Consider the following 144,179-nt stretch of genomic DNA (forward strand, 5'->3'; position numbering starts at 1 on the left):
TAACTTCAACCACCGAACAATATTTCTCTTTTGAATTATTTAGCAAGTTGGAAAGGCTTTGCAAAAAGGATTCCTACACAGCTCAGCTGGTAGATAATGAGGCTCTTAATCTCAGGGTCATGGTTTCAAGTCCCACACTGGGTGATGATCTTTCTTAAATATTTTATTCAAAACATTTTGATTGATTTTTTTTAACCAAAGCTGACTCTCATTCAAACTGATAGGTGGATATTTTTACCCAGCAGTCACTCCCAGGCTACCAGAATAATTATTTGAAAAACAGTATTGCTTTATTTAATAATTCGCAAGTCTTGACCTTAAATGAAACTTTCCATCAAGAAGTTCCAAAATAACATCCATCATAATTAAAGTTTGAACACTGAAGAAAGATATAGTAATAGAACGCAAAGTTACTAAGGAAACACGCATTCAAGTTCTTCTGCTTAAAAGCAACTCCTTTTTCCAGCATTTTGCTGGATGGATTTCCTCAATTTTGGCTAGGCATGGGAACTCAGATGTCTAAAAAATATGAAAACAAAATTCAAGCTGAAGCAATGTTGAGCCAAACCATTTAAAAAATTTACAATTATTTTTGCTATTACAGGAACCTGTTAACATGGTTGCCAAGTAATTGATTTTTTGTAAAGGTACCAGTTTGCAAAAAAAGGAATAAATAATTCAGTGACAAAAAGCAGAGCTGTACTTATAAGCATCTTTCAATTTAAATAATAATCACAGGCTCTGACACTAACACTGGATCTGCACATGTGCAGGAAGTGTTTCCTCGTGTTGCAGCACCAATAAACTTTGCATATTTTAACATAGGGGCAATATTGGGTGCACTTTCAGGTCTACCTTACAGGTTCCACCCAAGGAGGAAACCCTAGGCCAAAGTACAGAAATACAAAATGAAAAAAATACTTCCATACTCTGGAATGTGGGGTATGCTGGAATTATGGGTTCAGAGTCAATTTCGCAGGCAGAATTTTAAATTGCACTTTTCTTTTCATGCCAGCCAAAGGATGTTACAACTGAGGTAAGGCAAAGGAGTGGACTCCAGATTGGAGCAGCAATTGATCATAGCCAACTTATCCCTCTAGTCATTGCTCCTGTCACCCCTTGAAACAGCAAGACTTTGCTCAATACCTTCCTACTGTAGCATAGGCACGATTAGAAATTCAAAGAATGACCCAGAATGCAAGACTGTGCCCTACCATTAGGATGCTGGTATTCATAATGTGTGTTTGTTGACCTCAGTATAATCAAGAATGAACAAATTTCTCAAAGTGTGAAATTGGCAGACAACATTATGGTATAAGGTCAACAATAGACACCTTCTACTCATCAATAGACATGTTTTTAGGATGTTCCAGTTCATTTTATGATAGAAAGTTTGTTGTGATCAGATGATACTTCTGTTATTCCAAAATTAGTGACATTCATTTTCTCTTTATAAAGATGGACACTTAACTAACTCAAAATAGATGTGAAACTTTTGCTACTGCTTTATAATAACTTTCTAATTCATTCATAGGGTCGCATGTCTCGATGATCAAAGTGCAAAGAACAACTGGGCAGTTATTTGAAGCAAACTGCATCCTCATTCCAAAATTAGAATACACAATCTGTTTAAATGGCCAAATACCACTGACACCATAAAATGAGTCATGTGGCATCAAGATCCCTCCCTCTTCTGCATCACAGAGCACATCGGAAACATTTAAGCTCAACAATGGAATTTTAAGGCAACTTGTTATTTATCAATTTATCCCAATTCAAATTTCTTAAGGCAAGGGCATCCAGCTGAAAGCTCTTGGACTCCATGGTTTGAACCTAGCCAATATGATTAGGAAAGGTTCTACGACAAACAAATGACAGAAGTTTGTTTTGTGCTTTATGCAAAATTTAAGCGGCCAGTCTAACAAACTGATTGACAGGTTAAAAGTTGGGCTGGTGACAAATCTAAAAAGACAATTTACGTAATTTTGATGGATAACAGTAATCATATAAGCCAACTGATTAATGCTCTTGAATCCATAAATTAAAAATCTGCCTCAAGGCCCAGTCTCTGTTCTAAATTTGTATTCTGTTCAAGGAGTCGTCCAATTAATGGCCTGATCCTCAACCTCCACCAGAGCATTGCAATGACGAGGATCAACATACACTCTCCCCTCCATCGGACGAAGTCGGATCAGAGTTGAAAATTCTTTAAATTTAGTGTTACAGTCATCAGGGAGAAAAAGGACTTTTCTTGTGGCTAGCCTCACCCTCCTTCAACTTGACTGCTTTTGTTAAATCAGCACATGCTATTAAATTGAGCAAAGACTATATCTCCAGTACCCACAGCTAGCATAGCAACAGCATTGTGCCTTTTATGTAGGTTTGGTTGTGTGGTCAGGGTCAATAGGAGTTTTGGGGATTGTCTATTTTCCCAAAGTATGCTGCTCAAGTCGGTTGCACGTCAAAGCCATTGCTCTTTACTTACAGCAAGTATTTACACATTTGGACCCCTACATGAGGTTGGAGCTTCTCCCTCCAGATGTCTCGTCTTTACATTTTTTTTGAAAAACTCATTCATGGGATGTGGGTGTTGCTGGCCAGGCCAGCATTTATTACCCATCCCTAGTTGCCCTAGCTCAGAGGACATTTAAGAGTCAACCACATTGCTGTAAGCCTGGAGTCACATGTAGGTCAGACCAGGTAAGGGCAGCAGACTTCCTTCCTTAAAAGGGAATAGTGAACCAGATGGGTTTTATAACAATCGACAATGGTTTCATGGTCATCATTTAGACTTGTAATTCCAGATTTTCATTGAATTCAAATTCCACCAGCTGCTGTGGCAGGATTCGAACCCGGGTCCCCAGAGCAGAGCACCCTGAAGAGTCATATGGACTCGAAACGTTAACTCGGTCTGTCTTTCTCTCCACAGATGCTGTCAGACCTGCTGAGTTTTTCCAGCATTTTTTGTTTGTGTTTCAGATTTCCAGCATCCACAGTATTTTGCCTTTGTCCCCAGAGCATTACCATGGGTCTCTCAATTACTAGTCCAGCGACAGTATTACTATACTATCACCTCCCCACTGATGCTGTAATGTCAGATCACACGACTGAGAAAAAAGAGTTAACAGAAGTATATATCTCCCTGCGCCCCCCCCCCACCCCTCACCACCACCGCCCCACACCCCACCCCCACCCACCACCACCCCCCCCATCCCCCACCCCCACCACCACCCCCCCATCCCCCACCCCCACCCCCACCAAGTCTTTATCCATATCCTCCTACATCTCCCCCAAACTCAAACTTCACAGGGTTAATCTCAGAGGTGCCTTGACCAATCTCCCCGATCTCCTTTTGAGGTCGTGGAAATTCTGTCAATGTGAGTGTTCTTCTCCTGGGCGGCTGTAGACCGAGTAGTTAAGTTTTGCTTCTTCACCAGGATCTGACGAGTAAGTCAGAGTTTCTATTGGCTTTCTCTCCAAGGTAATTAAAGGCACTGCAGCTTCTCCTTATTATAGTCTGGTTTATCTCAATCTTGTATGATCATGATTGTGGAGATTTTTCAGTGATTATACCTTCCTTCTATTGGTCTCGGACCCATACTCTTCTCAGGCTTCAGCAATGGTAACTCAGGTACTCTATGCCAGTGATTAAAGTTCCGAGCCTGACTGCTTCTCGGTTTTTCCTCACTGTTTTGCTGTCTCATGGTCATTTGTGGTGATGTTGCTTTTGGGTTTTTTGTGCCAGAGATGGAAACCCTTCTCAACCTTCTACGCATTAGTAGCTCTGATGGTGAGAAACCATTTTGTAGTGGCGAGGTTCGATAACTCAGAAGAGGTGGATTAAAAGACTTCATTTTACTTCAATAAATCCTTGCCAGTTCATACCCCTCTCTTACCTTCTCCATTCGCTTGAGGATAGTGAGGTGAACTAGTTACATGAACGAAGCTATAGTCATTTGTGAAATTGTGAAATAGACCATTAACAAATTGCAGCCCATTGTCGAACACTATGATGTCCGGGATGCCATGTGTTGAGGGATTGCATAATACCACAGCAGAAGCAGGCATCCAATCTGTTTAAGATAAAAGCAAAATACTGCGGATGCTGGAAATATGAAATAAAAACAGAAAATGCTGGAAAGACTCAGCAGGTCTGACAGCGCCTGTGGAGAAAGAAATAGAGTTAACGTTTCAAGTCCACATGACCTCAGAACTGCTCTGAGTCATGTTTATTACACACGATGGATTGAAGTAATCAATGACAATAAGAAGGGTTTTCCCCTTAAAATTCAAATAAGTCCATTCCCATACACTCCCACTCTCTTGATGGAAAAGTAGAAACCTATTTTCTATGTTTCTATTAAAGATGTCAAGGGGTATGGGGAGGGAGTGGGAGTACAGCATTGAGATAAAGGATCAGCCATGATCATATTGAATGGCGGAGTAGACTTGAAGGGCCAAATGACCTACTCCAGACCCTATTTTCTATGTTTCTATTAATAGTGGTTCTTTTCGTTCTTGGCTGTTTACAGAACAAGACAGTTCAAAATCATTTCTTCCAGAGTGAGTACCTGGCCACCAGGCTGATTGCTGTGCTCTCACACAACATTTTGCTATTCCTAGATGACCTTGGTGAAGTCTTTGAAGAATATCAAGTGTTCTCAGTATGATTATTCCCTTGTCAAAGACTAGCATGTTGTCAATGACAGTGAGGTGCATGCGCTGTTCAAAGTACTGCCATAGTATCAGGTTAGTGGGGATACAGTCTGGCCATACTTCAAGGCAATAATTTTGGATTTGGAGATGTTCTACATCTCATTGTTGGGCTTGTTTTACTTCTTGCAAGTAGCTGCTGAGTTATTACGGATGTACATGCTTCAACCTCCTCAATGAAGGGCAAATTTAATTATCTTGTTTGGTTGTTTCTGACAGTGTGTGCTGTGGTTTGATACTTCCCTTGTATATACTGTGAGATGGAGTCATATCTCATCAATCTTAGTCTCAACCGCTGGATTCTGGGCAGCATCTTTGCAATTCCTTTTATGTTCAAAGGCGACTGGTGCCTTATGGTCTGTTTCAATTTTGAAACTTGATCCCATAGAATTGTCTGAAAATTTTCACATGCTTATGCTTCCTTCTCTATTGCAACATATCGTCATTTTGTTTCTGTTATTGGCCTAGAGGCACTATACATGCCATCTCTGCACTTTAAATAAAACTGCCTCCAGACCTATAGACAATGCATCTGTTGCTACAATGGTCAATAATTCTGGATCATAATGTGCCAAGATTTCAGAAGAGATTAAAAGTTGTTTAATCCTTTTGTAAGCATTTTGTTGGTTCACATTCCATCACCACTGTTGACCCTGACTCAACAGCTGTCTCCAGGGCTTGTTGACCTCTTAAATTTGGAAGGAGCTCGCCCACTTGGTTCACCAAGAAATCTTTGAAGCTCAGTTAAGTTTCTGGGTTGTGGAAATCCTCTGACCACTTTCGTTTTTTTATAGATCAACCGTGATTCCAGTAGTTTGTAGTATGTGACCTAGAAACTTGATCATAAGTTTGGCAAACTCACATTTTTCATTCAATGGTAGGCCTGTAAAACTCTCAGGACTGCTTTGACTCTGCAATTAGCTGTTCTCTTGTGAAGTCACGTACAAGTATGTCACCCATTTGCCATATTACTCCTTCCATGCATTCTAGAATGCGAGACATTGTTCTCTGGAAAATTTCTGCAGCAGACGCTATTCCAAAGGGTAATCTATTGAAACAAAAACAACCAAATGGCATTCCAAACGTGGTCAGCAATCTGGATTCTTTGCCCAGAAGCAACCAGCAAAATCCACTGTTCACTAACATAAAAGCAAAACACTGGGATGCTGCAAATCTGAAACAAAAGACAGAAAATGCTGGAAAAATTCAGCAGGTCTAACAGCAAAAGAGGAGAGAAAGACAGAGTTAACGTTTTGAGTCCGTATGACTTTTCTTCAAAAGAGTCATACGGACATGAAACGTTATCTCTGGCTTTCTCCTCACTGTTCACGTCCAGTTTGGTAAAGTACTTGGGTATTGCTGAAAAAAGATGTGTAGGTTGTATGTCCCCAAGACTGCAGATCATATCAAACAACATGTCCCAGCTGCTGTTCACAAAGAGCAAGGTACAGACCATATCCAACCAGCCCGTGCTTGCAAAATTCAAAACAGTGCCCAACATTAGGTGTGATTCAACGATTAGGCAACATTTGCTAAACAATCCTCAGTGTACTAAGAATTAAGCTGACAACCAATTAGTGTGGCGCATTTGCGTGTACTGGATGCTGCGTGTACACACATTGCGCCTGTTTCAGCTAACAAAATAAGTGACAGCCATTTGCTGGCTCATTCCTCAGGGCAATGCCTTGATCATCAAGGTCAAGCTGCCTGGTTTAAATTTCAAACAATGCTTGGCAGTTAACTGTCAGTCACCATCACTAGTGCATTCTCCATGGCAACGCCTCTACCAGAGTCTACTTGCCAACCAATCAGCATTCTCTTCACACAGTATAAACTGTTGTTTTCCCCTTATATTGGTATTCTTGCAAATGTCATGATGAGAACAAGACAAAAAGCTTCTTTTTTCAACTATGCAAGTTCTGTATTACCAAACGATTATTTAGGGTACTCTTGGCTGGTTTGGCAAGTCCCTCATCCACTGACCTTCATGTGGATCTCATGTGCCATTGATTTATTTAGTTGAGTTAAATCCATGCAGGTTCTGAGAGCCCCTTGACTTTTGGGACTGAACCATTACTGAACATCATTTTGTGGGTGTGGTGACCATTAAGATAACCCCTCGCTGCTGCATCTTTTCAATTTCACCCTTGACTTTGTCCAAGAGTGGATGAGGGACTTTTCTCAGTGTAAAAAAGCAAATTGGTTTAGCATCAGCTCATAGGGCGATATGGTACTTGGGTCTTTCAACTTCCCTAGGCCTGTAAACAATTTTGAAAATTCATCTTGAAATGTACTGCTGTAGTTCTCATCAGCACTTCATTCACTTCATAGATTAGTTTCAGTTTTAGACATGCCTTTCTGCTTAGTAGAGAGCACTCATGGTTTTGAATGACATATAGAGGTTCAAGGATTTCTCAATCTTTATATTTGAAGTGTTGCCATGAGTTGGCCTTTCACTCTTAAAGCTGTCCCACCAGAACTTTGTAATTTGATAGATGAGGGCTGCGATGTAATCTGTTTGAGCCATTTAACTTCATCTGATAAAACAGAAACCCCTGCTTCTGTGTTTAATTTTAAACGCTGTGGGATGTCTATCCACTTTAACACTAATATTTGTTTTCAGTATCATTTACTTCCCCCAGGAAGGTTTGTTCCTTTGCTTATGGTTCTTCCGCTTCCTGTATGTGGCTCTGTTTTAACATTTTCTTCTTCTTTTTACAGGTTGTTGCTCAAAAGCGCTGACAAACAGTTTTGAAGCGGCCTATTTTCCACAGCTGTGGCACTCGGCCCCTGCTGGACATTCTTCTCGCTTGTGCAGTTTGCTCACGGCACATCGAATCCATTTCAAAATGGCAGTTGGTGCACCCCCCTCTCTATGGTCTACAAACTGGTCTCACAATCTTCTCCACGAGACCTCTCCCCGCTCACAGACAAATGCCCGATTCTGTTTCCTGAGCTCCGGTTACCTTGCAATCTGCACTGCTTTCACTAGTTTCAAATCCTCTTGTTTGCAAGAGATCTGGTAATGCTCTGCTTGGACCCCACCACAATCCCATCATGAATCATCTCATCCTTTAAGACTCCATAATTGCAAATTCTCTGAGAGCCTACAGAGATCATTGATCATGCTTTCATCTGCTCTTTGCTTTCCTTTATTAAATATAGTCTTCTCCATTATTAAAATCCAACGGATGCTGAAATAAGAGTCGAAAGCTCGCAAGACTTCTTCATAAGAAGTTGAAGTCTCGTCAGTTCCTTGCCTATCATGCCATAAGAAATAGGTTCTACCACAAAGTTGTGTACTGACCTAGTCTTTTTGATCTGTTTTGTGTAATTCTGAAGCTGTTCTGTAGCTTGTGAACCTTTTTCTCTCCAGTCTCCCAGTCCTGGGTCTGTTGTGAACATTCTCCACTCTGAAATGGTTCTGGGAGTGGTAATGAGGATTCCATGCTATTAAATTGAGCAAAGAATATATCTCCAGTAACCACAGATAGCATAGCAACAACACTGTGCCTTTTATATAGATGTCGATGTGTGGGCAGGGTCTAGACAGGGTTTTGGGGATTGTCTATTCTCCCAATGTATGCTGTTCGAGTCTGTAGATTCTCAAAACCATTACTCTTAATTCCCATGGATAAAGAGCTGTAGCTGTGAGGATAAATTGGAGAGGTTGGACTCTTTTCCTTGGAGAAAAGGCAGCTGAAAGGAGACTTGGCAGTGGTATTCAAGATCCTGAGGGGTATGGTCAGGGTAAATAGTGAGAAACTGTTCCCACTCAAATACTAGAGGGCACGGATTCAAAATAATTGGCAAAGGGAGTAAATATGATGAGAGGAAAATTTTTACATCCAAAGGTGGCTGAAGTCTGAAACAAACTTCCTGAAAGGGTGTTGGAGGCAGGTCCAATTGAGGTATTTAAAAGGGAATTGGATTGCTACCTGAAAAGAGAGAATGTGTAAGGTTATGGAGATAAGACAGGGAAGTGGGATTGGGGGAATGCTCTTTCGGAGATCTAGTGCAGACTCGATAGGCCAAATGGCCTCCTTCTGCACCATGACAGTGATTTGGACCTCTACACGATGTTGGAGCTTCTCCTCCTCCTAGATCGGTCTTAATTTGGTCATATGATCTGACATTATTACATCAGCTTCTAATGTTAACCTTTTATTCTAGAATATACATAATGAATTAGTCACAGCAAAAAGGTTAAACTAATTACTGGCTTTCTGCAAACAATGATGAAATCATAATTTAAGTTCATAAATCTTTGGAAGATAAATGCAAGAACGCTGTAAAGCACCACACCCATTGCCAGTCAGAGAGCAGTGGTTCTAGCTAGGCACTAGTCTCACTAATTTTTTTTAGTACATTACCAAATCCTCAAGGTTTCATTTTTCTCCACTCCAGGACCTCTATTCAAAGGGCATTAACCTCCACAGTTCAGTTTTAGATTCCCTCCAACACCCCAGAAAACATTAAATATTGTCTTGTCAGTTCCCCTAGTGTGAGCAAAATGTTGTTTCCTAAAGATTATCTTGGTTCTTTGAATCTGCAACCACGGCTTTCAGGAAATCCAAATTACACCATCCACACTTTAGTGGGTTTCACTTGTATTATATATAACTCCTCTAAAAATCAATTTAGCTTTGCTCAATACATAATATAACCACTGTGTGCAAGTGATCGAACCAGGCTGATCCTATCTGCAATCTAGTTCTCATGCACAGACGGCCAAGCCACATATGATTCTTGCATAAGAGTGCAGCTCCCACCTGATTAACAGCCCTGCCTTTATAATCTGTCATTGTCTTAAACCCTGACAGGAGGCTATTTTTTTGAGGGTGCAAGGCTGCTCTAAAATGACCACAGGAAATGGTCAGCTTCACGAGAGAATAGGCAGCAGCGCTCAGGAGTTTCCTGCTGGTTTGACGTAGGGCCACATGACCAACACCATTTGGAGCCGTCACTCCAGCTCCCTAACTCACCCTCCTCGTGGCAAATCTGGAGATATGGCTGGAATGAGCTGATGAGAAAAAGTTTAGACTGAGGAGAACAGCTGCTGGAAGGCCTCATCTGAAAGCAGGAGAACACATACCCACGGTGTCTAACTGGTTGGGTTGTGGAGAGGCAAAGCCTCTTCCAAATTGTGACCTCCATCCAGAAAAGGGAGGAAACAGTATAATACCGAACATAGGAGAGGGATTAAGCATCTGCTGTATTGGGACACAGGTACTCTGATTGAAATTTGTGGCTCAGTTGGTGGTTACAAGTTCTCTTTCAAACCTTGGACTAATTTTGCACATTGGAAGAGCAAGGCTGCCAAAGTCAGTTAAACAGTGAGCATGTGCTTGCTCTGATGTGTCTCAGTGAAACAGATTTGTTTTTGCCACTATCTGGGTTGCATGTGAAGGAAGCCTGGAAAATACAAGAGAAAAAGCTTAAGGTTGTAGAGAGTAATATACAAATAAACAGCTGAAAATTTGTCACAGGCCTACACCAATAAACGTTGCATAACTTGATGAAAATGGAAAGGTCAAGCTGTAAGCAACAGAAGTGAGAAGAAAGCTGAAGTTTTAAACAAGAATGTGAGGGAGATTTTGCCTTCACTGTTAAAGGCAGGAAACCTATGTGCCTTTGCAATGTTTCGTTCACTTTCTACAATGTTAGTAACTTAAAACATTACTGTGAAATGAACCACAGAAACTTCTCTTCTGAATATCCTCCCAAATCAGAATTGCAGAAAAACTAACCGTTTCAAAATTTGCCTAAAGTCAGCAGACTCTGCTTTCAACTGTCAGTAAGGAGGCTGCCTGAATGACTGCAGCTAGTTTTGCTATGTCTTGGAATTTCACTCGTGCTAAGTGTTCTTACTCTAATGAAGAATTTACAAAGAAGAATATTGCTGAAGTCATTGCAATTTTAGGTCCAAAAAAAAACTTCAGCGCCTATAACAAATATTCCAATTTCATGCCACACCATGAGAGATGTAGTATCATTGGAGTAAATACAGAGTATTTCCTACATCAATGCCAATGTTGCAAGATGCAAGAATTCTCCAGCATTCAACTTAACACTCAATGAGTCCACAAATATACAAGATAGCCCACAGCTAGTAACATTTGCTGTTTTACAGTTACATCTGCAGACACGTAAAGAAACATTAGACTTGGTAGCCCTAAGAGAACCACTCATGGTATTAACAAAGAACGCACTTGATAAAGCATTGACGGATGCCAATGTACCAGTGAATAAACTTGTCATATTGCAGTAGAGGGGGAACCTGCTATGGTGGGGAAAAAGGCAGGCCTTATTGAGCTCTTGAAGACTGACCCTGAATTTCCAGAGTTTCTCCCTTTTCATTGCATCATTCATCGTGATCATTTAGCATGCAGGCACTTCAAGTACAAAAGTGTTATGGAAACTGTCCTAGAAATAGTCAATTTCATCCATTCAAAGCGTCAGTTCAGAAATTTAATTGAAGAGTTGGATCTTGAAGACAAACCTAAGTTTCTTTCTACTGCATTGAGGCGGTTATCAAGGAGCAATATCTTATTTGTTGAACTATTGCAGCCTATCATTGGTTTCATGACAGGTATAGGTCATATCCACAACTGGATGATGATGATGAATGGGTGCAGGATCTGATTCTTTTACTGACATAACACAACACCTGCAAACTCTAAACTTGGCACTCCAGGGGAAGGATAAGATTATTTCTGACCTTGATCAAAGCATTTTCAGCCTTCAGAATAAGGCAAGTTTCTGCAGAGACTTACTGTCAAGAAACTTCAGCCATTTACCCAATCTTCAGGGTAGGGAAATCACATTTCCTAAAATTGAAGTAAAAGATTACAAACTGGAGGAGTACAAAAGGTAAATCACAAGGACTACTTGATTACTTCGGTCCAAATTTGATGACTTGCAGAAGCCAAGAGCCTGCTTCACTTTTCTTGTAAACCCATTCATGGTAGATATGATTGACAGTTGAACGATTCTCAAATCCCTGCTTATAGAATCTTCTGTGGAAATTGAACTTTTGAGGACCAGGGCTTAAGGATGATGCATAAATCCCTAGCTATAAAAGTGTTCTGGAAGCAAGTGCCAAAAGTGAAGTATCCTCAACTCAAGACGACTAGTTTGCAACTTTTTTCAATTTTTTGCCACAACATACTGCTGTAAATCACCGAACTGTGATAAAGTCTGTAAAGTCCAAACATTGTGCAGTCCTTACAAATCAATACCATCCTTCGAATTGCCTCGACAAGATGTCAGCCAGATTTTCAAAGACTTATATCCAGGATGGAGACTCTCAAGACCTCTACCTCTAGCAGTAATTAGCTTTAACAAATGCAAGCATCATCTTACTAGACAATAGTAAGAAAAACATGTGTAAATGTTGTATGTATCCTCGTGGGTCTCAAATATCTGAAGTTTATTGTATATGGCTCCAAGGTTCAGAAAGTTTGGCCACTCGCAGATAGACAGTTAGAACTGCAAGATGTGCCTGTGTGTTTGTGTGACACCGTGAAAAGAGCTATAGGTCACAAATGTGACCATTGGTCAGCTATCACCTGAAGTGGACTTCCTTCACCAGTTTCAAGATATTGATGATAAGTTTCCATTTGGCACTTAATTGAACTAAGTTTATTTTGGTCAGTATCTGTTTTTTAATCCCACTTTCCAGCACCTGGTTTGTAGCCTTGCAATGATGCACAGTGACATCGGGCATGCGTCCCAACATCACCACACATCATTCTGATCTTCAATTTGGCGGGCGCACACCAGAGTCGGCTGCGCGAAAGGGTGCAGTCCCGATTCAGGGAATATCCACCCCCCCCCCCCCCCCCCCCACACACCACCACCACCACCACCACCCGCCCCAGAATACACGGTGCTTGCAGATGTGCGTTACGCTGGACAGGCCTTAATTGGCCCGTCCATTTAAAATGGCGGCATGGATCCGATCAGGTTCACACCCACTCCCGCCCAACACCACCCCCCCAACCCAAAGGGGGGATAATTCTGCCCCAAGTCACTAAATATATTTATGGAGGAAATAGATAGATTTCTATAATCTAAAGGTGTCAACAGGTATAGTGAGAGCACAGATGGCATTAAGATGGGAGGAACAGCCATGATCATACTGAATGGCGGAGTAGGCTCAAAGGGCTGAATGACCACCTCCAGCTCCTGTTTTCTATGTTTCTATCTCTTTCTGAAGACAACACCTATCCTCTTCATTATCAACTACATGGCCAATTTTTTGCATCATCTGCAAATTTCCCAATCACGCCCCACATTATTAACATACACAACAAACAGCAAAGGATCCAACACCGAATCCTGTGGAACGCCCCTGGAAACCACTTTCCATTCGCAAAAACACCCAACAACCGTTACCCTTTGTTTCCTGTCACTTAGCCAATTTTGGATCCAACTTGGCACCTTCCCCTGTATCCCATGGGATCTCACTTTTCTGACCAGTCTGCCATGTGGGACCTCGTCAAATGCCTTACTAAAATCCACGTAAACAACATCGGCTGCACTACTCTCATCAATCCTCCTTGTTACTTCCTCAAAAAATTAAATTGTGTAAGGCATGATCTACCCCTAACAAAACCATGCTGACTATCCCAGATCAATTTGTGCCTAAGTGACAGTTTATCCTGTCTCAGAATTGCTTCCAATAATTTGCCCACCACCAAAGGCAGACTGACCAACCTATAATTTTCTGGCCTATCCTTCAAACCTTTTTAAATATTGGTACAATGTTCACAGACCTCTAATCCTCTGGTACCTTGCCTGTATCTAATGAAAGTTGGAGAATGATCCTCAGAACATCCACTATTTCCCCTCTGGCTTCCTTTAACAACCTGGATACAATCCACCTGCCCTGGTGATTTATCCACTTTCAATGACAAGACATGTCTGATATTACAGCACTCGCTCAGCAGTGGGCTGGAATGTCAGCCTAGATTTGTGTTCAAGTCTCTGGGGTGGGCTTGAACTCTGAACCTCTAAGTCAGGCTTATTCATGCTTGCAAGTGTGTTTACAGAAAAGGGCTTCAGCACCAAGTAGAAACATCTAGTCAAAAGAAACATTAACATGTTGGTTTAGCAACATACAGCCTCTCTACGTATCTTTTCTCAGGACACCAAGAAGCTGCTTTTCACTGATACTGTTACACCAGAGATGCACCAAGACAAACTAAAAGCACACTGTAATCTTGGATATTTCTAATGCCCTTGCAAACCACCACTCCCTTTCCCACTTTTCTTTCCTCTCCAAAGTTCTTGAACATCTGCACCCATTTTTCCCAGAACTCCATGTTTGAATCCCTCCAATCAGGTTTCTGCCCAGCTACAGTACTGAAAACACTCAGTCAAAACATAATATTTTACATGATTGTGACAAAAGCAAGCTGTACTTCCTTGTCCTTCTTGGCCCGTCTGCAGCCTTTGACATGGTTGATAATGCCATTCATCTCCAACACCTCTCCACTGTCCTCCAACTAGATGGGACTGCATTTGCCTGGATCTATCTTGGTTATCCTGTCATAGCTAGAGAAATCACTAGCAATAGTTTCTCATTCTGCTCTTGCGCCATTACTTCTATTTTCCTCAGGGATCCATCCTTGACCCTTTCCTATCTCATTACATGCTGCCCCTTAGTGACACCATCTGAAATCATGGTATCAGTTTGCACATGCACAACGACAACAGCCAGCTTTACTTGAACATCACCTCTCTTGCCAGTCTAGAGCCCTAAACTGTTAGGCTGCTTACCCACAATCCATACAAACATACGAATTAGGAGCGGGAGTAGGCCACTTGGCCCTTTGAACCTGCTCTGCCATTCATCAAGATCACAGCTGATCCAATTGTTTTTTAAACTCAACCCCACATTCCTGCCTACCCAATAACCTTTTACCCCCTCGCTTAACAAGAATCTATTTACCTCTGTCTTAAAAATATTCAAAGATTCTGCCTCTACCGTCTTTTGAAGAAGAATTCCAAATACTCATGACCTTCAGAAAAAATTCCCCCTCATCTCTATATTAAATGGGTAACCTCATTTTTAATCTGTGACCCCTAGTACTAGATTCTCCCTCAAGAGGAAACATCCTATCCACATCCACCCTGTCAAGACCCCTCAGGATCTTATAAGTTTCAATCAAGTCACCTCTTACTCTTCTAAACTCCAGCGGATAAAAGGCTAGACTGTCCAGCCCTTCCTCATAAGATAACCCAACCGTTTCAGGCACGAGACTAGAAAACCTTCTCTGAACTGCTTACAACACATTGACATCCTTCCTTAAATTAGGAAACCAATACTGTACACAGTACTCTAGACGCAGTCTCACCAATGCACTGTATAACTGAAACATAAACTTCCCTACTCTTGCATTCAATTCCCCTCGCTATAAACAAATCACATTCTATTAGCTTTCTTAATTACTTGCTGTATCTGCATACTGACTTTTTGCGATTCATACTCTAGAACACCCAGATCCCTCTGCATCTCAGATCTGCAATCTCGCACCATTTAGATAATATGCTTCATTTTCATTCTTCCTGCCAAAAGTACTGGTTGAGTAGGAATATCCTCCAACTAAACACTGGGAAGACTGAAGCCAGTGTCTTTGGTCATAAACTCCCTTTCCTAGTTACTGACTCCATCTCTCTCCCTAGCAACTGTCAGAGGCTGGATCAGACTGATTGCAACCTTGATGTCCTATTTGACTCAGAGATGAGCTTTCAACCACACATCCACACCATCACTAAGACTGCCTATTCCCAACTCTGTAGCATCGCCCGATATTTTTCCCCTAGGTTTGACTATTCCAATACACTCATGGTCGGCCTTCCTCATTCTACCTTCCATAACTTGGTTATCCAAAAATCTGCTGCCTGTGTCCTAACTCATCAATTCCTCTTCACGCAGCATCATTGTGTTCCCTGACCTAAACTGGCTTTCGGTTAAGCAACGCATCAATTTTTAAAATTTTCATCCTTGTTTTAAAATCCCTCCAGGGCCTTGTCTTTCTCTCTGTAATCTCCTCCAGCCCACAAGATAGCCACGTATCTCTAACTTTGGCCTTTTGAATAATTCAAATTTCAATCACTCCACCATTGATTCTGGGCCTTCAGCTGCCAAGACCCTAAATTCTGAACTGCATCCCTAAAACCTCTCCTCCATATCTTAAGCTTCACCTTAAAACCTGCCTCTGTTCATCTGCCCTCACATTTGTTCATGAGGCTGAGTTTTCAAATTTTATTTGATTATGCTCCTTTAAAGTGCCTTGGAACATTTTACTATGCTAAAGGTGCTATAGAAATACAAGTTATTGTTGTGAGAAATCCAGCTAATGCTATTGTTGTGATACTAAGGTGCAGTAGCATAGCGGTTATGTTACTGGACTAGTAATCCGGAGGCCTGTACTAATAATTCAGAGATAAGATTTCAAATCCCCACCATGGCAGCCAGGGTGTTTAAATTCAATTACTTAAATAAATCTGAAATCAAAAAGCTAATATCAGTAATGCTTGTCATGAAATTATTGCATTGTTGTAAAAATCTAACTAGGCCACTAATGTCTTTCAGGGAAGGAAATCTGCCACCCTTACTAGATCTGGCCTATGTGTGACTCCAGACACATCCACAGCAATATTGTTGAGTCTGAAATTACCTAGAAAGCCATTCAGTTGCATTCAAGAAGGTGGCTTACCAGCAGCTTCTCAAGGGCAACCAGGGGCGAGAGCAATAAACACTGGCCTTCAAGATCTCCACCTCCCATGAATGAATTTTTAAAAATTAAGCCTGCTACATTTATGACAAGATTGTAAGCTCAGTTTTTATTAAGTATGCTAGCAATACATCTGTGTCTGCCTTGGTCTTTGACATCTCTAGCACTTCACTTACCATTGATTTACTGATCACCAGACTAGAAACCAATGTGTCCATGTTTGATTATATTACAATCCAAATCTGCTTATACACATAAGTCTATTTCCACAAATGAGCTTCTGGTGAAGGAAACAGATGATTCCCAAATTCAACACCCCCTCGTCGTGCTCAATGGAGGATGGGGTGTGCAGGGAAGGGTTTAAGATATGAGCAAAGTGGTACTCACTGGATCCACACAGCATATTACACATTAACAGGTGCAGTTCGGGCAACCCCAGACGCACAAGGGCCTCTTGAAAATTCAAATTTCAGGACCTAATGACATAATTCAGGCCCTGAGAAGATTTTAATCTGCAACAGCAATATTGGTGCCTAATGCCAGCCTTGCCAGGGCTATCTGACATTAAGGAGTAGAAGGCCCAAAAAGAGTGCTAAAAATAGGTCTGTTGATTTTAGGTTTCCTTTGAAGCAGGCGGATGAGTACTTCTCTGTGCTGATAGGATCCAGGCCAGCTGAAGCCGAAACCAAGACAGAGCTTTTCTTTATTGAAAAAGTTTATTGACTTGTTCAGTCTCACAGCTTTCCTCCCACACAATCCAGTGCCCCAGCTATCCCCTATTTATATGCTCTTTTTGAACATTTAAACGCTGCCAACTGGGATTTGAACATGTTCCCAGAGCATTAGCCTGGGCATCTGGATTATTAGTCCAGTGACATTATCACTATGTCACCACCTCCCCTTTATCCCTCGCTATGTGTATGTGCTCAAAGGCAATTAATACCCATCACTTGTTTTGCTTAGCCTTAAAGTAATTGACAAGACATTAACACTTTGGGAGCCAGGAGAATTATTCTCCAAGCTTCCTGTGATCACCTCAGATGCCCCCCGCCGCCCCCCCCCCCCACCCCACCGCCTCCTGGAATTGGGCTCAACTTATTTAAATGGCACCTGTGCTTTAAAATGTCCTGGCCCTAATGTTGGTTGCTCCACTGGCCCAATATTCCATCAAAATAAGATCATACCCTTCCATCAAGATCAACTATCTCCTGGGAATGGTTATTGAAACGCTTGATTACATTGGGACAGAATCAATCGAAGTCTATTGTGTAATAGCCAACTAAAAACTCATAGAAAATATCCTCTAGGAGAATGTGAATCTTTTGAAACTCAAAGCAAAGAGACAAGGCAGGGGAGATTTCTTAACACCACATGATCGCTCCATTCCATAAGCAAAGCCAGTCTTCCCCTCTCAAACTGAAGTTATAGATCAGTGTAAGAAATGAATACTTGATGCAAGGGTGGGGGTTATTACAATGGAAACTAAAGGTTGATTGAACCAAGAAGTGCTTAAAGTTGTAGGGTGAGAAACATTGTTGTCCACATTTAGGTTTAGTGGAGTCCCACAGGATGACTACTGATTGTTAAATAGCTAACATGCAAAAACCCTAACCAACCCAGATTTAACTGCCAAAGCTGCTACTAAAAGCTCCATATAAAGGTGCCGCAGTCTCTGCGCCCCAACTAAAAAGTCGGAATTGTGAAGGTGGGGCGGGGGGGGGGGGCAGATGGGAAGAAGCCTGCCCATGATCCTGATAGAGTTAAGTTTCTGCAGGGCAGCTGAGGGGTGGGGAAAGGAAAATCACTTTGGGGCGGTGGTGGGGGGAGGTGTCTCTGCTGAGCCAAGGGGCCCACAAAGGAGGTTCCCCCCTCCTTACCTGACACCAGACCACACAGTAGGCTGTCAGGATTCCCACATGACAGGTAAAATATCTGCAGTGGTGGAATGAGGCCCTGTCTATTAGTTGGCCACTCAAGGTCTGAATAGGCTCAAGGGCAAGCAAGTCGCTTGATTCCTCCTCCCTCCCCTCGTAAAATTTCAGGCAGGTCAGGGCAGGTGGGGGTGGGGGGAGGGGGCAGCTGGGGAGGCAGTGGGAAGGTCACTTGCTGGATTTTACATGAAGCCCCTCCCCCCGATCCTTCACACCCACAGCACAAGTGTAAAATCCAGACCTATATATATCAAAACTAAAATGTAGCAAAGTTGACAACAATGAAACCAAACTCTTTCACAAGAAATGAATCACTACATATATCCTGTGTCTGCCTTCTGCTCATCATTCCAAACTGATGACTAAAGGCTTGCATTTACCAGCCCCATTGCTCTTATTTGAGCTGCTCCATTGCATGATGTGATTAAGTAACAGGTGAAGTAGTGCCGCTGAATGGTAATTACGACAATGCGGCTGAGAGAAATAATGCATTGGGCAACATGTTACCAATGAAAATGGCTCCCACTATTTCAACTGCAGCTATTTATCTTCACATTTTGGTATTTGTCAAATTGGCTGACGAGAGATTAGATTGAACAAGGCACAGTTAAACAAACTGGGCAAAAACGATGCCCTCTTACCTCAACTGCTCAATGCTAACTGCACTGCCCAGTGTCAAGGGAAGCCATGCAGGCCAGGAGAGCCCCAAATCTCATCCCCACTCTGCCAAATCGTCCCTTCTAAAAGCGGCTAATGGCAAGAACACAAACAGGGCTCGCCGTCCCTGAATGTTAGTGAGTTTAGCAGTTTTACTTGCCCATCTCAGCCATGCTCCTTTTTTTCTTTGAATAGCTTTCACATACTAGTCGAACTGACTTGTGCCTGCAGGGTAAGGTTCCCAACGCCCTAGAAAGACCAGGAGTTCGCCGCGATCATGGATTTTTCCTCCCAAGCACAGACTCCATCAGCCTAGACCCCATCACAGTGCGTTGCCCAGCCCCATAACATCATTAGTTGCTGTTGGAGAAGCTTTGGTTAAGTGACTTCACAGGCAAAGTGCCATGACTGTACTGGTTGGAAGGAAACTGGAAGTGGGGGAACGGTTCAGCAATTGGGGTTTTCCTCAAATTTACCTCTAGCCCGCCCTCAATTTCCCCTCTTTACCTGACCATAATCGAGTGATGGTCCGATTCTTGAAAAATCTCAACAGCTTCTGGCACAAAACCACAAGCAAAAATACTTAAGTACAGGGGGCCCACCTTTACAAGGTAAATGTAGAAGTCATGTGACCAGGCATCATGTGGTCAAGCCTCCAGAAACGCCTCCAACCTAAATTGGTGACCCTAATGCAGAACCATAATCAAAGAATCACTACCTTCAGAAAAAGGAGGAAAGAAAATTGGAAAAAGACAAATAAAAAAAGTACTGAGAACAGACTGACCAAGTTACTTTTACAATAATGTGCAACTATATTAGGAGATTCAGCATTGATGATGATGATCTTTAGTCTCTGGGATAAAAGGCATCTTTTGTACTTCATGTGACATGATCATTAAACCTTTGTAAGCAAAATATGGACAATGATGTTTTGCTGCAGTTCTTAGTTGATACATTGAAAGAAAAGGTACAAGGATGGAAGGGAAGCAAAAAATGGCTTAGACACTAGAGCCATGACAAAACAAGGAAGAGCACTGGGTATTTTTATACAACGTTGCAAATGATATTTTCATTCACAATTCACTCCTATATTGTGATGAGACTATAATAGCTAAAAGAAAAAGATCTAGCCGCGGTGCAATCTGCTGAAGGCTTCAGCTTCAAACAACCTATAATGAAACTCCGACTACAAATGTATATATTAGTATTTAGTGAGGCACATAACTGATTTACACACAAACACTATCAGCATCTCAGGCTATTTAAAGCACACTTGTAAAATTCATTTCTCCCCAGAGTACACACATTGCCATCTGTCTTGTTTGATTCAATAGCTCATTAATCCAATTTGACTGGCAACTGCAAATATTAAAAAATCACTTCAATGGGTTTTGAAAGATGTGAGAATGACCTAGTATCGTTGACAAAAAAAGGTTCCAAAGTAGGTGACTATCGAATTACTGCAACAGGATCAATTAGTCAGAAAAATTACGCCTTACCAGTATCTGGCTTTTCCTCAGTTCTTTTAAATGGATTCCTTTGCACCGTGCTTTAGCTTTAAGAAAAGTGGAACAGCAAACCAAGCCTGGTGACTGACACAGTCAGTGCTTGAATTCAGTTGTGAAGTCAACACACTTTACAATGCGACTGTGAATCCACAGGGCAGCAGCAAAAATCTATCTACATCCTCCCATCCAAAACCTCTAAATCATAGTCTCCATGGTTACAGACAATACAGAACACATCACTGAAGCTATGAAGCCATGCGTGGAAGGCTGTTAGCATAAAAAGAAAATTCTTTACCACTTGGTTAATAAACTTCATCTGTTGACTTAAATACTCAAGCTAGCAACTTAGGTCAAATTGCCTTCAACTCCCACAATTCCTTACACACAGCTGAATAGGTTTTCTGCTATTGCAGCTGCATCAATCCATTGAGGAATGCAGAAGTCTCGCGTTACGTTATGAAAATGAACGATTTTCTCATTCAAAAAAAATGCACATCACACTATATAATTAAATTTAACATTTGCTCTTTAAGATACAGTAATTTTCCAAAGGTAGTGTTAGAAGCTACAATCTCCATTTTCAAATCACAACAATAAAAACAAAATGGATGTTTCAAAACAGTTCCCATTTCCCAGACCAATGAAGCCGAGTGTTAATTACACAGGCAGAGACCTGTTAGTGATACTGAGAAATCCATTGAGGGAGGTTCAGCTACGTTATAATTCATTCCGAAGTCTTTTCTTAAATCAGAGTGGGAAGCTCTTGAATGGCAGCTTTATTTCTTTTAAGCCTGGGACAGTGCCAGTGCCAGAGGCAACAACTGCATGAAATTAATGCTTGATTCATGGATAACAGACACACTTACACTTCAAAAACAAACCTGAAAAAAATCTCCCCTTTCAAAAATTAAAGCAATGTTCCACAGCTGGAATGGCAGCAGATATTGTACAAGTATCTGCCTCTGGGAAAGTGGTTACTGAAAATCAAAGCAAGATTAGTAGATGTATTTAACAATGGATTCATAATTGGTTCAACCAATAGTACCCAGTGGAACCTGTTTCAAGACCCATTTTGTTAAAATACCTTCACGAACAATCTGCAGTTAAGGGTCACAAGAACAATGGCTACATTTTCTAGATGATATAAAGCCTATGGGGGTAAAACTAAATTCAATGTGTAGAACTGCAAGGTGGTTTTTAGAACAGGAGTAGACCTTTCAGCCCCTCAAGCATGTTCTGCCATTCATTTAGATCATGATTTAGCTATACCTTAACTCCATCTATTCTCCTTGGTTCTGTTACACTCAATACCTCATGTCCCTCAAAATATATATTTTACATTATATACATACACAAAGCTACACCTTATGTTTCTGTTGCAGAACTAATGAATGATATATGACACTATTAGACTATTTTCTATAACAATGCAATTATATTTTATGCATGGGAAAAGGCTGTGTTTTTAAAATGACAATTCTTACACAACAATGGAATAAAATAAAACAATTAATGGCAGAAATATCTAACACATTTGGTTCCTGATGTAGATATGCTGGAAGACATAAAAGCTCAATATTTGCAGCAATTTTCCTGCAAAAGTAACTAATTTACAGTACTCCTGTACAAATTTGGGAAGTGCTAAACATTGAGGCCTGAATTTGAACTGTCCATGGGTTTCTAGTCATCTGGTTTCAAAGAAAATAATTTTAAAAATTAAAACTTAAATTTACCTTTTAGGGCCTCTTCTTGCAATGATCCATTTTTGACACCACATGTCCTAATAGAAACTCACTGCCACCTAGTTAAAATTGCAATTGGATTCTCAAAATACTATAGAGACCCAGCACATATACATTGGTTGTTAAAGTGGACTCTATTAACTTACGATTGGTATCTTAGCTTTAGGGTAGGTAAGTAACTTAAATGATTCTAATTTTCCATCTGGTTGCCTCCAGGTTGATGGGGTTAAAGATTGGCCAAGCATCTTTGCCACCTATAGATTACTCAACTGATGCGTTTTAGACAACTAGATTTAGGCAAGAGTCAGTTCCTGACATCTTCAATGTGCATCTTTACTGGCTGAGATAGCTAGATAAGATTGAGATTTTGACAGCATATCCACAATAAATCTTTCATTGCCTACTGAAATGATTTTTGTACCTACAAAAGATTCTCAAGTATTCATTGTGAAGAGACAGTATATCATGACACCAGACTTTGCTTCAGCAATTCACTGACAAATACATTTTCAGGAACTATGAAACAAGCAAATAAACAGTGATCTTCCTACCAGTTAATTGATGAATCTGGGCAAATTAAATACTCCAGAAAAGAGAAAAAGAGTGGAGGTATGTGGATTTGAAGAACTGATTAATTGAATTCAAAAGGGATGACTGTATTTCCCATAACCTGAGCAATTAATTGTTTTTGCAACTGAATTTTACATTATGCTTGGCTCCTGCCTCCATCCAGCCAAATGTACGGGCAATTTTTTTTTTTTTAAACAATCTAAGCTGAACACATGACTCTTAAAAAAAATCAGCCGAGTTTTAACTCTTTATATATGGTGACCGAATTAAAGTTGCTACTACCAATTAAGGAAGCAATAGATAAGATGTTTTCTTGCTTTCACATGAGCACCTAGAACAACCTGGAAGAATTAGGGGAGGTGACTGAAAGAGAAGCAGCAGGATTTAAAGAGGTTTGGGAAATTGGAGAAGAGATGTATTGAAGCAGAAACTGGTTTAAAGCAGAAAAATCCTGAAAGATAGCTGGGCTATTCCACTAACTCGGCCCCTGGGATGAGGGGGCTGTCCCATGATGAGAGGCTGAGTAGATTGGGCTTACATTCTCTGGAGTTTAGAAGAATGAGAGAATCTTATTGCAACCTACAAAATTCTGAAGGGGCTTGGTAGGGTGGATGCTAAGAGATGGCTTCCATCGGTCAGGGAATCTAAAACATGGGGGCACAGTCTCAGGATAAGGGGATGATTATTTAGGACTGAGATGAGGAGAAATTTCTTCACTCAAAGGGTTGTGAAATCTTTGGAATTCTCTACCCACAGGGTTGTGGATGCTGCATCGTTGAATACATTTAAGGCTGAGGTGGTCAGGAAATTAAGGGATATGAGGGGGCAGGCAGGAAATGGAGTTGAAGCCCAAGGTTAGCCATGATCGTATTGAATGTGGAGCAGGTTTGATGGACCGTATGGCCTACTCCCTTTTCTATTTTTTATGTTCTTATATTCAACAATACAGAGCGTGGCTGTTTATGTTACAATATATTCTTCATACAGAAAAGCGGAGGATATGAATGGGGCTGCAAGGTTAAGAGCCAAGATACAGCAAGGCCATGAAGAGATTTGTAGATGAAGAGGAGGATTCTCAAGTGTTTACACTGAGATATAAGAACAATAGAGGGAGATGAGAAACAAAATATTTAAAAATAATCGAGCTGTACATTTTAGAAAAATGTTCAACTACAAGTTGTATAAAATCTGCAAATAATATAGTGGAACTAGAAACTGTTTTGCAAATATGTTCATGTTTCATTTTAAGAGAATGTAATGTCAAGAATGTACAATAGTCATAAGTTTGTGTACAGATATTTACTTTGAAGCAATTTTTTTTTAAAGAGGCAGAAAGCAGAATACTTGCTATGAAATTTGACATTCCTCTGATTTATTGGTGTTCTCTTAAGTTCTAACATTTGTTTCTACTGTATAAGACAAGAGTTATTAGAAAATCTTCCCCTCTTCGATCCAGGTTTCATTCCAGCAACACTTAATACTGCTGGCTGCAGTAAATACCCCAATTGTAAGGAATTTCAGGTCACAGCCTTCTGCCTAGTGGTACAAATCCACAGCATGGCTGGGGGAAAAACCACTTTCAAATTTAGGCTAAAAGAGGCCGGACCTGGCAAGCATCAGAGGCAGAAATATCATATCATACCAGCTCAGGAGAAAGTATCAACTTGACTTTCGACTTGACACAAATTATTGAGGCAGAGAAAAGTTGACTTTAACCTACACAACAGCTATCCCAAAGTGCTTGAATTAGTTAAGTGTACCATTTGCCAAAGCAAACCTCCCTCATTTCAACGATGGAAATTATAAGTTGTAGTAAAGGTTGTGCATTTTACCCCCTCAACAATTTCTAAGGCGATTGCATTTTTAAGTGTAAAAAGTCTGAATCTTATGCAGAACAGAAATGGTTATGCAATTTCACATAGAGGCATTTGATCCAAAATATTCCATGCTGATGTTTCTGCTCCACATGAGCCTCCTCCCACTCTACCAGCAAAACCTTCTATTCCTTTCCACTCTTTTGTGGGTTAATCTAGCTTTCACTTAATTGCACCTCAAATACTTCTTATGGTAGCAAGTTCCACATTCTGATCAGTCTGAGTAAAGACATTTTTCCTGAACTCCCTATTCAATTTATTAGTGGCTATTTTATGTTTTGCCCCTAGTTTTGGTTTCCCCCACAAATAGAAACATCTCCTCTACATTCACGCTGAATAAAGACAGTAATTAAGAACTGTACCGCGCCCAAAAACAAAGTGTGAAATTCTTAGATTTTGTGCAGTGGCTCAAATATTCAGTAGAAAGGGATAAGCATTTTCTTTACTTCATCCACCCTCCAAATGTTTTCCTCTTGCATCCTGAAGGTGTTAACTCTCAGCTGTTTCAATGTTATGCCAAAGAAAGCATTTACTGTCCAATACATAATTCAAACGATTTCTATTTATGTGCAAACCTAGACACCAAATTAGCTGACTCCCCAGGACATAACAAACCAAATCTATCCTTGCCTGAAGTCCACAAACACACAATATCAGCACAGGTCATGGATAGCAACCAAAAACAGAAAGAGTGGCCAGTACCATAACCCAGCATCTCACCCACCCACCCTTGAAACTTTCCTCTTTCATGTGGCTTAGCTACTCCCTACATAATCTCACCAGGCCATCAAGAAAGACCAATAATTCAGGATGTAGGGGCAAGTATTATTGTCATGGCTGTTCATGAAGGGTATAAAACAGAATATTGAAAGAGAATATTGCTCATATTGGTTATAACTATTATAATAACCACAACATACTCCTCTTCATTGCTTTAATAAATAACTTGTACCTTACATCAATGAAGCTTTAGCATGGTGTAATCCCCAGGCAGCTCAGTGAATTAGCTTTGAAAGAATTAACTGTACATTCCTCACACCCAGTGACAGTAATGTTCTAATCCAGTAATAACCACAGAATCGTACAGAACACCAGCAGGAACATCCCTTGGATATTGGTAACCCTGATGTAAAACCAAGGCTTTTGTCACGACAATGTTTGACATCCATAGGTCCAGGATATGAGAGACTGCCATAGAGGATTCCTCAGGCTTTTATGCCTTTTGAGCTCTGCTTCCTACTCAGGAGACACGCAACACCAAGGTACAGGGTTCATTGGGTGGCTGAATGCCTTCTGTTAACCAGTGGGCACTACACAAAACATTTAATTTTCCCTGATATTACAGTATGATTTTACATTTTTAGCTTAAAAATCATTTTGGGGTGAGCCCCTAAGCATTTATCTCCTGTAGTCAGGTGGGGGAGGGGAAAGCTGGACATGTCCAGTAGGATCAGTTTAGCCTATCCCATTGGCCGATCTAAAATTGGTATCCAAAGCTTTTGGACATCCACAACACATCTGAGAACTGCAAAAAAAAAATGGGAAAATGAGTGGTTAAATTTGCACCATGTCAAAGTACAGCTGGAAAAAGCTTGGTACAGGGTGACTGATGCCAACAATAATACCTTAAAAAGGGCACAAATCTAATTCAGCAGACAATAGGATCAAACCTGGACACCCAAGTCTGCATTGATTATTGCTGCATTATAGTACAGGGAGTCCTCACAAACTGGTGTTTGCAGTCCTGAAAACTCACCACTTTAAGTGGAATTCCTTAAAGTGAAGCATGGTTTCCCATAGGAATCAATGTTAAAGCCAGAATTAGGGCAAAAATTATCCTCAGGAACCTGAAAAATGTAAAAATTGAAACGCTGTATCATACATGTGCCGCGCTGTGCATTAGGTACAATGCTTTCAGAGACACAAACAGGAGTAGGCCATTCAGCCCTGAGCTTGTTCCAGTGTTCAAAGAGATCATGGCTGATCTGTGACCAACTGATCCCACCGATCTTAATTACTTTTCTAGCTTACTGTAGACATTCTTCCTGCAGTTCTTTCTGTCTACCTGTTTGCAATCTGAACATAGTCTCACCTGTACATTCCTGCTGGCACTTCATTGAAAATGGCACAAAATTAAACAGCTTGTCAGCATATAAGCAGCGAATACATTGCCTGTTGTCAACTTACATCTGCTTATTAAATTACTAGCCAATCTATACAATAGAGCCATTTTGAAATTGGTAGCACAATCACAGTCCTATGGTGGGTGCAGTGTTGTTATTCAGTCAAGAGTTCCCCTTATAATATTCCAATTCACTCACTGCTGCATCAATCGCAGCATATAGATTCCCAACTTCATCAGGAATGTTTTCCCACATCTGTAATCTTTCTTGACTTAAAAAGATTACCAGTTTTGTTGACATTTTAAAGGACCATTATTTTAAACTCTATCCCACTATATGTGGATGGAGACTGCCAAAACTCGTTTAGGAACCGTTTCTGATCCCATCACTCAGGCTGGATCGAAACCCAAAGATTGTACTGCACCACCCAGAGCTAGCTTGCTGGTTAGCACTACATTCACTAAAACCAAATGAGGAAAAAGCAAGAGACTGCAGCACCATCAATATTTGCACACTGCTCCCTATTACATCCTTCCAAAAGGCACAATCTTTCCAGTTCCAAAAGCAGTTCTTTCAACACTGCCACTAACTCTCAAGAGCATTATTTCCATCCCTACATACTCACCACACTTTCATCACTTCTGCGATACAAAGTGGGGAAGGGAGGGTGTAAAAAAACATTATTTTGTTGAGGATTCAAATTATTATTGTTTGAGATATTTCAATAGTTTCCACAATTGTGTTTGACACTCCATCATTGATGGCTTACATTTTAAAATTAAATGTTTTCTGGAACAACTGCTTACAAATGCAATGTTACCACTTCTAAAAAATGGGACTGACAAGTAATGAACTTGCAAAGTTACAAAAACAAAAATAGCTGGAAAAACTCAACAGGTCTGACAGCATCTGCAGAGAGGTATACAGATAATGTTTCAAGTCCGTATGACACTCCATCAGAACTAAGGAACTATAGAAATGAGATGAAATATAAGCTGGTCAAGGGGGGTGGGACAGGTAGAGCTGGATAGAGGGCCAGTGATAGATGGCGGCAAAGAGGAGATTGCCAAAGATGTCATAGACAAAAAGACAAAGGGGTGTTGACGGTGATGATATTAGCTAAGGAATGTGCTAATGGTGACATTAAGGGTAGAAAGCAGGACGAGCAAGTGACAGATAGCCCTATATTTTAAATATAATTATAATATATTATATTTTTAAATTATAAATTATTGGAAAAAAGGGGATCGGAAAGGGGATGGAGGAGAGAGTTCACCCCCTTTCCGATCCCCCCTTTCCCAATAATTTATAATTTTTTTAAATATATTTTTCTTTTCCCACCTATTTCCATTATTTTTAAATTTATTTCCATCCATTGTTTTATCTCCACATTTTAGCCTATTTCGATCCCTTCCCCCCACCCCACCTCCACTAGGGCTATCTGTGACTTGCTCGTCCTGCTTTCTACCCTTAATGTCACCATTAGCACATTCCTTAGCTAATATCACCATCATCAACACCTCTTTGTCCTTTTGTCTATGACATCGTTGGCAATCTCTTCTTTGCCTCCACCTATCACTGGCCCTCTATCCAGCTCTACCTATCCCAACCCCCTCGGCCTCCAGCTTATATTTCACCTCATTTCTATATTTCTTTAGTTCTGATGGAGTGTCTACGGACTCAAAACGTTAACTGTGTTCCTTTCCGCAGATGCTGTCAGACCTGCTGAGTTTTTCCAGCTATTTTTGTTTTTGTTTCAGATTTCCAGCATCTGCAGTATTTTGCTTTTATTTTTGCAAAGTTACAAGATGTTTCTAACTTCACTTATCATCTACCCATTATTTCATGCTTGACAGTCTTCTCTCTTTCCCGCCAGCACATTGCAGCAGTGCTTAATCATCTGAAGCAGTGCCAGAAGGAGCTTGGAGAGGTACCATGGGACATACAAAAACAGCCTATTTGCGCTAAGGTGCGAGAGAAGGAGGTAAAAGGAAAAATATAGTTTTTTTTTTAAAAAAAGGACCAAAATTGAGTAGGAAGCAGAGTGACCATGAAGTGGGGAATTTAAGGATAGAAAACTTTTGAAAGTCCACAATAATTAACTTAGAAAAATAAGTCAATTAAATAGTAAAAAGAGGGTGAAAACAAGGCCTGGCAGTGTCCTTTTTTGGGTCCTACAAGTCCTGTTAGGGTTCTGAAACAGTGTCCACAGTACACGCAAACACTTAACATCCACTGGAAGTATGTAGTTTAGACAGACCATAATGAAGTGAAAAGTTATGAAGCTCCACACTCCAGTCAACATCCAGTCTTAACCTCACACAGATGAATATGCATTGAGCAGCATGAAAGATACCAAATCAGTGTTATTTCAAGGGATCATCAATTGACTACAGATTAGTTCGAGGAGCTCACCACCACCTTCAAGGGCAATTAGGGATGGACAATAAATACTGGCCGAGCCAGCGACACCTACATCCTATGAATGAATTAAAACAAAAAGTTGCTGATTGATTTCTTCCAGCTGTTGCTATAATTCTACACTTTTTTGGCATTTTTCAGAGTTGTTTCAAGTTTCAAAAATCTAGAGGGAGTAAGTGCTACTTAATTGAAGTATGTTGACTACAAGGCTTCTGCACAAACCATCCAGAGCAGGAAAAGCTGCCAGGAGGAGCAGCAGCTCTCAAGAGGAGGTCATATCCACCCAGAATGCTCAGGGAGAAATTCTCCTACTTGAACCTCAGTGGTGACCAATGTTTGTTCAGTCTGCGGTTCAGTAAGGAGCTCATCGCTGACTTCAGCCAGAACTCCAACCTCTGAAGAGAGCACATCGCCAGTGATTGTGAATGGTCTAGAAACTTTTATGCGAATGGCTAGCAGTAGATATATCAGCAACATCTTGCAGTTTGCCATCCACTGTTGCATAAGGAAGGTCACTGAGACTCTGGAGCAAGATGAGGGTTTGCAACGATAGCAGGCTTCACCATGGTGCAAGACAACACAGACCCCATGCACACTACTTTGTAGGCCTCATGTCAACTCTGCTATGCACAAGAACCAAAGGGACTCCGCATCCTAGATGGTGGCGTGAGACCAGGCAGTGCATTATGCAGGTCAGTGTCCAATATCCTGGCAGCAGTCCTGTTGGGTTCATTCAGTGCCAGCAGTATTTCACCCAGCCTGACAAACCAGTGGGTGGCTACCAAGCAATACGGGTTATCCACTAGTGATATGGTTCATTAGTTTGGTTCTCAACCCATGCGCATCTCAAGAGCAACTAGGGATGGGTAATAAATGCTGGTCCAGCCAGCAAAGCCCACATCCAGTGAATGAATTAAAAAAAGGATGCACAGCGAATGCTGTGATGAATCACTGATCCCGTTGCCTGGATCGCACTAGAGGAGCCCTGCAGTACTCAGCTGAGTAGGTCTCAAGATTGGCGGTGGTACACTGCATGTTGCGCGACATTGTTATCAGGATGGAGCAGACCTTGTCACCATGCATTAGGTGAGGAGGTAGTCAAGGACAAGAAAAGACCCATATCCTCTACAGTGAAGACAGACACACGGGGCTGAATTTTGCCCTTGACGAGCGGGCGGGCCCAACTGACTCGATGGCGGGCGGGCAGCCGATTGCAGCCACCAAAACGGGCCGTGCCGCCATTTTGCGCAGATGGGCCAATTAAAGCCCACCCAGCAGGTTTGCGACTCCCGTGTACAACGGGAAAATCAAATTGGTGATGGGCATGTTCAGACCCCCGGTTCCAATGGGGAACTGGCAGTCTGTATAAAGAGTGGCCAGGCAGCCTCTTTGAGGCAGTTCACCATGGCCACTCATAGGGCAGGACATGCTGGTTTGAGGGCACAGGAGGAGGAGGAGGGGTCAGGCCAGGCCAGCGGGGGGGCCATTGTGCCCCTTGGTTCTCAGATGCCTGCCTTGCTGTCTTCCTCAAAGAGGTGTCCAACCGTCGGGATATTTTGTATCCAGAGGATGGGAGGAGGGGGCCCCACCACATCACCAGGCAGGCGTGGCACGAGGCGGGGGAGGCAGTAAACGCCCAGGATGATGTGCAGCACACCGGAACGCAGTGCCGCAAGTGCTTCAATGGTTTGTTGCGCTCTGCAAGGGTGAGTACCATGTCAGCCTTGGCCATTTGACCCAGCAGGTAGTCTTAGCCTTTGAGCAGCCCCCCTAAGTCTTAGTGTCATTACTGCATTGGGCATTTGGTACACATTGGGTGGGCAAACAGGTAGTGACCATGCTTACATCAGCCTTAGTGGCTGAGGTGAAGATGGGTTCTTCCTGCAGCATATGTTGCTGTTTGTCGCATTTGAGTAGTCCGGGGATAACCTGCAGGGGAGGCAGCTAGACACATACTCAGAACTCCAACACATTACTTATTGATGGTGATGAGATGGTGGAAGGGGAGCCTAAAGGTGTCGTGGCCAAGAGCCATCTGTTGGCCTCGGCGCCACACCTAGTTGCGCCTCCTTGCCATGGGCACTAAGACCCATGTGTTATTCAAAGTGATGGACACCAAATGTGTCCAAGGTGTCTGTTGGGGGAGGGGGTTGGGACCAGCTGTACTATCTTCTGGGGACAGATCACCAGTAGTGTGGACAGGAGCCACTGGAGGCTTCAGATGGGCCAAAGTGGTTGGGGTGCAGCGTGCAGAATACATGAGCGATCAGCCCCAATAAATCCTCTTCTCTGTTTTGTAGGCAAAATCAGAGCACAATCTGAGGGAGCACCAGCGGACTGGTGGTGGGCATGTCATGCTGCAGCACCTCACCACCTACGAGGAGCAGGCCAAGGAGCTGGGGAGGAGGCAGGCAGCCAGGGCGGCAGGTATCGGCGAGGCTGGGGTGCAGCGGCCAGGTAGTTGAGGTCCACAGTCCCATCCACTCTGTCTACCCACCACTCAAACCACTGATGGTTGCTGCAATTGTTAATGCTGAAACACTGCTCATTCACAGACTGACACAGTCAGACGTGTGGGTCATACACAAAGGTCCCTTGGCCCCTTGAGGATTCGTGTCTCTAGCACTTTCCAAAGTTGCCTTATCCCATTTGTGACCACTATCCCCATGGCCGAACATGCCATGGCATCGCTGCTGCACATCCAAAGACATTTTGTCATCTTAGGAGGGTTTGTACCTCACCACCCTTTCAGCCAGTCCCACATTACTCTGTCCAAAAAGTCCTCAGCACCTCACCTGTCAACCTCATGGCACTCAACTTAAATAAATGCCACCGTTAGTCATCCCTGTGCCAAGGGAAAATGTTGCCTTCTGTCCACCCGTTCTTTGTCCCTCATAACGGTTTAAAGGTCAATAATGTGACCTGTCAATTTCCTGTGCTCCATGGCAAATGTCGCAAGTGTATGCAATGTTTCCTCATAACTCCAACTCTCCAAGCCAGCATGCATCCAGGTACCTCTGCACTCTCCCCACTCCAATGCCATCCCTCCCATGAAGCGCCGGTCACAACTGGACGCAGAAGTGTAGATGTGGTCTTGATAGTGTTTTCTGCACTTGTAACATGACCTCCCTTTTCCTACATTCTAATCCTCATCTAATGTAGGCAAGTCTGGCTTTGACCTTGTTAAATGCCTTATGTACCTGTTCTGCTACCTTAACAGGTCTGCCCAGCAAGGTCCCTGTAATCATCGTGGCTTCCCACAGTCCTACCATTACTCATGTATCCCCGTACCTTGTTTGTCTTGCCCAAGTGCTTAACCGAACACTTATCCATATAACATTCCATGTGGTACTCCTGAGGCCATCTGACCAGCCTGTCTGTATGCGCGTGTAATGTTTGGGCCTCCTCTTGACTATTTACAACCCCACCAATGTCAGACTCCTTAGGTTCTTGAAGGGCGAGTAACTTATGAGGCTGGGGGGGAAAAGGGAGGAAAGGTGTTACTGACTGAATGCTAACTGATGCACTGTCCTTGTTAATTTCAGCATCACCACCGCATGGCCGCGCCCCCACACCTGAGGGCTAAGACGTGCAACTTGCGGCACATCATTTCAGCCAGCCAGGCACCAGCGCATCGACAAACACTTCGGTGGGGCATGCAACGTCGGCTAGTGTCCCGGGGCACAGTGGACAGGGCACTTCACAATCGGTGGAGGAGATGGCATAGACAGAGAGTGCTGATGGCACCAGCAGTCGGAGGACTGCAGGAGACCAGGCACATGCTGAGTTCAGCAGTGATGATGTGCCTCTGGAGATGTCAGCAATGCAGCAGCTACAGGACAAGCGGCAGGACGCAGGGGACCATCTGGCAGGGTTGCATGAGGGTGTGCTTCAGTTGGTCTCTGTGGTGGTGGAGTCCAGGCAGAGTGTAAGTGAAGGCATGAACCTTAGGACAGAGCTTCAGGCTTCCTCCACTGAGAGATTGGCGACTCTCATGGAGAGGTGCTTCAATTGAGAGTCTTCTGATTGGGTTATGCTCTGACCTGCAAGCCCTCACAGCGCTAATGGCCACAGGTGGTCATTTCCAATATGGGAGATGTTCTGGGCACCAAGTGTCGGTGCTCGGTGCCCATGCATCTGCGGTGAGCAGGGAGGCCCAATGTGACCTCACATCAGTGCAGCAGCTGCCTGTCGTCTCTGCGAGCTCCTCTCAGGGCGCTCCGGATGAGGGCAGCAGTTCCTCTGCCCCTCTCCCAGTGACCATTGAGGCTGTGACAACTGGGGAGGTGCCAGTTCTGGAACTGGCCACTCCCTCCCAGGCAGGGCCATCACAGGCTCCATGGGCCAGAGGACGCCTGCCAAGGTCATCGACGCCAACAGGACAGCAGAGTCAGCAGGCTGTCTCACAAGCCACTCCAAGTGATGGGGCGGCACCTAGACGTAGCACCCGCAAACGAAAGCATAAGGCACGTTAGGCACTCCACAGGTATGTCACTGGTGATTTTGTGTTGGGCCTAGATTAGGGAAAAAATAGTTATGTATGTCTGAGCGACATTTGTGTTTGATGTTGGACTGAATAAAGTCCACTTTTCTGACCATGGCTGAGGGTGTTTCCTTTGTGCTGCATTTGTCTGTTTCACAGACATCTCATGAGTGTTTGGGTGGACATTGATGTTTCTGTACTAAGCCCTTAGTTGCAGCTGATGAGGTGGAAGATGTAGCACTGAAGTGCCACATGTGGAAGCACCAGGCAATGCTGGTCCTGCTGATCCATGTGCGTGAAGCTAGCTGAAGGTTCGTTGGATTAAATTGTCCCATGTGTCCCTGCCTCCTTGGTGTAGTAGCGGGTCGATGTGCTGCCCCTCATCATCACCCTGTGCTTCCTCATCCTCTGAGCCACTGCTGGATTCATCATTTGCAGCCTCATCCAGTGCGTCAAGGTCTTCATCGTCAACTGCATCCCCCCTTTCCAGTGCAAGATTATGCAGAGCACAGCATGCTACCAATATCAGAAAGACACGATCTGGGAGTACTGGACTGTGCCCCCTGGGCAGTCTAGGCAAGGGAAGCACATCTTGAGAAGACCAATGGTTCTCTCCACCAAAGCCCTTATGGTGCCATGGCTCCTATTGTAGCACTCCTCAGTTTCTGTTCTTGAGTGGCGGAGAGGAGTCATGAGCCACCTTCTGAGGGGATAGCCCTGGTCACCCACCAGCCATCCATCCAGCTGAGCCGGAGCACTGAAGAGTGCCAGCACCTGGAAGTGTCTGAGGATGTAGGCGTCGTGGGAGCTGCCTGAGTACCTTGTACCGACTTGTCGAATCAGCATCCTGTGGTCGCACACTATCTGCATGTTCATGGAGTGGAAATCCTTCCTGTTGACGAAGGCACCGGCCTCACCTGCTGGTGCCTTGATGGCCACATGTGTGCAGTCTATTGCACCCTGGACGCGGGGGAACCCAGCAATCGCCGCAAAGCCTCTGGCTCACTGTGTCTGGCTTGCCTGGTCATGGTGGAAGTGGATGAAGGTCAATGCACGTCTGAACAGAGCGTCTGTAACCTGCTTGACACAAGTGTGGACAACTGATTTGGGAGACACCGCAAAGATCACCCACCAAGCCCTGGAGGGCAGAGGCATAGAAGTTGAGGGCAGCTGTGACCTTCAGAGCCACTGGCATGGGGTGTCCACCCACACAGTTAGGGGAGATCTCAGAGCCAATCGTCTGATAGATATAGTTGACTGTCTCCCTTGAGAGACGGAGCCTTCTTCGGCACTGCACCTCAGTCATATTGAGGTATCTGCTTCACCGCCTATATATCCTGGCAGCAGTATAGTGGCATCTTCTGCGGCCCCTTCCACCTTGGACAACCTCTTGGCCCTGTGCCTCTTGTGCCTGCGCCTGGCCTTCCAAAAGGTGGTTCCCCTGGAGGCTGATTGTCCAGTCTTGGCCACCTCCTTATTCTATCCCTCCCTTCCTCCTCAGGGGAGCTGCCTCCAGTGGAGATGTCAGAACCCATAGCCCCAGGCTAAATGGAGGCCTCTGGAAAGCTGCAGGCCCGATAAAGGTTACTGTCTGCTGACTGGTGAGCTGAAGCTTCAAAGTACAGTGAAAGCTATTGGAAATTGATCTAAACTGGTAACAATCACACAGGCAAGTTTAAAACACTTTCTACATTAAATACTTCAGAAAAAACATGAACAACCCCTCTGAGCCCATATCCCGCCCATGGATGAGTTTTGTTAAAAAAAATCACTCACCCGCCTAACCATTTGGCCCTGCACCGAGCCGAAGATTGCACGGGCTCCTCAAAATCATCGTCAATTGCCAACTTAAGGGCCTTAACAAGTCCTTTAATTAATGGCGGGTGCGCGTCACGCTTCATTGTGCACCCGCCCAGCTAAATATCGCAATGTCGCGCGCTGACGTTGGGATGTGCGCGCAACATTTTAAGCGTTGACGTGTGGGCTCTGCCACCCGCGCATCAGCCAGAAAATTCTGCCCACAATGTCAGTTCAATTAATTCGCCATTTCCTTATTTTCCAGTATTAATACCCCAGACTTGCTCTCTAGAGGACCGATGCTCAACTTACATATTCTTTTCCTTTTTAAATACCTGTAGAAACTCCTATCTGTTTTTATGTTTCTAGCTAGCTTTCTCTCAAACTCTAATTTCTCCCTCCTTATTAATCTATTAGTCATTCTTTACTGTTCTTTATATTCTGTCCAATCTTCTGACCTGTCACTTATCTTTGTGGAGTTGTATGTTTTTTCTTCTGCTAGCCATGGATTGAGCATCCTTCACTTACATTCCAGTGAGAAAGAAAGACTATCTTTTCTGAGTATTCAGAACTGTCTCCTTAAATGTCTGCCATGCATCCTACTGATCTATCCCTTAGCCTAATTTCCCAATTCACTTTAGCCAGCTCTGCCTTCATGCCCTCACAATTGCCTATATTTAAGTTTAAAACAATTAGTCTTACATCCACTCTTCTCTCCCTCAAACTGAATGTGAAATTCAATCATATAATAATCAGTGCTACCTAGGAGTGCCTTTACTATGTGGTCATTAATTAATCCTGTCTCATTGCACATTACCAGATCTAGTACAGCCTGCTGTCTGGCTGGTGCTGGAACATGCTGCTCTAAGAAACTATCTCAGAAACACTATGAACTCATCATCCAGGCTTCCTTTGCCAGTCTGATTTGTCCAATTCCAGATATAGATTAAAATCACTCCTGATTATTGCCATGCCTTTCTCATAATCTCGCATTATTTCTTCCTGTCTACCCCTCCTATAGTGTGGTTCCTGTTGGGGGGCCTATAAATCACTCCCACAGGTGACTTCTTACCTTTACTTTTTCTCATTTCTACCCAGATTAATTCTGCATCTTGATCTCCAGAATGAAGGTCAGCTCTCTCTTTCTTGTACCAATGCCAAGCTTAATTAACAGAGCTATCCCTCTACCTTTTCCTTGCTTCCTGTCCTTCCTAAATGTTATGTACCCTTGAATATTCAGGTCCCAACCTTGGTCATCCTGCAGCCATATCTCCGTAATGACTATCAGATAATACATATTTATTTCTATTTGTACTGTCAATTCATCTATTTTGTTATGAAAGCTACATGCATTCAGGTACAGAGTTCTGTCTTTTTACTATTTTAGTAACCTCTCACCTTATCTGCTGGTGCACTCTTAGATTTGTACATACTGTCCCTTTCTGCTATGCTCTGATCATCATTTTCTTTATTGCTACTTGCCTTCTAGCCTTGTCTTCTTTGTTTAATTTATCACATCTTCCCAAACTTGACCTCTCACCCTAACTATTTAGTTTAAAGCCCTCCAGTATCCAATGCCTTCATCAGTTTCTTGACCCTAAGAATTATGGTTTCACATGAGTCCAGAATCAATGTCCAAGGAAGCTTCTTTTAGGAGGCTTTGTCTGGCAGAATTTCCGGCCTTGGTCCAAGGAACTGGATTGCAGGTTGAGCCGTTAAGATGCAGATGCCTTGGCATACAAGGCTATGGGCCTAGTGCTGGAAAATGGGGTTAGAGTAGTTAGGTACTTGTTTGACCGGTGCAGACTTGATGGGCCGAAGGGCCTTTTTCTGTGCTGATGACCTCTATCACTCTATGACAGCAGTATCAGTAACAAGTGGGTAGAGATACAAGTTGATAGGCAAAAGGAACTAGAGGCGCACTGAGAAAGCTATTTTAAAAAAAGTGAATTGTGAATTGAACCGTAATGCTTGAACGTGTGGTGGAAACAGATTCAATAGTAATATTCAAAAGGGAACTAGATAAATACTTGGAGAAAACAATTCACAGGGCTATGGGAAAACATAGGCGTAACTGGATAGCTCTTTCAAAGAGCCAACATAGATATGATGGGCCTAATTAGTCTTTTTCTGTGCTGTATTATTCTACGATTCTACAAACCCCTTGCTTCTCATTAACGAATTATATACTGCTCCTGAAAGAGATAGGATTAATTCACAGATTGCAAAGAGCATAATTTTCAATATTAAAAAAAAGCTTGTGCTTATTGTGGACCCAAAAACAATACCGATAAAAATCTGTCAAAATTAAAACAGCAAATAGAAGAGGGACAGTAATTCAATACCCTGTCCACAGAAAGTAAATGTTGTGCCTTTGACACTTTTGCCTCCTTCAGACTTCATTTCCTCCAAAGAAAAACTAGGAAACTGGTGTTTCTACAGCTTAACTTTTAACACATCACACTTGTATTCAGAGCCATTTTAGTGGCCAGCTTCCTTTAAAGTCATGCTTTAAAGTCAACATTTCACAATATGTAGTCACTGGAGGAGGAGTAAACAAAACAAATAATGCTGATTAAATTACTTAAGAGAAAAAAAAAATCAGTGACTGCAGGTTAGAAGATGCCCTTCTGACACCATTACAATATTCTGGTCACATTTTAGGTACTGTGCATAGTTTTGGTCAAGATATGAGGGATATTCAATTCTCGGAATTCTGAGTAGAAAAGTCACAAAATTGAATCAGGCAGGAAGATTGAAAAACTTGTACTTGGCAGGGTTTACGCAGGTGACCTCAAAAAAGAGATACAAAAAACCCTTTAGAAATGGTAAATTTCAAACACTAACTATTGTTGAATCAGGATCCTAGGTCCAAACGGACAAGGTATATTCATTACAAAGCTCTTTTTAAAGTGGTAGCGAAAGCAAAGATATTGGAATCATTTGTCAAACATTTTGTCATGAAGAGATCTTAATGTCGATAATGTTTTTGGAAATTATTTTTCAAATGGAATTATAGTGGGGTCTGTGTCTATGTGTGTGTGTGTGTGTGTGTGTGTGTGTGTGTGTGTGTGTGTGTGTGTGTGTGTATCTTAATTGGATTAAAGCCAGCTAGTCTTGGTGCTTTGATATATAGTAGTTTGAGATGTTAATTAGGTAAACAGTAAAGAAGGTAGAAAGTAAAGTGTAAATTTGCATTTGTTGAATAAAACATTCAAGAGTGGAAGTAAAATCCTGCACCAAGCTAGAAGGCACCAAGCAATGTGTTTATTTTTTTTCAGCTTGTTAATAAAATTGATGGAATGAAAGAATATTATTGTTAGGAGAGGTAACATTAAAAGTCGAGTGATACAATGGAAAATTTACATTCAAAGGGGAAGCTAGGTATAAACAGAAAGGAGTTTGGTGTGTGTAAGTCAGAGGTATTTAAGATTTAACCAGCCTGTAAGCCTCCAACTGTGTCTGCAATGAAACCAAATTACAAGAAACCTTATTTTGAATTCATAAGTACAAATGTGCTTTGCCTGGTGTGTGTTTAAAGTCTATGGCCAAAATTTTCCATTTGGTGGGGTTGAGCAGAGCAGGTGCTGATGCGGGCAGCTGCAGACCCGATCACCTCCTGCACCACCATTTTGTGTGGGCCGGCCAATTAAGGCCTGCCCAGTGCATTTCCAACTCCCGTGGATAGCAGGAGTCTAAAGTTTGCGGTAGGCATGTACAGACCGCTGGGTGCAATGGCAACCCGGCAGTCTGTTTAAAAAAAGGCCTGCCAGCTTCCTATAAGCTGTTCGCTATGGCCAGCTGCAGGTGGTACCGCAGGGGGTCTGCACAGCAGGTCAATGTTGAGGGAAAGCCAGAGGAGGAAGGCAGGCTACAGGATGTGGCCTAGGAGCAGGGCAGGCTGCAGGGTATGGCCCAGGAGCAGGGCATGGCCCAGGAGGGGTCAATGTGCCCCTCGCTTTTCTGATCATTGCCTTGCTGCCCTTCTCAAGGAGGTGGCAGCATGGGGGGGGAGGTGCTATTTCCCCAGGAAGGGAGGAGGTGATGAGCTCCCGCAATGCGGTGTGGTGCACCTGAATCCAGTGCCATAAGCACTTCAACGATTTGTTGCGCTCTGGAAGGGTGAGTACCATGTTGATGTTGGGCATTTAACCCAGCAGGTAGCCTTAGCTTTTGAGGGCCCCCACCCAAGTCTTACTGTCGTGAATCCATTGACTCATGTTGGGATTTGTCGCACGCTGGGTTGGCTAGCAGATAGTGACCATGCTTACATCAGCCTCAGTGGTTCAGGGGAAGATGAATTCTCCCCTGCACCATGTGTTGGTCTTAGTTGCACATGGCTAGCCTGGGGGCAGCCTGCAGGAGATACAGCTAGGTGCAGAACTCCAACACATTCCTTATTCACAGTGATCAGATGATGGAAGGGGAGCCTCAAGGTCTTGTGGCCAAAAGCCAGCTGGTGTCCTCGGCTACACACCTAGTTGTGCCTCCTTGCTATGGGAGCAAAGACTGTTTCTGAAAGTGATGGATCCAGAATGTGTCCAAGGTGGCCGTGGGGGTGGGGGGTCGCGGTTGGGAGCAGTCATACTATATTTTTGTGACTGATCAGCAGTAGCATGGAGAGGAGGCACTGGAGTCCTCAGATGGGCCACTGTGGTTGGGGTGCAGCGTGCGTGTGCAGAGTACATGAGTGGTTAGCCCCAGTGAATGGTCTTCTCCGTTTTACAGGAGAAAAATGCACACAGCAATGCTTCTGAGCCTTTGCACACTAGGAGTGGCCAGGCCCAGTTGGTGACATTGAGCTGTTTTGAGCAGGAGGCCCTGGAGCTTGAAAGGTGCCATGCCCCCAGGTCCACAGGTGTCGGTGAGGCTGGGGTGGAACGGCCAGGTATTTGAGGTTCACAGTCCCATCCGCTCTTCTTCCCACCATCCAAAGCGCTGATGATTGTTTCAATTGTTAATGTAGCAACACTGCTCATTCACAGACTGACAGAGTCAGGAGGTGTGGGTCATAGACAAAGGTCCCTCGGCCCTTCGAAGATGTGCGTGTTCAGCACCTTCCAAAGTCACTTTATTCTGACCACTATCCCCATGGCCTTGTATGCCATAGCATCACAACTGCACATCCTAATACTTATTACATGTTAGGAGGGTTTCTGCATCCACCACCCTTTCAGCCAGTGCATCCCACATTACTGAGTGCAAGAGTTCCTTATCACCTCACCTGTCAGCCTCATGCCCCTTACCTTAAATAAATGAGGTTACTCATCCCTCCACTAAGAGGGAAAGTTGCTTTCTGTCCACCCTATCTATGCCCCTTAATGTTATGAAGCTCAATAATGTCACCCTTCAATCTCCTGTGCTCCACAGCAAATATCCCCAGTCTATGCTATGTGTCCTCATAACTCCAACTCTCCAGCCCAGCATGCATCCTAGTCAGTGACATCTGCACTCTCTCCAGTCCATTCACATCCCTCCCATGAAGCGCAGGTCACAACTGAACACGGAAGTGTAGCTGTGGCCTCGGCAGCGTTTTCTGCACTTGCAACATGACCTCCCTGTTCCTATATTCTATTCCTCGGCTAATAAAGGCAAGTATGGCATTTACCTTCTTAAACACCTTACGTACCTGTCCCGTAATCTTAACCGGCCTGTTAACATGCCCAGGAAGGTCCCGCTGATCCTCCTTACTTTCCACAATCCTAACGTTCCTCATGTGTTCCCGTACCTTATTTGTCCTGCCCAAGTGCATCACCTCACACTTATCCACATAACATTCCATTTGGCATTCCTTAGGCCATCTGACCAGCCCGTCTGTATCTGCCTGTAATGTTACGGCCTCCCCCTGACTATTGGCCACCCGACCAATGTTCGTCTCCTTAGGTTCTGGAAGGTTAAGTGCATACTGAGCCTGGGGGAAAGGGATGAAGTGCTCTGGGCGCTAACTGATCCACTGTGCTTGTTGTTATTTTCAGCATCATCAAAGGCTGGCGACCAGCATCACACCATTTCTGCGAGGCAGGCACCAGCACAGTTACTAGCACCTCAGTGGGCATTGCAACATCGGCTAGTGTCCCGGGGCACAGTGGAGAGGACACTTCACAATCGCTGGAGGAGCTGGCACAGACAGAGTGCCGATGGCACCAGCAGCCAGAGGACTGCAGCAGACCAAGCATATGCTGAGTCGGGGTGTGATATGCTGTCTTTGGAGTCGTCCACGATGCAGCAGCTGCAGGAAATGTGGCCAGGTTTGCGGCAGCATCTGGGAGTGTTGCACGAGACCATGCTTGGCTTGGTGTTGGAGGAGTCCACGTGGAGCATGAGTGATGCCATGAGCCTCATGTCAGAGCATCATGCTTCCTCCATGGAGAGGGTGGCAGCTCTTCCAGAGAACAAGCAGCTTCTCCTGGAGAACAAGCAGCTTCTCCAGGGGATACGTTCAGGCCTGCAAGCCCTCACAGCACCAGCGGCCACAGCTGGTCATTGGCAATGTGGGAGATGGTCTGGGCACAAAGTTTCCCAGCTTGATGCCTTTCCATTTACGGTGAGCAGGGAGGTCCGAAGCGACCTCACGTCAGCGCAGCAGCTGCCTGTCGTCGCTGTGGGCTCTTCTTAGGGCGCAATGGATGAGGACAGCAGCTCCTCTGCCCCTCTGCCAGTGACCGTTGCATCCATTGAGGCTGCGACAACTGGGGAGATGCCAGCTGTGGAACTTGCCACTCCCTCCCAAGTGGGGCCAGCACAGGCTCCATGGGCCAGAGGACAGCCAAAGGTCAATGAGGCCACCAGGATGTCTCAGAAGCCACTCCGAGCGATGGGGCAGCACCAAGACGTAGCACCCATAAATGTAAGCATAAAGCACCTTAGGCACACCATGGGTTTCTCACTGGTGCTTTTGTGTTAGCCCTAGATTAGGGAATTATTATTTAATTGCTGTTGTAAAAATGTTTTGCTTTCGTTTTGTTGCACCATATCATGGATGAAATTAAATCCAGATGTGTTACCATGGCTGAGGGTGGCTCCTTTGTTCTGCATTTGTGTGTTTAAGATAAATGTTATGAGTGTTTAAGCGGACATTGAGGTTTATTTCCAAAGCTCTTTGTTGCAGCTGACGAAGTGGCAGATGTAGCACTTAAGTGCCTGCATATGGAAGCGCCAGGTAAGGCTGGTCCTCCTGATCCATTTGTGTTGTGCTAGCTGAAGCTTCATTGGATTAAAGTCTCCCAGGTGTCCCTGCCTCCTTGGTGTAGTGCTGGATCGGCGTTTAGCCCCTCATCATTGCCCTGTGCTTCCTCATCCTCAGAAGCAGTGCTGGACTCATCGTGTGCAGCCGTATCCACTGTGTTGATGTCTTCATTGTCCACTGCGTTGCCCCTTTCCAGCACAAGATTGTGCAGAGTGCAGCATGCAACCACTATCACCGAGATACGATCTGGGGGGTACTTGAGTGCGCCCCCTGAGCAGTCCAGGCATCAGAAGCACATCTTGAGAAGACCGATGGCTTTCTTCACTACAGCCCCTGTGGAGGTGTGGCTCCTATTGTAAAGCTACTCAGCTTCTGTTTTTGAATGGCGGAAAGGAGTCATGAGCCACCTTCTGAGGTGATAGCCCTTGTCACCCACCAGCCATCCATCAAGCTGGGCCGGAGCACTGAAGAGCCCTGGCACTTGGGAGTGTCTGAGGATGTTAGCGTTGTGGAAGCTGCCTGGGTACCTTGCACAGACTTGTAGAATCAGCATCCTGTTGTCACACACTATCTGCACGTTCATGGAGTGGAAGCCCTTCCTGTTGACGAAGGCAGCAGGCTCACCTGCTGGTGCCTTGATGGCCACGTTTGCAGTCTATTGCACCCTGGACACGGGGGAAGCCAGCAATGGCCACCAAGCCTCTGGCTCGTTGTGCCTGACTTGCCTGGTCATAGCAGAAGTGGATGAAGGTCAATGCATGCCTGAACAGAACATCGGTGACCTGCTTGACATAAGTGTGGACAGCTGATTGGGAGACATCACAAAGACCACCCACCAAGCCCTGGAAGGAGCCAGGGGCATAGAAGTTGAGGGCAGCTGTGACCTTCAGAGCCGCTGGCATGGCTTGTCCACCCACACAGTTAGAAGAGATCTCAGGGCCAATCATCTGACAGATGTGCTGTACTCTCTCCCTTGACAGTTGAAGTCTCCTTTAGCACTGCACCTCAGTCACATTGAAGTAGATGCTCCTCCGCCTCTATAATCTGACAGCAGGATAGTGGTGTCTTCTGCGGCCCCTTCTACCTTGGACAACATCTTGTCCCTGCTACCCTTGTACCTGCGCCTGTACTTCCAAAGCTGGCTCCCCTGGAGGCTGAATGTGCACACCTGGCCTCCTCCTCATTCTAGTCCTCCCTTCCTCCTCAGAGGAGCTGCCTCCAGCAGATATGTCAGAACCCATACCCAGGATAAAGGGAGGCCTCCTGAAAGCTGCAGGCCCAATAAAGATTCCTGACTGAATAGTGTTGAACTGAAGGTTAAAAGTACACAGAAAGCTGCTGGAATTTGTTCTGAACTGCTACAGATCACACAGGCAAGTTTAAAAACTTTCTGCAATAAATACTTCACAGACCAGATTGACAACTCCACTGAGCTCTCTTATCTCGCCCGTGAATGAGCTTTATTAAAAAGTTGCTTACCTGCCTGCTCGTTGCGCCTGGGCACCGAGCCAAAGATCACATGGGCGCCTCAAAATCGGCATCGATTGCAGAGTTAAGGGCCTTAACTAGCCTGTTAATTAATGGCGGGCGTGTGTCACACTTCATCGTGTGCCTGCCCAGCAAAATATCGCAATGGCGCACGATGACTTCGGGACGCTCACCTGATATCACCACACATTATTACATAGGCCCGACATGACACCCTGAAAATTCTGCCCTATGGGTTATTGTTGCCTTGGTGAAGATTTACCTGGGAGTGATTAATTTGGAGATTTATTTAAAAGCTATTATGGTAGTAATTTGTAGACTGGTGTACGTGTTTCATTTGTTATTAAATTTAAAAAAGGCTTAATTTAGTTTTATACAAAATGCCTCTTGGGACTCGGTGGTCTTATTCCTAAATTCAGAGCTGCATCTCAAACGTACCAATTGAAAATATAGGTTATGACAGTTGTTCAAGTTTCCCTCTGGGATTTAAACACTCAGCCTTTACCAACTGCTGTGACATAACACATTTGGATTTATAATGGGGACAGGGACTTCAAGCTTCCTTGGAAGAAAGAGTTAAGATAGACTGAATGACATTTCTCTCCCCCCCCCAAATAGGCATTTATCTTGCAACCTGAAATGCTGCAAGGGCTGCTCATTGGACAATAACAAAGTTTCATTTTACAACAACTTGTACAATCTACTCCTCCGAAGTGGTTTGATAAATAAAACACCAGGAGCTAAGCAGGAGAGAGACGTGTAAATTGACTCCCTGTTGTTTTGCTCCCCATGCTCAGTTCTGGGTTGGAGCTAACGTATGCCTTTGTTATGTAGCATTAAAATAAGCACCGCAATTGAAGTAGCAAGTGCACCAGTAAATTACTGTTTTCACCAAAAATAATATACTCCAATTCCTTTTCTCTGGATCTTCTAAACAATGTTCAAATATTTCTGTTGTACCACAGCATTAATACATTAGACCACATGAATTATTACAGTGTCTGAAGGTTAAAAGGGACAAAGACACACAAGGGTGAACTTTAACAAAGATTAGCATGTGGGATGGGTTGCAAGTATAGGAATTAACTCATGGAAAATTCCAAGTGTATTGGGGAGCTGGCTCCGATACAGCTGACTTCCAAGTTTTACAGAGGTGGGACAAGGAGTGGACATCCAACTTGTCCACAGGTTTTGGGCTGGCATTTTAAAAATATATTAATAAGGCTGGAAGCCTCTGACTTAACCAATTTGCAGGTTTAATTGCAGCTGGCCCAGTTTCCTGACTAGTTTCCCACAGATTAGGAAACCCCAGCAGCTAAACTGAGGAGAGGTCAGCTTTGGGGAAAAAAGATAAGTGCCTTTCCAGGAAGAGCATGTGTGCTTCCCCCAGTCCCTACCATCAGACCACACTGCTCTATACCAAGATCTCCACCCCACCCCACTCCATATCAGGGATTAGACTCCGATACCCAGGATCTGATCCCAACACACAGGAGTTGCGGATTGGATCTCCCTATTCCTGTGGCCTGCGCCAGAGTGCTCCCCATCTCACTGTCAGTCATGCTGGCTTCTGGGCAGGGAACCTGTCACAGCCAAAACTCCAGCATGTGGGGAAACCCAGGCTTCCAGGTTTCCCATCTGAGACTCTGGCCCCCACCCACTATGTAAATACATCAGACACAATTTCTCAGAAGGCATACATTATATTTACTGTGTTCAGTGAAGCAAGAAGCATGTGCAGGTAAAAGTTAGTTGAGATGCAAAATTCAAGGTCAACCTTTTTTTTGTTTCAATATACAACAGATACGACTTGCACTAGAGCCAATGCATAACTAGAACTACATGCAGGCGCCATCATGTCAGTGCCATATGATGTGATGAAACAGTCACCCCAGAACCATTTGGTAAGATAGTGACCCCCACAAGAAGGATCCAAGGTTCTATAAAATGGTTAGAGTGTAAAGTGGGAAAACATCAAATGAAGTACACCACAGACAGATATCCCACTGTTGGACATCAGAAAATAAAAAGCAGCAAACAGAAAAAGCATGGGCAACAGTTTAAGAATTTGTCTTGGATTGACTCTATATGTACTCTCTTTGAAAACTGTTCAGGCTAAGTGCACACTGCAGTTGAGATCTTGTTTATTTAATTAATATTCTAATGAATGCTCACAAAAATGGCATTTGTGTGAACTGGACTCTTGAAACTGCCAGTTCCCAGATGGAATATCCACAAGATGATTACAACCATTAGAACACTTTAAACACTAAGCTCTTATGCTTCAATTTGAGTCAGAGGTCCCAGGTTCAATAACTAATCTGTGCTGAAGTTGTGGCATAGGTACAATTGGCCTGGGCACATCTAGGTTTGGGGAAGAGGATGGAGCAGAAAAACAAATTGAAAAAAAAACCAACAAAGATTGTTCTTTCAGAATCCAATCCATAAAATCCCATTGGTTACAGTAATTATTGGGCTCGACTATGGTGCACCCATCTATTAAATTATTAATTTACCCACCTTGGCCTCCTCACTCCATCTCAACCAGCGCATTAAGAATAGCCATTTGAGCAAGATACCACAGCAGCAAACAATGGGTCTGTGCTACACAGGGGCAAGGATATAAAAGATGTACCAGCTCATCAAACAATTTCTACCATAAAGTAAGAGAAGCATGATAGAAGAAACCAAACCAATTCAAGCACTGTTATTTCTATGGGGAAATTATTAAATTAATTTGATATGCTCCCTGGATAATTTAGTTTAAGTGTCTTTGATTTTTAGATAGAAAAGTGAAGTTTAAAGAAAAACTTGCATTTATATAGTACTTTTCATAACATCAGGATGTCTGGGTGCTTTAGAAGCAATGGAATACTTTTGAAGTGTAGTCACTGTTGTAGAAATGTAGCAATCAATTTGTGCACAGCAAGTTCCCACAAAACAGCAATATCACCAGATGATGTTTCTTTTTTGCAATGCTTACCGAGCAATAAATTTTGGCCACAATACCAGGGATAATGCCCCTGCTCTTCTTCAAAATAGTACCATGGGATCTTTTGCATTCATCTGAAGGGGCAAACAGGGCCTCGGTTTATTATCTCATCTGAAAGACTGCACCTCCAACAGTGCAGCAGTACTGAACTGGAGTGTTAGCCTTAATTTTCAAGCCCAAACCCTGGAGTGGGTCTTAAACCCACAATCTCCTGACTCAGGAGGCAAGATGCTTTCAAATGAGCCACCCGAAGAAACCTTAGCACCTCAGGCAGATCAGAGCACATCAATGTTGCAACTTGACTGTGAGAATATAACATCATTTCAGTATATATAATGTACTATGGGACAGGATTCTAGAAAACAATAGCAAGCTAAAAATAAAACAGTGGGAAAATGTAACACAATAACACATCTAAATGGATATGGGAACTTGGGCTCGTTTCCCATGATCACAGCTCATTTTGTTCAACTTGGCGCCGCTCTCCACTCGCAGTCCCTATACCATCAATTTTAATTCAAGCATGACTATGGCATTGTCACACAATATTCAGGTCCCCATTAGCTATAGCTCGTAGATGTGAGACCACCTACTAGAGAACGTTTCCCACCAGACGTGCCAAACTCCAACTACAGATGTGATAAACTCTAGCTACAGTAACTCCCAAAGTTGTTTCACTTAAAGTTGTACCTTTCAGAAACGCAACTCCAACTGAATCAGATTTTTCTCATAACAACCAATGTAGAAGCTGTGGTTAGGTTCTGTACAACCTCGTTCATCAGACAAAAATTTAAAACATTATACCCTGTAAATTGAAATACTTCTTGTTAAATTCCTATTTGGAAATGAAATAACTTTAAAAATAAATTTAAAAACATAAAAAGAAATATGCTGGCTTTATACTTGACTCCCACTCGCTGCCAATCCTGCTGGCCACACATCCTGTTCACTGCAGATTCTCTCTCTTGATGAACGTCCTGCTCCCTCACGGTGAGCGAGAGGTCTGGAAATGAGTGGCAGGAGGCAGGGAAGAGCAGCTTCAATGTGCAGGAGGTAAGCTGCGAGGCTGGAGAGACCACAAACCAGAGGGTCGGCAGCGAGAGGGAGGATCAGGGAGTTACAGAGGCCACTCCAAAACGGCGCCGATTGGATCATCAGCCTCAGTATGAATCAACTTTAAACTAAACTTCCAACATCAAACATGAATGCCCTTCTTATCTAACCAATATTAAAGAGGAAAGGCCTAAAACAGGGTAATGTAAACAGGGGCTTGTTGTATTTACCAAAAGAATATGCCCAATCATGGTACTCATGGAAACTTTAGTCTAAAGTTGCAAATTTTTTTGAATGTTGAGAGAAAATGGCAGTGCAACCCATAAGAAACAGCCAAGCATTCATGCATGGTATCCTTTTACTACTCAATTCAATGAAGCACACAGGTGGGATGGTAAAGTTAGGTTTGTCAGCTGTCCATCATATTGCAAAACTACTAAATGTAGTGAAACAAACCGAGTGTGGTTACGCTGAATTTAGAGCACAGAAAGTTTATATTTGGATTCCCCATTCAACATCGAATTTAGCAGATGCATCCTAAATGACTGAATTGAAGAATCAAATCATGACGTGAATAAAATTATAGCATGGATTAGGGGAGATGGGTGGAAATAACAAGAGGAATACACAATTGTTAAGGATCTCAATGAGTGAATTAAGGATGACAGCTTGGAGCAAGACCTTCTAAAAATAAGTCATCACTGAAAGAATCAGGGGACTGCAGTGTAAATGAAATGTTGTGGCTGAAACAAATGTTCATTGTTAAAGCTTCCTGATGCAGGAAAATTATTTTTCTTCCACAAACGATACCAAGCAGTTAAGCTGGATCCTAACAAATAATACTGAATCCACAGAATTTGTATCTCCTAAGTACGCATACTGCATTTTACATTAATTTTACACATGAGTTAACTAATGCTTAAACAAATTGTTGCCTGCAGGGCATCTAATGTCTGCTGTCTGAATCATCTTAACCATCTGTGGCCTGTGCAGATAATGCTTCTGAAACAAGCAGCATCCGAGATGGGAGGACAACTGTACATAAGTAAGAAAACCCTACCGACCTACATCCGAGCAAATGAGATTTCATCAACTAATTAATACGTGCATGAAAAGAACATATTTCACACAGGTGAAATAAATCTCAAGAAAACTGACATTGGTTTTTAGTATATGCCTAAGTTGTAGCTTTGCATTTTATTTATGGGAAGCGGATGATAATACCATTTGCTCCATGATGAATAGTGATGTACCATTAATGGTTACAGCATCCATCTTACCCACAAAATCTAGACTCATCAAAATGCTCATTAAGATGATTTAACCAGCTCTTTAAGAAAGAAGTAAAAGCAGTGTTGTATTTTTTATCTTCCATCCCCCACCTCACATCCTGGGTGCCAGCTGAAGGGAATAGCAAATAATGATGCATGTTAGCAGCTTTATGTATACTTTGAGGTGCCTGTCAGAAGGCTACTGGAAACACAAATATAGAGGTCAATGTAATTCATTTTCAATTGCCTTGGTGAGAAACCCACCAATCATTACGGTGCTTGACAAGCTGGGCAAGAACAGCCTCCGGGTTTAAATGGGGGTTGGTTGGAGAGAAAGGAGAAGGGAACAGAGAGAAGAAACAGATTGCAGCAGATATTTCAAAATGGGCAATAGCTTTGGACAGGAATCAGCTGTTATAATTAAAAACAAATTCTCTTCATTTATTCCTCTAGTGCAGAAACATACATTTATTTATTAGGATATGCAATAAGTGGACAGCAAAGCAAATTTCAGTGCTACGGTATACATGGGTTATATGATAGCATGATATACAGGAGCGTAGAATTTTTGTTTCTTGCAGCACTGGGCTTTTAACTGCATTGCCTACTTTACAGGTACAATCTGTTTTAAATGCACAATCTGCAGAGATTTCTAATTATACCAGAGGTCTTTTCCTATCTAAAACAGGAATTAGATTTCAAAATAATTTATTGTACATGAAGCCCTTTGACAGACATGACAAGGTGCTCTCAATGCAATTTTTTCTCCCATTAACTAGCGTTGAATTTGCCATTTTACAAATCAGAGGGCAGGCAATGATAGAGGGAAAATCGAATGTGGATTCACACCTAATTATCCACTACACAGTAACACTGCTGAACACTTGCGAACAGGTTATGTTCCACCCTCTTAATTGGATTATGATGTATGCCATGAAGAACCTTTAAAGAAAATGAGCAAACGAATTCTCTGCCCTTTTAAAAATAAAGTTACCACACTTATTTGACAGTCAACTTGGGCTGAGCTATTGGTTAAACTTGCCTTTTCTGTTGCTGTTGAAAAGCAGTCAGAGATTTTGTAAATCTCTAACTTCAGAAATGCGATGTTGCTACTTGTGAAAACAGCATACGGTCCATTTGAAAATCAAAAGCAGAATACTGCAGATGCTGGGAATCTGGAATAAAAAACAAAGTCAGACAGCACCTGTAGAGAGATAAAGTGTTAACTTTGCAGATCTGTGACCTGTCATCAGAACGAAGAAAGGAACTGCAATAGGATTTGAGCAAGAGGTTGTTGGGACAAGGACATCCATCTCCAATATTTTACCTCCACCTGGACCCCTCATTCTAGCTTCTCACCCACTCTTGATCTTTTCATTGTCACACCAGCAGTTCTCATCAGCCATTTCAATTTCTCTGCCTTTTTCACTTACTCTAACCTTGCTGCACTCCATTCTCAGGTCCAATCCTAAGACGGTTAAACTTGCTGACAAGAGGGTTGCTTTGTCTGGCAAACTGACCTCTACTTTGCAGCAGCTGAATGCCAATTCTGACTCTTCTTCCTACCCCATGACACCACCACTTAACATCAAGCCAAGTCACAGACATCATCTCCTCCAGCGATCTTCCCATTTCAGTGCTTCCCTACCACATAGCTCGCTTCTACCTCCTTCCGAAGATGCATAAACAGAACTGCCCTGGTTGTTCTATCATTTCAGCCCCACTGAATTGATTTCTACCTACCTTGACTATTTTCTCCCCTTGCCCAGTTCCTCCCTACGTACACCCATGACTTCTGATGCTCCATCAGGTTAAAAATTCCCAATTTCTTGGCCTTAACCATCTTCTCTTTACCATGGATGTCCAATCTCTCTATACCTCGATCCCCCACTAGGTTGGTCCGAGAGCTCTCCACTTCTCCATTGAATCGGTTTCCATGGATCACTGGCTGAACCTGTTCTCTCCTTGAAGAATTTCTCCTTCAACTCATCTCACTTCCTCCAAATAAAAAAGGTGCTGCAATCGGTACCCACATGGGTCCTAGCTATGCTTGCCCCTTAGTAGGCCATGTTGAACATTTGTTCCAGTTCTAACCTGACCTCTCCCTCAATTCTTTTTCCTCACCCCGAATTGAAAAACCTCAACAATTTTGCTTCCAATTTCCACCTTCTCTCACTGGCACATGGTCCATCTCTAACTCTTCCCATTCCCTCCTTGACTTCTCTTTCTCCATTTATGGGATAGGCTAACAACTAATATTCATTATAACCTCACTGACTCCCACAACTACCTCAAGTACACTCCCTCACACCCTGCACCTGTAAGGATTCCATTCCATTCTCCCAGTACCTCCATTTGCATTGTATCTGTTCTGATGATGCAACTTTCTACAACAGCGCTTCAGAGATGACTTCTTTTTTCTCCCCCTGCCTCAACCGAGGACCCAGCACCCCCCTCCCCAATAATGACAAGGTTCTGGACCATGTCCAATCTATTTCACACATGTTTGCTCTCATCCCTTAAACCATGATACGGTCCCCTTGTCCTCTACCCCACCAGTCTCCATATTCAACAGATAATTTTCCATCATTTCAGTCACCTCTAATGTGATGCCACCACCAGAAATATCTTCCTCTATCTTCTCAGCATTCTGAAGGGACCATTCCTTTTGTGATACCCTGGTCCACTCTTCAGTCACTCCCAACAACCTTCCAACTGCACCTTTTCATGCAAATGCAGGAGATGTAGCACCTGCCCTTTTATCTTCTCTCTCCTTAGTGTCTGAGGCCCCAAATACTCCTTCCAGATGAAGCAGTGATTTAGGTGTACGACTTTCAATCTAGTCTATTGTATTCCCTGCTCACTTTGTGGTCTTCGCTATACTGAGTGACCATTTTGTGGAACACCGCTGTTCATTCCACTAGCATTTGAGGCCATAATCTCTGCCCCATTTTGTTTCCTTTTCCTTAGTTTGTCCCTCAAACATCAGTACATCTGCTCTGTGCGCTTTTCTTTTCTTGCCCCATCACCATTCCCTGTGACCCTGGAAGACTCCTGTCATTCTCTCCTGTCTTCCACCCTATCACAGATCTTCCTTCTATCCTTGTCCCATCCATCCCTTGCTCAAAACCTATTACATTTCTAACTTTTCCCAGTTTTGAAGAAAGGTCACAGACCTGAAACATTAACACTGTTTCTTTCTCCACAGATGCTGCCTGACCTGCTGAATATGCCCAGCATTTTCTGTTTTTCTTCCAACTGAACATCTAACTATAGGATGTTTTTTGAATTGTAAAAGTAAGGTTGCACGTTACGTGGAGTAGGGGAAATTAGAACATTGGCGATCTGCAGTAGGCAACTCAAGAACAAAAAGTTTTCAGACAAACCAAGCTATGAAAAGACTTGTAACTAGGCTTTTATTAGAAGAAATTTAGCATCTTACAAACTGATGGTAATCTGCAGCAGGCAACATGGCTCCCCATTTACCATAAGACCTTTTTGTTGATCTGTGTTGCTGCTGGCTAGTGTGCCACTATTCTGCAGAAATGTAGGGGACGCCAAACAAATACTGGATGTTCACAATAGGCAGAGTACTGACCACACTGAACCAAACCATGCTTGCAAAACTCAGAACAAAATGTCTAACGATAGATATGGTTCCACGATTAAGCAGCACTTGCTGAACACTTCTGAGTATGCTAATTACATTAATAATCACCAAGATACTAAGTCTGGCTTGCAACATAGCTCACACTTGCTAAAAGCTACATATATTCATATGCAGGGATCTATCTTCTGCAGGCAAAGGAATATGTCCAGACATTGCACATTTTTTTGAATAAACAAGGGATAATAGCTCCCTGGTATATTCACCATGGCAATGTTTCAACCACAGCCGACTTGCCAAACAATCAGCTCCCCTTTTCTCATACAGTAAAAATTGCTGTTTCCTTTGAAATTTGGCATTCTTGGTCTGTTCTGATGAGTTCAAGACAAAAAGCTTTGACAATATTTCAGCAATACTCAAAATATCAAAGAGAGTTTTAAGGCTTATAATTATAAGGCTTACAATTTAAGGCTTATAATTGGTCTAACATAGTGCACTGTGTTCAATCAAATCTGTGCAGTTATACATAAATTTATACCAATTCAGGACATAACAGGGGCAATATTAAACCACTTTGTAGACGGTCCTTCCAGACTACATTAGCTCCATTCCATCATTACAGGGTTGGAATAATCCATTACATGTTAAAAAAAGTAGAAGAAATAGCAAAAGGATCACCACTCTCTAATGACTCAGTCGTTAATATACAAAACAGTGTGGAACAGATCAGGAAGGTCCCAGCATCCAGACATCATTGTATTGAGCCAGCTGATTTCAGGTGAGGCAGCAATAAACAGACTGTAGCTGGCCTCAATGCACCCGAGCTATGGAAGGAGGAAAAGAAAACAAACATCTGTGTTCTTATAGAGCACTACTGATGAACTCCTAATGGGAAGTTTATGCACAGATATTGTGGGAGCATACTTTGTCTTAGTTGTGGTGCCTTCAAAATTCATGTAGCCTTTCAACTGGTGCTTAGTGTCTGGGTTTCCACATGAGAATTGGCCATTTGAATAAAATACCCGTAGCTATGATAACAGTGGAATCTCATCCCAATGAGTCAGTTTCTTTGAGAGATGGTTGGGGAAGGAGAAAGAAAAAAAAGGGAAGCAAAAGGGAAGAAATTTTCAGTACTAACTTCTAAGTGAATTAACACAAGTGGTTTTTCAGCCAAACTACTTTAAAATACACTATTGATATCTTCAGAGATTCTGATCAAAAATATACACATCTCTAAAGTGCCCACCCAGCACAGCAAGCGGCTGTAATGATAAGTTTAGAGGAACCACTGCAAGCAACCAAGAGGATACATATTACAGTATGATGTATCTACAGTTAACACATCTAACAAAAACCCAAGATCCTTTAACTGGGGGTGGGTTAAAGCACTCCTTTCACTTGCTGTATGTGACAACATATCATTCGTTCACTATGTTTAGGCCATGCAGACCAAGGGCAATATTTTTTGTACTGCAATTCAACCAAAGCATAATCAAGAAGAATATTGTAGTGTTTGTGCACTGAATTCTAGAATTACTTGAATGATACATCAGGTCTTGCAATTACTTCTTTCTTTAAAATCACAGTTTAGAAAAAATTCCGACTGAGATGATATTCTTAGGTCAAGTGCCAATGTAAAAAGGTAAATTACTGAAAATTACAAGTTATTCAATTCATCACACAGTAACTATGGAGCAACAATCATGATCCATACAAAATGCACATACACCAGATTTTAAAATGTTTTTCCTCTCCTTTCCAGTAGTTATCATATTTATTGATGACTGAAGATCGAGGAGGCAACATACTATAATGCATCCTCTTTATTGCTAGCAGTCATTTTCTTTTGCTTCAAACCTTGTACACCTTTTCAACTGTAACGAAAATCATATTGAAAGGATGGAAGAAGCTGCACTTTCTATACTTCTCCAGCACTGTAAGGAATCCCTGGTTCATGGCAGTGACCATAAGATGTAGGAGCAGAAGTAGGCCATTCAGCCCATCTAGTCTGCTCAGCCATTCAATGAGATCATGGCTGATCTGATAATCCTCAACTACATTTTCCTGCCTTTTCCCCATAACCCTTGATGCCTTTACAGATTAAAAATCTGTCTATCTCAGCCTTGAATATACTTAACGACCCAGCCTTTACAGCCCTCTGAGGTAAAGAAGTCCACAGACTGACTACTTTCAGAAGAAATTCCTCCTCATCTCTGTTTTAAATGGGCGCTCCCTTACACTGAGATTATGCCCTCTGGTCCTAAACTCTCCCACAAGGGGAAACAAACTCCCAGCATCAACCCTGTCAAGCCCCCTAAGAATCTTATAAGTTTCAATAAGGTTGCCTCTCATTTTTCTAAACTCCAATGAGTAAAAGGCCCAACCTACTCAACTTATCCTCACAAGAAAATCCCTCTATCCCCAGGATCAACCAAGTGAACCTTCTCTGGACTGCTTCCAATGCCAGTATATCTTTCCTTAGATAAGGGGACAAAAACTGTTCACAGTATTCTAGGTGTGGTCTAACTAGTGCTTTGTACAGTTGTAGCAAGATTTACCTATTTTTATACTTCATTCCTTTTGAAATAAAGGACAATATTCCATTTGCCTTCTCCTATTACCCGCTGAACTTGTATGCTAGCTTTTTGGGATTCATGCACGAGGACCCCCAAACCCTTCTGTGCTGTAGCTTTCTGCTGTCTTTCTCCATTTAAGCAATAGTCAGCTCATCTATTCTTCCTGCCAAAGTGGATAACCTCACACTTTACCACATTATATTCCATCTGCCATGTTTTTGACCACTCACTTAACCTGTCTATATCCCTCCGTAGACTGTGTCATCCTCACCACTTGCCTTCCCACCTATTTTTGTGTCATCCACAAACTTGGCAACAGTACATTAATTTTCCTCATCCAAGTCATTAATATATATTGTAAGTAATTGTGGCCCCAGCACCGAATCCTGTGGTACTCCACTAGTTACAGGTTGCCATCCTGAAAATGCACCCCCCACCATATTCCAACTCTGTCTTCTATTAGATAGCCAGTCCTTTATCCATACTACCCCCAACACCATGGGCTCTTAGCTTATCAAATGCCTTTTGGAAATCCAAATGTACTACATCTACTGGTTCCCCTTTATCCCCTACTTGTTACCTCCTCAAAGAATTCTAATAAATTTGTCAGGCATGATTTGCCCTTCATGAAGCTATATTGACTCTGCTTGATTAGATTATGTATTTCTAAATGCTCTGCTCTTACATCCTTTATAATAGACTTCAACATTTTCATAATGACAGATGTTAAGCCAACTGGCCTATAGTTAGCTGCTTTTTGCCTCCCGCCCTTTTTGAATAAGGGTGTTACATTGGCAGTTTTCCAATCCTCTGGGACTTTTCCAGAATCTAAGGATTCTTGGAAGATTACTACCAGTGCACCCACTATCTCTACCCGCTATTTCCTTTAATATCCTAGGATGCAACCCATCAGGTCCAGGGGACTTATTGCCCTTTAGCCCCATCATTTTCCCTAGCACTTTGTCTCTAGTGATAGTTATTGTATTTATTTCCTCCGCTCCGCTCCCCCCCTCGCCCCCCCCCGCTTTTCCCCCATGATGATTTAGTATTTTTGGTATGCTATTAGTGTCTTCTACAATGAAGACTGATGCAGTGATGTGATGGTGATCACCAAATCCATCACAGGGAGGGATTATGTTGCTGGAGGAAATATGGAGCCATTCACACTGACTGCGCAATATGCTCCTCTATCATCTCAAAATAAAGCAGCTCAGGACTGCCAACTTTGACCCTCACAGAATATGAACCTTGTTTGTATCTGATACACTCCCAAATTACACTGTATTTTCTCTAGAGTTCAAATTAAATTGTTAGTTTGTTCTCAGTTCATCCTATTGAATTATTTTCAACATTGCTTTCTCAAAACAACTTTTAATCATTTTCATACTAATACTCAGGAGCCACACAGAAAAGATGGGGTATTACAAGGCAATAACACAGATGTAGCCCTTTTCTATTCTTCACACATTCCCAAGGACCCTTGAAATTGTTGATAAAACCCTGATCCACACTTGTGTCTTGAAGCACAAACAACTAACAAAACTTGCATAGTAAACATTCCAAGGCACTTCACAGGAGTATTATCAAGCAATATTTGCCACTGAGCCATATATGGATATATTAGGACAAATGACCAAAAGCTCAGCCAAAGAGGTAGGTTTTAAGGGGTGTCTTAAAAAGGAGACAGAGAGGCTTAAGGAGAGAATGCCAGAGCCTCAGGCCCTAGAAGCTGAAGGTACATTCACCAATAGTGGAGCAATTAAATTGGGGGTGCGCAAAAGGCCAAAATGTGTGTTGTGTAATCTTAAAAAAGCTGTAGAACAAATTCCAGATGTAGAAACATTAGCCAAACTCACCCACAACTGTACCCAGTTACTCGAGCTGTAATGGTGAATTGGAAAACAATACTTCTACAGCAAACAATTTTAAGAGATACTTTTGCCCCCGTAACAAGCAGTGAAGTAAAACCAAGTAACAATGTGGTACAGTTCAAGTCATACAGATTCATAGAAGGAGCCAACCATCATTGCTCCTCTCCACCATACCCATTTGAAATCCCAAACAAAACAGAATTAAACAAATTCCCAAAAGTTCACATACTTAAGTGCATTCTACAATCAAAGCACCTTTGATTCAAATGATGCAAATAAGTCAACCATGATGGTTTAGAATTCCATCTGAACCCTTCAGTATATTACCATCTTGCAATGTCTCAGTTTTATCCTGTATAATGTATGAAATGAATAGTACATTACAATGAAAATAGAACATTAGACAAAGGGGCTTCATCACTATTCAAAAAGGAACCAAGTGCATTAAAAATAATCACAGCTATAGGAATAAATCAACTTCAAATTCATATTTGGTGTTGCATTTTATGTGCCCAAAGTGAGGATGAGGATTCAACTTGTTGCACCATACAGCAAACAGAGAGCAAAGCTCTCCAAAGATCTACCCTAACGTTCATCCCAGACTCAACTTCCACTGTCTCAATAGGGGAATTTCCAATTCCTATGTCAGCTATGCCCAGAGTTATGTAGTAATTAGTCATGAATTGTGTAATTCCATCAGTAACCATTTTACATCTACACATGGAGAGAAAAACAGAGTTAATGCTTCGAGTCCATATGACTCTTCTTCAGCTCTGAAGAGTCATTCAGCTCTGAAACGTTAACACTGTTTTTCTCTGCACAGATGCTGTTAGACCTGCTAAGCTTTTCTAGCATTTTCTGTTTTTGTTTCAGATTTCCAGCATCCGCAGTATTTTGCTTTTACATCTACCCATCCTCATTTCATTTATTATTTGTCCAGGCTGGATTCAAACAGGACTACCCAGTCCATTAAATGAAATGCACTAAGTGGTACTTTGTGTACTTAGTCAAACCAAGGACCTGGTTTACAAATCCCAATTGTAATACTTTGCAAAAATCAACTTCTTAAATATTCCTCTCAGCTGAAAAAAAATTCCCACATCAGTCACATAAGGGACAATGAAGTTTTTCACAAATACGATAACTAAGTTTTGTTTCTTACCATCCCAATTCTTCAATTAATCCTTATCCCCTCACCATGGTGTTGCTTCAAGAGTAGTATAGGCAATTACTAAATTGTATTTGTCTAGAGAAGCAGTCCTCATATTTGTTAATATGCTACCACTTCAAAGTCCCATGATATAAACCTGGGAAAAAAAGCAATTCATACTGTGACTCTGCCCAGTAAATAGGCCAGACAAATACTTCCACCTGGGCTAAATGGCTAATCTCCTAACAATCAACTATTTAGCCCAGGTAGTAGTTATCTCCTTAACAAATACTACACCTGGGATAAATGGCTAATCCCTCTAATAAATACTTTTAGCTGGGCTAAATGACCGATCTCCCCAGTATACACCTCCAGCTGGAAAATGGTTGATTTCACTAACATGTACCTCCAGTTGGGAAATGGATGATCTTTCCTACAAATACTACCAACGAGCTAAGTGGTTGATGTTAACTATTTTACCAGACTAATAGGTTCATCTGGCTCTGATTAAACACTTTGTATGAAAGCAAACTTCATCCCTGGAAAATTAGATCCAATTTGTACTGGAACTGCTATACAACAATCTCCGTAGCCGAGAAAAGAGGTGAACACATTCTTCGTGCGCACTTTAAAGATTTTCCAACACATAGAAAATTCTGGAATTTTTCCCCTTAGAGGGTTAAGTAATACAGGTAGGTCTGTTCTTGAGGGAAGGTGTGTGTTTGTTGGTGACAATGGGATTTATAATCAAAATATGTTCATGCATTGAGATCTTACATGAAAAGTGCTATTTCAATAAACAAAAGCTTATTGTTACAAAACCAAAAGCAACATACCGTGGATGTTGGAAAGCTCAAATAGAAACACAAAATGCTGGAAATACTCAGCCAGTCTGGCAGCATCTGTGTAAGAGGGAAGCGGAATTAACTGAAATGTTAACTGTTTCCATCTCCACGGTTGCGGCCAGACTGGCTGAGTATTTCCAGCATTTTCTGTTTTTATCATTGCTACATGATGTCAGTTACACAATATTATAATTTAGAAAACCTATTATAAAAGACACTGTAATGCTTCATAGTGGGTTTTCCTGAACAAAAACACGGAATAAATTTTCCCCATCACTAACAAGTTCCTTTCAACTGAAATGTGCTATCTCTGATGTATTCCAGTTCCCAAACTTGGAAATAACAGGGAGAGAGAGATGGTGTTACTGGTCCATTCTGCAGACTCCTTCTTTCTGATTTTAGCCGCTTCCCTTTTCTACACTTGGCTGTAAAGATAATCACTTTCATGAGACTGGCTTTCAAATTGCAGTCATTGTCCCCTTGGTAGCGGGATTTTCTTTCACCGGTTGTTAGAAGCTCCATAGATCAATAGTGGCCTCCAACAGGTCAGATGATTAATTCCTTGTATCCTGTCTGTCAACGTAATAGCCATAGGTGAATGAATATTAACGTCTCAGCTATTAACTCCTTGATTGGTCAATTTCCCCCTTGATAATGGGGCTTATAAACCCTGGACGGAATGCCATCATCTGTCTGAGGGTTCTGAAGACTTGATGACTCCTTGGGGAATGTAGCTTTCACAAATACAAATTGCCATTCATATTTAAGGTCTGTGTCTTTGCTCAGCAAAAGTTCTTTTAAAAAAGTCCAATATTTGTCTGACCAGCTGATGAACTTAAAGGTTAATATTTCACATCACACACGACACATCATCGTGCCTCTAACATACTTCAATGTTTTCCCAGTATAAACTGGGACCATTACAGACTTCAGAGACCAACTATATAGAATATTATTAGTTGTGCTTTGTCCTCTTCTGAGAAGGCATCTCCCTGGGGCTGAAATTTCCAAAATGATGATTAAGTAAGAGTATATTTATCTCTTACATTTATTGGGTTCAATTCATTGCATAAATTCACGATGCCACTTGGTATTTGCACTCTCATCCATGACGATCATTTTAAAACTAATATTGATAAACTGAAAGAACCCTAAAGGGTGCATTGTTTTCAGGTTAGCTGAAGGTAACTTTTGAAATTGGGAACTGAGGTGGTATTAACTTACAAATGAAAAACATTAACCACCTTTTAAATATTTTGGTCTGTTGATTTTTAAATTATTTTTTGTTTAAGTTAACATGTTCATATCATTAATGCAATTCTAAAGGGGTGCAGCTAGGAGCAAAGGGACCTGTGTGTGTACGTGCATAAATCATTGACCAGATAGGTTGAGAGGGTAGCTAATAAAGCATACTGCATCCTAGGCTTTATTAATAGGGGCATAGAGTACAAAAGCAATCATGTTATGTTAAACTTGTATAAAACAATAGTTCGACCTCAACTGAGTTTTGCATAAAGTTCTGGGCATTTTCTGCTCCAAAAGTCTGGTTCCTGGGTTCCAAATACTAATTGTGGGCAATATAGAGGCAGAAATGACTGATGCAATGACTGCCCCTGGTCTCCTGTCCCTTCTGCCCCTCTCTTCCTCTTTAAAGGAGGTGCCACCAGCAGAGACCACAATCCTTGTTACCAGGGTAATGGCGCCAGAGTCGGCTGTGCACCCGCCAATATGTAAACGGTCTATTAAGGCCATTAAGAAAGCAATTCATGTCATTAGTAATGCTGCCCATCCAACCTTAAGGTTGGCGGGCAGGCGAAAAGGCTAAGCGGCCTTCGCATTTTTGAGGAAACGTCATGCACGAGCGGGATGAGATTTTCTAAAGCTTTTATTAAATAAATAAAAAGTTTTCCTGAAGTATAAAAACATGTCCCATCTCACGTGACACAGTCACATGAGGGGACATGTTTAAATAACTTTTTAAATCTTTCAATCTCCGTGCCTCAGGGAGATTGAAGCACTCTTTCGCACGCGAAAGAGAGCTGGTCCCGACTCTCTTTCCTCCCCCTGCCCGCACGAGTAGCGCTGAGTGCTACCGGTCGCATCTTGCGCTGGACGGGCCTTAATTGGCTGCCCAGGTAAAATGGTGACGCAGAGCCAATTGCGGGCAGTGATCAGCTCTGCACCCGTTCCCGCCAAACCCGTCCATATGAAAATTCTGCCCCAGGTGTCCCAATGCAGATTCCAGGAGAGCGGCCTGTGGGAGGAGAGGCACAAACACAGGGGATGCAGGGCCAGCAGGAAATCCAAGGTGGAAAGGGCAGCAGAAGATGGCACTATCCTGCTGCCATGGTTTACAGTGATGCAGCTACCTCACTATGTCCAGGGAGACCTTCAACTCCATTTGTCAGAGGATCAGGCCTGAGATAAGCTCTGGCTGTGTGGATGGACACCCCATGCCAGTGCTCTTAAGGTCACAATGGCCGTCAACTTCTATGCCTCCAGCTCTTTCCAAGGCTCAGTGGGGGATCTCTGTGGATGTCCCAATCAGCTGTCCACAGTTGCGTCAAACAGGTGACGGAAGATCTGTTCAGGCAGGTACTGACCTTTATTCTTTACCATACAGACAAGGCCAGCCAGGTTGAGCGAGCCAAAGGCTTTGCAGCGATTGCTGGATTCCCCCAAATCCAGGGTGCCATCGGCTGCACACGTGGCCATCAAGGCGCCAGCGGGTGAGCCAGGTGCCTTTGTCAACAGAAAGGGATTCCACTCCTTGGAAGTGCAGATAGGGTGTGATCACAAGATGCAAATTCAACAACTCTTTGCAAGGTACCCTGACAGTTCCCATGACGCTTACATCCTGAGACATTCCCAAGTGCCAAGGCTCTTCAGTACTCCAACCAGACTGGATGGATGGCTGCTGGGCTATCCCCTGAAAAGGTGGCTCATGATGACTCTCCACTACCCAAGAACAGAGGCCGAGCAGCGGTACAACAGGAGCCATGCCTCCACAAGGGCATTGATAGAGAGAACCATTGGTCCTCTCAAGATGCCCTTCCGATATCTGGACTGTTCTGGGGCGCACTCCAATACCCCCCAGAGTGGGTGTCACTGATTGTGGTTGCCTTCTGAGCTCTCCACAATCTGGCACTGGCAAGGGGGGACCCACTGGAGGAAGAGGATGTTGATGCAGCTGCACAGGCCACAGATGATGAGTCCAGTAGTGAGTCCAAGGACGAGCACAGTGAGGAAAATGCTGAGGGAGTGGACGCAGACCTCGGTAATCTCCAGGGAGACAGGGACACCCAGGACGCTTTGATCCAATGCTAGGCTACCAAATAAGAACCACCACATGCCAGAGCTGCAGCTTCCATACTCAATCCCAGAGAAGACCACTTCCTTGGCCACCAACACAGGCTCTGCGCCTGTGCAATAAAGTTTCAGGAGACACACGTCCATCATTACATAATAGCTGACCCTTCACCTACAGAACAAATGAAGCATACTCAGGCCAATAGGACAAAATCAAATCTCATTTAATGTTGCATGTGACACATTGCTGAACTAAACATTAACCGGTGTTGTTTGTTACACCATTAAAAAACTCAAAGCAAAATGGGGGAACAAAATATCACCCATGATAAGCCCGTCTTGTGCTTAAGGTGTTTTAAATTTATGTTTACAGGTGCTACATCTAGGTGCTCCCCCCTCACTGGCACCAGCATTGAAGGCAGTCTGCTGACTCTGCTGTCTTGTTGGCCTTGATGACCTTGGCGGTTGTCCTCTGGCCAGTGGAGACTGTGCTGGCCCCATCTGGGAGGGAGCGGCCAGTTCCACAGCTGGCATCTCCCCAGTCGCCACAGCCTCATTAGATGCCACGATCACTGGCAGAGGGGTGGAGGAGCTGCTGCCCTCATCCGGAATGCCCTGAGAGGAGCCCGCAGAGACAACAGGCAGCTTGTGCGCCAAAATGAGGTCGCTGTGGACCTCCCTGCTCACCACTACTGGACGGGCACCAAGCTGAGATACTGGATGTCCATCCATCTCCCACACGGACACTGACCACCTGAGGTCATTGCCTGTGTGTGGGCTTGCAGGTCCGAGCGCAACCCCAGGAATCCCTGATTCTGTCCCTGGCACTGCCTCTTCATGAGAGTTGCCACTCGCTCCGTGAATGAGACATTGCAGTCAGCCTTGAAGGTTAACGCAGTGGGCTTGCTCCGCAGGGACTCCTCCAAAACGGAGACCATGGCACGCAGACCCTAATGTATCTCTGCCAGAACCTCCTGCACACCCCCTGGGCTTCCAGCATCTGCTGCCTAATGGATGACTCCAGAGGCCCTTCATCAGCCTTCGACTGAGCATTGTCCTGGTCTCCAGCAATCCTCCGACTGCTAGCACCCTGGGCACTCTCTGCCTCCACCTGCACCTCAATCAAGTGTGAAGTGCCCTCACCAATATGCATTAAGATACCATACAGCGGTCTAATGCCCACTGTGGTGCTGGTATCTGCGCTGGTGGCTGCTTGACAGAGTGGGTGTGATGCAGGTGCGTGGAGAGCATGGTGGTCCTCTGGGGTCAACGGTGGCCCTTTAGGGTCCTCAGCGTGAATGGCTGCTGGAGAACCTAAAAGGGAGAAGAAGAACATGTCATTAGTGATCGTCATCACACTGTCAACGTGCAAACCAGGCACCCTGGCGACACAACAGAGATCTGCATCATGGTTCCCTCGTCTTTTGATTATCAATGGGGATTCCAGTTTCAAGGCTCACATAAATGAAGAGACTACACTAGAATGGTTGCACTATCTGAAATTCTCACCTCTGTGCACTGCACTCTTAACTTCATCTGACACTCCAACCTCACCGTGGCCAGTTGACCGAGGTGCATACCGCCTCTCGAGCTCCAAAGCCTCCTGCTCATAGCGGGTGAGGATGAGGTGGTGTGGGAGTCCCCCGCCAGTCCACAACTTGTCAATATTGTTATGAGATGTCTTCTCCTGAAAGGGCAGAGGAGCAGTGATTAGTCCACTCTCTACCTGCAGCGCCATTGCAGCCTGGCCAACCCCACCTGAGGAGCACCCTGCATGCCACATCTGATTCATGGCTCTCAACCCGCAAGGCACTCAGTCCAAGCAGCCAGGGCTCATCCTCTTGGCCAGCTCCGGCGTCACTGACAGGTGCCACACAGACTCTAATGCCCCTGAGGTCCACGGGGGGCCAGCACTTATCTGTACTCCACACTGACCCATGCCAACACGATACTCACCCTTCCTGAGTGCAGCAGATCATTAAAGCGCTTCCAGCACTGCACCCATGTGCACCTCACCACGTCATGGCTGCTCACCCGGGATGCCACCTTCTCCCATGCCTTCTTGGTGAAGTGCAGTGGCCTCCTCCTCCCATCTCTGGGGACAAGAGTGTCCCTTCTGGCAGCCGCCTCCTCCAGGAGGGCTGTGAGGCACTCACTGGAGAAACACGAGGCTGACTGCCCCACCGACCTCACCTCCTGCATGAATTCTCCTTCCTGGATCACAGCCATGTCGCTGCCCCAACTTTGACGCAGGCAGCTTCCCTGACTTGGTCGCCAGGTCACCATTGAACCCGGTGGACAATAGGCCCCTGCCCGCCCTTTCTCGGAGCTTTCCCAACCGCCTTCCATGCTGGGCAGGCCTTAAATGGCCCACCAGCATGAAATTGCCTTTCGGCCCTGATCACTGGCAGCGGTCGGTTTCCTGACACCCCCCACCCCTGCCAAGCCCGCCGCCAAGGGCAAAATTCTGCCCCATGTGAACTTCGCCAATCAGAAAACTTACCTTGAGTTAAACAGTCAACATGATTGTTTGTCACAGCTGCATTAAGTTGAATATCTCCTGATAACTTCAAACTAAAAAATGTGGAAAAAATCATTTCTATTACCCAACAGTGCTTCTAATTGCTTTCAGCCAGAGAAAACCATGGCAGTTACAACAGAAACTAAATTAATGGCAATTCATAGAGGTCTTGCCATAAACCAAATCATGTGTAGAAATCCAAAGAAGGTGGTTTGAAGATAACAAATTTGAAAAGAATTCATATCAATAATAAAGTAATCAGGAGAGTTCGAAATATGCTATTGAAAATAAATTAGAATTTGTGTTATCTTCACCCTGAGGACTTTAAACAAATCTGATTTCCATGTTGCATTCTGTATAGAAGAAATAACTTTTTATTGAAGATATCTTTAGATTAAATCTGGAGAAGGGAGAAATTATAAAATTTTGATATACAAGAATGATAATCATCAAGATTATAGGAAAATCTTTTATTTAGCTTTCTGCATCAATGCACATATATTAAAAACGCATTGCACATGCATGCGAAGGCCAATCTCAATTCATGTTAAATTTTTAGTACATGATTTTTCAAATTGATTCATTAGCACAAAATTACAGAAACATTGTTCAGCTAACGCTGTTTCACAGAAGACACCATCTGTCAAATTTATATAAATAAGACCAGAGATATGTCTGTGCTGCATACATACTATTCCCATTGTGCAGTACAAGCTGCACGGGTCAGAAAATTCTGCAGGTGTTCTCCTGGTTCCCCTTTCACAACTGTCAAAACCCCACAAAATGCCAGAAACCCAGCTTAACCTACTTTGAAAATTTTCCATTATTTCTCATGTCTCTGCCTCTAAGGGACCTACATCTGCTTTAGCTACTCTCCTTTTTATATACTTGTATATGCTCTTACAATCTGGTTTTATATTTCTGACTAGTTTACTCATACTATATTTTTTTCCCATTTTAATCAATGTTTTGGCCACCCTTGACTGGTTTCTAAAACTTACCCAATCCTCAGGCTTACTACTGTTCTTTGCATTATTATAAGCCTCTCCTTTTAAATAAACATATACTTAACTCTCTAGTAAGCCATGAATGGATCTTCCTCACTGAGTGTTCTTTTAATGAAATGTATTTTTGTTGAACATTTTAAGTCACTTCTTTAAATGTTACCCATTGTTTATTTACCACCATATTATTTAGTCTATTTACCCTGTCAATCTTAGCCAGCTCTGCCTTTTATGTAATTGACTCTGTTTAAGATTCTTGTTTTGTACTCGAGTATGGTACTCCCAACATTAATATGAAATTCAATCGCATAATGATCATTTTTTTTCCCCAGAGGATCTTTTAATATGAGACTAATTAACCCTGTCTCATTCCATAATCCCAGGTCTAAAATAACTTAATTCCTAATTGCTTCCACAATGTTGAAAAGCAGAATACTGAAAATCTTAAATAAAAACAGAAAATGCTGTTTTTCAGAATTCAATCACACCATCAAATCCATTGTTTCCATAAAGAATTTCCAAAGTTAAAGTCTCTTTGTAACTTGCTAGCCTCCCAACAGAGGTGAGTAGCTGTAGAAATAATTTAAATTTATCCTCAACCCCAATCCCTCCCAGGCAAGCAGGTGAAAATGTCAGTCATCTCTGCAACATTATAATCCACCTCAATCTGCAAAACTCGGTCTTGAATTGCCACAATCACAAAGCTATTGAAGCCATCATTAAACTTGGAAGTTTTGATCTTTATCTATCCTGTGATTCTGTACTAAAAGGACATTCATCCAGCTTCTTTTAAAAGAGTCAATTAATACAACTATGCTGTGATAACTATCAGCATGTAGTTTGTGCAACTCCCAAGCACAGAGGCCAAAAAAAACCCTTCTTGTTAAATGCTATAGCCTATAAACTCAGCTGTGCAGTGTTTATTTATTGGGTTCTAACTGGGTCTACTACGCCCCAAAATGGTGGACAGGAAGCACATGTTCATTTCAGGCTGGAGATGCAATCCATGACATACACAAATAAGGGTCCTAGTACTTGCTTGCGCACGCCCCCACCCACTCACACCCCTCACCAACACTTCTTTGTCCTTAGGCAGCCCTCGCCATCATAGGCTGTACTCTGGAAAGCAGTTCTAGAGATCACCTGCAGCAAAAAGTTACCTGTTCCTCTAAACCCCACGTTAAAAGGTCCTAAAACTCCCGATCTCTCCTATTCCTAATTTTTGATCTCCACTGCTCCCATTGATGGCGCACCAAAATCCAGGGTGTTCAAGTTTACTGTTCCTGCATCTCATCTCTAGTTATTTTCTATAAGATGATAGGGAAAGAGTGACCTGGCTTCTTACCAGTATTATCCTCTGACAGCTGTCTCCAGATTGCATCTGTAAATGGTGCTGTCAATCCCAACTGCATAAAAGGTGTATGAATGATTATATAAGTACAGTACCTCTAAGGTTCTGCACAATATTAAACAAGATTGGGTTGAAATCCTGGAACTCCCTCCCTAACAGCACTGTAGGTATACCTACACAACATGGACTGCAGCGGTTCAAGAAGTCAACTCAGCACCGCCTTCTCAAGGGCAATTAGGGATGGGCAATAAATGCTGGCCTAGCCAGTGATGCCCACATTCCATGGATGAATAAAGTAACCCTTGCATCATCCATTGCAGAGACTACATCAGCATTCTGAAAATATTAAAAACAGACCCACTGAGCTGTCAAGCTCAATTAATCCAATACAACAACAATTTAAATTAAAATGTATTTGCCTATTTTGCTCATTGAAGGAAAAGCCAGTATCAGGATAATAATAAACTGACAACAAGTTCCATCTCAAATGCATCAATCAACCAATTTCTTATAATAATATTCTTACCATTCAGAACTAATTTCTCTGTCCAAATATTATTCCGAGTTGTTACCCACCAAATACATTATTCCTTATTGAACACCAATTGACACTGGGCCAAATACACAAAGCCATCCTGTTATCTGTTTTATTTCATCCCCAGCGAATTACAACTTTCTTACTCAGCAGTTACAGCAATGGGGGTTTGTAATAGTACTGACAGCAATGTTACACTCAAGCCAACATTTCTCTAAGGTGGAGATTCAGCTTTGCTGAGAACATTCTTACAAAATCCAAAGCATGATCAAAAGCAAAATATAGTCATTTTTAATGACTTAAGTACAACTGCAATTAGTTTAAGTGATTTTTAAATGATGCAAAAGGAAACAATCACAAAAATTACCCTGATGTTTAATTTCACCTTCGTGATGCAGTCAGTGTGATCAATCTGAAACTAAGCTGATATGGGAAACATCCATTATCTGTCTCTATACTTACCCCATGACCTTCAAACATATTCTTAGTCATTAATCAGGCCTTTTTCTAAAGAGTCAGATTAATCTAATAGGGCAGAATTTCACACTGATCGGGCGGGCGCACACCTGACCCAACGGGACATGAAATCACACAAGATCATATCGGGTGAACGTCCCGATGTCATCCCGCGCTCGCATGATATTTCGGTCAGCAGGCGTGCGCAAAAGTTGGAAGCACACCTCCAGACGATTAAGAGGCCAATTAAGGTCTTTAAAGGCATAATTCTCTTTTTATTTTGCCCATCCAACCTTATGGTTGGCGGATGGGTGAATCGGCCAGGCAGTCTTTACATTTTTCATGAAACCTCATCCAAGGGTGGGATGAGGTTTCCGTGATGAAATAAAATAGAAATAAAAATCGGTGGATGCTTAGATATTTTTTTTCTGCTTTTCAAAACTTTATTTGCAGCTCCCTGAGGCAGCTCCTTCTTAGCACTGGCCCACGCCTGCATTGACGTCAATGCCTGCCCTCCTCCTGCCCCCACCCCAGCAGCACTGAGCATTTCAGTGTGTGCTTTATGCTGGTTGGCCATTAATTGGTCAGCCAGCATGAAATCATAGTTGGAGGCCAATTGCGGTAGGCGGCCCGTTCCCTGGCCGATCCTGGGCCCGCCAATCCCACCTGCCCGCCGACCTAAAAATTGAGGCCATAGTGTTGGCTGTAAGATGAAAACAGGATGGCGGCCCACTCGCACCCTGTTTGGCTGCTGGACTTGGTTAGTCCACTGTCGGAGGCATCCATCCTCCTCTCCCTCCTTTATCTCTATTCCAGATATGAGATCCTCTCTTGCTGAAAGTTTCTCTGCAGAAACAACATTAATGAAAATAACTCTGGATGCTGACCTTTTAAATCATCTTTCTTCACTAAAGAAGCAGTTGCTAGAGACATGAGATAGATTTGAAGAAACATGGGCCAAGATTTTCCATGCCCACCGGCGTCGGGCGTGTTCAATGCCGTGCACCAGACATTATGGTGCGATCAGTTTCATGATGGCGTGATACCAGTTTGAGATCGTCAGCTCAGCCTGTCAAAGGCAGGCCGCATTTCGTGCCATCAGACGTCAGGAACCTCATAGTAATTCATCAGCATGTCATTATAAGGCCAGTCCGCTGGACTCATCCCCTTCACTAGATCATCTGCCCACATCGGTGGGAAACACGCCAACATGTTTCACAACAGCACGTAAACAATGTGCACCTGGCGGGCTGCACTTCACTCGGGACTTCAAGGTTTGTTTGCCTACCTTGCTTTGGTCAGCACTCACAGTCACCAGCACCAGGCTTCACAGGCAGCACCACATCACTTTTAGAGGGGCTAACAGGTCGGTCTCTACTGACCAGACCAGCCATACGTGGGTGGCTTTTCAATGGCTGCAGGGCAAGATTTTGCTTGGGGAAGGGGGAGAAGTGGTCTCAGGCAAGGGAAGAGGCTACAGGACAAGAGCTGTACTGGGGAAGGAGGGTATCCCAGGGTTTGTGGGGGGCACATGTTGATTTGTGCAAATGGCCTCAAAATGATGAGGGCTGAAGAGGCAGTCTCCAGGGGAGATGAGGCCAGATGAACATGTGAGGGAAGTGTGTGAGAATGGGTGGTGATATCCCTTGAGCTGGCAGTGGTGAGATGCTAATGAATGTGTGATGGGCTTGAGTGTGAGAGCTTAGAATGATGAGATGGTTGCCATACCCTGGCTGCACGGATGAGATCATTCATCCTCTATCTGCATTGGATGGCCAACCTCTTCTGCGCAACATTGGCAGTGGTGGTCGGTGCCATTGTCTACCAAGCCAGCATGGTAATGCAGCTGCCTTTGCTGTGGCCAGAGTGGGAGTAGAGGACATCACAGTAGGCCTCCATGGCATTCAAGAGGCCTTTAGGGACCATGTCTTCTTTGCAGCAGTCCTGGGCTAGAAGAACTGAACACAACTGTACTTTAAATGTGGTGCCTGGCATGACGAAGCAGTGAGGTGATGGCATGGCAGGCGAATGAGAGATTGTCCGTCACGGAAATGGCATGTTTCCCGGGAATGCATAAGTAATGCAGCGGGTTTGGGACAATACGGCATGAAAACCCAACATTGTGGCCGGGGGATAAAGCATCATCTTACCTGCCTGCTACCGCACTTAGTACAAATCTGGGACAATTCTGCCCATGGATTAATAAATGGCAGCCAGCATGGAGTGGTTGAAAGAGAATCATATTTGACTAACTAGATTGAGTTCTTTGATGAAGTAACAGAGAGGCCTTATGTAGGTAGTGCAATTGATTTTGTGTGCCTGGATTTTCAAAACACATTTGAAACATCACCATACAAAATTGAAGCCCATGAGATTAAAGAGCCAGTGACAGTTTGGATTGGAGATTGGCTAAGAAGGAGAAGGCAGAGTAATGGTAAATTATAAGCAGAAAATGCTGGAAATACTTTGTGGCTTTGGTAGCATCAGTGAAGAGAGAAACCGAGTAAACATTTCGGGTCAATGACCTATCATTAGACTGGAGGAAATGTACAGTGGTACCAGTTCTCTTTTCAATATATATTAATATCCTAGATTTTAGTACACAGGGCATAATGACAAAATTTGCAGATGATACAAAATTCAGAAATGTAGTGAACATGGAGGAGGATGGTAACAGACTTCATGAGGAAATGGGCTGACACATGTCAGGTGCAATTTGACACAGAGAAGTGTCAAGTGGCATATATTTGTAGGAAGAATGAAGAGAGGCAATCAAAACTAAAGGGGGGATGCAGGAACAGAGGGGCTTAGTGACCTCTGCAGGCAGCAGTTGAGAGGTTTTATAAATAGAGGCATAGAGTATAAAAGGAAAGGAATTATGCTAAATATTTATAAAACACTGGTTAGGCCGCAATTGAAGTATTGTGGTCAATTCTGGGCACCAAGCCTTAGGTAGGACATCAAGGCCTGAGAGAAAGTGCAGAGATATTTACTAGAGCGATGACAGGAATACAAGAGATTCACCAGGATGTTGCCTGGGATGAACCATTTAAGTTATGAAGAGAGCTTGGATAGACTTGGGTTGTTTTCGTTGGAGCAGAGAAGACTGAGAGGCGACCTGATTGAGGTGTACAAGATTAGGAGGGGCATGGACCGGGTGGTTAGGGAGCATCTGTTCCCCTTAGTTGAAGGGTCAGTCACAAGGGGGCATAATTCAAGGTGAGGGGCAGGAGGTGTAGGGGGGATGTGAGGAAAAACCTTTTTACTCAGAGGGTGATGACGGTCTGGAATGCACTGCCTGGGAGGGTGGTGGAGGCGGGTTGCCTCATATCCTTTCAAAAGTACCTGGATGAGCACTTGGCACCTCATAACATTCCAGGCTAAGGGCCAGGTGCTGGTAAATGGGATTAGGCAGGTAGGTAGGTCAGGTGTTTCTCACGTGTCGGTGCAGACTCAATGGGCCGAAGGGCCTCTTCTGCATTGTGATTCTGTTATTCTGTGACTTCAGTTACATGAAGAAACTAGAGAAGTTGGGATTGTCCTCCTTGGAGGAGAGAAGGTGAAAGGGACATTTAACAGACATGTTCAAAATCATGGACTTTTTTGATTAAGTAAATTACTTAGTGTGGCTGAAGGCTGGGTAACCAGAGGAGACAGCTAATTAGCAAAAGAAGCAAAGGTGATAGGAAGAGAACTATTTTTTTTTTACATAGCGAGTTGTTGTGATCTGGAATGCATAGGCTGAAGAAGTGAGGAAGCAGTTTTAATAATAACTTTCAAAAGATAAGGGAGACCCAGTGAGTGTGGTGTATTTGGATTTTCACAAAACATTTGATAAAGTCCCACAAGAGAGATTAGTGTGCAAAATTAAAGCACATGGGATTGGGGGTAATATATTGGAAAGGATTGAGAATTGCATAGCAGGCAGGAAACAGAGAGTAGGAATAAATGGGTCTTTTTCCCATGGGCAGGCGAGGACTAGTGGGTACCACACTGATCAGTGCTTGGGCCCCAGCTATTCACAATCTATATCAATGATTTGGATGAGGAAATCAAATGTAATATTTCCAAGTTTGCTGTTGACACAAAATAAGCGGGAATGTGAGTGGTGAGGAGGATGTTAAGAGGCTTCAAGGCGATTTAGACAAGTTGAGTGGGTGCACAAATACATGGCAGATGCAGTATAAAGTGGATAAGTGTGAAGTTATCCACTTTGATAGGAAAAACAGAATGGCAGAGCTTTAATTAAATGATGATAGATTGGTAAATGTTGATGTACAAAGGGACCTGGGTGTCCTTGTACACCAGTTACTGAAAGCAAGCACGCAGGTGCTGCAAGCAGTTAAGAAGGCAAATGGTATGCTGGCCTTCCTTGCGAGAGGACTTGAGTACAGGGGCAAGGATGCCTTTCTGCAGCTGTACAGGACCTTGGTGAGACCACACCTGGAGTATTGTGTGCAGTTTTGGACTCCTTACCTAAGAAAGGATATACTTGCCATAGATGGAGTGCAGCGAAGTTTCACTGGACTGATTCCTGGGATGGCAGGATTATCGTATGAGGAGAGATTGGGCCGACTTGGCCTGTATTCACTGGAGTTTAGAAGAGTTAGAAGGGATCTCATTGAAACATATAAAATTCTGACAGGGCAGGACAGAATGGATGCCGGGATGATGTTTTCTCTGGCTGGGGTGTCTAGAACAAGGGGTCATAATCTCAGGATATGGGATAGGCCATTTAGGACTGAGATGAGGAGAAACTTCTTCACTCAGAGGGTGGTGAATCTGTGGAATTCTCTACCACAGAAGGCTGTGGAGGACAAGTCACTGAATATTTTTAAGCAGGAAATAGATAGATTTCTAGACTCTAAAGGCATCAAGAGTTATGGGGGAGAGAGAGGGAGTATGGTGTTGAGATAGAGGGTCAGCCGTGATCATATTGAATGATGGGCAGGCTCAAAAAGCCGAATGACCTACTCTTGTTTCTATTTTTCTATGTTTCTGTAACTGGATTAATACTTGTTGGGGAAAAACTTGTAGGATGATAGGGAAAGAGCAGGGGAATTATACTTAATGGCTAGCTCTTCCAAATGGCTGGGACAAGCGTAATGGGACGAATCTCCTCTTTCTGTGCTATACAATTCTATTATTCTATGATTTTTGTTTCCTGGCCTTCTGATTAATATTGGTCCTTCTTGCCATCCAACACACTCCATGCTCAGCAATGGCACAATCTCAATATCTAATCTGGCACCCTAGTGCTGAGCCTGCAAGCAGAAAGCTTGTCCAACAACTAGGCTCTCAATGAATTTCTCTCCATTGTTGACATCCCAGGAATCCCACAGGCCTCTGGCATTGGTAGCCTATCCCTGTTCTTACATCAATTCTGCTATCCTGACACTCCTGTTGTTTCTCAGTTGCAGTTGTTACCCTCGTTTATCTAATTATTACAGATTTCTAACCACTGAGATTAATTTCAACCTTTGTGCTGACTTGCGATTTCTCCATAGCTTTCAAATTGGCCCCAGGTTTCCCAATCTCCAGATAACCTGGACTGTCTGATCCACATACAGATCGAGAAAATTCTCCCAGGTGATCACCGATCACCATTTCTCTAACAAACCAGAACCATGCAATGCCTGTTATCCCAAGCCTGCAACTGGCAAGCAGGAAGTGAACACTCGTTATGAGCTTGAAACAAGCTTGGAATATTGGTAAAAGCAGTAAAAATTTATAAAATATATCGGCATCCAGGATTCACGCTTGAAACAGAGATGAGGCCCTCTATTCAATCTTCTCTATCCAATCTGTTCAATTCCTACGGCATTTAAAATTACTGGTTCTCTGAAAATCATTCACTCAGCCCCTTAATTTTGTCCATTTACTGCCCCATTTCCAATCTTGTCGTCTTTTTAAAGTTATAAGTACTTTGATGTTTTACAACTGTGCTCCCGCTTCTCCCATTGGAAACCCTTCAACAAGCCACAGGACTGAAACTGCGCAGTCAAAGTCACCAACATCTGCTTACAATCCTGGCTTTCTGTTTCCTTTTAACCTCCTTTAACACTATCATTCATTTCATCTCTTCACATCCAGAGAAATGCACACCTGTGAGGCAGGACCTTTACTGTGAGCTACTAAACCCTGCCATCATGCTTAAATGGTTGGGGGGTCAGAAGCATACACTCTGAGAAGCACTCATTGAGATTTTCACCAGATTTTCTCCAATTAATAAACCGAGGCTTGCTATCCAATTAAGGATGGTAGGCATGCTCTCGAAGCTGGAAGGCCAATCACTACCCTCTGGCTTCAAAGCCAGAGGAGCCCCAAAATGGAGGCGTTCTCTCTCTAACTTCCTAAAATTAAATTTAAAAATAGGTTCATAAGCCAGGTTTCTGGGAGAAAACCCTATACAAAGCAACCTGCAGCTCTTGCTGCACCCAGGCAGGAAGGGCCTCTACGCCTGTCTGGAGCACTGGTCCCCTTGTCTGCCACTGGAAGGCCACTTCCAAGCAGCTAAACTGACCTGCCACCTGCAGGGACCTAGAGGCTAACAGGAAAATCCGAGTTGGCCCCAGTAATAGGCCTTTAATTGGATCAATTGGCTACCCCATGCTTGCAGGTGGGTAGCCCTGGCCCACCGAGCAAATGGGTCATGATGGAGCCTCTGTTCCCAGCCCTGATGGGAGTTAAAAATCCAGCCTGTAGTTTCACTCATTGTTACACCACTGACATTACATCACCTCAAGTGGATTTTATTCCTTTGCCTACATGATTACCTCTGGTGTAGTCCATGCTTTCATTCATGGTTTCTCTTCTTCCTTAGCTATAAGCCAACAACGCCCCACCCCACACACACACACACCCATCCCCCGGCAACATTGCCTGGAAATACAAAGTCATCTCTAGCATACGTGCAGACAGCAGCCAGACTCAGCTAAATTAAACATCAAATTAATGACTAGCCAAATGAAGGGAGCAAGTTGAGGATGGGACTGAAGTTGGAAATAAATATAGTATTAACAATGTTACAGCAGTATTTTGCTCCAGCTATTCTAACCACTAGAACAACAGTAGAGAGTTTCCATTAAGCGTAAGCTAACAGAGGGCAGCAAATTTATAATGAACTATCCCCAGATGAAGTGTATAAGCTTAATAACAGTGGGAAATTTAGAATAATAATTGTGTATTAAATTTTGTAATGCAAGGCACAATAGTCCTTACAATGAAAATGAAATGAATCAATTTTTCCCTAGTCCACCCAAAAAACTATGCTTCAACTCATAGAGTTCATAAGGGCTGGTAATTCTCTTGATTGAAGTATTTCTAATTATGATCAAGGGTAAGAGGCCTTTTTCATCAGCATAGTCTTCAGAGTAATCAAAATCTGAGATTCAAATTTAGGACTAGTTATAATGTCCAGTGCTTTAGATTTGCAACAATGAATTATAGCATCATGATATATTTAGCACAAATTCTCCTTTTACAGCAACAAGAAACTACAGATAAAGGAACACGTGAACTAGTATATGAACACTTGTTGCATTTATTTTTCAAACTCATTTCAACTGAAATGGAATAAAGCAATACCTGCAGAATGATTATAAAAGAACATAGGCCCTGAAATTTTTAACAGGGATGGGGGGGGTGGGGAGAAAGTCAGGCGAGGTGGAGGAGGGGAGGTGCACAGGGAAAAGAGTTGTGGCAGCTGGGAAACCAGGGAATGCAGGGAGCACATAGGGCCCAACGAATTCAGTGATCTGGGTAGGAGTTTGGAGACCAATGGGTTCTGGGAGTGGTAACAGGAAAAGAGAAAAACATTATCAAAAGAGATTTTGTGGGGAGGGGTTTGGGGAGGGAAGGGGGGAGAATCGTAGAGGCCAGGGGTGAAGACGCAAAGGGACAGCATTGAGGCCAGGGAGGGTGAGGCCAGGCAAGATATCATGGAGGTCTTGGAGGCAGGGCGGAAATGGGAAGGGACATCATGAGATGGTATGGGGAGGATGTGGTTGAGAAATGATAGGATGGGATATTGTGGAGGCTGGGGATATTTAAATTAGAGCCTTTTATGTCAGAAAGCTAAAACTTACATTTTACTGAAGGATATAAGCTAATAAATGGGACACCCTCCATTCCAGACAATAGATCACCATAAATGATTATTTTAGAAAATAAGAAAATGCTTGCATGTCCATATTGACATCAGTACCTTTGGAAACAGCACTGCCATTAAATGGTTTGCCATTAATGCTTCCCAGAGGCACTGAAACCAGCTCATGTGGAGGGTTTTCAAGTGATTTGAAGAGACCAATTGATGGTCATGGCAAACAAGTAGCCAGGCTGTCATTTTGCTCTGGCCATTTAAAAATTAAACTCCATACCCACTTCCTAGCCCATCCTCATGTACAGATTAACCTTGCGCTTTTCCTCCAACACTGGAGAGGGTCTGCAGTCAGAGACTCAAAAGTCACAAATGAGACTTTCAAGGAACCGTGTATAAATGACCACACAAATACAGACATTTCAGGGTTGCTCCAATGTAATTGAAGCTAATTCATTCAGAGCTTTCCACACACTGTGAAATCACTTCCACTGAAAATAATTCCACAAAATAAGACTGATTTTAAAGTTATCAAATGATGACACAGCACTAATTTCACATCACTACATTTTCCTTCAGATGTGCCATTTATACTTTCCAAAGTGTTCCCTAGATCCTACAGTTTTTGCACACCCTGTAGTTATCGTATAAACAATGAAGCCATTATCCAATTTTCATGGGTTTCAAATATTGCAACACAGTGCCATGTTGCAATGTCTCTACTTCCAGCAATTTTTTTTTGTACAGCAACTTGCTGGTTCCAGTTTCTGGGAGAAATAACAGTAATTAAACCGACATACCTTGTGAAAAATAGGTACGAGTTAGGCTTCCATTCAGACTTCAATGTCTTAATCACAGTCAAGTCTGGTGGGACAGGCACAGCTCCACAACCTGAAACACAGAATGCTGTTATTAACCACCGCCTCTCAAAACAAGCTTTTTCCAAACAAAGTCACATGGAAAATGCAGCAGATGAGAGTCAAAGATCACCAAGCAGATTACAGAGGAATTTCACAGCCACCAATCAGCTTGCCCGAGCTACTGGGGGACTTGTAATGATGCAAAGGTGAAATGTTAATGTGGAATTGCAAAAAAAAACACTTAAATAACTGCAAGCACGGCTGATGATGAGAGAACTTTTAGAGCAAATGGCTCTTTCTGATCAATACAAATTGAATACTAGATATTATTTAGTCCTGATGAACTCATTCACATCAGGGAAGGATAAAGAATCTTTAATGAAATAAACCTTGAATTGTCAAGGACACAATATTGTGGGTTAATGTTCGAGGTGAATGATCTAGCGCTTAGGTCTATTTTCTTATTTGAGGGAACACATTTTTTGGGTACCACCATGCCTTCAGAAATAGTCAGTCATTGATTTTACCCCACACCACCTTTCTCCCCCGTTTGTTTACATTCTTTTACTACAATTGTTTTATGATAATTACCTGTTCGCAGGTATTATGTTCGGAATGCAAAGTATACGTGGCATTGTATAGGATAACTCCCCATCCAATATCTTTAAAATATAGTATAGATTTCTGGATGTGTTACTTCAATACAGATAGAAACCAGTTTACCTCCTTATCTTCTACATGGCTCTGGCATAATATGAAAATTCTCCTGTTCAAGTCCAAAAGAAAGATATCATGAAAAGTAGACGGAAACAAAATATATTAAGATTGGGATGAAGGGTAGGAGGAATATTGCTAATAGCCCCAACTGCCTGGTAATATAATAATTATTTTCAAATTGAAATCATATATTTTGAGGGTAGAGCTTAAACACAATTTCCAAATTGTTTGAGGGTAACATTCAAAACAAGTTAGATAAATAGGATTTAGGGACTTTCGATTGTTCAGTGGGAAATGGGGTGCATTGAGTGTTCAGGAAGGTCTTTTGTTCAATTGCTGGTCCGCATGGATCTCAGCCAAGATGGTGGTACGATACAATTAGTCTCAGTGCCCAGACTAGGGAGGAAATAGAGAAAATATATCAACGAGACTTTGTATTCTGCTTGCTAACCTATTAGAAAGTAGACATGTGGAGTTGGATGAAGACAGGATAACACAACAAAAAGAACCATCAGGATTTCTGTGTCTGCCTTATAATTATTTTTGAAGTGCTTTTTATGAAAATGCATTTCAGTGTCCATCTTCAAAACCAAACTAAGTTATTTAAATAAGAATACAGTGTTGCCAGGGAGCTGACTGTCTGGGGTTATTCTGAACATTTCACCCAGCCTCTCTTCCTAGTTGTAATATATTTCGTTTTTAAATGAGGTCCCATGATACTCTCAATAATTTGAGAAGCTTGCCCACATTCACTGTCTAGGCTGAAATATGAAGAATGGTCATTTGAGGTCAGGTACCAATGTCAACTAACAACTATTGATCCAAATGCATTATTGCCTTCCAGAAAGATGGACAAAATGGGTAGTGATGGGGATAAATGCATGTCAGCAGCATCATACATGAAGAAATGAAGGATCCTAAGGATGTGTATAAAGGCAGGTGTCAGCATTTTAACAGACTCAGTTTCCTGAGTGGATCCAAAAGTAGGAGGAGCTTCTAAAATATAAATTTGCCAATGGAAAAAAAATGTCAGATTTTTTTCTGGTCTCCAGTTATACCCCAGCCAATGGGGAAGTAAAAATCCCTATCCACTAAGAGATATGTAAGAACAATCTAAGGTGAATAACAGCAGATAATTCCATCCTTACTTGGCTTGGCCTGGACTGTGCTTGCCATCTGCTAGCAAAGCAGCAGAAATCAAGAATGAACATTCTATTAATGGAAAGAGTGAGACTCACCCATAGTTTGATACCACTATACTGTGCCACAAAGTAATCACAGAAATATTTCCAAATATGGCACCATAGCAGTACTGAATTCAGATGTTTTCCACCAGAAAATAGATTCATTGGAAACAATGCACTGAACTGTTCCCAATGGAAGGTTTAAGACAGTATCTGAAGAAATCAGGGAGAGGTCAGCTACCTGCTCGTGTGCCCCTACTGAAAATCAGGTTCAATGGCATCATTGGTAAAGGTCTGGAAGTAGATTGTTTTGTACCATGAATCTAGGGCTCTTGGCCAGGTAATGACATGTCTGAAATCAAAACAGAAAATGCTGGAAAAACTCAGCAGGCCTCACAACATCTGTGGAGAAAGTAAGGGAGTTAAGGTTTTGAGTCCAATATGACTCTTCTTCAGAACCAGTTACAAAGAAGAGTCTTATCAGGTGCAAAACATTAACTCTGTTTCTCTCTCCACTGATGCTGCCAGACCTGTTGAGTTTTTCCAGCATTTTCTGTTTTGATTTCAGATTTCCAGCATCCACAGTGTTTTGTTTTAATGGCATGTCTGAGGTGGGAGGAGTGGAAGAACAGAGAGGGAAGAAGAAACTTAGGTAAGTGAAATCTCCATTATACTGTCCCTCAAACAGAAATCGGCAATGCTTAGTTTGATCACTGAATGAAAACAACATTAAAAAGAAGAAAAACAAAAATAGCTGGAAAAACTCAGCAGGTCTGACAGCATCTGCGGAGAGGAATACAGTTAATGTTTCGAGTCCATATGACTCTTCATCAGAACTAAGGAAAAATAGAAATGAGGTGAAATATAAGCTGTCTGAGGGGGGTGGGACAGGTAGTGCTGGATAGAGGGCCAGTGATAGGTGGAGGCAAAGAAGAGATTGCCAAAGATGTCATAGACAAAAGGACAAAGGCGTGTTGACGGTGGTAATATTAGCTAAGGAATGTGCTAATGGTGACAGTTAGGGTAGAAAGCAGAATGAGCAAGATACAGATAACCCTAGATGGGGTGGGGTGGAGGGAAGGGATTGAAATAGGCTAAAAGGTGGAGATAAGACAGTGGATGAAAATAAATTTTAAAATAATAGATATAGGTGGGAAAAGAAAAATATATTAAAAAATATAAATTATTGGAAAAAGGGGGATTGGAAAAGGGGTGGGGATGGAGGAAACAGCTCATGATCTGAAGTTGTTGAACTCAATATTCAGTCCAGAAGGCTGTAAAGTGCATAATTGGAAGATAAGGCGCTGTTCCTCCAGTTTGCGTTGAGCTTCACTGGAACATTGCAGCAGGCCAACGACGAACATGTGGGCATGAGAGCAGGGTGGTGTGTTGAAATGACAAGTGACAGGGAGGTGTGGGTCATGCTTGCGGACAGACCGAAGATGTTCCGCAAAGCGGTCACCCATTCTGAGATTGGTCTCTCCAATGTAGAGGAGACCACATTGGGAGCAACGAATGCAGTAGACTAAGTTGGGGGAAATGCAAGTGAAATGCTGCTTCACTTGAAAGGAGTGTTTGGGCCCTTGGACGGTGAGGAGGGGGGAAGTAAAGGGGCAGGTGTTGACCTTCTGCAGTTGCATGGGAAGGTGCCACTTCACTTGAAAGGAGTGTTTGGGCCCTTGGATGGTGAGGAGGGGGGAAGTAAAGGGGCAGGTGCTGCACCTTCTGCGGTTGCATGGGAAGGTGCCGTGGGAGGAGGTTGAGGTGTAGGGGGTGATGGAGGAGTGGACCAGGGTGTCCCGGAAGGAATGGTCCCTATGGAATGCCGACAGAGGGGGTGAAGGGAAGATGTGTTTGGTGGTGGCATGATGCTGGAGTTGGCAGAAATGGCAGAGGATGATCCTTTGAATGCAGAGGCTGATGGGGTGATAAGTGAGGACAAGGGGGACCCTATCATAGTTGTGGGAGGGAGAGGAAGGTGTGAGGGCAGATGCGTGGGAAATGGGCCGGACACAGTTGAGGGCCCTGTCAACCACCGTGGGTGGAAAACCTCGGTTAAGAAAGAGGGAAGACATGTCAGGAACTGTTTTGGAAAATGGCATCATCAGAACATATGCGACGGAGGCGAAGGAACTGAGAGAATGGGGTGGAGTCCTTACAGGAAGCAGGATGTGAGGAGCTGAAGTCGAGGTAGCTGTGGGAGTCGGTAGGCTTGTAATGGATATTGGTGGACAGTCTATCACCAGAAATTGAGACAGAGAGGTCAAGGAATGGAAGGGAAGTGTCAGTGATAGACCATGTGAAGATAATGGAGGGGGTGGAAATTAGATGCAAAATTAATACATTTTTCTAGGTCCGGACAAGAGCATGAAGCAGCACCAAAGCAAGTCATCGATGTACCGGAGAAAGAGTTGAGGGAAGGGGCCTGAGAAGGACTGCAACAAGGAATGTTCCACATACCCCATAAAGAGACAGGCATAACTGGGACCCATGTGGGTACCCACAGCCACACCTTTTATTTGGAGGAAGTGAGACAAGTTTAAGGAGAAATTGTTCAGTGAGAGAACAGGTTCAGCCAGACAAGTTCAGTGGTGGTGGATGGGGATTGGTCGGGCCTCTGTTCAAGGAAGAAGTGGAGAGCCTCAGACCATCCCAGTGGGGGATGGAGGTGTAGAGGGATTGGACATCTGTGGTGAAGAGGAGGCGTTTGGGGCCAGGGAACTGGAAATTGTTGATATGATGTAGGGCGTCAGAGGAATCATGGATGTAGGTGAGAAGAGACTGGACAAGGGGAGAGAGAATGGAATCAAGATAGCAAGAAATGAGTTCCATGGGGCAGGAACAGGCTGACATGGTTGGTCTACCGGGACAGTCCTGTTTGTGGATTTTGGGTAGGAGGTAGAAGCGGGCCGTCTGAGGTTGGAAGCTGTGGAGGGAAGATTTCCAGAGGAGATGAGGTCAGTGACAGTCCTGGAAACAATGGCTTGATGTTCAGTGGTGGGGTCATGGTCCAGAGAGAAGTAGGTGGAAGTGTCTGCGAGTTGACGCTCAGCCTTTGTGAGGTAGAGGTCGGTGTGCCAGACAACAACAGCACCACCTTTGTCAGCAGGTTTAATGACAAAGTCATGGTTGGACCTGAGAGAATGGAGTGCAGCAAGTTCAGAAAGAGACAGGTTAGAGTGGGTGAGAGGAGCAGAGAAATTGAGACGACTGATGTCACACCAACAGTTCTCAATGAAAAGATCAAGAATAGGTAAGAGTCCAGAGGGAGGGGTCCAGGTGGAGGGAGAGTATTGGAGGCAGGTAAAAGGATCCATTGAATGGGGAGAGGACTCCTGCCCAAAGAAGTGAGCACGGTGACAAAGGCGGCGGAAGAAGAGTTCAGCATCATGCCAAGCCCAAAATTCATTGAGGTAAGGGTGTAAGGGTATGAAACTGAGTCCTTTGCTGCGCAGTGAATGTTCAGCATCAGAGGGGGGAAGGTCAGGGGGTATGGTGAATGCACGGCTGGGGCTGGGATTGGAAGACAGGATGGGGTCAGAGGTACGGGCTGGGGTGGAGGGTCTTGGATGAGCATTGGTGTCGATGAGTTGTTGGAGCTTGCATTCCTTTGCACCTAAAAGAAAGAGACAAAGTTTCTTGTTAAGGCGTCAGATAAGACGAAGAATAAAATGAAGCTGGGGGCAAGGACAGCTTAGAGATATGGTGAGTCGGTGCTGCTGGAGGGAGAAGTCGAGTGTATTCATATGGCGGCACATAGCACTGAGTGTGGATCTCAGGATGCGACGAGAACAGCAGTCTGAGGAGCATTGTATGTGCCAGAGATACCTGTAATCCTGGGTGGGTTCAAAACATGAGGGATGGAACTTCAGTTGGAATTCACGTAGGGTAAGTCGGAGATGGAGACAGTCACTGGAGAAGGAAATATGGCTGTGAAAACGAGTTTTAGTAAACACCTTGTCAAACACCGGGAGAGAAATAGAAAGCAATGAAGATGAACAGGGCAAAAGAGACAAGCGGAAATCCTGTCAGAGAGAAGAACAGTATTTCTTTAAGGTAGGCATTCCTGGAAGAGAAGTGGCAGTCAATTAAACACTAAGATAAAAGCAAAATACTGCAGATGCTGGAAATCTGAAACAAAAATAAAAATAGCTGGAAAAACTCAGCAGGTCTGACAGCTTCTGCGAAGATGAATACAGATAACGTTTTGAGTCCATATGACTCTTCATCAGAACTAAGGAAAAATAGAAATGAGGTGAAATATAAGCTGTTTGAGGGGGGTGGGACAGGTAGAGCTGGATAGAGGGCCAGTGATAGGTGGAGGCAAAGAAGAGATTACCAAAGATGTCATGACCATAAGGTGACCCTTATGTCACCATTAGCACATTCCTTAGCTAATATCACCACTGTCAACACCCCTTTGTCCTTTTGTCTATGACATCTTTGGCAATCTCTTCTTTGCCTCCACCTATCACTGGCCCTCTATCCAGCACTACCTGTCCCACCCCCCTCAAACAGCTTATATTTCATCTCATTTCTATTTTTCCTTAGTTCTGATGAAGAGTCATACAGACTCGAAACGATAACTGTGCTCCGCTCCACAGATGCTGCCAGACCTGCTGAGTTTTTCCAGGTATTTTTATTTTTGTTTTGGATTTCCAGCATCCGCGGTATTTTGCTTTTATATTAAAAAGAACAAACTAGAAATAATTTGTTACAACATATTGCAGCTGAACTCAGCCGTCAATTGGTTTAGGAAAGCACAATGCAATAGTACCATTAGTAAGCATTTATCAGGTTGCCACAGGAGGTTATATATCAGGCTGAATGCCAGGATCAAGGAAACCACAATGAGCGAATTGCTATAAACTCAGGCTCCAATTATCAAAATGTATTTCAATGGTTAAGTGCAGATTTCTTCGTGACCTTTTATGAGTGGTTACTTCAGGATTATTAATAGGACCTGTGGTTTGTCTAATAGATTTTCTTTTTGGTATTTATCCAAGGAGATTTTCTGTGAAATGAACAGTGCTTCTGTAAATACAGAACAATTACACAAAACAGAGATGAGGTAAAGAGCTGTAGAAGAGAGATACAATGCTGGGTCTTCCCCCTCCCACTGGAGGAGGGTCAGGACAGAACTTACACCCAGCATGCTGACCCCGCCAGGAGTCCAATTTTTGTAAGATGTTGTGTAGTTGGGTAGGTCTCATGAAGAGGTTCTGAGTTTTATATAGTTTGACAGCAAGTGTTTATTGACTACTTGTAATTATATACATATATACAGTATAAGGTCTCAGCTAGGAGCTGCTTCCATGCTTGTCTCTACTCTGTCCAGTAGAAAACTGCCCTCTAGACTTGGGTCATGTGTTCCTTTACATCACACTGTGGGTGCTACTGTACCCAAACCCATGTAAATCCTTCCTATGCCAGACTCTTATACTACACCTCCCCCACAAGAATTTATCCAATGTATTTACAATGCATTCCTGTTTACCTACTATATTTACATTTCTTCTACAACCCCTTCTGCCCACCTCAAGTCTCTGTGTTTACAGGTTCAGGTGGTCTGGGGGCTTTATAACTCTTCCAGATCTTATCTTTGCAATAGTTAGAGGAGTGGTAGGCTCTGTTGTATTGAGTAAACTTTGATAAATAGGAGGTTGTTTTGGATGTGGTCGGTCTGGAGTTTGGTGACCTTCTTCATTTTCTCTCCAACATATAGTAGGAGGATCACCTCAAGTGATGAGGAGAAGGCTCTTCCTGTTCCTCCTGACTGCACCTTCCAGAGTACTGACAAAGTACGACTGTGGCTGGTCATCGTACCTCCGGATAATAACGCTCTCTCTCTTAAGTTCCTTAATCCGGACTCATCTTTATGTAAATGTGGCAGGTGTCTGGTGCGATACCTTTTGTTGTATGCAGAAGCTGCCTGTAGGACTGCTCTCTGTCTTGGATGTTTTGGTAATCTTTGGCTGGTATTAGCTTCTTTGGCCAGGTTGGGAATTGTATACCGAGTTTTCTGCCCATTAGGAGTTCAAATGGGCTGGGGCTAAGCCACTTTGTAGTGGGGTGGATCCTAGTTCTATTGAAGGGTCATGAGGACTCAAAAAGTCAACTCTTTTCTTCTCTGCCAATGCTGCCAGACCTGAGTTTTTCCAGGTAATTCTGTTTTAGTGTTGGGAAGTCATTGTTCTTCCTCAGGAGAGCTTTATGATGCAGACCACTCTTTCTGCCTCCTCATTCAACTGGGGATCTTGGGGAGTTGGTACACTGCTGGAAGTCATAAGTGATGGCAAATTGAGTGAATTATTTGTTTGCAAATTGTGGTCCGTTATCCAACACTATCCGGTCCGGCATGCCATGGCTCGCAAACTTCTCCTTCAATGCTCTCTCCATCGTCTCTGTGGTTGTTGTGTACAATTGCTTCACCTCAAACCATCGGGAGAGGGAGTCCACCACAATAAGGAAGGATATGCCATTGAAGATGAATAAATTGATGCCCAACTGCTTCCACAACCTGGTTGGGAACTGTGTGGGGATAAGGGGTTCCCTCTGGTCCTGCTTGTGTAGTGCACACACCTGGCAGTTCCCTATCATGTCCTCAATTGCCTTTGAAATGCCTGGCCACTGCACTGTGGATTGGGCCTGTGCTCTGCATTTGGTAATGCCCAGGTATATTTTTTTAGAGGATCTCCCACCAAAGGGAGATGGGAATGACCAGTCCTCATTGTATACCATCAGATCATCGGTGATGGTTAGGTGCTTCTGCTGCTCAAACCAAGACTTCATGGTACTACTGCTCGGTCTCTACCACAGCCACCCTTGTTGACAGTAACGGCGGATCCAGTAATGCTCATCATCTCACATCTGTTCCAGGCGTATTTGCAGGAAATTTCCTGTGATAGCCAGCAGGTGTCTCCTCGCCAATTGTGAGTATGATTCGAGCTCCTCGTTCAGGTTGACATCATGTTTCATTGTAAGGTCCACTATGGCCCAGGAAAGTGTGTATGCCGTTGTTTGGTTCTTTTTCCCCTGAATGTATACCATCTTGTATGCAAACCTCATGAGGCATTCTGGGGGGCATCTTTGCCAGCTTCTTCTCATCTAGCAGTGAGACCAGTAGCTTATGGTCCGCTTCAATCCATAATGGAGTCCGAAAACTTCTCGCATGCCAATTTGACTGCGAGAACTTCTTTTTTGATTATGCGTATCTTGTCTCTGTGTCAAAAAGTCCTCTGGATGTGTAATACACTGACTGGCAACATCCATCCAATTGTTCCTGAAATACGACTGCTCTGAGGCTTGTGGGCAAAAAAATCTGCTGCTATGCTGGTGGGCAGGGATGGGACATAGTGCGCAGGATGTCAGTTGAGAGCAGCATGGCTTTGACGCAACCAAATGCTTGCTCCTGTTGTGTGCCTGGTCTTTATTGAGAAGGTGCCACAGGGTTCTGTGGCCTGTGCAAACTGGTTCACCACCCCAGGAATCTCTAAGTCCAGAATCGAGGATGGGTTTGGAAACTTGCTGATAGCTTTCGTTTTTTTGTGGGTCTGCCATAATGCCTTTATTGCTGACGATGTGCCCTAAGAACCAAGCAGAGGTCTTGAAGAATTCACATTTCTCATTTAGTGTCAGCCCTGCTTCCTGCAAGCATTCTACAACCACTGTGAGCCTTTTGTCATGTTCTTCCACTATTGTGCTATGGACCAAAACATTATCCATATGGCAGATGATGCCCTCTAGGCCTTGCAAAATGGCTGACATTGTGGGTTGAAAGATTTCTGGTGTGGAGTAAGCAGTTGAAGTAGAATCTGCCAAAGTGGGTGATGAATGTAGTCAGCAATTATGACTTTTCGTCTAGTGGGAGTTGCCAAATGCCGCTGTTAGCATCAAACTTTGAAAACACTGTGCTTTTAGAGAATGTGGTCAGGCTGTCGTCCACCAAGGACATCGGGCAGACTCACCACAGCTTTATTGAGCTGTGTCAAGTTAATGCAGATACAGATGGACCTTTTTGGCTTTGGGACTGGGAACACCCGGAACACCATTTGGTCAGGTTGAGGTTGACACAGGCTTTTTGGCTTAAAATAGAGCACTCTTGGTTATAGATGATGATCAGGGTCTCTCATATTCTTTTGTCTTTGTACCTGTGTGTTGCCTATAGAATACCTTTCTCCGGGAGTTTGATGCCACCTGCTCTGTAAGCTGTGTTGTGGGTGGCATCAGCTGTTGGGTCACCAGCCATGTTTCCTTGTCCGAGCGGGCCGCAACACTCACTCCCACATCTAATTTAAAGCTTGTGAGATGACCCTTAACCAAGATGTCTGCGTTCCAGAATAAAGAGCTTTGATCCCACCTAAGCATGGTTGTGTTTCCTCTTGGTGTGGTACTTCAACCTCGTGAATCATGTGCATCCGGTTGAGTTAGTTTTACCTAGCTTTCCTAAGTGTACTATGCGGTTGCAATTAAAACACTGGGCTGAGACCACAGGACATTCATTATGCCTGTGGGGTCGCTTGGCTCGACAGAGCTGGCATGGTCATCCACCTCTAGTCATCAGTTAGGATACTGCTTCTCTTGGCCTGGAGTGTTCCTGCTCCACTGACAGTGCACGTTGCTCTGTACCATGGCTTGCTTTCACCCCTTAAAATGGATCTGTGCTGTATATGGAATTCACATTGCCTGACAATCTGAATGGCTTTTTCGAGGGTCAAATCTTCCTGAGCTTGAAGCATATCTGAGAGTGCATCGTCTGCAATTCTGTCAACAATTCTGTCCCTGATTAGCCTTCAGCCATTCTGTGGCTGTTGGGCATGTTTGCTAAACATGGTTCTTTCAAGGATCTTGTTACTGCTAAAATTAAAATACGTAAACTTGGTCAATTTTTGCAGCGGATTCATTGATTCCTTGTCTAGTTATTATATCACCAGCTATTGGACCCAATGAATAAAGCAATGTGTTAACCTGCTCAGCATCTGTCTTTTTGTCTAGACTTGAATCAAACATGTATCTCAGGAATCTTTCTCCAAAGTCCCCAATTTTTTGACTGGTCTGGGCCTAGGATGAGTCCAAACTGGTCTGGTATGGTAGATTTCTGATCGATGGTCATTTAAAATTAAAAGTGTGCATAGCTTTAAATGCTGTTAGGAAATCCAAAATGGCGCTGCCATACACTCCTCAACAAGGTTTTCTGCACTAGTCAGTTTTGGTGGGTTCCCACAGTAATAGTAGTCGCAATTTCTGTGTTTTAAATTTTTAGCGGCGACTCCCTGGGTTGACCTTTCTGAGTCTTCTCCGCAGCATCTAAGTATTTTTGGGCTATAAAACCATTGATTCCCGGCTCTTGCTGGGTGTTTTAACTGTTGATTATTTTAAAATTATATATATTTCTTTCTTGATCAGAGCAAGCTTGGCTACCACGTGTTCAGGCGCTGACTCAGGGCTCAGACTGTTTGTTATGCGTTCAGAAACAGCAATTCAGCCTGCCGCTGACTTAAAAACTTAAGTTTTTTAGCTCACTCCTTCTAAGTCTTTGGACTCTGCACTCTTTGGGTATTGAAGCTGGATTTCCATTGGATTCAATGGAGTTTTCTGCTGCAGTGTGGAGTTTTATTTCTGCCTTCTGCTTCCAATCCTGCTTTGGAGCTTTTCTCTAGCGATTTCCTTTTGCGCCTTCACTTCTAGCACCAGGTCGGAATGCTGCTTTTTCAAAATTTCTTCTCCAGCTTCTGTGAGGTTCTGGGTTGTTCTGATAGCTGCCAGCATGATGTAAGATGTTGTGTTTAGTTCGGTAGGTCTCATGAAGAGCTTTGAGTCTTGTATAGTTTAACAGTAAGAGTTTATTAACTACTAGTGACTATAGACATATATACAGTATAAGGTCTAAGCTGGGAGCTGTCTCCATGCTCATCCCTACGCACGTCTCTGTCCAGTATGAGACTGCTCTCTAGACTCGGGTCATTTGTTCCTTTACATAACACTGTGGGTGGTGCTGTACCCAGTCCCACATTAACCCTTTCTATGCCAGACCCTTATATAACACAATCCCTATCTCACTATTTATTAAGGCAAACTCTCAGCATGAATTCTGCCACAAAGAGGGAGCCCTTGCCTCTGCTGAAATAGAAGATCAAACAGCACTGCAGAGGGACAATCACTGCAGCACCATGAGGCATTAAGTGCCCAGTTAATGACAGCAGAACTGCCCTGAAGATTTATTTAACATTTTAAATGAGGAGACTGACTGTGTTGAGACCTTCAGCAAGTTAGTGACTGTTGGTTCCTGCCCTACTCTTCACTACTTCTGGCAGTTTCTGATGTTGGTAGTAAAAGTGGTAGAACAAAGGGAAAATCAAGAAGATTTCCTGATATGGCTTCCCTGCCTTTGTTTACATAGTTAGCAACCTTCCTTAGTGTGGTGAGGGAAGGATATCTCAGTCAGGGTGAGAATGCATCAGTAGGCTTCACAATCTGATTTTCTACCACTGCACTACCTATAGTGGAGGAAAATCCAGTCCACAGTGTCAAGTCAGTAGCTTTGGGCTCTTTGACAGCAACCTATTAGTATATTCTACACAATCTGACATATTGTGAAATATTATAAATCAATTTATGTTTAGTAAAGTAATGTTTCTTTAATTTTATACAGAGATGATTGTAGTAGGTCCAAGAATTATTAGTCAGCTTTTACTGACAATTTTAAAGTCCAGGTCTTTTTTTCCAGGTATTTCTCACATACTATTTTTACAACAATTATTTGCATTTATATGGCGATTTTAGCTTAGTAAAATGCCCCAAGGCGCTTCAGAGGAGTGTTAGCTATCAAAGTTAGACACTGAGCCACATAAGGAGTTATTAGGGCAGGTGACCAAAGTTTGGTTAGGGAGGTAGGTTTTGATGGAGCGTCCTAAAGGAAAATCAAACAGGAGAAAAATGGACCTAAAAAAACCCGTTCAGAAAAAAATCAGTAAATATCTGTTTAATGGTTTATTTTTAAATCTTCATTCACTTTCAGGGTATATTAATTATTAATCGTGGAGGAGGAGAAGGGTCACATGCAGGATAAATCCAGCTGTCAATGCTACGGGCATACGTCTGAACTCACATGGTCTGACATTCTCCCATGAAAGATTTTATGCTGAAAACTGAGCCCCGAGATGGATATGCATTGTATTCGTGACACCATCAGGATATGGGGTAAGCATGCCTGTAAGTATACCTACAATTTTTTTATTCATTCACGAGATGTGGGCTTCATTGGCTGGGCCAGCATTTATTGCACATCCCTAGTTACCCTTGAGAAGATGGTGTGGAGCTGCCTTCTTGAACCACTGCAATCCATGTGGTCTAGGTACATCCACAGTGCAGTAAGCGAGAGAGTTCCAGGATTTTGACTCAGCGACAGTGAAGAAACGATAACGTTTTTCCAAGTTAGGATGGTGACTGACTTGGAGGGGAACTTCTAGGTGGTGGTGTTCCCATATATCAGCTGCCCTTGGCCTTCTAGATGGTAGGGGCCGTGGGTTTGGAAGGTGCTGTCGAAGAAGCCTTGGTGAATTCCTGCAGTGCATCTTGTAGATGGTACACACTGCTGCTACAGTGCATCTGTGGTGGAGGGAGTGAATGTTTGTGAATGTGGTGCCAATCAAGGGGGCTGCTTTGTCCAGGATGGTGTCAAGCTTCTTGAGTGTTGTGGGAGCTGCATTCATCCAGGCAGTTAGGCGTAAGGAAGGGGGAGGGAGAAAAGTACCTTCATGCACTCGTGGGAGTTGTGGTGGGGGTGGCAGGGTGGGTGGTGTGCGGTGGTTGGGAGTGCCTCTGTGAGTTAGCCAGATTGGAAGGTAAGCAATTGAGATAATTATCAGATTTACCAACAGAAATGAGGGAACACTTCTTTCATTGAGTGAGTAGAAAGAGAACCATACTCATAAATGGAGGGATATTGTCAACATCACTCAAACTGGATTCAAATCTAGGCCACTACCTGAATAACCTCTATGACAAGAGCTGCCTCTCATCATTTCAAACTCATCAAAAAAACTTTTGAAACCTGCAGATGATCTTCAGTTCAACCAATTGGCAACCATCAGTGCTTTAACATTTTATTCCCATCAATCTTTCTGTGCTAAATAAATGACTAAAACAAATTGCTAATTACTCCCATAAAAGTATGACTTCTGGCAAATGTGCTTTGTATCTATAAAGTAAATTGGCCTCTTTTGATTTCTGTGATATGTGTGAATTTTTCTACTGCTGCTCTGTGCCAGTGACTCATACCTTAGAAGTTCGCTACAATTTCAATGCAGAGTCATGCACTTCCTCCTCAGGGATTTTGGAAGGAAAGCTATAATTATCATGATATTTTAGAAAGATAGATTCATCAGTTTAAAAAATGAATATATACACGTTCTGTACTTGTTGCTTTTTAATGGTTTAATTATGACAAATGAAAGGATGTCGCCCTGTAAAGGTTAGAACAGAAGACAAGCATTAATAATACCGGTAAATTAAATTAAGGAAAGAAAACAAAATCACTATAAAATCACTGATAATGACTACAGGAATAATTTCAGCAGGGTTTAAGTTGCTTTGATTAAAATTATTGAATGCTGAAGAGCATTGGTTTTGTTTAGCTACTTTTATCATTTTCCCCTTCTCTCCTTGTGGTATTGATTCCTGCTAAAGGGGGTATTGTCACAAACAATACCAAATTTTTGGTACTTCCCCAAAAAGCACCACCACCATAAAGAAATTCATGGTCCATTCAGCTCATTTGCTGTTTGTGCAGCTTTTCTGTGTGCAGACTGAGTGTCGTGTTCACCCACATAGCAATGATAACCACATTTCAAAAGTGAACCATTGTGGAATGTCCCGAAGTTATAAGAAGTGTGATAAATGCAAGTTCTTTATTTCTTTCTTTTCACAAGCCTTCACAGATAAATATTGGTAGGATGCATTTTTCAGCTAAGGTTACCTAATTGCGATGAAAGGAGTTGCTTGGCTGATCTGGCCAAGGGGTGCTGGAGCCAATTGTAACACGCCTACAGTCACATTAATCAAGACCAATCAACAGCATAACCATGGGTCAAGCCTTGAACCTTCCTGTTGGTATGATTCAGTACCACACTGATCAGTGCCCCTATGTATTAAGTCATCAGTGCAACTGGCAAAAAGGCCATAATAAATGTAAGGAAATTGATTAGCTGTTCCGTTTTGCCATAATCATAAATAATATTTGAATATCTTATTCTTCAAGCTATTTTCTTATTTTTTCATTTACTTTGTATAATGCATTACTCTTCCTGTTTGAAAGAATGGTCTGGACAACTGATGAATCTCTGGAAATGGCAGTAAGAAACCTGATGGAGATGCAGAGGCAGTCAGGGGAGTATCTAGCAGAGATGCCAGAGGCTTTATGCGTTGCATTGAGCGAAAGTTGGAGGAGTCCATCCAAGTCCTGAGTTCTGCCATGATTCCGACATTTGAGCAAATGGTTTCCTCCATGGAGAATTGGTAATCACAATGGATAGCCTGGTCCAGAGAACACTCAGTGGCTGCCAAATGTGTGCTCAGAACTACATTCCGTTGTTCCGGCCATGGGCTCTATACAGCAGTGGCTAGGTGAGAGGGGGACTAGGCACCTCTATCTCCCTGCAGATACCCCTTCCGCTCCTGGGGTTGGGGACGTACCATTATACACCAATGGGGGGGAAGGGGGTGGTGGGATGGACCCCAGTGGTGTTATCTCAGGGTGCTCCAAGGGTGTGCTGCCTTTTCTCCTCTCCTCTGCCAGTGAAACCATCACTTCCAGCAAGTGAGACCAAAGAGGGTGCAACTGCACCTGCATCTAGGCCTTGGACTACCAGAGAACAGCAGCCAAGATCATCTCAGGCAATGGAGCACTACAGTCAGCAGACTGCCTCCACCTTAGCTGCACCAAAGCATAGTGTTAGGAAATGTACGCTTAGGTAGCATGGGTGCCTATTCATTCTATAGATATTATAAGTGTTGGGTTCCTATAACATGATAAGAAATCCAAAACCTTATGTTCAAAACTTTATCCTTATTGCTATTTTTAAAAATGGATTTCCTGCTGAAACAAAAAGATGGCTGCTACAAGTCATGTGACCACAGGGTTGGCCCTTTATCTAGGAGATACCTCCAGGAGTTACAAGAACAAAATAATTCTTTTTTCAGCTGGAGAACCTGCACCTCACCATGCAGACTCCTTGTAATCATAAAACCAGGAGGCTTACACATTGAATCTCATTATGCCTACAAAGCTGCTAACAGACTCATTTCACACCTGGACTGACCAGGCCCATTTCAAAAGGGAACCATAGGGACATTATTTGCATCTGATAAGCTCACCTTGCTAGCAGAGTCAGTGGGTCTGCCTAGACACTAGCTTCCAACACCAAACTTTCAATATGGATGGTAACTGAACAACTAATGACTGTGACATTATCAGTCCTGAAACCAAAGCCAGTCCCAGACACTGGATAAACATCCCTTTTGAAGTCATTGTGGAGAAAGAAGGTCACATGACTCAAATGACCATTTATGAAATCTCTATATTCCTTTGAGAACTGAGAAATATAGTCTTCTGTTTTAACATCCAGCTGGTCAGCCACCAAGAAGCAGGCCCCTCCAGGCAGAACAACAGCCTGCTCATCAAGCCTGTCTCTGCAGGAAGATTTTGTACCATCGCCTACAGAACCAACTCAGTCTCTGTGTATCTACTTCATCTTGTGCTATCAACACCAACTGAAAAGCGAATATTACAACTCCAGTCTTCAGCCAGCTAGACTTGAATGCCTACATGAAAAAATTCCTCATTGGACTCTGACTTTGGACTCTGGAAATCAAGTGAACTAATATTAATTTCTGTGGTTCTTGTACTCTAAAACTCATTTTTCTATCACCCCACTACCTCTTTAGTGTGTGTGTGTGTGTGTGTGTGTATGTGGAATGGGAAATCACTAACACTCCTCCCAGAGTTTTGAATGTGAAATAAACTTAACCTTCTGAGATAATCCTAACTTGCTACGGATTATTAATAAATTGGATCATAAAAACAAAGGGGTTGGGAAAACATGCCACTGCATACTTAAAAAAAATCAAAACAGCTTTTGTGAATGGACAGGTAATAGGAGAAATTGCTGACAAAGAGACATGTCGAAGCTTTACATCTTACCCTCATCAGGACACTTCGCAAGAAAACCAATATAAGGAGAAACAACAAATTATACTGTATGTGAAGACAATGCTGATTGGTTGGCAAGTGGAGTCTGATTGGTGGAGGCATTGCCATGGAAAATGCATCAGTGATGGTGACTGACAGCTAATTGCCAAGCATTGTTTGAAATTTAAACCAGGCAGCTTAACACTGTTTAGTCAAGGCATTGCCCTGAGGAATGAGCCAGCGAATGGCTGACACTTAGTTTGTTTAGCTGAAACAGGCACAATGCGTGTACATGCTGTCTGTCTGCAAAGAACAGGGGTCTGTGTATTAATATATATAACTTCCAGTAAACACAAATGCCCCACACTATAAGCTCAACTGACAATCTTAAATTGCTTATCAGTGTAATTCTTAGCACACTGAGGATTATTTCAGCAAATGTTGTCCAATCATGGAATCATATCTAATGTTGGACGCTGTGTTTTGAGTTTTGCAAGCACGGTCTGGTTAGGTACGATCTGTACCTTGCCCATTGCAAACAGCGGCTGGGACATGCCATTTGATAAGATCCACCAATCTTTCGGATGTAGACCCTAAATACCTAGCATCACACTGGCACTGAAATTCATATTCCACATTATTCATTTGTGTGATCGGCAGAATGTCTCTTTGGCTTGACTACAGCATCCTGTTTGTGGCAAGTTCCACTCATGTTGCTACTGCATTGTATCAGCGTGAAACAGCTAGCTTCATCTCAAAAACAGAATTACCTGGAAAAACTCAGCAGGTCTGGCAGCATCGGCGGAGAAGAAAAGAGTTGACATTTCGAGTCCTCATGACCCTTCGACAGAACTTGAGTGAATCCAAGAAGGGGGTGAAATATAAGCTGGTTTAAGGTGTGTGGGGGGGGGTGTGGTTTGGGTGGGGGGAGAGAAGTGGAGGGGGTTGGTGTGGTTGTAGGGACAAACAAGCAGTGATAGAAGCAGATCATTAAAAGATGTCACAGACAACAGAACAAAAGAACACATAGGTGTTAAAGTTGGTGATATTTTCCATTCTTAATTAGCACATTCGTTTAGATAATATCACCAACTTTAACACCTATGTGTTCTTTTCTTCTGTTGTCTGTGACATCTTTTGATGATCTGCTTCTATCACTGCTTGTTTGTCCCTACAACCACACTAACCCCCTCCACTTCTCTCCCCCCACCCAACGCCCCTCCCCAACACACCTTAAACCAGCTTATATTTCACCCCTTTCTTGGATTCACTCAAGTTCTGTCGAAGAGTCATGAGGACTCGAAACGTCAACTCTTTTCTTCTCCGCCGATGCTGCCAGACCTGCTGAGTTTTTCCAGGTAATTCTGTTTTTGTTTTGGATTTCCAGCATCCGCAGTTTTTTTGTTTTTAGCCAGCTTCATCTGTTGTTCAAATATTTGAGATATCTTGCCCTTGCAGGGTAATCTGAGGTAGATTGGGCACTTATCGGGGCCAAAATTGGTGGCCTTATTTGAGCAACAGGTGAAGTTAGCTAGCATTAAAAATAGGTTTCCGCCATTCGCCATCAAGAAGCTTGATCTGCTTCAGCCCGTTTCAATCCACCGCAACCTTAATTCCCCATTTCCATGCTGCTGCTGAAAAACTGGTATTTCATCTCCCACACAGTTAAATGCGTCCGCCCACCTGCCTCATTTCCTGCTATCGGTAACAGCACGAGATCTCAGCCTAGGTCTCTCCTGGCATTGCTTAATCTGAAAGGGTGCAAGCATGAACTCTTTTCAGTCCTCCATCAATGGTAGAGCTCAGGAACCCTCCAGTCTCAGTCATTCTCTTAATTTAAATGCCCTTCTCTCCCTGTTCCCTTCCAACCAAATAACCTAGAGAGATTGAGAATTTGGCATATGGGGAAACTGTGGAGAGCGACATTCCACCACTCTGCAGCATGCTGAATTAGTATACTGAATCACTCTGTAAATTACAGTGTGAAAGGTTTAATAATTCATATCATTTAAATGTATTGTGCATAGTGCATTACTGGTGTATTTACAAGGTTTATCTGTTAAAATCATTCTGTTAGATGCCCCTGTATTTCCTTCATTTTAAACCACAGGGTGTTACTTGATTTAGTTCATTAAATCCAATCCGTACTGCTATCTCAGTATCATTAAAATTCAGAGGCACAGTTCAAAGCAAATGTCATTTAAACCAATTTCATGAAGAACAAGAAGGCCCCTTCAATGTTAAACTGGATTTTCAAAAAAAGGTATTTTTGATAAGTACCTTCACATGAAGAAGGGTTTGCTCTCCCTCTGATGAAATCATTAAACTGCTAGCGTAAAAAGATGGAGAAGTCTATCCACCCCACCCCCGCTCTGCATGTCCCATTCATTTCCAGAGTACAAACCTTTTGCACAATGCTATCAGTCAACATTAGTCAGTTCCCATTCAGTCAAAAATACAAGGAGCTGCATTGTACAAAAGTCAGTCAGTTAGTCATTTGGTAGAACTTGAGTATTACTGAAAGAAAAGATTTTTTTTGTCAAAGCTTTCCGACTTGCACTCATCAGGACAATTTGCAAGAAAATACCAATGTCGGGAGAAACAACATATTTATACTGTATGGCAAGTGACTCTTAATTGGTAGAGGCTTTGCCATGGAGAATGCACCAGGGATGGTGACTGACAGTTAACTGCTAATCACTGTTTGAAATTTAAACCAGGCAGCTTGGCTCTGATTGGTCAAGATATTGCCCTGGGAAATAAACCAGCGAATAGTTGTCACTTATTTTGTTTGACTGAAACAGGCGCAATGTGTGTACATGTTCTTTCTGTCTGTGAATAACAGGGCCCTGTATATTAATATTTGTAGCTTCCAGTACATGCAAATGCACCACAATGCAAGCCTGATTAACAATCTTAAATTGCTTATCAGTGTAATTTTTAGCACACAGAGTTATTTCGCAAATGTTGTCCAATCGCAGAATCACATCTAATGTTGGACACTGTGTTTTGAGTTTTGCAAGCACGGGCTGGTTGGGTACGGTCTGTAATTTGCCTGTTGGGAACAGCGGAAGGGACATGCTGTTTGGTACTATCTGCCAGTTTTTGGGACATACAGCCTACATACCCAGCATCACACTGACACTGAAATTCATACACCACATTATTCAGTTGTGCGATGTCTCTTTTTTCCACAATACCCAAGTCAGTCAGTTACTCAAAGACTTAGTCACACCAATTTGTAAACTATCTGTAAGTCAAACACACTAATTAGCACCAATTAGTCACTGCTAAAACTTCTCAGCCACAACTTTTGTTACCACTCAGATGGGCACCTCAACGATAATTTAAACTCATAGTCCTGAAATTCTTCAGGAGGGCTTTTGGGGAAGTATTTGGGGAGGGGCAGTACTTTCCCTTCCCTCCACGCACAGAATTAATGGAATGTTTTGGGTGTAACTGGGGTGCCTGCCCCAAGCGGAAGGAGAGGTTGGGATTTTGCTGCAGTACTTTACCTGAATGTGAATGTGGTTGTAGGGCTGCACAGATGAGATAAAAAAAACAACTTTAGTTGGCACTCCAAGTTTTCCAGACTCCAATCAAAGCCTTTAAAATGTAAAATTCCTCCCCCCCTCCCCACACTTTCGGCATAGTGGACAACAGGAACACACAGGTGATGTCTTTTTGCCCTGCAGTGTTAAAAAAGGTGTGAATGAGAGAAATATATTCTATGTCATATGATTGTAAGAACTTTTACAAGCATATAAAAAGGATAGTAGTTAAAGTAAACATTGGTTCCTTATGACAGAGAAAGGAGGAATTATCATGGGGAATGAGGAGATGGCAGAGGCACTATGGGTCCCTCACCCTTCCACACAGATGCCTCACATGCTGTCTGGGGGTGGTGGGGTAGGTGGGGGCGGGAAGGAGCACAGGCATTGAGGGCAGCACCAAACACCGCAAATGACATGGCTCTCTGAGCCTTTTCCTTATATCTGCATAGGCTCACCGCTCTGGAGGATGTTGGCTCAGAACCCTTCTGGACAACCTGCAGTGCATCAATCAGATGCCACACAATCCAGTGGGTTATTTGTAAGACTGGAAGCTTGAGACAGATACATGAAACCCAACTGCTCTCAACCCCATCTTCACTCTATGCGCAGGAGAAGTTAAGCGATAATAAAAGAGGGAGGGAGAAGATGGGAGGGGGTTGGTCAAAATTGACTTCGAGAAGTGGGCAGCCCAGCTGGCAGGGATGGAGTGGGACAGATCCATTGGAGATGAAGAGATTGGCTTGAGGCCTCCTTCCAGTAACGATCCATGCATGTCATAGAAAACTTAGGATCAAGGTGTCTTCATGTTGGAGGCAGCTCATGCAAGTGAAGTGAGAGTGACTGCCCTTGACATCAAGGCAACATTTGACTGAGTGTAGTATCAATAGGTTTCATGTATCTGCAAAACTGGAGTCAATGAGAATCAGGGGACAACTCTCCACTGGTTGCAGTCACACCGAGCACAAAGGGAGATGGTTGTAGTTGTTGAAGGTCAATCATCTCAGTTCCAGGACATGACTGCACAAGTTCCTCAGGCTAGTGTCTAATGCCATCTTCAGCTGCTTCATTAATGACCTTCCTTCCATCATGAAGTCAGAAGTGGGGATGTTTGCTGATGATTGTACAATGTTCAGCACAATTCGTGACTCCTCAGATACTGAAGCAGTCCATGTCCAAATGCAGCAAGAAGTGGACAATATCCAGGCTTGGGCTGGCAAGTGGCAAGTAACATTTGCACCAGGCAATGACCATCTCCAACAAGAGAGAATCTAACCATTGCCCCTTGACATTCAATGGCATTGCCATCACTGAATCCCCCACTTTCAACATCCTGGGGGTTACCATTGACCAGAAATTGAACTGGACTAGCCATATAAATAATGTGGTTACCACAGCAGGTCAGAGGCTAGGAACCTTGCAGTGAGTAATTCACCTCCTGACTCCCCAAAGCCTGTCCACAAGCTCAAGGCACAAGTCAGGAGTGTGATGGAATACTCTCCACTTGCCTGGATGAACGCAACTCCAGCAACACTCAAGAAGCTTGACACTGTCCAGGACAAAGCAGCCTGCTTAACTGGCACCCCATCCACAAACATTCACTCCCTTCGCCACCGACACTCAGTAGCAGCAGTGTGCACCATCTACAAGATGCACTGCAGTAATTCACCAAGGCTCCTTAGACAGCACCTTCCAAACCCATGACCACTACTATCTGGAAGAACAAGGGCAGCAGATGCATGGGAACACCATGACCTGGAGGTTCCCCGCCAGGCCACTCACCATTCTGACTTGAAACTATATCGCCTTTCCTTCATTGTCACTAGGTCAAAGTCCTGGAACTCCCTCCCTAACAGCACTGTGGGTGTACCTACATCACATGGGCTACAGCGGTTCAAAAAGGCAGCTCACCATCACCTTCTCAAGGGCAATTAGCAATGGCCAATAAATGCTGGCCTAGCCAGCAATGCTCACATGACATGAATGAAAAAAAAGGCACTCGCTCTCTCCTCTCTCAGTTACAGCTGCTGTCAGGAAGACAGCAAGATCCAAAACTGAAGAAACTCTGTCCAGCACAGGTAGAAGCCCAGAGTGGAATGATGGCATCTCTGATGAAGAAAGTGCACCAGCAAGTTGGGTGGGGTGGGTGGGGGGGTGCGGTCACAGCAGACACCTGCACCCTCCACCGGCCCAGAGACACACACCTCAGTCAGTGGGCATTATTTTGAGTTTAGGGAGGGTTTCACATTCTGATGGTCGCTGCATGGTTCACAGCAGGAGGAGGAAGAATGCCAAGATTGCTGGCACTCAGAGGACTGCTGGGGAAGTGGCATCTGCAAGGTTCTAGTCTGATGACAGGCCTTTGAAATCAGCCTTCCATGAGATGCTGGAGAGGCAGCAAGAGGCAGGGGAAAATCAGGCAGAGATGTTGGAGGCCCTCAACACGGTGGCACACGAGGTGGAGGAGTCCATTTGCCTCCTGGCTGATGAAGTAGTGCAAACCTGTGCATGCACGGAGATCTCCATGAGGAAGGTGGCAGACTCCATTGCGATCCTTGTCTAGCAGATTCTGCAAGAGATATGCACAGATCTCCACTCCATCATTGTAGGCATGGGTGAGCTACTGCAATGGCAATGCAATAGGGGGATGGGGCACCTCGATCTCCCTCCAGGTGCCCTTCCTCTCAAGGAGTTAGGTAGGGGCCTTCAGGTGCTCAAGGGGAGGAGGAGTGGCAGATGGACTCCATTTGGGAAAAACAATCAGGGCTCTGATGGTGTCTGACGCTTCTGAATCACCTTTGCCTGTGACCCCTTTCAGCCTTGTCCTGTCACCACAGAGGGAGCAGCTGCCCCACAGCAGGACAGCCAAAGTAAGTCTCCGGGCCTTGGGTCTCCAGAGGACGGCCACCAAGGTCATCCAAGGCAACAGTGCCAACTGGTCAACAGGCTGCCTCCACCCCTGCTGTGCATGTCGGGGGAGCACTTAGAAGAAGTGTTAGGAAAGAAAAGTTAAGAAATTCTGAATTCACAAGTGCATGGGTGCACTATGATTGTTACACATAGCAAACTTTTATAAGTATAATTCACTTGCACTTTAATCTTGTCTCGCTTATTTGCGATAGTCCTTAAGCCTTTGTGCCTGCCGTCTCCCCACTCCATTTTCTTTCAAGGGACACGCCATATCCTCCGGAATCATGCATATGTGGGAGGCAAAGTTCTTTGCCAGGGTCCTGGTACTGTAAATGCTACATGCTGGGGTTTCCCTTCAGTTGTCCAGTTGAGATGACCTGCATCTCTGCCCACCTCCCATTACCCACCTCCCATGCAGCATCTTGAGATCTCCACCACAAGACTCTGCATAGTTGCGACCAGCCATGGTGATAGTAGCATTTAAAGTAGAGTCTAACACCTTTTCCCCTCACCCACGCCCTCCTCCCCACAACCACTGACCACCTGCCCCCCCAGGAATCACCTTTGACCTTCCCACCATCACCGTTCAACCCTCCCCATCACCTTCCATCCCAACCAGGTAAATGTAGAGGTTCACTTCCTTCCTGAAAATCCCACCCCCATAATAATAGACATTCCCGCCCTCATCCTTCCACCCCGAATCTGTGTCACTTTCCACATCCCTTCCAACAACCCATGGCAGCCCTTCACACGACATCATCGCACCCTCATCATCTCACCCTACCGGCTCCCAAAGCCCCCTTTAACTATCAACATACCATCCTACCACTGGTACCCTCAGTATGCCCCCCAGGAATCCTCCACTGACCGTTCCCTCTGAACCCTTTTCCCCTCTGTAGCTCCCATGTCTGTTCACACCTTTGCACAAGCCCCCATGCCCCTTCACACCTGCACAACCAGCCCCCCCACCGCCCGCAGCCCAACACTCCCTTCCCACCTTCCCACTCTGTACCAACTCACCCATTCCTGATGAATCTCTCTCTTTCCCCTACCACCTCCAATCTCCCCTGCCTCCCTCTAGGCTTGCACACTTCCCCCACCTCTTCATTCCTCTCCTCCAAGTTTTTTCCCAGCAGTCCCGACTCCGCCTCCAGCACAGATCCTCATTGCCCTGCAGTACCTCCCCCAGCCTTCCACCTGCAGCTAGAAGATCTGAACCCTGGAAGAAGCTGCTGGTTGAAGATCTGAACCCTGGGAGAAGCTGTTGCATAGAGAACAACCACCTCCTGGATGCTGCTTCACAGAGAAGGTCCACGTGATTGATGCTCCACCCATCCACTGCTGTACGTGATGTTTCAGGGACCAGTTGCTGGAGGCCTCCATCTTCTCCTCATGTCTGCAAGCTGCCCCAGGTCTTCTTAAAGTAAGTGCTGACTTTTACATGCCACATTGATCCAGACGTGTTCTGGACCGGTGTGATTTCCCACTGGCATCGTGGACAATCAGGAATGGGGTGGCGATTCCAGTCGGGCCTTCACCTGCATCCCATTTGTGGGATGCAAATCGGTTTCACGCCAGTCTCTGGTGGGAATTGGAACCCGCCATGACAGCTGGGAGCAGAAGATCCTGCTGTCATTTTACACTACTGGGAACCGATTTTTGAGCTCCCACCGCATTGTCCCCCCGCCGCCCCCCCCACCGCCCCCGTAGATGTAATCTAGTTGGATTTCCAAAAGGTGTTTAATAAAGTGCAACAAAAAAGGTGAGTACACAAGATAAGGGCTCATGGAGTTGGGGTAGTATATCAGCTTGGATGGAGGGTTGGTTAATGAACAGGAATTAAGGATGAAGGGAGCACTTACACGTTGGCAGGTTGTAAGTAATGGAATACCAAAAGCATCAGTGCTGAGACCTCAGCTATTTACGATCTGTATTAATGACTTAGACAGAGAGGCTAAGAGTAATTTATCCGAGTTTGCTGATGATACGAAGCTAGATGGGAGTGTAAGTTATGAGGAGGACACAAAGAGGCCACATAGAGGTGAGTAGAGGGGTTAAGTGAGTGGGCAACAAGGTATGGAGTATACTGTGAGGAAATGTGAGTTTATTCACCTTGGTAGTAAGGATAGGAAAACAAAATAGTTTTTAAAAGTTAAAGTTCAGAAAGTATATACATACAAGGAGCACAAAAAGTTTTGTTGCCATACAGCAAGCAATTAAGAATGCAGATGTTGCCCTTTAACATAAGGGGATTGGAGCACAAGAATAAGGAAGTCTTGCTACAATTGTATAGGACTTTGTTGAGACCACACCTGGAGTACTATGCAGTTTATGTTTCCATATCTAAGGAAGGATATACTTACCTTGGAGGCAGTACAGTCTGGGATGAGAATGTTGTTCTTTGATGTAAAATGGAGTAAATTGGGCTCCATTCTCTGGCATTAGAAGAATAAGAGGTGATCTCAGCGAAATCTGGAGGTGCTTAACAGGGCAGACATTGAGGAGTTGCATCTCCTGGCTCCAGATCATCAGGGTACAGTCTCAGGGTAGGGGATGGATCATTTAGAGCCATGTTAAGGAGAATATTTTTCTTTCAGAAGATTGTTAATCTTTGGCATTCTCCTTTCTGGGCATTGTGAATGGTCCATCTATTTTATTCAAGGCTGACTGAGATGGACAGATTTTGATCTCTCAGGGAATCAAGGGATATGGGGAGCAGCCGGAAAAGTAGATTTGAGGCAACAGATCAGCCATGATCGTATTGACTGACACAGCAGGCTTGAGGAGAGACATGGTCTGCTCCTGCTCCTATGTCTTATATCCTTTTATGCATACGCAGATAATGGCTGACACATTCATAGGCCCAGAAAATATCACCTCTGATTTTCCAGGCTCCCCTCATGACCAAGTGAGTGAAAAGTATGGTCCAATCCAGCACTGACCCATCTTGACTTGAAGCCATCAGCCATCAGTCTGTAGTCAGTCCTGAATTAGACAATTAGTCATAGAGGTCTACAGCATAGAAAAAGGCCCTTCGGTCCATCGAGTCTGTGCCGGTCAAACAAGTACCTAACTATTCTAATCCCATTTTCCAGCACTAGGCCCATAGCCTTGTATGCCATGGCATCGCAAGTGCACATCCAAATACTTCTTAAATGTTATGAGAGTTTCTGCCTCTACCACCCTTTCAGGCAGTGAGTTCCAGGTTCCCACCACACTCTGGCTGAAAAAATTCTTCCTCACATCCCCTCTAAACCTCCTGTCCCTTACCTTAAACCTATGTCCTCTGGTAATTGATCCCTCCACCAAAGGGAAAAGTTCCTTCCTGTTTATCCTATCTATGCCCCTCATAATTTTATACACCTCAATCATGTCCCCCCTCAAACTCCTCTGCTCCAGGGAAAATAACCCCAGTCTATCCAATCTCTCCTCAAAACTAAAACTCTGCAACCCAGGCAACATCCTCATAAATTAAGCAAAGTGACAGATGATAGGAGGCTTTGGGGTGAGTGATATAGATGTGTATCAGGAAAATGAAAAATCTACGTTTTAGCAGCTTACATGTATATTTAGCTTCTTCAGGAACAAACACTAAACAAACTTCCCTTTAAGCATGGCATTCAAAAACTATCAGTTAATCTTAACATTTTCTGCTGCATGTTCAACTGAAAATGGTAGAAAATGTCAAATGACTGGTTCTGACATCCTCAAATTACTCCCTCCAAGTGCTTTTCTTAGTTCTACCACCATTTAGTAAAACAGCAGTGGAAAAAAAGCTACTGGGCAGAAGTTTATGTCCATCCAACCCGAATAGGCGTAAACTCGTGCAAGCTGACGTTGGGTGAGTGTCCCAACGTCATCTCACACTGGCACGATATTTCACTCAGTGGGTGCGCGCAAAAGTCGGAAGCGCGCCCGCCGACAATTAAGAAGGTAATTAAGCCCATTAATGGCGCAATTGTCTCCGATTTTTCGTGGCCCATCCAACCTTAAATTTGGCGGACGAGTGAATCGGCCAGGCGGTCTTTACATTTTTCATCAAACCTCATTCAAGGGTGGGATGAAATCTCCATTATGAAATAAAATAAAAATACCCGTGGGCAGCATTTTAATGAGGTATATTTTCAGGTGCTTAATTGTGATGCATAGACATTTTTTTGAAGCTTTTAAAGCTTTATTTCATCATTTGAAGGTCTGTAGCTCGCCGAGACAGTTGTCTGCCTTCAGGCAGCTCTCTTGCAGTGCTCACCCACGCCCGCGGTGACGTGACTGCCCGGCCTGTTCCCGACACACACCCCCCCACCCCCCCCCACCCCCCCACCCACCCCAACCCCCTCCACTGGCAGTGCTGAGCTTTTCAGCTTGCGTTTCATGCTGGCTGGTCGTTAATTGGCCAGCCAGCATGAAATTGCACTGGGGGGGCTGATCACGGTCAGCAATCTGTTTCTCAGCCGCTCCCAGGCCTGTCGATCGCGCGTGCCCGCCAAAGGTAAAATTCAGGCCACTGTTTCCAATGAACGATCACAGTCGGTTTACAGCTTTAATTCTTGGCTGGAATATATCTCGCCCAGCAGGCGAAGAATGACTACTTGCTCTACTCTAGAATCAGTGAGCACTTGTAGGAGCAAGAGACAGAGCAACAAAAGCAACAACTAAAAACTGAGAGAAGGAGGTTTTGGCAGGGTTATTTTGTTATTTTTCTAACTTGGCCTTACTTCTGTTTCAAGAACTTGTCCCAATTACTAACAGATATTGATGAATTAACTGCTCGTCACCTATAGAGAATGTCAGACTTGCACCAAAAGGTCCTACATTTGAATCACATTCTATACTGCTATTATCTGCCCTCTGAGTTTTACTGGGAACTTGACAAACTTGTTACGATGCTCTTACTCTGCCTCAGCTCCTGGTGAACTGGCATCAACAGCAGTGTGGTACATCAGCACTCTTTAACTTTCCATCCTCCTGATGAAGGAAGAGAAATGTCACATAAATTACTCTATGATTTTATAATGTTTCCAGAATTCAGGGGGCAGGATTTTACGTTCGTTGGGCGGGCACACACCCAGCCCAATTGGGCGTAAAATAGTGCGCGATGATGTCGGGCAAGCATCCTGACGTCATTGCACACTTGTGCCATAGTTCGGTTGGCGGGCACACGCAAGAGTCGGCAGTGCGCCTGCCGACAATTAAGAGGGTTATTAAGGTATATTTTTTGCTGCCCATCCAAGCTTACGGTTGGCATATGGGTGAATTGGCCAAGCAGCCTTTGGAATTTTTGGGAAACCTCATCCATGGACGGGATGAAGTTTCCAACAGTAATTAAAAAAGGTAAACATTTTTAAACATCATTTTTAATATGTTCATGTTCATGTGACTGAGTGTGGGGACATGTTTCCCTTATTTTTAAAATCTTTATTTTCAACGTAAAATTCTTCAGCTCCCGAGGCTGCTCTGTGCCTTCAGGGAGCTTTCAGTGCGCCCTCCCCTGCGCATACGCAGACTTTAGAGCTCGCGCTCCTCCCATCCCCATCCCAGGTTCTCAGCGCACATTTCACACCAGCTGGCAGTTAATTGGCCAGCCATCATGAAATCAGGGTCAGTGCCCGATCATGGGCAGCAGACTGCGCCCACCTGATGAATGGAAAATCCTGGCCAGGGTCAACAGAAACTTAGTGTGGAGTGGAGATATATTTAATTGTTGTTAAATGGCATGAATTGAGTTTCCTATCTGCTTTATGTGTATTTCATATCCAGAGACTTATAGTCACTGAACTCTGTTAATTACTTTGGTTGAAGATAAAGCACCTTGATTTGTACTTCAAATTAAACAAAATGCCTTGTGCCTATTCCAGTTAGTCCATGATTAAACTGATTTCAATTGGGATGTTAAGTAGGCTTTACAATTGGCCTTGGGCTAATGAGGTGGATTGATTGCTATCCAGCAACCTTGCTGGAAAAAATGTGCACATGAACCTTAACAGAGTACAGGATCAGGTTTGGCCGTGCGTATTTCCACTACCAAATAACAATGGGCAGACAAAGAGCTCTGTGCAGGTTATGTATTTATAGCACCTACCCGTAAAGACCTAGGGAGGATTTACAATGAAACACAGCATGCTGAAGCATGGGGCTCCAAACGACAGGGGGGCCCAAAAATGAATGAGTTTCTAAACATCCAAACTAGGTGCATGAACTGATGTGCATTTACAAAATTAAAAAGGGAAGTGCCGAGTAATTAGTTATTTTTGGGGCTGAGTCATGTGTATGACGGGAGTAACAGGCACCCAGGGTGGCCTCGGCAACACCTCTGTCTCTGATCAGCTACAAAAACATACCCAAAGAAAACACCTTTCAGATGCACTTGCTTCACCGACAAATGATCATTTCGCAAAGCGGGTCTGTCTCAGTCTCTGACAAATCTTCACAAAGTAATTAGTATGACTCTGCTATTCCACCAGGAAAGTGATACTTAGAAAAGTAAGTTCGAAAGGACATTGACATTTTCAGAAATTATATTAACAGATAGCTAGTAATTACTCTTTTTCCAACCAGATTGCCGAACCAATTATATTTCCCCATTTTTTTTATAAATCCCTCTCCTCTCATATTTACTCTCACTCTGATACAAGGTGTGCCACTTGCTAACAAGCCTGGAGCAACTAACGGCACGCGGTGAGTCAACTCACTTTACCCACAAGAGTGAAATCTGCCCGTTCCCCTCAGCCCATGATCACCAATGCAAATAGAGAGCTCACTCACTAACTGTTTGAATGAATAGCCAGTGCCACAGGTTAAAGGTGTCAGCAGTGGCTCTGGTGCTAGCTGTCTGGCCTCAGTTGTCTGGGTCAGACAGTTGTGGGTTCAAGTCCCACTCCAGTTCAGACAGACACTCCAGGGAAGTGCTTACCCGTCAGGAATGCCACCTTTGGATGTAAAAGGTCCCATGAGGCTTGTTAGGGGGGAATTAAATATATATACAATATATACACATATACATTAAAAAGAGAACACAATTTGCTGAACCTACTTAAAATCTGCAGGCAGCCATTGGTGCTAAACATATTAACAGTTGAGGATAACCAGATGAACATTGCACACAAAGAGGCTTTGAGTTTTTGTGTGATTTACACAGAAGTAAAGAGATGAGCTAATATCCAGTAACAGGGAGGACAGCCTCTGTCAGGCAGGACAATTCAAGTGGTGCAATGATGCAGTGAAGCCTTGAGAGCTAGACTGGAGATAAAACATGGCATAAAGTTAGATTAAGTATGCTCAACCCTCAGACAAGGGGAGGACAAATGGTTTTAGCTTAAATATGGGAAGATGAACGATGGACAAAGAATGGGTTTTGATGAAACACAAACAGTCTTGAGTTGTAAGAACCAAGGTCTTTGTGTATGTGTTTTAATTTTGATTGGATAATATAATTATGTATACATCTTTTAGCATAATTGGTTAGCAAAATCACATGTTTATGTACTCAATAGGATAGAGATAATGGAACCGGTGTGTCGGTTACCGATTGGATGTGTTCAAATGTGTTATGATAAGAAAAAGTACAAAAGTAGTGAAATGTAATCAGTTAGGGAGCTGGGTCTTCATTTTTAGGAATGATTGCAGCTCCCTTGCATATGCTTGAATAAAACCGGTTAAAAGGAAGCCTGAGTCTCTGTGATTGTTGCGGGATCGGAGAGTGTAACATCTCCTCTTCAAGGCTGTTTTGAAGAAGGGGAGGTGAGTTACTCTTGGTGTCCTGGCCAATATTTATCCCTCAATCAACATCACACAAAACAGACTTTGGTCATTATCACATTGTTTGTGGGAGCATACTGGGTGTAAACTGGCTGTGGCGTTTCACACATTCCTACTTCAAAAATACTTCATTGGCTGTACAGATTTGGGACTTCTGGTGGTCATGAAAGGCACTATATAAGTGCAAGTCTTTACATTTTGGAATGGCAATGAGGTTGTTTTAAAGTACCAGCCTAGCATGCTGGGACAGGAGGAATTGTAGTCCACACACACACATATGGCTTCATACCTCAATAATGTCAAGTTAGACTCAGTGACGGGAAATAAATAGAGACAGATTTGCCTGGCACTGCTCTGGGCTACATCCCATCAGCTGATTTCACAGTCACATCTTCAGAATCGTTCCATAGCTCTCACTCCAGACATTATGTCCAGCGCAGAGACACTGGATTGCAAATCGGACCGTGGTCAGATGTTGGAGGGAAGATGCCAGGCAGTCCCAGAGCCTCATCAATACTTCTCATTCTCTCTTAATAATCAGCAAGCTTTGATGGGGAGAGGAGTGGTCAGATGTTTATACATCGACCTTGAGCTGAGTTTTAATTTGATTTTACTTTAAATTATTGTAACGTACACCAGCCTGAACAACAGCAGCTCATGCTCTTCCACTGAGCCACACTATTGTGAGATTTTCCAGTGAGTGATGAAATCTCAGTGAAGTGCAATGTTTCTCAGGTCTCCTAGGTAACAGTTGTGTATTCAGTGCTGTTTTGCCTCAGTAAACCTTTGGCACTGGAGCAGGGCTTCAGTTTGCTCTCTCTGTCTTTGAACAAAATTATACCAACAGGCTGACATATTGATGTTTGAGTGGGCCTCTAGTCAGCTTCCCTTTCCTACCTTCAGATACTCTCTTTCCCTCCCTCTATCTCTATGTATAATCTGTCCTTGGTTTTTGGCTTTTCTCATCTGCAAGTCCCATGTTTGCTCACCTCACACTGCAATATTTACCATCTTTATCATCATTCAGACAAGAGGTAAGCTTGGGTTTCAACAAAGCAATTATTCATACAGGCATTTTTTTACAAGTGAAGAAGCACTGATCAAATTTGTGTATTTCTTGGCTTCGTCTTTCAGGCCCTGGGGGTGGGCGTGGATGTGCAGGCCCCAAAAATGAAGCTGTGCACAGGGCCCCACTAACTGTAAATCTGCCACTGCTCAAGTCTCTTTTGTTTTGTGCTCTTTGAAGATGGGTTTCTTGTTGCCAAATGGTGGGAAACAGGAAGACAGTCTTTAAACTCGAAGGAAGGATTTTCTTCTTAAATTGCACTGGGAGATGTGGCAAATATATAATGTCTGGAGTGAGAGCTATGGAGTGATTCTGAAGACGTGACTGTGAAACCAGCTGGTGGAATGTAGCCCAGAGCTGTGCTCTTATAAGGAATTGGGTAAACACTTTGAGACTAGCACATGAGAACATTTACACAAAGGCAGAAAGCTTGAACACATCAGCAGAGCTGTGTGTGCTGTGTTCTCTGCTCATAGGCCAAAGTGAAACTGAGATTGGATCACTTCTCTTCTAGTGATGGCATGCTACTATCCCTTAAAGGCATATTACAACATCCCTCATTCTTTTGAAAGACACTTTCCCCCCACTTCCAAAGAAGTATAACCATTTACAATACATGTTTGTGTTTAGTTACAATTATTTAAGTGTATAGAACTGATAAATTTACAAATCTCTAAAACAGAAAATAATCTGCTTGCACGCCCAGACCTTGTAATGCTAACCTTGACTGGAGGTTTCTTTAATTACTCACAGTGATCTGTGGGATTGTCATTCTTGGATGCTGTTCCGTGTTGCATTAGGGATCTTGTCGTCGATGCAATAGGACTGTACTATGGTTGAAGAATTGGGGTGGATCTGATTTGTCCTCGGTCACGCCTCACCATTACGCCTTTGTGTGTAATGACTTCATAGGACCTTGGTTCCCAACAAATCCTTGTCACATTGGCTGGTTGCCATGTAACTTCCATGGAATCCTGGATGCAAATTTGTTCCAACAGGAAACCTGGCAATTCTGTACCCACATTTTTATTATGCACCTTGGTTATCTTTTGCAATTTTAAAAGTTGTTCTCTAGTTTCTGAGAGAATAGATAAATTGGTACGCACTGGTCTGCCAAACATGAGCTCTGCCTGGTCAGTCTACATTTGAGAAATAGGGATTTCACCATGCAATTCATTCTTTCAGCTAGGCCATTAGATCTAAGGTAATGAGGAAAAGTAACATGATCAATATTCCACTTCTCATACATATTCTGAAATGACTTACCAATAAATTGTGGACTGTTATCATAATGATCTCCCTGGGCGTACCAAATAAACTGATAATAGCACTTAGAGTGTGCACAACAGTTGTGCTTAACATAATGTGCAATTGTCAAATAATGGAGTACTTGGTAAAGTAGTCGATGATAATGATGAAGTCAATGCCATGGACATGAACGAGGTCAGATGCAACTTTGGACCAAGGATGGGTAGGAACTTCATGTGGAATCAGTCATTCTTAATGCTGATTTGGCATATGCTCTTCTCATGCCTCGCACTTTTTGACGAGACCTTCAAAGTCATTATTCATACCCAGCTGACAGACTGTCTCTCTTGCGAGACTTCTTGTCCAATCTATGCCGATGTGTGAGTGAGGAACTTGTTGAAGAATATCAGGTTGTAAAGATTCTGGTATGATGATCTGCTTGCCTTTAAAAGCTGGGAGATGCCCAGCTCATCCCGATAAGGCTAAAATAGTCTCACATGTTCATGGACTTGCTGAATTGAATCAGGCCATCCTTCAGTGATGGCTTTCTACAGTTTCTGTAGTGTGGAATCTTTCTCCTTTTTTTGTAGCTGCTGGCATTTACATTACGCAAAATGTACCAGATCAATTGATGGACTTGCATTCTCTTGCAAGCATTACATTGAAACTGTCAATTTTGTTGAAATGTTCTGGATATTTTGATGTCAGGTGGTGAACTGAGGTGAAGGGAGTAGTTTCTGAGGTTGATCTGTCATATGATGTCTGTCTGATTCCATGGATTGTCACTATTGTGCGGTCACAGCATGCTGGTGGTCTGCAATAACTGGGCCTTTAGTTTCCATGATGTAGAACATTTGTGGCACCAAGGAGGATTGATTGTACTTGTACTCCAGGAACCATTGTATGCTAGAAGTTGTACAGTAGCAGTTTCACCATAGTCTTCCATGTCTGTGGATACATGTCTTTTATAATTCGTAGAGGTGGTATGTTGGCCAATAACAAGTAGTTGCCAACTTTCGTAAGGCAGATCATGTGAATCTTGGCAAACACTTCAGATGGTATGGCAATGTTTATGTTTTCCACAAGATTGATGGTGTGAAACCTGTGTTCACCACTCTTCATCTCATTACGCACTTCATTGTCATTTTTTGGTTGTCTGTCACCTCATGTATACGTTCCTGACGGGATACCGAATGTTCATTCTTACTGCTTGAAGGCACCGGTGTATATGATATCTTTGGAGCAATGCACTGCTCTTTGTAGCTGCATCAGCCTTTGCTCTAGTGCACTGCCACTGCCAATGGCCCTTTCTGCCACATGCCTTGTAGAATTGCTGGAAAGCTGGGCATTTCCTTGGTGCATAGAGAAAGCCATACCTTCCACATGTCTTGCTAGGTTTGGGTGTTCTAGTGAAGGCATACACAATTGTGCTTAGGACCTGTAAGCTTCATCAACCTGCAAGGATTGCTTCGTACTTACGTCCATCCTTGAGTAGTTTGTCGATGCTATATGTTTTGGGCTTGTCTAGCTGATCTAGCTAGGATGCTTCCATGGGAGTGGATACAATCAGCAACTCAACAATTCTGTCTGCTAGCTCTGCTTTTGAAAAATCACTCTGCATCTGCTGATGAAGTGGTCTATGGATTCTGCAGGCTGTTGTCAAAATGACATGAATTCTAGTCGATGAATACAAAAGTTTAACCTGATACTGAACAAGTCTTTCAATGTAGTCCATATCTTTTGGGGGTTCATTGTTTCTTCTGCTGTTCAGTCTGTGTAGACCTTCATTCTCGATTGCTAGGTGAATTTTTATGGCTTGCTTTTCTGGTTCAGACACACCTGAATCAAGAAACCATAGCTCTGTACACTGTTTAAACATTTTGAACTCGGATGGTGGATCTGCAATCTCACCACAAAGGATATGTTGTTTACAAGCTATTTACTTGAGCACTATCACTGCACTGTTCTGTGCTGTGATTTCAATACTCTCTGATGCTGGAAACTCGTTGAGGTCTGACCAAAATGTCAAGGGTCATCTCATGTCATGTAGCATGCTCTAAGGCTGTTCACTATGTCGTACCTTTACTCAATCTTACTGCCTGGCTGTTTTACCACCACTGCGCACGTGTGTTTGTATAATGATATAAAAGCAATCAAAAGGGATTGGGTAAACCTATTGAGACTAGGCACATGAGAACCTTTATACAAAGGTAGAAAGCTTGAAGATATCAGCAGCAGAGCCGTGTGTGCTGTGTTCTCTGCTCACAGGCCAAAGTGAAACTGAGACTGGATCAGAGGACACACTTCTCTTCTAGTGATGGCATGCTGCTATCCTTAAAGGCATATTACAACAGCAGGGCAGGGTAGGACAAGGCAGATGAGAGGGGAGATGCTTGGTAATTGGACATGAGCGCTTTGCACCAAGTCTGCACCCATTTCTAGCCCTATAGTAATCTTCCATCATCAGTTTCAAAATAAAACAATAATGACAGAGTGAAATCAGACATTATTATTCTCCTAGTAATGCTGGATGCTTCTAATACTAGCATGTTGGTGTTAGAGATGGTTGGGGCCTTTAAACTGCAGCAAGTACAAGAGGTCTGCAACAGCAAAGATTTTTTGCAACACTCCGGGCACACCAAAAAATATTCTAATTAGATTGACATGAGGAAATTTGATATTTGTGAGGAATGTCTGGACCTTCTTCACCAAACAAAACTGAATCCATTTGGGAAAATTGTGAGAGTTAAACAGAGAGAAAAAAATCCATGCCAGTAATGAAGGCTCACACTTATTCATTAACTGATACTATTTAAAGCAAATTAATTTAGCCAGCTTTAGGTAGGCTGGCAGGTCAAAGACATGTTCCAGCAAAGTCATCAATCTCCAAGCATTTCAATTAGGTGAGAAACTCAGCAACTCTTCTGGCACGCAAATACTGTAACACAGAGCCGCATAGCTGACCTTTACATGCCTCTCTGATCTCTGCAGTCTGCAGATGAACTGGATCACAGTCCTTTGCAATAAATAGCACCAAATAATTAATTTAAAACTATTAATTAATGGTATTGTATTAACCTAGTTAGCTGTCAAATACGATGAAATAGACTATATTTAAATGTGTTCATGTCTTACTTTGGAAACTGATACAGCTTATAGTAGTTATATTGGATTTTGTCATTACTTTTGGGAGTCAAAACTCTGAACGCTCCATTAGTTCAATTTAATTTGGTATTCAAATTTCAAATACTAAACCTTGGCTCAAAATTTCAATTTATGCAATTCTATTTTGCATTTACTGACATTAATATTTATAGTGAAATTGTTTTTCTTAATCCTTGCAGCTTGCAGGAGAGGAGGGCATGATCATCAACAAATAAAATACAAATTTTTCTATTTCAAACATATGTGTTAAAATACAGGATAAACTGTGATGAGCACTGGGTTGAAGCAAAACTCCGTACCCTTATAGAAGATCATTTTTTCTATTTGCTTGAAAGCAGCTGTCTACATAACATCAGTCACAGAAGTCCAAAAAACTCATTTTGTGAACCACTTTGAGACATTTCATCAACATGATTAAGCACTAAAAGCTAGTATTTGTTTACATTATATTAAATAAATGGTGAATTTACTTTTATGTGGTATAAAACTGACAAGTTAGATAAATACTAGTTTAGTGTACCCTGGAAAAAATCATTCCAGCTGATATGTTGGTTTTTGTTAGTAAGCTGGTTCTCCATTCCTACCTAATTTGTTAGTGGTCGTAAAATGGTGTTAAAATACAACAAACACTGAAAAAGTGACCTCCATTTCAGAGCTCAGTGCTCCCATTTTACTGGTCAGAAGGATGAGAGTTATGACATTATATGGGTAAGGTACCAACTAAGCTACCAGTGCCCAGGTAACTGTACATCAGCCTGACTCAATGCTTTCTAGAGAGACAAAAATCCTCCTCATAAGAGATTATTCATTAAAACCCACCACAGATCTGAAATATTCACCATTTAGAGCTCTGAAACTCAAGGTTACACATGCTATTTGTTTACACAGTCATCAGTGGTGTGGATGTAGGAGCAGATTATTTACCCACCTTCTCAATTAGAGAAGGGCAAATGCAAACTGAGGGAAAGAGGTCACAGGACAAGAAGAAGCTAAGGACAAAGCCCCTTAGTGGTTTAGCTGGTAATGTGTGGTGTGTCAGTAAAAATGAGTCAGCTCATATCAACTAGGCTTTGTCAGAAGTATTCAATAGGCTTCAGCATTTTCAGTGGACAATATGAAGTTAGAATCAGCCAGATCTCTCACTCCTGATTCTAACTGACAAGTAAGATAAATACTAGTTTAGTGTACCCTGGAAAAATTCATTCCAGATGATATGTTGATTTTTGTTAGTAAACCGGTTCTCCATTCCTACCTAACTTGTTAGTGGTAGTAAAATGGTGTTAAAATACAACGAACACTGAAAAAGTGACCTTCATTTCAGAGCTCAGTGCTCCCATTTTACTGGTCAGAAAGATGAGAATTATGACATTATATGGGTATGGTACCAACTAAGCTACCAGTGCCCAAGTAACTGTATATCAGCCTGAGGCAAAGAACACATGCAGTGATGGCAGGATTAGGTTCAGCTGTGCTGTTTCCTTATGATGACCATCTTTTCCCAGTCATAAGCCACCCAAAAGCATCGTAATTAAATAAGGTGTGGGCATGTGTAGAATGGTCTATTTGTGCAGTTATTTTCTTCATGTGTGATCAGATCACTTTTCAAGTCTGTGCTCCATGATAGTTTTGAAAGGTTTTTTCCCCATAAATACAGTTTGGGAAATGTCTGGTTTCCCATCCAGTTTTCATTTGTGAGAAGTACCAGACTGAAACTACACTGCCCACTTCCAAACTAGTGTCCTCCTATGAACAAAAACTGGCCCATACTCACTGTCAACATACCAAGAAGTTAATGATGCCTCTGGAACCACAGTTCAGGCCAAGGCATGAACTTCAGGGCAATCGAGTTAAAAAAGGGAGAATAAAAGGAGTGATTATCTGACTAATGTTCTACATTGCTGCAGGGTTTACTTAATAGGGAGGACCCAAAGGGGCTGATTTGTTTGCTACTACAGTACTGGCGTTTGTTGTCTTCTCTGATGTAAAGCCTTACATATAGCCAAGGATATAATTAGCAAATATCCCACATAAAAATAATTTTAAGAACTGCGAATTTGTACATTTTTAAGCAAATTATGTAATGTTTAGAAACAAGGCTACACTATCAGAACTGGACCTCATTACAAACAAAAACAAAAGTGCTGAATAGAATATGCAAGTAAGAACAATTAGATGCAAGAGACTGGAGTCAATGCAGCTGCCCATTATAGAATATAGTGTAGGTTGCTATACAAGGGGACAGTTACTACAGTTTTCACAGTAGTCTCTCAACCATATTCAGACTTACCAGAGCACACTACTGGCATTATTGTAATAATAGTGCCCTTACACAGGTGCTCCTCCTAATCAGCATTTTGGTTTGTCTTTACAACTCCTCTTTCTGAGTTGAATTGTGAGATTCTTTTCTGCCTATAATTTTCTCCAATTTCTTCTAAAGTTGCTGACTTGCTGTTGTACTATTTCACAGGAGCCAATCATTCTCTGGTGCCTCACCCAGGTAAGCCATTCTTCATCTGTGAGGCTAGATAGTGAACTTTTGGCAGATTATTCGAGTGTAGAGAACATCACTTCCGATTAAACTTCATTCTCACCTCATGTCAACATATGTATACTGTCCAACAGTATCAACCCTAGTTTATTCTCACTCCCAAACCAAGAGTTGCTGAGGCTAATTGTATGAACCCTATTGCCCAGCTGGTTGAAATTGGCAAACATAGATTTGGTATTGAAGTAGAGAACTCTTGTCTGTATGATTTGGTTCTAAAATGAAAAATGCATTTCAACCATGTCAATTCTCATGAATTGATCGCAAAAGATGAAATTTCACAATCAAATTCAGCCTCACTTGCAATCCCACAAGAGGGCTCTGAAATCTTGGGATTTTTCTGCTGCCAACATTTGCTCAAGGAGCTGGATTGGGACTGGGTTGCTGAATTTCTGTTTGTTGATCAGTGACCTGGTCACAGAGGACAGCTCTGCTCTGGTCGTTCTCCACTCCAGCAAATGCCAGGCACGGCAACAGGGTTTTGGTGGCCTGGAGATAGAGCAATAACAGCACGTTGCTCAGCTCCTCCCAGTTCACTGGCAGCTTGAGCAGTGGCCATGCCCACCTCCTCCTCTCTATCTGATCAATCGGAGTGCCCGCCCTCCATGATTGACAGCTGCACCATCCACCTACAGGCTAACATGATCAACACACCTGAAGGGGTTGCGGGGGGTGGGGGTGGGGTGCGGCAGGCAACCCATCCTGATGGATGTGACTTTTAATCAATTGCCTGCACTTGTGCTTTGAGGTTGTGTGTGCAATTAGTGGTTGGGCATGTAGATGTTACCTTTATCCTACAACTGCCAATCGTGTTCCAAGGTTGTGGTTGTTTGGTGTGCCACTGGCCTCATAAAAGGAGTCACTATCATTGGTGGGTTTTCGGGTGATTGATGTTGGCACCAGCCAATCACAACCAGAGTCTGATCAAATGGACAAAAACTTGAATCTATGATCATAGCAGGCAAGATTGGATGATCCAATCTAAGAACAGGTGATGGGGGAAGATGGGACACACTGAGGCCCATCTAACTGTTTTGGGGCACAACCTCTTGACAACTTTACGTTATATCCTCAATGATGGGCTGAGTCCAAGACAGAGGTAGTCAACCCATGTGGACTTTAACCTTTCATGCCAGGTTGGAGTGCAGGGAATAACTCCAGGGGTAATGAGGATGAACTGCAAGGAAATGTTAAGGTGAGGCATATATAGGCTGGAGACCCAATAGCACTGGTGACCTAGTTTGTCCTGAGTCTTGATGCTGTCATCAAGTCTCCATGTACAACTAAACATGTTTTAATATTTGACCAGGTATGAAGCAAGAGGAAACAAGGGTAAAAGAGAAGACAGGCAGCTGTTGTGGGTGTGTGTTTGTAGCTGAGTGGGTCAGGTAAAAAATATACATTTTGGTACTAGCATGAAGGCAGTAAAGGAGGTTAAATTTCTGTGCTGAAGCCCTGGTTACTGCCATCCGTGGCTCTGAGCCTGCTGTTCAATACACTAGAATGTTTTATTAATAATATCCTGGCCTTTATATTAGTGCCTTGTCAAATCAGAATTTTCTAGAAACAGGTCTTGGGGTCATTTGACTAAAATTCGCCCTCCACTCCTACCCCCACTATGCCCTTTTTATATTCTATGGTTCTGGTATTGCCTTGATATTATGTTACCCTAATGATGGTGAACTCTCTCGTCTCCCTGGCAGCATCCAGCAGCTGTAATGTCTGAGTTCTGCAACCAGTGCGTTTTTCTGCAAGCCTCTGAGAACAGAATGTGGCGTTGAACCCCTCCCCTTCAGGTGGAACCATGATCATTTTTTATTCATTCATAGGACACTAGGCCAGCATTTATTGCCCATCCCTAATTGCCCTTGAGAAGGTGGCGATGAGCTGCCTTTTTGAACCGCTGCAGTCCATGTGGTGTAGGTACACCCACAGTGCTGTTAGGGATGGAGTTCCCTAGGATTTTGACCTATTTTGATAATACCAGGGTAGCAGGTAGAATTTTTTAAAATGTTTTTTGTGAAGCATTTTCAGGTATGGTAATATAGGCCTGAATTTTCTGGTCAGCGAGCGGGGGCTGGCCCCACTTGCCGACGCGTAAAATGACGCATGGTAACATCAGATGTGCACGTGTTCACCGCACGTCATTTCAATCTTCAGTTTGGCAGGCGCGCACTGGAGTTGGCTGCACACCCACCGAACTATCACCGTAAGGTTGGCGGGAAAACGAAGAGCCCAGGCAGCCTTTGCATTTATCATTAAATCTCATCCACGGGTGGGATGAGGTTTCATGATGTGTTTATAAATTGAATTTAAAAATCTATTAAAATTCATTGACACTTCCCAGCTCATGTGACACTGTCAACATGAGGGGACATGTTTTAAAAATGTTTTTTTTCTTTATTTAAATTTTTCAAAATCAAACTAATTTCGCTGAGGCAGCTCTGGCCTGAGCACAGGCCCTGACTCAGCCTCCTTCCCCCCGCCCGCACAGGGAGCGCTCAGCGCTTCTGGGTGCACGTCATGCTGGATGGGCCTTAATTGGCCCGCCCACATAAAATGGCGACGTGCAGCCGATTGCAGGCGGTGATCGGCTGCGCGCCCACCTGCCCACACCCGCTCCTGCTCAGCAACCCCCCCACCCCCGATGGGAAGAAAATTCTCCTCATAGTTTTATAAATACCTCTAACCTGATGGAGATTAAATAAGCCACTATAAACCAACTGTCAATCCATATTTGCTTATGTTTTAAAAAAATTAACCTGTGAATTTTTATACCAAATCTCTTGATTTTTAAGAGTTTGTCTCAATTAATGAGATGGTGAGGTTGGCATGTCTGATAGCCTACTGAACCATAACTGAAGGGTGGGGGTGGTGGGCGCACTGAAGAGGGTAGATGAAGGTGTATTTCTGCTTCATTCAATTATTGAAAAAAGTGCCTCAGTTTTAAGAAAGTTTACTGAACACTTTTACAGTTGTGACAGTACAGGAAGGCTTTGGTGCCAATACAGAGTGCTGGAATGTGAACTCTTATTTGTTACAAGCTTCTGATCCCAGTCATACTACTGGGGGGCAAAAGGGAATAGAAAGAAACGTTGGAGAGAGGGAGTCAGCACCAGGCCACCCCCACTTGATTTCCAAACAGATGACTCAGGGTGAGTGTAGGAGGTGAACTTGGAATAGGTTCTCCATCTGCCCTTTTTGTGACATTCAATGTATGGGAAAAGGAAGGACACAAAAAGGCAGAAGCACAGACAGCAGGTTTATTGGCATTATTTACAATACCACCATTCCTACGTCAATCTCAGACTGGCATTTATGTAAAGATGTGGTACAAAAATCGTAGCAACACGTATATTTGACCAATAATGAACTTTTGGTGGATTACTGAGGCCATGCAGTTTAATAGAAGATGCAGTGGACTCATCGGACTCATCTTCAATCAACTTGCTACTCAATTACATACCTCTCACCCCTCCTGCACACCTATTAATTCTCAATTCCTCTCAGCAACTTTGTTTTCTGGAGCACAATGAAGCTGATTGCAAGGTTCAACTTCACTGCATGTTGAAAAAACATGAGAAAACTAACAGCAACCCTTGTACAGAAGATTGAAATTAAATGATGAATACCAAAATGCAACTGTTCTTTCACAATTTTAGAAATAGGAGGTTTGGAATGCTAGAATACTTCTCTATTGTTAAATATGCTTCTTAGCCTTGAAAGGTTAATGTATTATCAATGCGATCAAGAGAATAGCACAGGTGCTGACATGTTGTAATACCACGCTATCAAGTGAATTCCATTTCCATTTAAGTGACCGACAGCCAAAGCTGCTCAGCTGTACAAGGTCCCGTGTTGCAAGCTGCACATCTTTAAAGTTACTGAACAAAATTTATTTGCAGCACATGCATCGGCAAAAAGTACTTACTGGAAAATGTCAAGGGCTGCTCAGCATCATCACACATATGGCCGTTTAAATATATCCTTTTAGCACAGATGTCAAATGCAGCAGCTACCTTTTCTGTATGGTTTCTGTGTTTGCACTCTCAGGCTTTGCTGCTTGTTCCCCAGAGGACCTGTATCATCACTCCCAACAGGATGTAACATAGCAGCTGTTAAACCACACAGGGAAGGGGTCGACTTACATCCAGTCAAATGCATGAAAAATTCACGCCGTTTCTCAGGCAATCCCTTAACTGATTTTATGACGTCCATTTACTTCTGAACATGGATAAATGATTAAAATCTCATGGGGCAAGCCAATGAAACTGTATAAAACAGATTCATCAAGGCTTTTCTGAGTGTTAGTTGCAAATGACCTTCCCAAAGGCTCAAGCTGTAATCAACTGTTTAATTATGAAATGCATGTTATAAAATTATTTCAGTACTGTACTCAAATTGTTTTCTAAAAAAGTTTTGACTTGAATTACTCAATATATTTTCTTTTATTTATTCTTTCACGTGATGTGGGTGTCACTGGCAAGGCCAACATTTGGCGCTCATCTTTAATTACCCTTTGTACAAGAGTAGCTTGCGGGGCCATTTCAGAGGGCAGTTAAGGATCAATCATGTTGCTGTGGATATGGAGTCACAAGTAGATCAAACAAGGTAAGGGCGGCAGATTTCCTCCCCATTTGGGGAGGAAGTCCTGCCTCAGAGCTGCCAGCCAATCAGAGGGCCAGCAGCTCTCTGGTCACCAACGTCACCAGGAGTAGTGGCCATTGCTGTGACTGCAGTAGTCCTGGAGGGCACCATGTAACAATGGAGTCCAAACTTTAAGGTAAGTTTAGGACCAGGCTGGCAGGCTGGAGCGAAGGTGTGGGATTCATGAGGGAGGGGAAACATGGCACTGGGAAGTTCTTGGGGGGTCCCTCCAATGGGCACAGGGGGCAGTAAAGGTAGAAGCTAGCCGCCTGGCTGGCCACCAGCCCAACTATTGAGACCTGCCGGGCTGCACACTTGGCTTGAGCCTCTCCCGCTCTGGGTAAAATCAGAGCAATGGTGGGAGCAGGCCATTAAGTGGCCCATCTTTCTCAGAACTCCATGTTTGAATCCCGCTAATTCTACCCCTGCCTCAGTACCAAAACTGGTCACAAGTGGCATCCTATATGACCGAGACAAAAATAAACAATCCTTCATTGTCATTCTCAACCTGTCTGCGCCTTTGACACCGTTGACACACCTTCCTCTTGCAACGCTTCTTCACTATCTTGCAGCCTGATGGAACTGCTCTCGCCTGGTTCCATTCTCATTTATCTAATTACTTACAACTGCTTCTCCTCCTGCTCCCACACCATTTCCTCTGGTATCCGCCAAAGATCTATCCTTGACAGCGCCCCCCCCCATCCCATTTCTCATTCACATGCTCCTGCTCAGTGACATCCTCCAAAAAACAGAATTCGTTTTCACAAGTACTTCACCCTTACCTCTTGTGAATTCTCCACTATTGCTAAATTATTAGACTCCTTGTTTAACATGCAGTACTAGATGAACAGAAATTTCTTCTAATTAAACATTGGGAAGACCCAAGCCATTGTCTTTGTTTCCCACTACAAACTGTTTCCAAGCTGCTCACTTCATATATCTCCCTGGCAACAGACTGAGGTTGAACCAGACTGTTCGCAATCGTGGTGTCATATTTAACCCTGAGGTGGGCTTCGGACCATAGGTCCATGCCATCGCTAAGACAGCTTATTTCCACTTATTTCCGTAACATCACCCAATTCTGTCCCTGCCTCAGCTCATCTGCTGCTGAAACCCTCATCTAAGTGATTGACTCGTTTATTCCAACATAATCCTGACTGGCCTCCCACATTCCACCTGCTATAAGCTATTATATTAAAGGAGCTACGTGAATACAAGTTGTTGTTGTTATTCAGACCTATATAGTGAATTTTCTGCATCACACTACTTTTATGAAGCTGATTCTAGGAAGCTTTACAGCTGTAGTCAGAGCTGGGATGCCAGCCACAATCAAATCATACATTAATGCATTTTGTAAGAATGTTAACATATTACAATATCTTATCAAACAAGATTAACAAATCTACTGATCCATCAATAGCTTCAGAAACCCCAGAGGAAAACAAACTTTAAACATTTTCCTGAGCCATATAAGCCCAAATGAAATAATAGAGTACGGTTGCTAAGTGGAGGTGCAGTCATTGTTACTTATATGTATCAAGCTGCATCATCAGAGGGAAAAAAACAGCAGTAAAACTAACCAATAATTAAATGGGAGCTTCAAACCTATTAAATAATTGCCATTTCTCACCACCTTACCTGGGAGAGACCTTTATCGCGTTTCTGCCAGGGAAAGAGCAGTGGCTATAACCAGTCAAACCCCTTACCATGGGGTACCTAACACCATCCGAGTCATGGTGAAGGGCAGCGAGCAAGGAACAGGAATGGATAGGACCTTCTTCACCAAGAGAATCCTATTCAAGCTGTGTGGTTTTGAGGCTGCGGAGATCTGCTGCCTTCAGGATTTCCCCAGCGCTGGTTTCTTTGATGTGACCTTCAAGCACGTGGCAGCTTGTGTCAAACTCCTGAAGGTGTTTGAGGAAAAGAAAGACCTGCCAGAAATGAAGATCCTGACGGCGGAGCCGCTCTTTGTTCTACCGTTGCATCGTGAACGGGTTGCGACGGTACATCTATACAACCCCTACGTCCCTGTCGCTGACGTGCTCACCTTCCTTACCAGGTACTTTGATAAGGTTGGGAGCTGCACTGAAGTTAAAGATAATTTGGGGATCTGGACGTGTAAACGCCAGGTTAAGGTAACGCTCAAGACCGACGGTAAGGGAGCCGTTTTCCACCCCCCTTCCAGATTCGCTATCGGGGGAAGCCGTGGGTACCTTGGCTACGCTGGGCAACCCAAACTTTGTCGCTCATGCGGCAAGTCTGGTCATGTGGCGGCCAGCTGCAGTGCTGTCCTCTGCAAGAACTGCAAAAAGGAAGGGCACCAGACAAAAGATTGTAAACAGGCTAAGTGCTGCAACCTGTGTGGCGAGGCAAGTCATCTCTACAAGACCGGCCCCAAACGTTGCTGTACTTATGCACAGGCAGCTAAAGCCAACGAGGGGGAAGCAGAAGAAATGCCTCGTGTCACTCCAACCACCAAGGCCCCCAGGGAGAACAACGAGACAAAGGAGGACACAGAGAGAGACAAGGTGGAGGAAAAGATTGGGGCAACAGACAGCCAATCAACAGCACTGCCCCCTGATCCTCCCACTCCTCAGGAGAGCAAATCAATGGAGGAGGAGGAGGCAGCAGTGGGAAAGCAGCAGGGGGAGTGGCAGCTGGTGAAGAGAGCAAAAAGGAAGAAGGGGCAAAAAAGAAACCAAGCCTCTTCCCAGACAAGAGTCAAGAGGCGTCTCCTATCCGACACAGATAACAAGAGCAGCAGCTCTTCGGACGAAGAAGTGCCAGGGCGGCGCCAACAGAAGAAGCGACAAAACGCTAGGGAGTTGGAGGATGAGACACCCAAGCTCCAGAACATTGGAGAAAATGAGGAGACCAACGCACCCCAACTTTGCCCACAACCGGAAGAGGCCAGTGCACCACAACCCCAGGAATCTGGGAACAGTGAGGCGCTCAGCGCACCCCAGCTCCGGGAAGCTGGGAGCAGCAACGCCTCAGAGGGGGAGAGGATTGGAGAAGCTTCTCCAACAGAGGACATTTCAAACCCCGCTCTCTGCACAGACTCCCAGATGCCACCCGAGCAGAACATCTCCAATGGGGAGGTTCAGGACGCTTTCCTCAGCCCATCCCAAGTGAAGCAATTTGAGCACACCACGGGTATGAAGGAACTCTCAGAGACAACAGGTTTGGTAAGCGACTAACTGCTTTAAAATGGGTGTAAAGATTGTATCCATAAATGTGCGTAGCATTAAATCTACTACGCGATGTGTTGCGACCTTGGACTACCTTGCCAAGGTCAAAGCTGACCTGTTGTTTCTGCAGGAGTGTGCGATACCGCACCTCAGCTCCTACAGGCAATGGTCACGATGGTGGTCCCATGGGCCATCGATCTGGTCGGGAGGAAACGACTCTCGTTCCTCCGGCCTGGGTATTCTGCTGCAGGAAGGCAGCTTCACCGTCTCCCAAGTTAAGGAGGTGGTGGGCGGGCGCCTCCTCGTAGCAGACGTAACGTACAAGAATGCTCCACTCCATTTAATTAACGTGTATGCCCCGTCAAAAGGGGCTGAGCGGCTGGAGGTTTTTCAGCAGCTCCCACTGCTGCTGGCGACCTCCAGACCGGTCATTCTGGGCGGTGACTTCAACTGCATCATCGATGCGGCTGGACGATCCGGCAGGGCCGACAGCAGATTGGACGCTACGTCCAGATCCCTGATGGAAACAGTAAAGGATGCCAAGCTGCACGACGTCTTCAGCAACACTGCAGATGGAGCGCAGCGTAGATACACCTGGTCGCGGCCAGACGGGTCCGTCTGTTCCAGGATAGACTTCCTGTTTGTGTCCCGTGCTTTCACAGTCAGATCCACCGACGTCAAGCCGGTGTTCTTCTCTGACCACTGCCTCCTACTGGCTGACTGTCACTTAGAGAAGGACCAGAGGGTTGGCAGGGGGGTATGGAAGCTAAACGTGCAACTGCTGATCCCAGAGAACATTGAGGAGCTCAAGAGGGATTACAAAGGTTGGAGAACCATGAAACCCCTCTTTGAGTCACTGACACACTGGTGGGAAGTGATCAAGAGGTTTTTCGTCCTCAAAGGCACCCAGAAAGCTAGAAAGGAACAGAGGGAAATGTCCCGACTCCAGAAAAACATGCAGAATCTGCTCTGGCTGCGGTTGATGGGGGTCGATATCAAGGAGGAACTCCAAGAGGTGAAGAGACAGCAAGCCTCGCTCTTTGCCTCGGAGGCGTCCAAGATCATCTTCCGTTCCAGAGTCCGCTCCGTGGAGCAGGATGAGACGTGCTCACGTTTCTTCTTCCAAAAGGTACACAGAGAGAGCTCTGTGATCAGCAGCCTGAAGGAAGAAGACGGCTCAGTAAAGTCATTGCAATCTGACATTTTGAGGATTAGCAAATCCTTCTATACCGGATTGTATGACGTGAAGCCCACAGACAGCACGGCCTCCCAGTCCTTCCTGTCCTCTATCATGGAGGTCTTAGATGACAGTACACGGGAGAGTTTGGACAAAGCGCTAACTCCTGACGAACTGACTGAGGCCCTTGAGTCCTTCGAGAAGAGTAAAACTCCCGGAAGCGACGGCTTGCCGACGGAGTTGTATTCGGCTCTGTGGGACTGGATCGGCCCAGACCTGCTAGAAGTGTACGAGAGTATGCTCCTGGCCGGCAGTATGTCAGAATCCATGAGGAAAGGCATTATCACCCTCATCTACAAGCACAAGGGGGAAAGGGAAGAAATTAGAAATTGGCGACCCATTTCACTGTTGAACGTGGACTATAAAATTCTGTCCAAGGTCATCGCCAATCGGGTCAAATCCGCTCTGGAATTGGTGATCCACCCTGACCAGACCTGCACTGTGCCGGGCAAGAAGATCTCTGACAGCCTCGTGCTGCTCAGGGATATGATTGCCTATGTGCAGGACAGGGGTGTGGATACCTGCCTCATCAGCCTGGATCAGGAGAAGGCCTTTGACAGAATATGGCACACCTATATGGTGGATGTGCTCTCCAAAATGTGGTTTGGGGAGGGAATTCACAATTGGATCCAACTGCTCTACACTAACATCAGTAGTGCAGTCTCAATCAATGGGTGGGAATCAGATAGCCTTCCTATTAAATCTGGAGTCAGGCAGGGCTGCCCTCTCTCGCCTGTTCTTTTCGTGTGTTGCATAGAACCCTTTGCTGAGTCCATCAGGAAGGATCCGAGCATAAGAGGAGTGACGATCCCAGGTAGTGGAGGCACTCAGATCAAAGTCTCCCTGTACATGGATGATGTCGCCGTCTTCTGCTCAGATCCGCTGTCGGTGCACAGACTTATCCACATCTGCGACAATTTCGAACTGGCCTCGGGAGCCAAGGTAAATCGTGGGAAGAGCGAGGCCATGTTCTTTGGGAACTGGGCTGACCGATCCTTTGTCCCCTTCACTGTCAGGGCTGATGGCCTGAAGGTGCTGGGAATATGGTTTGGAGGGACCAGGGCACGCGTTAGGAACTGGAAGGAGAGAGTGTCTATGGTGAAAAGGAAACTGGGCATGTGGGAGCGACGCTCCCTCTCCATTGCGGGTAAGAACCTGGTCATCAGGTGTGAGGCGCTCTCGCTGTTGCTGTACGTGGCACAGGTCTGGCCCATTCCACAATCCTGTGTGGTGGCGATCACCCGAGCCATCTTCCGCTTTATCTGGAGGTCGAAAATGGATCGTGTCCGCAGGGACACGATGTACAAGCCTCTAGATAAAGGGAGAAAAAACGTGGCCAACATCGCCCTCATACTGATGGCCACCTTTGTGTGCGGCTGCATCAAGCGGTGCGTAGACCCTCAGTACGCAAACACCAAGTGTCACTACATGCTGAGGTTCTACCTCTTCCCGGTGTTGCGAAGGATGGGTCTGGCCACGCTGCCGCGGAACGCTCCAAGTAATTGGACTGTGCCGTACCACCTGTCCCTCGTGGGAAAATTTATGCAGGGAAACACCTTCGACCACAAGTCCGTCAGGCAGTGGTCGGCACGTAACGTCTTAAAGGCCCTGAGGGAAAAGGAGAGGGTGGATCCTGTGGGATGGTTCCCTGAGCAGACTGACAAAGTCATTTGGCAGAATGCCTCATCACCAGAACTTTCCAACAAACACCAAGATGTAGCTTGGCTGGTGGTGAGAAAGGCCCTCCCTGTAAGATCCTTCCTACACGCCAGGAGTCTCACCCTCTCTGCACGTTGCCCTCGAGGTGGCTGTGGTGGGAAGAGACCGTTGTTCACCTCCTTGTAGATTGTGTCTTTGCAAAGAAGGTCTGGAGAGGGATGCAGTGGTTTCTGTCGAGGTTCATCCCGAGCAGTTCTGTGACAGAGGACTCTGTGCTCTACGGGCTGTTCCCAGGGACACACACCGAGACAAACATCAACTGCAGCTGGAGGATCATCAACTCAGTGAAAGACGCTCTTTGGTCTGCCCGAAACTTGTTGGTTTGCCAGCGCAAAGAGTTGTCCCCGACCGAGTGTTGCAGACTGGCACATTCCAAGGTCCAGGACTACGTGCTGAGGGACACAGTTAAGCTTGGGGCAGCCGCTGCAAAGGCGCAATGGGGAAGGGTCGCTGCCTAAGACCTTTCTGCCACAGTGCACTGGGGGGCTGGGAACTGTAAAGAGCCCCTCAGGCTGTACAGATTAAAATGTATGTCTGCCAATGATTGAAATATTCATTGATTTTTCTGATACACCTTGTGTTTCATGTTGTAAAAGTTGAACCTGTTTGTATTTTTGTAATGGTGATTTGAAATGTTTCGAAATGTTTTTGAAGATTTATGAATAAAGTATATTTTTGCAAAAAAAAAATTGCCATTTCTCACCAACTTCACTGCACTGTTAGCAGTGACAGGAGGCAGTCACAACAGGTGATACAACCTGGCATGAACATGTGATTTTCTTCAAGTAATACTTGGTTGCATCGTTCTAAAAATAGATGACAGCTGGTGGGTAATTTATCCCTATGAAGTTACAATTTATTCTATCTTTGAACAGAATAGGCTGAACTCTTGAATATGTGTGTGTATCTCTGCGGATGGCTTTGTAAGTCCAAGCATCACTTAGTGTGCTGCTTAGTTGAGTGAAAATCTCATTTTGTCCAAAATAAAGTTGTGTTAACCTCGAGTAACCTTTTGGTGCTTAAAGTATTAATTGCCTTCCATCAGAAGTAGTCTTTGAAGTAAACCATGAGAATAATGGACAGATCCATGGAAACTTACTCTAGGCAATGGATAATGACCAGCAACAGGTCTCTATGGTGCATGAGTTATTTATACGTTGCTAGCTTAGCAAGCAGTGCCAGTTTAAGGTAGATTTCAGGATATATCTATCACTTAGTTTGTAATTCACACCTTCATTTCAATTTATTTAATCGACAAATATCTGAATACTAAATAGGCATCAAATGAGTTCACACAGCATTTCCAGATGAGGTTATAATTATAAAGGGCAGAATTTTGCCCCTGTCGGGGGGCGGGGGGGGGCAGTTTAGGAGCAGGTGTGTGGAGGCGCACCTCTGGTCGGCAACCCCAATCGGGGGCATGCCACCATTTTACATGGGTGGGCCAAGTTGGGACATGTCCAACACTTTGTTTGACAATTTTATTAAAAATTTTAAAACCTACATGAAACCTCATTCCGCCCATGGATGAGGTTTCATGCTATTTCTTAAGCTCACCAGGGCTCCTGGCCTGCCCGCCAACCTTAAGGTTGGACCGGCGGGTCAATTAATTACTTTAACTACTTTGTCAATGGCCTCAATTGGCTATTGAAAGGTCGGCGGGTGCACAGCTGATTCTGCTGAGTCCCCGCTGACCTGAGAATTTAAATGGGGCGGGGTGACGTCGGGAGTTCCGCCCAACATCATCCCGCATCATTTTACACGTTAGCGAGCGGGCCTCCCCCACCCCCCTGCTTGCCAACCAGGAAATCCTGGCCATAGGATAACACAGGATAAAGACGGTGAAATACAACAATATGATTCACCACCACCACCACCCCCAACCGATTCCAACATCAGTCAACATAACTCAGTTACGAACAGATTCAATGTGAAAATCCAGTGGCAATTCAAACTTGTTTGCTAATAGAACCAAAGGTAAACAAGCAACTGATAACAACTGTTGTAATATGGGTTCTTTAGATGGCTCAATGATGAGATCTTGAGACTTGTATATTTTAACATGAACCATTTATTGTCAATGTTTAACTATTTACAGATCCCAGGTTACTGTCATGCATGGTGCTGTTACCTCCATGCAGGCTGCTTCCAGAGTGTTCTCTCTAGACTGTTCTCTCAGTCTATTACCATGTGACTCTATACATTATGCTGTGGGCAGTGCTATTCTGCAGTCCCACGTTAATCCTTGCTCTGCCGAGCACCTTTGCATTACAATGGCATGGAGGTACATACAACATCCCCCTTTCTTCTCTGAAGAAAATGTTCTTTTTCCCATGGAGTGTAACTATTTGTAATAGAACCTTTACTTGCTACCCCTACACCCCCATCTCAAGTTGCTGACTTTATAAATTCAGATTGTCCTGAGGCTTGACAATTCCTCCAAATCTCGATCTGTCACTTTTAGAGGAACGGTAGTTGTACTCTATGTTTCTGGTACTTTGTTATCTCCATTTGATTTGTTTTTTGCTCTCCTTTGATTGCATTTCTCTTTATTAACAACTCATCTGCTTTTCCTGGATACTGTGGGCTTGTCCCATTCCTTCCGAGAGGAATGTGCACTCCGTCATCCCTGGAGTGGACTTGAATTTTCTTTTTCCAGCGCGTCCGCCATGTTCTTGCTGGACGTATACATTTCACAAATGGAACCTTCATTTCCACATATTTCACAATTTCAGCTGAACATTTGTTTGCTGTTTTATTTTCAAACCATTTTGCAAGCTTATGAATCTTTTCATTCAGCTCAATGGTTCGCAGTGTATCTGAAACATCCAGTGTTCTTTCTTCTTCTAGTTCCTTGCACTTCAGTGTTAGATTTATGTTTTCCAAACTCATTTCTATCTTTTTTTCTATTTGTAACAGAACTTCGTTTTGGTTTCACTGTCAGCCAGGTCTGTCTCTGGCGAAGTCTTAACTTGTTTCAGTTCTGTAATTGTGCTGCTCATGGCTTCATTATCCACTCACAGTTTGAAAAGTTTGACGGCTTTTCCTTTCAATGCCTCCTCTTTTCCATTCTTCAGCTCTTCAGCCTGTTTCTTGCAGCTTTTGGCTTCCTCCTGGAATATCGAACATTGCTGAGTCTTCTTTGCCAACTGGTTCATCAGTTTGTTCAAAGTGACATTATATTCATTTTCCTTCACTTCATAATTTTCCAGAGGAATAACCTTTGTTCAAAGGAATCCTTGTAGCATGTGAAGGTTAACAGATTTGTCGTCTGTCAACAGTTTTTCCTTTCCTTTGTGATGCTCACTTGCTTCATCTTGAGCTTTCCTGTAATTCAGCATAATCTCCTTGAGTTTCTTCTGCTGTGCTTCCATTATGCTGGTTAAGGCAGTCTTCGTTTTGTCATATTGCTGAATGGTTATGCATTCTTTTTGCATTTGATCCTGAAGAATAATCAATTGTTCTTTCAACTGTTCATTTTCTTGTTGACCTCTTACGCTGAAGCCCAGAGTGAGGTGGTATCATTTTGTTGCTACTGATAATTCCAATGCAGCTTTTCCTGAAGCAATATTCAACATCCCCTATAGCTCCTCATGTCTTTCCATGGCTGCATATTGATTCTTCAAGGAGTCCTTCAGGGTTGCAACTTCTTTATGTGTCTTTTCTGCCTGCTGTTTTGCCTGGCAGTACATATGGTTGAGTTTTCCCAACTCTCACTTTGACTTGCCAACTGTGGAATTGAGGATTGCTATTTCCTTCTGAATCCTTTGTGACGTCTCTGAATTTTTGTTTTGTTCAGATGTTGAACAACTTGGTTCATTGGACTTAAGTTTATCGTGCATTTTCAAAGGTATATACTCAGCTTGAATCTTGTGCTTCAATTCTTCCATTTCTTCATTTTCCTGTAGAACATTTCATTTACTTTTTGCACATTTTGCTTTTTTTGAGTTACCTCATGCTCTTGGCTCTTCTTTTGTCCTTTCTCTGGGGTTTCTTGTTGCCCTTGGTGCTTTATTGGGAGTTACCCTCTCACTGGGGTCTATTGTTGTCCTCAGTGCTTTACTGGGAGTTTCCCACTCTCTGGGGTTTTCTGTCCACCCTCAGTACTTTATTGAGAGTTTAAAATAGATATCAAAGCCTTTTAGTATCTCAGCAAATTTTGTTAATTATGGATCTATACATTGCCAGTGGGGTAATTCACCAGCAAATGAACCAAAGATAACTAAAAACTTATCAACTTGTACTTCTTCTGATTCCCTATTTAATCCTGTACTTCTCCTGTACACTAAAAATTGTCTTCTCCAAGACTCCCACTTTTTGGTCTGGTTTAGCCCTTTCCATGGCACAAATGCATCTGGCTCTTCTAATTTTCCGTCCATGGCTGTTTTTTCCTTTTGTAGTTACTGCTTTAAATGCCATTACCACTTTAAGAGCTGTCAGTGCAGTGACCTTTTTTTCCTCTAAGGTTGTTTCTGCAGTTGTCGATTTCTCTGTGTATGTTTCCCGCACTATTCCCAATTTTGGTGGGCTCCCAGCAATCTTGGGCCTTTTTTTCAAACTGTTTTAAACTTTTAAGGTAAGAGCATTTCCTTTCTGGGCGATTCTTTTCTTTTTCTCCTGAATGGCTTTTTTGAACTGCCCATGCTATGGGAGTTTTGGCGGGCATGCAGTCCAATTGGGGTCCTTTTTTAAAAACAAACTTAAAGTGACAGCATTTTGTTCTTAAAATCTGTAGGTCTTTTTTTTAATGCTCTGCAGATTCTGCTTACACTTTTGACTCTGCCAACCAACTTTTACAGGTTTGTTTTTTAAACCTTTGATTTTTACTTGCAGCTCTCTTACAGCTGCTTTCTGGATGCTGAGCCCTTGGGACCGCCACCTATTTTAAAATGTAAGTACAGCTACTTTTTTGTATTTTTGCTCACCATCTCCTGAACAGTGCCACTTGGTTCTTGCAATTTTCTATATGGACTTCCACTCATTCTGGTGAATTTCTCACTTCCAAGTCTGTAGAGAAACTTCTTTGACTTTTTCTTCAAATTTTCCTCTTAAGTGTGTGTCTGTCCAATTAAGCTTCAGTTGCTTTTAAAGCTTTTCATACCTTGGGATGCTGTTCCGAGTTCATGTAGATAGCTGCCACCTTTCATATCACTGCGGATCACCATTCGGATTATGGTACTATCTCTGATGTGATATGTTGTAGAAGATCCCATCACTGCCAACCATGTTGTACTATGCTGATAGTGCTGATATCACACCGCTACCAACCATGTTGTAATATGAGTTCTTTAGATATCTCAATGAAGAGATCTTGAGACTTGTGTATTTAAACATGAACCATGTACTGTTAACCTTTAACTACTTAAAAATCCCAGCTTACTGTCATGCATGGTTCTGTTACCTCCATGCAGGCTGTTTCCGGAGTGTTCTCTCCAGGCTGTTCTCTCAGTCTATTACCATGTGTCTCTATACATTATACTGTGGGCGGTGCTATTCTCCAGTCCCATGTTAACCCTTGTTCTGCTGAGCACATTTACATTACAATGGCATGTAGGTACATACGACATCATACAACACCAGCTGTACTTCTGCCCCTTCATTTCAGTCATGGTAGACTGGTAAGATTGGCAATGCATGGACAGCTGAAGCTCTTAGGGCTTTTAGTCATGAAAATATTACAATCAAGCTTCTTCCATTGACAAACCACCCATGACTGTTTTGACATTGCAGCAGGTCTTGGGGGCTGTCAGCTCATTGTTCTGCTCACCCATGTTTAGGCGTAGTTAGTGCAATGGTCCTCCTGCCAAATACCTCTCTACTACATTTTTCACTGTGGCAGAATGGGCAATGCGCATGTGTGTTGTAGTGACATAATGGCATTTCAACCAGAGGTCACTACACAAAGGAAGTAGAGGATATCTATGCATGCATACGGCAGCATAACTACCAAGAGCCTTGCTGCTGAAACAGCCCAGTTACCAACCCTCAGGAAGACTGGCAGCAGTAAAAAAGACACAGTTGGGGCTGCAAGTCTTAGCAGTTAATCTTGATGTTGTCACCAGTTATGCAGGATCCACACTATGAAGCCAGGAGTTGCAGACCAATGTAAAAGCAGCTCAGGTTTTCTTGTACACCTTATATTGACAGGAAGAAGAGTTATTTTTGCATCAGACACTATGCCAGTGTTGCAGTGGTACAAGCTGATAGAAGCTAAGCTTTTAATCAGAGATACAGTCACAGAGATGGAGAGCTTGTTTGTAGCAGAACAAAGGTACTACAGCTTTAACATCATTTGCACAAAGCTTCATTTTGGAATAGTTATTTTCTGAAAAGAGATTTTCAGCCAGCAAACTCAAAAGATACATCACTTCTGTGATGTCGTCAACAAAGTGAATAAAATCAATCATCTGGTTTGTCCACAGCTGCGGAGATTACAGAAAATGCTAATTACAAGGCTAACAAACAGTACAAATAAGGCTCTGGAGTGAAAAATTTGATCTGCATGATATGCAGTCCTGTCACATGGCAATTCTATCAAGGAACACCATCAGGCGACTCATACATTATCAAGTCTCTTCCTTCCTTCAGATCATACCCCAACTGGAAATCTCTTCTCAGCTGGATAGTACTATTTTATGCCATATTAATTATACAACATACAGCAATTGGAACAAGTACAACTGGCACACACACGTTTAAAGATCTAAGGCTTCATTACCATAACTGCGTGAACAACACCGACGTATCATAGAACAGCAATAAGTTAAAATGCTGTTAATGTGTAGATGTTGGGAAGGAATTTTCAAATGAATAATGCTTTTTAGAAATAAATAAAAGTGAAGTATCTTTCGAGCTTGCAGCGTCAAAATCTCTGCAGAAAATAACTATTCCAAAATGAAGCGTTGCACATAACAATGCTGAGGCTGTGTTACATTTATACTGCTACCAATAAACTCTCTATGACTATTTAGAAACTGATACTTGGGGCAGAATTTACATTCAGCGTGTGGACGTGTGCCCGAAACGCTGGAACGTAAAATGACGCACGATGACGTTGGGCATGCGTCCTGACGTCACTACGTACCATCACAATATTTCGCTAGGCGGGCACGCTATGAGGACAGAGGCGCACCCACCATTAATTAACAGGCCAATTAAGGCCCTTGAGGCACCAATTGTCTTCAATTTTACGCAGCCTGTGCAATTTTCAGGGCGTCACAAGGGCGCAACGGGCAGGCGGGTAGGCCACATTTTCAAAAACCTCATCCACAGGTGGGATAGGAGGGGTGAGTGGGCTCGCTAATGCAAGTTGTTAGTACTTTAGCTTATAACTTACTGCTGCTTGCTTGTGTGAACAGGACAACTTCATTTCGCTTCAGAGTTGCTTTGACAGAAATAACAGGTTTCAGTTCAGGACTCCAGAGGAGTCATAACACTTGGGGCCTTCCAGGTATCAGACAGCCTTCCCTTACCCTGGGAATGGGGATTGTGGTCTCCGCTGGAGGCACCTCCTCTGAGGAGGAAGAGAGGGCCAGAAGGGGGAGGAGGCCAGGGGAGCCATCAGTGGGAGGACAGGCGCAGGCACAAGGGGCGCAGGGCCAACAGGAAGTCCAAAGCAGAAGGGGCTGCAGAAGATGCCACTAATCTGCTGCCAGGGTTTTGAGGCGACGATGCAGCTACCTCAATATGTCTGAAGTGCAATGACGAAGGAGGCTCCGCCTCTCAAGGGAGACCATGACCTCCATCTGTCAGATGATCGGCCCTAAGATCAGCTCCAACAGTGTGGATGGACACCCCATGCCAGTGGCGTTGAAGGTCACAGTGACTTCTATGCCTCTGGCTCTTTCCAGGGGTCAGTGGGTGATCTTTGTGGACTTTCCCAATCAGCCGTCGACAGTTGTGTCAAGCTGGTGACAGATGCTCTGTTCAGGCGTGCATTGATTTTCATTCACTACTGCACAGACGAGGCCAACCAGGCAGAGTGAGCCAGGGGCTTTGCCGCGATTGCTGGGTTCCTCTGCATCCAGGGTGCAATCGACTGCACGCAAGTGGCCATCAAGGTGCCAGCAGGTGAGCCAGGTGCCTTCATCAGCAGGAAGGGCTTCCACTCCATGAACATGCAGATAGTGTGTGACCACAGGATGCAGATTCTACAAGTCTTTGCAAGGTACCCAGACAGCTCCCATGATGCTTACATCCTGAGACACTCCCAGGTGCCGGGGCTCTTCAGTTCTCCAGCCTGGCTGGATGGATGGCTGCTGGGTGACAAGGGCTATCTCTTCAAAAGTAGCTCATGATGCTTCTCCGCCATCCAAGAACAGAGGCTGAGCAGCAGTACAATAGGAGCCATGGCTCCACAAGGGTGGTGGTAGAGAGAACCATCGGTCTTCTCAAGGTGCATTTCAGATGCCTGGACTGTTCAGGGGCCACACTGCAATACCCCCCAAATCATGTTTCACTGATAATGGTTGCATGCTGCGTTCTCCACAATCTGGCCCTGGAAAGGGGGTACACAGTGGCGGAAGGAGATGTTGACGCAGCTGCTCTGGCAGCAGATGATGAGTCCAGTAGTGAGTCCGAGGACAAGCACAGTCAGGAGAACACTGAGGGGATAGACACTGACCTGTGCAACCTCCAGGGAGACAGGGACACCAGGGAGGCTTTGATCCGGCACTCCTTCAGCTAGCCTACCAAAAATGAACCACCACCACATGCCAGGGCTGCAGGCTCCATACTTGATACCTGACAGGAACATTTGCTTAGTGAACAACATGCACTATGTGCCATTTCAATAAAGTTCAATGGCAAACAAGTCACTCATAACATCATGAGTTACCCTGCACCTGCAGAACTAATGAAGCACCCAGAGGCTTGTTGAACACAAACACATTTAATGGTTTTGTGCCTGGCATACATAAAATAAATTAAATGGAAAGGTGTTCTCCATCACACCTACTAATAATTAATGTAAATGTGAAGGGAAAAAGTATCACCAGCGATAAGCCCATGTTGTGTTTAAGGTGCTTTAAGTTCTCGTATGCGGGTGCTACATCTAGGTGCTCCCCCCCTCTCTGGCACCGGCATTGGAGACATCCTGCTGACTCTGTTGTCCTGTTGGCCTTGATGAACTTGGCGGGCATCCTCTGGCCCATGGAGCCTGTGCTGGCCCTGCCTGGGAGGGAGCGGCCAGTGCCACGCTGGTGTCTTTGCAGCTTCACTGGATGCCACAGTCACTGGTAGAGGAGCTGCTGCCCTCATCTGGAGCACCCTGAGGAGCCCGCAGAGATGACAGGCAGCTTGTACGCCAAAGTCAGGTTGCTTTGAACCTCCCTGCTCACCATTGATGGACGGGCACTTGGCTGGGATACTGGATGCCCAATCCATCTCCCACACTGACAGTGACCACCTGAGGTCATTGCTGGTGTGAGGAATTGCAGGTCCGAACACATCCCCAGGAAGCCCTGATTCAACTCCTGGATCAGCCTCTCCTTGAGAGTCGCCGCTCTCTCCACGGAGGAGGCAGTGCGTTCAGCCATGAGGGTCATTGCATTACTCATGCTCCACATGGACTCCTCCACAATGGAGACCATGGCATGCATTCCCTCATGTATCCCCGCCAGATCCTCCTGCACACCCTGCTGGACATCTAGCATCTGCTGCCTCAGGGACAACTCCAGAGGCCCATCAACCACCCAACTGAGTATGTTCTTGGTCCCCGGCAGTCCTCTGACTGCCGGCGCCCTGGGCACACTCTGCCCCAGCCTGCACCTCAAGTGAGTGTGAAGTGGCCTCACGGCTGTGCCCCGAGATACTATCCGACAAACTAATGCCTGCTGAGGTGCTGGCATCTGTGCTGATACCTGCCTGAATGAGAGAGTGTGATGCTGGTGCATTTCTATCATCTGTATCCTCTGGGGTGAGCGGCAGGTCTTCAGGCTCCTGACCCCGACAGGCTTCTGGTGAGCCTGAAAGGAAGAACAAGGACATGTCATTAGTTGAAGTCGTTACACTGTTACTGTGCATGCCTGGCACCTGGATCAGGGTGTCCTCATCTCTTCATTATCAATGGGGATTCCATTTTTGAAGCTCACATCAATATAGAGACAACAGTGGAATGGTTGCTATGACAGACATTCTGACCTCCGTACACTGGACTCTTACCTACCTGTGGCACCCCAACCTCACCGTGGCCAATTGACCCAGGCACATGGTGCCTCTCCAGCTCCAGTGCCTCCTGCTTGTATCTGGTCAGGATTAGAAGGTGGGGCGGTCCTCCGCCAGTCCGCAACCTTTCAGCATTGTTGTGGGATGTCTTCTCCTGAAAGGAGAGAGGAGCATGATTAGTCCACCCTGTACCTGCATTGACTTTGCAGCCTGGCCAACCCCACCTGAGGAACACCTCGCAGGGCTCAGCCAATGCGTGACCCTGGAGCTGCAAGACACTCATTCCAAGCAGCCAGGGCTCACCCCCTTGCCCAGATCCTGCCTCATTGACATTTGCCACTCACACTCTAAGAACTTTGAGCTCTGGTGGGGGTGGGGGGAGGCGGGAGGGGGGGCACTCCTAACTGCTGTGCTAAGTGATCCATGCCAACATGGTACTCACCCTTCCCGATCACAGGAGGTCACTGAAGTGTTTACAGCCCTGCACCCATGTGTGCCTCACCACATCATGGGAACTGATCCTGGATGCCACCTCCTCCCAGGCATTTCTGGTGAGGTGGTGGGGGGGGTCCTCCTCCTCCTGTCCCTGGGGACAATTATATCCCGGCGTGCTGCCACCTCCTCCAGGAGGGCAGCAAGACACTCATCGGAAAACTGCGGGGCTGACTTCCCCGCCGATCTGCCCTCCCGCTTGCCGTGTTCAGTACTGACATTCTCCATAACTACGGTCCTCCCAAGTCAATGGCAGTGTCCGCATGGCTGCTGCGGCTGCTTTTGAATCGGCTGCTGGGTCACCACTGGACCCAGCGGACATTGAGCTCCCACCCTGCCCACCCCTTCAGGCTGATGCTGCAGTCACACATTACGCTGAGCAGGCCTTAATTGGCCTGCCCGCATAAAATGGTGCTGTGGAGCCGATCACAGGCAGTGTTCGGGTTCCTGGCTGTGCCAACCGAGCTCACCCGACCAATGTAAAATCCTGGCCTTGGTAACTCATGAAACCATTAAGATGGAATATTGCAGTTTATGATCATGCAACATCCATTTTGTATCCAGTAATACTACTATCGAGGAAAAGGTCAGCAGCAATTTCATCCCATTCCTACGCTGTCTGAGCTCAGCCTATTTAGTTAGTAACTGAGATGTTTTAAACTATGGGTTATGGTGCTTAAATCTGCCATGCTATCAGAGCTGTTAATTTGTTTGCATCACATGTGCAGACATTAGATCCATCTGATTTATGCCCTGACATGGTGATAGAACTCAGATTTTGCCTCCCTAGCTCCTTCAGTTTGCTCGTGTGTTTTTCCAGAATCTAGCTCCTATTTCTATGCAGGATAACTGCTACATAGCTTATTGAACAGCAATTTGCATGTATATTCCTTTCCATTAAAATAATAAATGGATATCATTTCCTGTTGGCTAGGGTGTCTTGGCAATAGCTCTTGCCTAATAGTAATGGATACTGGTACAATTTAGATTATACTTTCGATCCACCATCATCTCCAAAATAATCAATATTTTGTAAGACAATTATGAGCAGAAATTAAATATTTGAAAGTAGCATTCGCTAAAGTTGAGCATAAGCCAATTCAGAATTGAAAGAAATGCTAGTGAAAAATAGTTTCTTTAGGGCAAATGGAAGGAGGAACCAAGGGAGAAGATGAGATTGGGTGCATACTCAAACCCAGGATTTATTTTTTTGGCAGAAACAAGATTGAAAATCATGGGGCAATGCTTAGTGCCTCATTTTGCCGAGATATGGTTTAACTGCTACTTTAGTGGAGTCCTTGAAATGGAGACAGGCAGGCACCTAATTAGCCCAGTCCTATGAAATCAAGAAAGCCCTGATGCAATTTTCAGATACAGAGATGCTCCACATCTTGGTATTGGTGTTGAACAGCTTAAGCAAAAATCTTTAAAGCATCCACCACAGGCTGCTCTGAAAACTCTGCAGGCAAGTTCCTGCAAGACCTGCTCTGTAGCAGGAATGCCTTTATTCATTTCTGCTGGTTGTAGTTGCAGAGGTGCCGTTGGATGTTCTGCACTGCCACCCCACCCCATGACAAGTAATCTGCCTGTATACGCTCCAAATGTGCATGTATGTTACCAACAGCATGGTTAGTATTAGATTCGAATCAGTACTTTTACCTGAGTCAGAAGGCCATAGGCTCAAGGCCCATTTCAGAGACTGCATCACATCACAGCTTCCAACCTCATAGTCTCTCAATTCCGGACAGCCTGCTTCTACCTCCTTCCCAAAATCCACAAACAGGACTGTCCCGGTAGACCGATCGTGTCAACCTGTTCCTGCCCTATGGAACTCATTTCTTCCTATCTTAACTCCGTTCTCTCTTCCCTTGTCCAGTCTCTTCCCACCTACATCCATGATTCCTCTGATGCCCTATGTCATATCAACAATTTCCAGTTCCCTAGCCCTAACCACCTTCTCTTCACCATGGACATCCAATCCCTCTATACTTCCATCCCCTACTGGATTGGTCTGAGGGCTCTTCGTTTCTTCCTTGAACAGATGCCCGAACAATCACCATCCATCACCACTCTCCTTCATCTGGCTGAACTAGTTCTCTCACTGAACAAATTCTCCTTTAACTTGTCACACCTCCTCCAAATAAAAGGTATGGCTTTGGGTACCCGCATGGGCCTCAATTATGCCTGTCTTTTTATGGGGTATGTGAAACATTCCTTGTCCCTGTCCTACTTAGGCCCCCTCCCATAACTCTTTCTTCGGTGCATCAATGACTGTTTCAGTGCCGCTTCATGCTCTCGTCTGGACCTGGAAAAATTTATCAATTTTGCCTCCAATTTTGACCCCTCTATCACCTTCACTTGGTCCATCTCCAACACTTCCCTTCCCTTCCTTGACCTCTTTGTCTCCATTTCTGGTGATAGACTGTCCACCAATATTCATTATAAGCCCACCAACTCCCACAGTTACCTTGACTACAGCTCCTCACACCCTGATCCCTGTAAGGGCTCCATCCCAGTCTCTCAGTTCCTTCGCCTCCGTCGCATCTGTTCCAATGTTGCCACTTTCCAAAATGATGCTTCTGGTGCTGTCTTTCTTCTTCCTTCACTAAAGTTTCCCACCCACTGTGGTTGACATGGCCCTTAACCGTGTCCAATCCATCTCCTGCGCCTCTGCCCTTGTACCTTCTTCTCCCTCCCAGGACTATGATAGGGTCCCCCTTGTCATCACTTTTCACCCCACTAGCCTCTGCATTCAAAGGATCATCCTCTGACATTTCCACCAACTCCAGCATGATGCCACCACCAAACACATCTTCCCCTCACCAACCACCCCACCCCACCCCCCCCCCCACCACACACCCCCCCCCCCCCCCCCCACCCCGCTGTAAGCATTCCATAGAGACCGTTCCCTCCGGGACATCCTGGTCCACTCCTCTATCACCCCAACACCTCATCCCCTTTCCACGGCACCTACCCATGCAATTGCAGAAGATGCAACACCTGCCCCGTTACTTCCTCCCTCCTCACCATCCAAGGGCCCAAACACTCCTTTCAGGTGAAGCAGCGCTTCACTTGCACCTCCTTCCATTTGGTCTACTACATTTGCTGCTCCCAATGTGGTCTCCTCTACTTTGGGGAGACCAAATGCAGACTGGGTGACCGCTTTGCGGAACACCTTCAGTCTGTCTGCAAGCATGACTCAGGCTTCCTTTGCCATTTCAACACAACATCCTGCTCTAATGCCTACATGTCCATCCTTGGCCTGCTGCAATATTCTAGTGAAGCCCAACGCAAAATGGAGGAACAGCACCTCATCTTCTGATTAGGCACTTTACAGCCTTCCGGACTTACCATTGAGTTCAACAACTTCTGTCCTCTATCTACACCCCTTTTTGTCTCTTTTCAAAATTCATTTTTATTTTTTATCCACTTATTTTTATTTTTATTCATTTTTATTTTCATTCATTTATTCATTGTTTTATCCTCCTTTTTTGCCCCCCTTCTTATCCCATTTTCAATCCCTTTTTCCTCCCCACCACTACTCCCTCCCCCCACCCCACCCACAAGGGCCATGTGTTACTTGTTCATGTTGTTTTTTGCAGAGTGCATACCCTTGTCTTGCTATTATGACATTCTACTTTATTACCTTAATGTCACTATCAGCACTTTTTTAGCCCTTACCACTACCATTAACACTCCCTTTATCCTTTTGTTCATGACATCTTGGTCAATCTCTCCTTTGCCCCCACTTATCGCTGGCCTTCTATCCACCTTCACCTGCTCCACCCCCCTTAAACAGTATAAATTTCATCACATTTCCACTTCTCTTCAGCTCTGAAGAAGAGTCATATGGACTCGAAACATTAACAGTTTCTCTCTCCACAGATGGTGTTAGACCTGCTGAGTTTTTCCAGCATTTTCTGTGTTTGTTTCAGATTTCCAGCATCCGCAGTATTTTGCTTTTATCATGTCACATACAGACTGACATTGTGTAATATTACCAATGACAGTATGACATTAAACTGAGCCCCTGTCAATCATCTCAGGCAGATGTAAAAGATCCTATAAAACTATTCAAAGTAAAACAGAGGAGTTCTCCTGGTGTCTTAGCTAACATTTCTTCTTCAGCCAACACCACTCAAAAAAGATTGTGGTCAATTATTTATTGCTATTTGTGGGACCTTTTGCTGGAGCAAATTGGCTACCATGTTCCTCTACCTTTAAACAGTGACTATACATCAAAAGCGCTATAGGTATTGATTATGACATTTCTTGTGGCATGCTGAGGCCACAAATGGCCCCATATAGTGCAGGTTGTTGTTCTTGTAGTCATTTTCCAGGAAATTGACTATCTATTAGCAGTAGTTTCAATATGTAGTTTAAGAAAATTCAAGTGATATTGAAAATTAAGTTGAGTAAGCCCCACTCTGGTGTCTTAAACACAGAATCTAGGCTAGCACTTCAGTGTTGAATTAATGGAGCTGCTCTACACTGTCACAGTTGTCTAGAGATGATAAACTGTGACACCATCTGAGCTCTCACATGGACATATTTTCCCAGCATTATTCAAAAACAGTAGCGGATTTAGTGGACTGACATGGCCGTCCTTTGTCCCTTAGCAAACGCCATCAAAAACAAAGTTTTTAGTCATTTATCTAATTGCTTGTGGCACCTTGCTGTTTGCAAATTCTCTGCTATGTTTCCTTCAATGCAACAGTGAATAAACTTCAAAGTACTTAATTGGTTGTAAAGTGCTTTGAGACCTCGAGTAGTGACCATGCTAGTTATTCTGATCTCTCAGTGACATCAGATGGTTAGCAGGCACATTCTGCTCACCACTGGCCCAATGTCCACCAAAACTAAAAAATAACATATTCTTTGCTTTCCATAGGGAATTACATAGAATTTATCAACTTTCAGAAACCAATATCCTGTAGAGAATTCAGTTTTACAGAAAAATTAGCAAGAGCATTCTCAAGTGGTGGTGGTCAAAACAAAAACCGAAGCATCTAAAATGAACAGAGAGAATCCTGGAATTGCATAGCAGATGGAAATCAAATTCTCAACCAAAATATTAACCAGCCATTTCTCTTTCAGAGAACTGACCTACTGGGTATTCTTAATAGTTTGGCTTTGTTTCAGATTTCAATCATTCATGGTTTTCTTGTACCTCTATTGACTGAGGCATCAAGTCTGTTTGGGATCCAAGCTTTTTTTTTTAATTCTGCCATGTATGTGAGCATTATTGGTAAGACCAGCATTCGTTGCCCATTCCCAATTGCCCTTGAGAAGATGGTGGCGAGCAGCCTTCTTGAACTGCTGCAGTCCATGCGGTGTATGTACACCCACAGTTCTGTTAGGAAGGGAGTTTCAGGATTTTGATTCAGCGACAGTGAAGGAACAGCAATATGGTTCCAAATCAGGATGGTGTGTGACTTGGAGGGGAACTCACAGGTGTTCCCATGTGTCTGCTGGCCTTTGTCTTTAGGTGTTAGAGGTCATAGATTTGGAAGGTGCTGTTGAAGTAGGCTTGGCGAGTTATTGTAGTGCACCTTCTGGATAAAATGCACTGCAGCCACTGTATGCCAGTGGTGGAGGGAGTGAATGTTTTAGGTGGGGGATGTGGTGCCAATTAAGCGGACTGCTTTAATGTGGGTGGTAT

Source organism: Carcharodon carcharias, chromosome 9, assembly GCF_017639515.1.
Source record: "Carcharodon carcharias isolate sCarCar2 chromosome 9, sCarCar2.pri, whole genome shotgun sequence".
In the NCBI taxonomy this organism is placed as follows: Eukaryota; Metazoa; Chordata; class Chondrichthyes; order Lamniformes; family Lamnidae; genus Carcharodon; species Carcharodon carcharias.